General features: G+C 42.7%; 4 protein-coding genes across 7 annotated transcripts; 2 read left to right on the forward strand and 2 right to left on the reverse strand.

Moving 5' to 3' along the window:
- The first annotated feature begins 22,038 nt into the window (after positions 1-22,038).
- Positions 22,039-24,422, forward strand: LOC111961432 (bone morphogenetic protein 10). Its single transcript, XM_023983694.2, has 2 exons — positions 22,039-22,507; positions 23,082-24,422. Exons 1-2 carry the CDS (start codon positions 22,156-22,158, stop codon positions 24,131-24,133), a joined length of 1,404 nt encoding a protein of 467 aa, XP_023839462.1. The 5' UTR covers positions 22,039-22,155; the 3' UTR covers positions 24,134-24,422.
- A 4,067-nt stretch (positions 24,423-28,489) lies between these two features.
- smad4a (SMAD family member 4a) lies at positions 28,490-44,004 on the forward strand. Of its 4 annotated transcripts, none has more exons than XM_023983696.2 (12): positions 28,490-29,044; positions 29,238-29,643; positions 29,872-30,046; positions 30,158-30,187; positions 30,292-30,498; positions 30,771-30,908; positions 34,418-34,525; positions 34,830-34,880; positions 36,430-36,613; positions 36,836-37,004; positions 42,104-42,242; positions 42,636-44,004. In XM_023983696.2, exons 2-12 carry the CDS (start codon positions 29,404-29,406, stop codon positions 42,845-42,847), a joined length of 1,653 nt encoding a protein of 550 aa, XP_023839464.1. In that variant the 5' UTR covers positions 28,490-29,044; positions 29,238-29,403; the 3' UTR covers positions 42,848-44,004. The 4 variants fall into 4 exon arrangements, with proteins under 4 accessions (XP_023839464.1, XP_023839463.1, XP_023839465.1 ...); XM_023983695.2 differs by having other exon boundaries at positions 28,490-28,816; XM_023983697.2 differs by having other exon boundaries at positions 28,490-28,774.
- A 282-nt stretch (positions 44,005-44,286) lies between these two features.
- On the reverse strand, positions 44,287-101,435 carry LOC111961434 (transcription factor RFX3-like). The gene is given in 19 exon segments (XM_023983699.2): positions 44,287-49,802; positions 57,088-57,130; positions 57,241-57,394; positions 57,647-57,855; positions 58,110-58,259; positions 58,495-58,592; positions 58,713-58,867; positions 60,035-60,150; positions 64,238-64,353; positions 64,666-64,790; positions 67,735-67,805; positions 67,807-67,855; positions 68,353-68,534; positions 68,872-68,946; positions 73,286-73,553; positions 76,741-76,813; positions 76,816-76,828; positions 76,949-77,073; positions 101,296-101,435. Coding segments are annotated over 18 exon segments (2,310 nt in total). The 5' UTR covers positions 77,069-77,073; positions 101,296-101,435; the 3' UTR covers positions 44,287-49,509.
- Positions 101,436-109,138: 7,703 nt separating this feature from the next.
- On the reverse strand, positions 109,139-143,912 carry LOC111961435 (zinc finger protein GLIS3-like). Its single transcript, XM_023983701.2, has 11 exons — positions 143,664-143,912; positions 131,761-132,357; positions 126,710-126,917; positions 125,357-126,527; positions 118,914-119,075; positions 118,360-118,470; positions 117,711-117,852; positions 117,415-117,535; positions 111,249-111,415; positions 110,217-110,402; positions 109,139-110,112 (listed from the first exon to the last, which is right to left on the reverse strand). Exons 2-11 carry the CDS (start codon positions 132,176-132,178, stop codon positions 109,988-109,990), a joined length of 2,811 nt encoding a protein of 936 aa, XP_023839469.1. The 5' UTR covers positions 132,179-132,357; positions 143,664-143,912; the 3' UTR covers positions 109,139-109,987.
- Between the last annotated feature and the right edge of the window lie 190 nt (positions 143,913-144,102).

The following is a 144,102-nucleotide window of genomic DNA, read 5'->3' on the forward strand; positions in this document are numbered from 1 at the left end:
TTCTGTATTTCATTTTCAATAAATTTGCWAAGTTTTCTGAAAATATGTTCTCACTTTGTCATTATAGGGTATTGTGTGTAGATGGGTGAGAAAAAACATATTTAATCCATTTTGAATTCAGGCTCAAAAAGTGGAATAAGTCAAGGGGTATGAATACATTCTGAAGGCCCTGTATTTCTACAAAACTAAGAAATTAGCTGTTTTCACATATGTTGACACTGGTATTCGTGCTGGAGATAATGCAAATAAGTTTGAAAAGTGGCGGAGTTGACCATAAAAGCAAATTTCCTGCAATAAACATTTTTGGGGCATGGGGCAGAGACGTTACAACAACAAAAATATATCTAACAAATGTCATGCGATTCTACACATTTTGCCATGACTTTCAGTATGCCATCATAATGATATCTGAGTGAGAGTGACTAACAAAATCAATGKGGGCCCCCTGGAGATCAGTTTAGATAACTGGCTAGACTAATTTATCRATCTAAAAATTCTTAGTTGACATTGCTAATTGAGTGACTGTCAGTGACTGACCAAACAAGATAAAAACTGCTGATACACAACCAAATTTCTAACTTGCACCCTGTGTATTCTACTATTCTAATTCGCAACAGTAAATTGAGACCCCGACTAAGTTCATWAAAAAAAATTGGGTTGGGGGGCCAAAGCGATTGCTAATGTTCCTTATGCCTGGAGTCGCTTATGCCTGGAGCCCCACCGAACTGTGCTATGTAGTAGGGAGTTGTAGTTTCCAACAGGCCATTATTCTACATAGTTCAGCACAGAAAACATAATAATTAACTACAATGATCACAATCCATTGCGCGCCCGCCTACTTGTCCAGTCTGTGTGGAGCAGACACGAGACGGAGAGAAGAGAGAACATGTGATGGAGMGAGATAGAGGAATAAAAAGTAGTTGCTCTGCGAGGAATCTCTACCTGAAAATACATGATCAAAGTGATTGATAGTTGTCATTCAGCAGTTATAAAAGTATGTCTTATTTACTTTGAAGAACTACTAAAATAGTGATTTTCTCAGACAGCATAGGTAGCAGCTCTATAGAGATGAGATGTAATATACACAACAACTGAAATATTTTATTACAGTAAAGTAATGTGATTAAATTATGGTTAATAAGTGATAAGCAGTAATGAGCAGTCACTACCATAATGGGACTTTATTAATAGTTGTATTCTGTGTTGTTACAGCATTCATCCCACATAATGCATAGTGCATTTAATGTCCCCCAAAAAATGAAATTGAAAACCGTGACTATTTTTTCATAACAAACAGAAACTGAACCGACCTCAAAAAGCACCAATCACTCAAAGGTACTGACATGACATGTGACTGTGAAAGAGCTTTTTACACCTGACTGTAGCTACCAGATGTGCAGTACATATGCCACAAACATTTCATTCAGTGCTCTTAGTGTCCCATATAGGCACCCTCAATTCAACTACAGAGACCCAATTTTAGCATACACGTGAGGGAAGAATGAAGTGAACCACCTGCATTTCTGTCCCCCAGCTACAGAATTATTTGTTACAGGTTGCTTAACTAAAGATCAAATATTGGTTAACAATGATTAGGGAAATCTTCAGGTTATGCAGGAGGACATTCATATTTTACTACTAACTGGGTATCACTGACATTAATTAGCCAATAAAATCACCCAGAGAGCCCAGAAAGAGTTCGTAAAAAAAAAAGACAATGCCGAAAATTCCTCCCATTACATTTTCACATGTAAATAGCACGTTTTTCGATTTCTTCTGGTCAAGGAATGACATTGCATGAGAGCAACGTGTTTGGAATTTAAACTATAACATTTTTCTTAACAGTGTTCTGTTTCTGTATGAACTTGTGAGCCAAGTATGAGCCTTTTCCAGATGGTAAAATGATAAGACGCCGAGAAAGTAACAGAAAGGAACCTGGAAGAGTTTCAAGCTGTTGCAAGGCTAATTGGTAATGAAACGGCATATTCCCTTGAAGTATGTAACCTTAAATGATCCAACAGGTGATGTTGGTGTGCACTGTGTATGCATACAGATCAAAGTGCTGTGTTTACAATGTGGAAAAGTTATTTCTGCTGTGTTTGTGATTCTCAGTATAGTTTTGTGTATTTATTTTTTTGCGGCTACCGCAGATTATTGCTTTAACTGTTGGAATAGTAAAAGAGTGACAGACAATGACTGTGGTTGTGTATAGTACATTATAAACTGGGCGGTTCGAGCCCTGAATGCTGATTGGCTGACAGCCGTAGTATATCAGACCGTATACCACGGGTATGACAAAACATTTATTTTTATTACACTAATTACGTTGGTAACCAGTTTATAATGGCAATAAGGCACCTCGGGGGTTTGTGATATATGGCCTATATACCACGGCTAAGGGCTGTATGCAGGCATTCTACGTTGCATCGGGCCTAAGAACAGCCCTTAGTCGTGATATATTGGCCATATACTACACCTCCTCGGGCCTTATTGCTTAAGTATAAGTGATCTTGTGATACGTTTGCATTACCAGATTTCAGTATGAYGATGGATTGTTGTAGATACAATACCGACCTCACACTGAGTTTATATTTCTTAATAATTGTCTCATGTTAGATATTGTCCTTAGGTCCTGCCTTGGTTGTTAAGTGAAAATTGTTGTTAAGTTGTATTCTTGTATAAAGCCTTTAATGGGAATTTGAGTGAAGCTATCCATATTACGAAAACTATTCAATTTTCTTCTATACCACCTTTAGCACTGCATCCTCCTCATTCTGAATATCACAATCCTCTCATCACATTCAATGTTGTTTTCCTGTAGATTGCTCGTTAGTGCATGTTGTAAGGAGATATCTCCAATTAGTTCCCTATCATGTCAAATTCCCATCTCCGACAGAGACACAAGTTAATTACTTCCTGGATCAATAATATATATAAAATTGCTTGTTTTCTTTGAATAAAGTTCACAAAATGTTAACATGCACACCCCCATGTTGTCTCTTGTTACTGGGAATAAAAAAATATGTTATTGTAGCCATCAGTGTTAAAAACGTTACTTGTTAACAGKATTTACCATTATGAACATTTCATGTATAAAACATGATGAAGAACGAGTGCGTGTTTGTATGTACACTACCGTTCAAAAGTTTGGGGTCACTTAGAAATGTCCTTGTTTTTTGTCCTTTAAAATAACATCAAATTGATCAGAAATACAGTGTAGACATTGTTAATGTTGTAAAAGATTAAGATGGGCAAAAGAACACAGACACTGGACAGAGGAACTGTTCTTTTGCCCATCTTAATCTTTTCTTTTTATTGGCCAGTCTGAGATATGGCTTTTTCTTTGCAACTCTGCCTAGAAGGCCAGCATCCCGGAGTCGCCTCTTCACTGATGACGTTGAGACTGGTGTTTTGCGGGTACTATTTAATGAAGCTGCCAGTTGAGGACTTGTGAGGCGTCTGTTTCTCAAACTAGACACTCTAATGTACTTGTCCTCTTGCTCAGTTGTGCACCGGGGCCTCCCACTCCTCTTTCTATTCTGCTTAGAGACAGTTTGCGCTGTTTTGTGAAGGGAGTAGTACACAGCGGTGTACGAGATCTTCAGTTTCTTGGCAATTTCTCGCATGGAATAGCCATTTCTCAGAACAAGAATAGACTGACGAGTTTCAGAAGAAAGTTCTTTGTTTCTGGCCATTTTGAGCCTGTAATCGAACCCACAAATGCTGATGCTCCAGATACTCAACTAGTCTAATGAAGGACAATTTTATTGCTTCTTTAATCAGAACAACTGTTTTCAGCTGCGCTAACATAATTGCAAAAGGGTTTTCTCATGATCAATTAGCCTTTTAAAATTATAAACTTGGATTAGCTAACACAACGTGCCATTGGAACACAGGAGTGATGGTTGCTGATAATGGGCCTCTGTACGCCTACGTAGATATTCCATWAAAAATCTGCCATTTCCAGCTACAATAGTCATTTATAACATTAACAATGTCTACACTGTATTTCTGATCAATTTGATGTTCTTTTAATGGACAAAAAATGTGCTTTTAAAAAAAAAACAAGGACATTTCTAAGTAACCCCAAACGTTTGAACGATAGTGTATGTATAAACATTGATAAATGAGTGAGAGTTTGTGCCATTTATTTGTGACTTGCTGCCACTCAGCAGATGATATTTTGCTACTGGTGAGATGCACTGTCTGTCTCAGTGCTCTGCATGTTATCAGGCCTCCCACGGTCTCTTGATCACCTCAATAACAGGGGATCTGGAGGGTACAGCTAAATGGGGTAGGCCTATAAATATGTTCCATATTTATAAGGCAGTCCAAAGTGCATTTAATTTGACTGATTGACTCTGAAGCCATGTGGCCCAGATCCAGTAGATGCTATTTAAGAAAAAAAAGCTATGTCATACAGGCCTTGGCTTGGGGTTTGGAACAAAGTGAGTCATTTTATTCAGAGTACTTAAGCTAATGGCTGTTAGGTCATAAGAGTTGCAATGCTCCAACTGAGAAGTCCTGTATGTAGAAGTAGAGCACTGGCTGTTGATACGTAGCACTACCTAGCTTGCTTACTAGCTTATTAGCACCCACATGAGGACGAGGGTAGCGTGGCTAGGCGAGTGCCGCTTGTATAGTGTAAACGCTCTGTTAAAGCGTCAATCAGAGGTGAAACAATAACAAACCGTTCTGTCCGCCCCACTGTTAAATTCATAGATAGAGGTACGGATGCAATGACTGGCCATCCATGATATTCGATTTTGGGGTAACACTTTACTTGACTACCCAGTGTCAAAATACATTACGATCAATGTTCCCTCTAAAAATTGTTCGGCACTGAGCAAATTTCAGGTCTGCTGAGCGCAAACTTGAACGTTGTGAAATTCTGTGCAGCTTCCAGCGCGCGTTTACTGTGAACCCTGAGGCTGTACCCACTTTAAGTTACAGTTTTAACAGTGGCCAAGTAGACTACTGTGGCTATTTGATAATAATGTAGGGACCAGAGTGGCCTACCATCAAAAAGAATGGAGAAAATGTATCCCATAACATTTTAACATGGAAATAGCTGTTCTATCACTCAGCCTAAAGTAGCAGCCAATGTGTGGCTTTTGATGAGACTTTTGAAAAAAACATGCAGGGCTTGACATTAACCTGTTTATCCACTTGTCCTTCAGACAAGGAGGTGACTGAACATGTTGTTGTGTTGTTTGATGCAAGCAACCACTTTACAAAATAAAATGCATTATTATTCCCATACCATTATTACAGAGAATTAGAAAATTATGTTACCCTCTGCCTATTGGCCACTTAGCTTATTCAWGCCTGTTTCAAAATACAACACTGTCCCTTTATGACAAAAAAAGCTCTTTACCTGACTCGGTTTTCAAAGGTGCCTMGAAATGTAGACGTTTTGTGCTCTTGTAGAAAGCAGTCACTCCCCTTTTGCTGACTATAAATGATCTTGTTGTTATGATGTTGTTATCAAACTTTTATGGCCCGTGGTGTGACCTTTAAACCAGACCTTTAAACCCAGACTTGAACCACACACCCACTCCACTGAATAGCAGGCTAGTGATTGCTTTGCAATGCTTGCAGTTAGCCACTGATTCCTTCCAAACCACTCATTGTTCCCATGAATGACAGAACACTGAGCCAATCACGGCGCAACTAGAGAACATTGCCAACCCCTATGCTTCGTATTTTCCGCTGGCTGCCACAGAAACCACCACAGAAAGCACTGAGCTAGGCTGAAACACCTGCCTTACTCAAGAAAGCACTGAGCTAGGCTGAAACACCTGCCTTACTCAAGAAAGCACTGAGCTCGGCTGACACACCTGCCTTACTCAAGAAAGCACTGGGCTAGGCTGAAAACACCTGCCTTACTCAGAAAGCACTGAGCTAGGCTGAAACTCCTGCCTTACTCAAGAAAGTACTGAGCTAGGCTGAAACACCTGCCTTACTCAAGAAAGCACTGAGCTAGGCTGAAACTTCTGCCTTACTCAAGAAAGCACTGAGCTGGCTGAAAACTCTGCCTTACTCAAGAAAGTACTGAGCTAGGCTGAAACACCTGCCTTACTCAGAAAGCACTGAGCTAGGCTGAACACCTGCTTACTCAAAAGCACTGAGCTAGGCTGAAACACCTGCCTTACTCAAGAAAGCACTGAGCTAGGCTGAAACACCTGCCTTACTCAAGAAAGCACTGAGCTAGGCTGAAACTCCTGCCTTACTCAAGAAAGCAAAAAAGAGACCATGTTTGTATGCAGCTTTATTCATTCAATTATTTATTTGTTATGAACTGATATGTGACACGTATTAGTGCCAAAATAACATGCAAAACAGGCAACAACAAAAACGGGGCGCCACTGAATGACGGGTCACCACTGGTTATGACACCTACATAGAGTGTCATAACCCACATTTATTACAATTAGTTTTTTCCCTGCCACAAAGCATATTTTTGTTATGAATTCTTTACAGTCATGTTTTTTAAATCATATTTTAAATAACTCGTAGAAAATAAAGCAGCATTATGACGTTACTGTGTCACTGTTCATGACACTGTCAAGAAGCATTATAACCATGATAATCATGTAAGCCAGATAGGYATATCACGTACATGCTTTTATATCAGTCAAAAAGAGGGTGTCTTGTCCTGCTCCTGAAATCTGCTCCTGCATTCATCCAGGTCATCAGCAACAGAGCATTGGGGTAGGTGCATGTCTGACATCAATGTGTGCGCAATTACAATGATCATTGAATATGGTACATTTTTTTTATTTTTTTTATATAACATAAACATACTGTTGACACGTAGGCTATGGTGTACAGCAATGTTTTGCCTTGTTTTGTGGGTTTTGACACTCTTATGTAGGTGTCATAAAGCCAGCCATAAAATAATGCAATATATGTCACAACAGGTCTAAATACAGTATATGTGTAATGACAGTGTTATGACCATATTAGTGACCGTATGTACATCTCCAACCTGAAGCTATGGAATACAGGCAACATCCGCATTGAGCTTAAGGCTAGAGCTGCTGCTTTCAAAGAGTGGGACACTAATACGGGCGCTTATAAGAAATCCCGCTATTCCCTCAGACGAACCATCAAACAGGCATAGCGTCAATACAGGACTAACATTGAATCATACTACACCAGCTCTGACGCTCGTCGGATGTGGCAGGGCTTACAAACTATTACGGACTACAAAGGGAAACCCAGCCATGAGCTGCCCAGTGACGCGAGCCTACCAGATGGGCTAAATGCCTTTTATGCTGGCTTCGAGGCAAGCAACACTGAAGCATGCATGAGAGCACCAGCTGTTCCGGATGACTGTGTGATCACRCTCTCCGTAGCTGATTTGAGCAAGACCTTTAAACAGGTCAACATTCACAAGGCCACGGGGCCAGACAGATTACCAGGATGTGTCCTCAGAGCATGCGTGACAGTTTCACTGTCATTTTCAACCTCTCCCTGACCAAGTCTGGGACTAATCACCTCAATTTGCAACTGGATCCTGGACTTCCTGSCGGGCCGCTCCCAGGTGGTAAGGGTATGCAACAACAACGCTAGGGCTGTTGCTAGAACGTGCAAAGTTCTGACCGGATTACGATATGAACCAAAGCGTCCATTTTTGGAGTGAAGCGCATAATTGCCAAAATCAACCTAAGCTTCTTCTAGCGTGGGAATGTCAAGGATGTGGACAGCTGGGCAAGTAAAATAATATTTTGTTTATCAATCACATGCTATTATATTTGAAATGATTATGATTCCGATGAATGCCATATCAGAGCGCACACAGTGTTTAAATTTGTCACTTTGTGCATATACAGTTGAAGTTGGAAGCTTACATACACCTTAGCCAAATACATTTAAACTCAGTTTTTCACATTTTCTGACATTTAATCCTAGTACAAATTCCCTATCTTAGGTCAGTTAGGATCACCAATTTATTTTAAGAATGTGAAATGTCAGAATAATAGCAGAGAGAATGATTTATTTAATATTTTATTTCTTTCATTATTCCCAGTAGGTCAGAAGTTTACATACACTCAATAAGTATTTGGTAGCATTGCTTTTAATGCTAAAATCTTGGGTCAAACATTTCGAATAGCCTTCCACAATCTTCCCACAATAAGAATTTTGGCCTATTCTTCCTGACAGAGCTGGTGTAACTGAGTCAGGTTTGTAGGCCTTCTTGCTCGCACATGCTTTTTCAGTGCTGCCCACAAATTATCTATGGGATTGAGGTCAGGGCTTTGTGATGGCCACTCCAATACCTTGACTTTGTTGTCCTTTGTTGTCCATTTTGCCACAACTTTGGAAGTATGCTTGGGGTCATTGTCCATTTGGAAGACCCATTTGTGACTAAGCTTTAACTTCCTCACTGATGTCTTGAGATGTTGCTTCAATATATCCACATAATTTTTCGTYCTCATGATGCCATCTATTTTGTGAAGTGCACCAGTCCCTCCTGCAGCAAAGCACCCCCACAACATGATGCTGCCACCTCCTTGCGTCACGGTTGGGATGGTGTTCTTTGACTTGCAAGTCCCCCCCTTTTCCTCCAATCATAACGATGGTCATTATGGCCAAACAGTTCTATTTTTGTTTCATCAGACCAGAGGACATTTATCCAAAAAGTACGATCTTTGTCCCCATACGCAGTTGCAAACCGTAGTCTGGCTTTTTTATGGCGGTTTTGGAGCAGTGGCTTCTTCCTTGCTGAGCGGCCTTTCAGGTTATGTCGATATAGGACTTTTGTATCTATTTCCTCCAGCATCTTCACAAGGTCCTTTGCTGTTGTTCTGGGATTGAGTTGCACTTTTCGCACCAAAGTACRTCCATCTCTAGGAGACAGAACGCGTCTCCTTCCTGAGCGGTATGACAGCTGCGTGGTCCCATGGTGTTTATACTTGCGTACTATTGTTTGTACAGATKAACGTGGTACCTTCGGGCGTTTGGAAATTGCTCCCAAGGATGAACCAGACTTGGCTGATTTCTTTTGATTTTCTCATGATGTCAAGCAAAGAGGCACTGAGTTTGAAGGTAGGTCTTGAAATACATCCACAGGTACACCTCCAATTGACTCAAATGATGTCAATTAGCCTATCAGAAGCTGCTAAAGCCATGACATCATTTTTTTTCTCCCCCAGGCTGTTTAAAAGGCACAGTCAACTTAGTGTATGTAAACTTCTGACCCACTGGAATTGTGATACAGTGAATTATAATTGTATAATTAATAATAATCTGTCTGTAAACAATTGTTGGAAAAATTACTTGTGTCATGCACAAAGTAGATGTACTAACTGACTTGCCAAAAAGTTTGTTAACAAGAAATGTGTGGAGTGGTTGAAAAACGAGTTTTAATGACAGCAACCTAAGTGAATGTAAACTTCCAAAAGAAGCTTGTGGAATGCTACCCAAAACGTTTGACCCAAGTTAAACAATTTAAAGGCAATGCTACCAAATACTAAWTGAGTGTTTGTAAACTTCTGACCCACTGGGAATGTAATGAAGGAAATAAAAGCTGAAATAAATCATTCTCTCTGCTATTATTCTGACATTTCACATTCTTAAAATAAGTGGTGATCCTAACTGACCTAAGACATGRAATGTTTAGGATGAAATGTCAGGAATTGTGAAAAACGAGTTTAAATGTATTTAGCTAAGGTGTATGTAAGGTGTATGTAAACTTCCGACTTCAACTGTATATTAATAGCCAAGTTTATTTACTGATGTGCAATTTTCTTTAGACCAACAAAGTCTTGTTCGGGGACTGGGGGGTGAATCCCTGGGTCTCCGCTGCATATCATCCACAGACCAACTGTTTGTTTTTGTTTTTTTACAATTCGTTTTTATTGTTTTTCCATGGTACATAATCAGACAGATTTTAATATCTTACATTGTCAATAGATATCCCTTCCTACCCCCTCTTCCAGGTTTGGATTAACGGACCAACCAGACTCTCAAGACTGCACACAACAACAGTGTCCAGGCCTCCAGAGTACTCACCCTATCACCTACTGTACGGACGGGAGCCGCAGTTGTTTAGTGAGGTAAACAATGCAATTGTATATATAATTATATCAAATTATTGCATTTATTGCAGTCATTCAAATGTGTGATTGACTTAATGTGTTGTTAGTCTAATGCTATTTTTGAATAACATACTTTCAGATCACTGAAAGTCCACCTGATGTGGTGGAAGTTGTGGAACCAGATCAGAACGCCTTCGAGGACCATGTTCAGGCACGGGCTGAGAAGGACGTGGAGGTTTTTGACCAGGTAAAAATGATTGTCTGCTGGTAATTTATTTGTAATAATATGAAATATACAGTATTATCAATCAAGGCGAGACTGAACATCGACATCTCTGTGGCCGGATGGAGGACTTTCGGGGGTCATTCTTCCATCACGTTCCTGGTTAGACAATTTTACAATTGATCATGCTCAAGCTCTTTTGCAGGTGCAGCATCCAGAAGTAGGAGGCCTCCTCGCAGTGGGCGGCACGCCATGCCGTCAGCAGTACCGACACTAGTCCAGGGGTTTGTCCAGTCAATCTCAAGGCTAACCACTGGGTCACGGTAAGTAACCTCCGCTGCCAGGTAGGTACTGTTAAGGTGTATGACTCCARTGGTCATGACACCACCCCAGAGTTTCTCTCACAACTCATCTCTGTCTTATCTTTTCCAGGGACCTTTGTGACTGTGGAGTGGCCGGCAGTCCAACGGCAGAAAGGGGGCACAGATTGTGGGCTGTTTGCTAAAGCAAACTGTCTTACTCTGCAGAGATGAGGAGCCCTCCATGGCACGATACCATCAGAAATCCATGAGAAAACATATTTTCTCTAGTTTTCAGGCTGGGCACCTGGCACCATTTCCCCGWCCCGATTCCAATCCCCGTCCTGGGTCCAGGCCTCCCAAGGTGTCCACACCCTACACAACAGAGGTCAGCGTCCACTGCTTCTGCCGGAAATACKTGAGAGAAGGTAAGGAGGTGGCCCGGTGCAGGAGATGCGGCAAGAATTTTCATGTGTCTTGTCTGTCTCATGTCGTCAATGTGCGTGAATTTGTCTGTCCATCGTCTGTCATCTGTTTTGTCTGATGTTTTCCCCACCCTTGTTGTCACTGCTTGACCGGCTCCCCACCTCAAGACGGTAGGTATTTTACTACATTGTATATTTTTTGTAAATTGTATGTTATTGTAAATAACCTTAATAACCTGTGTAATATTGTTTTTAATTTGTATAAAGATGTGTTTTCTTGCAGACATTGGCTGTGAAGTTGGTTGGTAAGTACTTGTATTGCAAGTAACGTTAACAAGCATGTAAATATTTGTATATTTTTCATTTGTTTGCTGGTAAATATTTTAAACTTGCTAAAATGTTCAATTGACTGTTCAGTTGCCCAGTTCCTTACTGGTCCTTAACCCATTCTCCCTAGCCATTAATCTTTTGTGCCCAATTCCAAATCCAATTTTAGGCCAGGGTTGGTATGGAATTGGACATTGGTTTCTAGGTAGTGTTTGCATATCTGGAGGTTCTAGATTTGTGTGTAATATGGCAGAAGTCTCCCAGAGTCCATTACACAGCAGGGTTGAGTCATCACCATATTGCTACACCTATCCAAGCCCCATCAGGTCAAACACTACAGAGATAGAGTAGGGGATTAAAGGCTTTAATTAAACTGGGTAATAAACATTTAAAATAAACTTCTCTCTGCCTGTACCTTGACGTGGTGAGAGGGCTTCCAACTAAACCAGGACCATGTTATTGAAAATGAAGTATCCTTTGTTTGCTTTTCCATCCCACCACCCGTGACTGAGATGGGTTGCCTGTCGAGGACAAGTGACAGGAAGAACTAGCCGCAGCACCTGTCTCTTGATTCTGCCTCTTTCCTATCTCCTCATCATTTAACTCTTTCTCTCATCTCCCTCCAGACAAAATTCTGCATCAAGTGACGTCTGATTACCCAACAATCTGCCCCCTCATCCCATCCCCTCCTCCATCTCATTACATAATCTAAAGCTACTGTTATTGTCATGTTGTCATTATCTGCTAATAAAGTTTGCTAGCCGTATCATACTGGGCACATAATATGTGAGATACACAGATGAACTAAAAAAAGCTAGCACTGCAAACACTCAGAACAAAGAGAGCAGCAGTGCCTGGACTTTGTACTCTCCCTCTTCAAGTCCCCCTAGCTGCCTGTTGAGAACAAGTGACAGGCAGAACCTCCCAACCACACAGCACCCATCTCTCTATTCCACCCACCAGAATGAAGTATTTCAGTCTGATTGCCATGTGAGTGTACAAACAATTATCTGTGAAAATAAATGAATGGCAAAATATAAAAGTTTATGTATTAAAATCTTAAATATTGCCGGGTTGGTTTTCACAGCTGTCTCACAAGGTGTTCATTATTGTAAGTTGTAAGGTATCCTTTGATGGTGTTTATTTGTTCCACATGATTCATTGTTRTATCCTAGGACCTACAATAGATACATATATATTTAACCACAAGGGTGTACTAATGAGCTCTGTGAGATAGAAAAAAATGAATCATAATAGAGGACTACTGAAATAATATTATTTCAGCGTAGATAAGGGAAGGGCAGGTTAAAATAAAAACATGACAGCCAGACAAGCCAGTCTGAATCAAATGGATTTGCAAATGAATGGAGTGGAAATTAGCTGACWTCGTGATCTGTAAGTTAAGTAACTTTGTGTCAAGCAGATAACATATTTTCTTTGCCATTTCTGAAACATAGCAACGTTTAAGACATGGATTTCATGTTGTAATGTTAACAAGGTACCCAAAAGTAGTTAGAATTAATGTTTTCATTTTATTAGCAAAACAAACCTTGTTTAAACAACAACATTGTTGCGGAAATCAGCCCTGTTTGCGTAGCGATGATGAAAATAACGTAATTTAGGCTGTGATGATCTCCAAAATTCTAATCATTAGGTCATCACACCGTTGATATAGCAACCGACGCAAATAGTTTATCGAATCTCATTGTGACGCAAAGGGGGACATTATTTGGCATTAAAAGGTCCCTCAGGAGTGCGTGCTTAGTCCCCTCCTGTACTCCCTGTTCACCCATGACTGCATGGCCAAGCACGACTTCAACACCTTCATTAAGTTTGCTGACAACACAACAGTGGTAGGCCTGATCACCGACAACGATGACACAGCCTATAGGGAGGAGGTCAGAGACCTGGCAGTGTGGTGCCAGGACAACAACCTCTCCCTCAACAAGACAAAGGAGATGAGTGTGGACGACAGGAAAAGGGAGGCCGAACACGCCCCCATTCACATCGACGGGGCTGTAGTGGAGTGGGTCGAGAGTTTCAAGATCCTTGGTGTCCACATCACCAACAAACTATCATGGACCAAACACACCAAGAAAGTCGTGAAGAGGGCACGACAACGCCTTTACCCCCTCAGGAGACTGAAAAGATTTGGCATGGGTCCCCAGATCCTCAAAAGGTTTTACAGCTGCACCATCCTGACTGGTTGCATCACCGCCTGGTATGGAAACGGCTTGACATCTGACCGTAAGGTGCTACAGAGGGTAGTGCGTATGGCCCAGTACATCACTGGGGCCAAGCTTCCTGCCATCCAGGACCTACAGTACCAGTCAAAGGTTTGGACCCACTTACTCATTCAAGGGTTTTTCTTTATTTTGACTATTTTCTACATTGTAGAATAATAGTGAAGACATCAAAACTATGAAATAACACATATGGAATCATGTAATAATCAAAAAAGTGTTAAACAAATAAAATAAAATGTATATTTGAGATTCTTAAAAGTAGCCACCCTTTGCCTTGATGACAGCTTTGCACACAATTGGTATTATCTCAACCAGCTTCATGAAGTAGTCACCTGGAATGCATTTCAATTAACAGGTGTGTCTTGTTAATTTGTGGAATCTCTTTCCTTCTTAATGCATTTGAGTCAATCACTTGTGTTGTAGGGGTGGTATAGGTASGGGTGGTATACATAAGATAGCCCTATTTGGTAAAAGACCAAGTCCATATTATGGCAAGAACAGCTCAAATAAGCAAAGACAAATGAAAGTCCATCATTACTTTAAGACATGAAGGTCAGTCAATCAGGAAAATATCAACAACTTTGAAAGTTTCTTCAAGTGCAGTCACAAAAACCACCAAGCACTATGATGAAACTGGCTCTCATGAGGACCAACCCAGGAAAAGAAGACCCAGGGTTACCTGCTGCAGAGGATAAGCTCATTAGAGTTAATTGCACCTCAGATTGGAGCCCAAATAAATGCTCCACAGAGTTCAAGTAACAGACACATCTCAACAACTGTTCAGAGGAGAATGTGTGAATCTGGCCTTCATGGTCGAATTGCTGCAAAATCTTTTAACCTTTCTAGGACTGGGGTTCCGCTAGCGGAACTCCTCCCACATTCCACTGAAAAGGCAGAGCGCGAAATTCAAAAAATATTTTTGAGAAATATTTAACTTTCACACATTAACAAGTCCAATACAGCAAATGAAAGACAMACATCTTGTGAATCCAGCCAACATGTCCGATTTWWAAAAATGTTTTACAGGGAAAACACAATATATATTTATGTTAGCTCACCAACAAATAGAAAAAAATCWGACATTTTTCACAGCACAGGTAGCATGCACAAAATCAACCAAACTAACCTAGAACAAACCAAAGAAACCAAGAAACAACTTAATCAGATGACAGTCTTATAACATGTTATACAATAAATCTATGTTTTGTTCGAAAAATGTGCATATTTCAGGTATAAATCATAGTTTACATTGCGGCTACAAAAACCTCTACATCTGAGAGGGAAGATGGATCAACCCTTTCTGCATTTGGTAGAACCATGGTGTAACGGTCTTCTTCTGCGGAAGAAAGAGAGGACCAAAGCGCAGCGTGATTAGTGTTCATCATGTTTAATAAAAGACAATAAACTGAACACTTCCAAAAATACAAAACAACAAACGTGAAAACCGAAACAGTTCTATCTGGTGCAGACACACAAAGACTGAAGACAACCACCCACAAAACCCAACACAAAACAGGCTACCTAAATATGGTTCCCAATCAGAGACAACACAAAACACCTGCCTCTGATTGAGAACCATATCAGGCCAAACACAGAAATAGGAAAACATAGAATTACAAACATAGACTGCCCACCCCAACTCACGCCCTGACCATACAAAATAAAGACAAAAACAAAGGAAATAAAGGTCAGAACGTGACACATGGAAAAAATTGTAGGACTAGTTTATATCACTTAGAATGACTTGATGTGCTTATTCACCAAAGAACATTATTGGATTTTTAAACCAGCCTTTTATTTAATCAGAGAAGCAGGGACATTTGCAGTTCATCTCTGGTTCAACTGTGAACCTCGATATAGGTGACATTCTGCTGCAAAACATTTATTCAGTTCAACAGATCAACAAAACAGCTTTTCAGGGTGCTCCACTGGAACTTTCGCCTGCCAATAGAGTTCAACATCTGTAAAAGGGCTGCATCTACAGTGAAAGAGCAATGACCCAGTCCTGACTTACCATGCAGAGGCAATACTCTGTGCATTTGGAAAACTCTAAATTGCACCTGGGCTGGAATAATACATTATGGCCTTTCTCTTGCATTTCAAAGTTGAAGGTACAAAAAAAAAGTAGTTTTTTTCTTTTTATTATCTTTTACYAGATCTATTATGTTTTATTCTCCTACATTCCTTTCACATTTCCACAAACTTCAAAATGTTTCCTTTCAAATGGTATCAAGAATATGCTTATCCTTGCTTCAGGTCCTGAGCTACAGGCAGTTAGATTTGGGTATGTCATTTTAGGCRAAAATTTAAAAAAAGGGGCGGATCCTTATTAACACCCRCCAGTTTAGCCAGGAAGCCAGCCGCACCAATGTGTCGGAGAAAACATTGTTCAACTGGTGACCAGGGTCAGCCTGCAGGTATCTGGCCCGCCACAAGGAGCCGCTAGAGCGCGATGAGCCAAATAACAGAATTACAGGTTTAATCAGTTAATAATTCAAAAAACAAGCTTGATATCAGTAAAAACACTATAACTAATTGGTAGGTCTACCTTTACTTGTTACTTCTGTGAACTTTCTTTAAAAATCGGAAAATATCTTAAAGATATGTGGGTTTTTGGTAACAGAATTACATTTAACATTTACATTTAAGTCATTTAGCAGACGCTCTTATCCAGAGCGACTTACAAGTTGGTGCATTCACCTTATGATATCCAGTGGAACAACCACTTTACAATAGTGCATCTAACTTCTTTAAGGGGGGGGGGGTTAGAAGGATTACTTTATCCTATCCTAGGTATTCCTTAAAGAGGTGGTGTTTCAGGTGTTTCCGGAAGGTGGTGATGACTCCGCTGACCTGGCTCGTGGGGGAGTTTGTTCCACCATTGGGGTGCCAGAAGCAGCGAACAGTTTTGACTGGGCTGAGCGGGAGCTGTACTTCCTCAGAGGTGGAGGCGAGCAGGCCAGAGGTAGATTGAACGCAGTGCCCTTGTTGGGTGTAGGGCCTGATCAGAGCCTGAAGGTACGGAGGTTGCCGTTCCCCTCACGCTCCGTAGGCAAGCACCATGGTCTTGTAGCGATGCGAGCTTCAACTGGAGCCAGTGGAGAGAGCGGAGAGGCGGGGTGACGTGAGAGAACTTGGGAAGGTTGAACACCAGACGGGCTGCGGCGTTTCTGGATGAGTTGTAGGGTTTAATGGCACAGGCAGGGAGCCCAGCAACAGCGAGTTGCAGTAGTCCAGACGGGAGATGACGAAGTGCCTGGATTAGGACCTGCGCCGCTTCCTGTGTGAGGCCAGGGTCGTCCTCTGCGAATGTTGTAGAGCATGACCTACAGAACGGGTTCACCGCCTTGATGTTAGTTGAGAACGACAGCGTGTTGTCCAGGATCACGCCAAGTTCTTAGCACTCTGGAGGAGGACACAATGGAGTGGTCAACCGTGATGGCGAGACATGGAACGGGCAGTCCTTCCCCGGAGGAAGAGCAGCTCCGTCTTGCCGAGGTTCAGCTTGAGGTTGGTGATCCGTCATCCACACTGAATGTCTTGCCAGGACATGCAGAGATGCGATTCGCCACCTGGTTAATCAAAGGGGGAAAGGAAAGATAATTGTCTTGTGTCGTCCTGCATAGCAATGATAGGAGAGACCATGTGAGGATATGACAGAGCCAAAGTGACTTGGTGTATAGCGAGAATAGGAAGAGGCCTAGAACAGAGCCCTGGGGACACCAGTGGTGGAGAGCACGTGGTGGGAGACAGATTCCGCCACGCCACCTGGTAGGAGCGACCTGTCAGGTAGGACGCAATCCAAGCCGTGGGCCGCGCGGAGATGCCCAACTCGGAGAGGTGGAGAGGAGGATCTTGATGGTTCACTGTATCAAAGGCAGCCGATAGGTCTAGAAGATGAGAGCAGAGGAGAGAGAGTTAGCTTTAGCAGTGCGGAGCGCCTCCGTTACACAAGAGAAGAGCAGTCTCAGTTGAATGACTAGTCTTGAAACCTGACTGATTTGGATCAAGAAGTCATTCTGAGAGAGATAGCAGGAAGCTGGCCAAGACGGCACGTTCAAGAGTTGAGAGAAAAGAAGAAGGGATACTGGTCTGTAGTTGTTGACATCGGAGGGATCGAGTGTAGTTTTTCAGCAGGGGTGCCAAACCTCGCTCTCATTGAAGGCGGAGGGACGTAAGCCAGCCGGTCAAGAACTGAGTTGATGAGCGAGGTAAGGGAGAAGTCTCGGAAATGGCCGGGAAATGAGAGGAGGGGATAGGGTTCAAGCGGGCAGGTTGTTGGGCCGGCCGGCCGTCAACAAGACGCCGAGATTCATCTGGAGAGAGGGAGAAAGAGGTAACGCACAGGGTAGGCAGTCGTGAGCAGAACCACAGGGTGTCGTTGACTTAGAAAACGAGGATCGGATGTCGTCGACCTTCTTTTCAAAATGGTTGACGAAGTCATCCGCAGAGAGGGAGGAGGAGGGGGGAGGGGGAGGAGGATTCAGGAGGGAGGAGAAGGTGGCAAAGAGCTTCCTAGGGTTAGAGGCAGATGCTTGGAATTTAGAGTGGTAGAAAGTGGCTTTAGCAGCAGAGACAGAAGAGGAGAATGTAGAGAGGAGGGAGTGAAAGGATGCCAGGTACGCAGGGAGGCGAGTTTTCCTCCATTTCCGCTCGGCTGCCCGGAGCCCTGTTCTTACAAGGCACAAAGCAATGTTTATTAAACTTTTAGAAGGCACATATATTTCAGGCAATACAAACGGTCCCTTTCTAGTGATAAATTCCACTACCTAAACCGCCTCACCCACTTGAAAAAAGTGTTGATCAAAACGTACAGTAGGTGGCTGCACCTCTTAAACCCAAGAGAAGAAGCAGAAAATCCTTAACAGGAAGTAGGCTACTTCATAGCTGGATCATTCCTACAATGTGGTAACATTTAAAAAATGTGTATTCCATCAGAAAAAGGGCATGTTTGACTTTCATAAAAACATATTGCTCAGGCACCCAAAAMATTTTGGGAGGCATTTTCCAATTTGTTAGGTGCATAATCATAACAGGGTGGAACCTAACAGGGTGGAATTGTTTGTCTAAATTAGCCATAGCTCTGTGAGTGAGCAAGATTGAGCGAGCATAATAGTGAACACTTGAACAGGATTTTAACTTCTCTATCAAATGTATTTTACCATTTTTATTTATTTATTTTTCTCTATAATTTAGCCTATGACACTTCATGAATGCGGGGCCATTGTAGGAAGGGGTTGTTTTCTTAAATGGAGAATTACAACAAACTAACAAGGTGGAAAGTGGTGTCAGGGACACATACAATAATCAAGAAATAGGACTATAAAATAATGAACATTTTTAAAATTGTAATTATTTTATGGCTTATATTTATTGTGGAAGTTGATACATAACACCTGGGGACATGGCAAAAACGCCTACATCCACTGACAAAAAGTGTTTAAAATGCGTAAAATTCCCTTTCAGGATCTATATTTGACTGTTTTTAAGGTAATGCACACCTGACCTTATATTTAAWGCCTTTTAGAATCCACATTTTACACTAATTAAGAACTGATATTTCCTGGGGACAKAAAAGGCACCGCATGCAAGGAATGACCCAGCTACCATCATCCATGGTCGTCACTAGTTACCACAGCCACAAAGTCATAAACCCTGCCTATTTAAAAWTAATAATAATATTCAAATCAGATTTTAAACCTAACCTTTACATGTTGCGTTTTATATTTCCGTTCAGTATAGTTTACCCAACTTTTTCCCTCTACATCACTGGACCCAACCAACACACACCGTGTAAGGTGCAAAAAATGCTTCAGACTGACATTGCATGGGTGAGTCGGCCCTGAAGAGCCACATGAAGGGGGGAAGACACAACGCTGCATACTATGCTAGCGCCAGTTCTACATTATGTTACTTTTTCTCTACAATAACATCCAGAGCTGTTTTGCCAATCACCTCATTCACGGGGCGCCTGCGATATACCGCTTTATCAAGTGGCATCCGTGATCCTGCAGTTCTGGCGGCCGTTCAAGTGCTGTTTTCCTCACTAAAGCTGCCAGTCGGAATCAATACGCTTTTTCGTAGCTATTAAGTAGTAGATTCCCAAATGGCCCGTAAAACACAGTCATTAAGCTGGAATTATGTAGTAATGCGAATAGRAAATGTGTGTACCAACCAGTAGGCGGCATGTCCCAAAACTCTACTCGTCACTACTCTGCTCCAATTACAAAATCATCAGTACTGACTTCACCACTCATGTATGTAGTAAATAAGTAGTGAAACAACGTAGTGATGAATACTAAATTAGTTATTTTTTATGAGGTTGTGACGATATACTGCCATCTGGTGGCGACTAGAAACAATTGCATAATATTAACTATTACAAATTGATGGTCCTTTAAAAATAAATATTAACGCTTGAAAAAGTACTTGAACGTTTGACTTGCCAATGTCTGTACGAACCCTGCAATCAGCATTCAGGACTCGATCCATTTAGTTCATAACTACACCTATTAGACCGTATACCACGGCTATGACAAAACATTTATGTTTACTGCTCTAATTAAGTAGGTAACCAGTTTATAATAGCAGTAAGGCACACCAGGGGTTTGTGGTATAAATACTGTATCCAGGCATCCATGCACTCCGCCTTGCATCGTGCATAAGAATAGCCCTTAGCCTTAGAATATTGGCCATATACCACAGCCCCTCGGGCCTTATTGCTTAATTATACCATGGCATTGTTGAATACTTGTTTCTGATTGGCATTCTAGAGCGCGTATTATTTCCCTATAACGCACAGTATATTTGCATGGTGGAATTAAATTCTTACATGTTCTATGTTTGAGCTCCTTTTGAAAGCAAAAGTCAAATTGAAAACGTTATTGGCATTGTTAAAATTGATTTTCATACTGGCAAGCTAGACTARGGGTTGGGTTAGCTAAACAAGTCTGTTTGTTTGGTTACCATGGCAACCACTGCAGCTCTCTAGCAAACTTACTGGCTACTGCAGTGGATGTTGAACACATTTCTAGAGGCAAATGTGTTAAATTATAGTCATGGTATAAAAGGGATAATCAACTCGGTGTTCAATGCGTTCTCTGGAAAATAATTAAACTAAGTGGAAGGTCAGTGCCACTCARCTAGCGCGTCGAACACACCTCCACGTCGTTCATTATTTTCCATAGAACGCATAGCCCTTCGTTGATTTTCACTTACATATCGTTGTTAGAAATAATACTATATTTCCCTTGATGTAGTGATGCTGAATAAATGCTTTTGCTAATCTTAAGCCTACCCCACTCTCCCCTACTGTAAAAGTATATCAAAGCCTTAAGCACTACTCAGTCTGCCCATAAAATACAACTGCCCAGAGGCTGTCATTAGGCAGCGCAGAGGGCTTCATTAAAATCAGCTGTGAGATGTCAATCAATCAATAACACCTCATCAAGAGATATCAAAGCTTTGTAATTGGTCTTGCAGATTTTAGAGTATGCTTTTTAAATGAATTTATTTTTCATCTAATCAGTAAATGTCGCTGAAACATCTAATCAGGAAATGTATTGAAATTCATTGTTGAATATTAGAACTACTGATAAGCAAATTGTTGTAACCAATATACTATAGGGTGGCAGATAGCCTGGTGGTTAGAGTGTTGGGCCAGTAACCGGAAGGTTGCTGGATCGAATCCCCAAGCTGACAAGGTACAAATCTGTCRTTCTGCCCTTGAGCAAGGCAGTTAACTGTTCCCTGGGTGCTGAAGACATGGATGTTAATTGATTAAGGCAGCCCCCTGCACCTCTCTGATTCAGAGGGGTTGGGTTTATTGCAGAAGACACATTTCAGTTGAGGCATTCAGTTGTACAACTGAAGAGGTATCTTGCTTTCCCTATACAGTGAACTCAAGAAAGAAAGAAACTGTCATGGATCGATGTACTCTGACCTCTTGTGGAACACCTGTAGCACTGCATGAGCTTGTCAACAGTGCTGTTGCAGTACCTTGTAACTCACTTTTCAGAGGTTACTCTGAAAATGCATTTATGCTGATATCTAGTGCCCTCACTCAGATGTTGTAAAGAAATATAGACTTTGTCCTACAAACATTAAGCAACTTGTATCACAACATGTTCTCATGTTCTCAGGTGGATTCTACATAAAATATCATTCAAGCAGAAAATGATGTGTACAAAGCAAGTCTCCCCTCAGCAGTGGCCTGCGAACAGCCAGAGAAAAGCATGCATAGAAAGTAGTAGATAGAAGATGAGTGGAGTTGGAGTTAGTGGTCGTCAGCAGGCTGGCGGGCCCGGAGAGAGGCAGGGGGCGAGTAGAGCCCTAGTGACATCTCCAAACTTGTCAGCACAGTGGGGTGGACAACACATCTCACCCTGCCCTCTGCACCCGATCACAAGATCAACAAGGACAAAGCTGTTTTCCCTCGACCCACACACCACCCTTTCAGCCCCAACCGAGACAAACTGCAGCTGGATAGGGGGGAACTGTTCCACAGGTGTCCTCTGCTAAGGATCCTTTCATATTTCCATATTTGATACTCATCCTTTGGACCTGAACCTGCCCTTGAGTCAGTCAGTCATGGTCGCTCCAGTGTTCTCCATACTGGGATACATCTACTCTTTTAGCCTCCTGCCCCTGCTACTGCCTGGTTGGAGCCAGGGCAGTCCCATCATGTCCCCCGAGGAGCGTCGACGGGGCCCTGGGGCCAGGGGTCTGGTGGATACCTCCATGTTGGAGCAGGATCAGGACATACAGGACTCTCTGGGTCAGTTTCTGTCTACGTTGAACCTCACAGAGCTGGAGGCCCGGGTCAGGCCCCGTGCCACACGTAAAGAGACACCAGAATACATGCTGGAACTGTACAACCGCTTTGCCAACGGTCACACAGCGGTGCCCTCTGCCAACATAGTGCGTAGTTTCAAGAATGAAGGTAGAACACTTACTTCTATTTGTCTGAGGACATTTTTTATTTTTGTTTAACACTTTCTTATTTTTATCATCCTGAAAATGTATCTTTGGGATATTATTAATTGTTTATTGAGCTAACATTATAAAGCCACTCAAATTAGTTTTGTTTAATTTGACAACTATAGCATGATACAATATATTGACTAATACAACTTAGTATGTCAAAAGGTATACACAGCTGTTTGTTTTCTTTTAGAGGAGTTAATATTTGACTAACTGTAAATCACTCTTTGTTTTGGGCTCAGGTTAACTGAGGTTGACTTTATTAAAGCAAGTTTTTTTTAACTTTAGCCCAAAATTGACAAGAATAAAATATTTTATTTGCCCTTAAAGAAACTTTTATTGAATTTAAATTGGTTTAACAGGTGCTTATTTCCTCTGCTTGAAGTCAGATGATATGATTGCAATAAAATCTAACCATTAACAAAAGAGCTAAAATTAACCCCTTATTATTGATGCATTATTTCATMTCAAATTGCTTAAATCCAATTGAAGTCTAAACCCAATTCAGACCTTCATTGATATTTTAATTCCAGATTCCTCCCCCTACAGTGTGACAGTCAGGGGCATGAGGAGACACCCCCTGCTGTTCAACATCTCCATCCCCCACCACGAGCACATCTTCACCGCCGAGCTCCGCCTTTACACCTTGGTCCAGAAGGACCGCAGACACTACGCCGGCCTTGACCGCAAGGTGACCGTCTACAAGATACACGAGGGGGGGCACTGGAGGAAAGAAGAGGGGAGGGACAGAAGAAAGAATGAGCAGGAGACAGATGAAATTGAGGAAATGGAGGAGCTGGCAACCCGGCACGTCTATGGTAAAGACGATGTCTGGGTTACCTTCGACCTGACCAATCAGGTCAACCTTTGGCGGAAGGCAGAGAGCTCCACCCACCGACTGGAAGTCCACATTGCAAGTCTGAGGTGCAAAGGTGGGAAGRTCCGCCAGGAAGTCAGAAAAGAGGATGGAAAGAAAGTGGATGTTGACATGGGCTTGGGTGAGAAACACAAGCCAGTGGTTATTGTGTTCTCAGATGATCAAAGCAGAGACCATCATGAGGAGGACATGGGGGAGCTCAACTGGATGATGGAACATGAGAACGACTTGCCGGCTGACCTGGAGCTGAGTCCACACGGGAACCGGGGGTACCAGGCTGGGAGCGATGCAAGGAACACTGATGGAGTGGAGCTGGATGAGGAGACTCTCATGCAACTGCACTCCAACCTCTATTACGACACTCCTCCCCGAATCCGCCGCAACGTCAAGGGTGACCCCTGTAAGAAGATCCCTCTCTATGTGGAGTTTAAGGACATTGGCTGGGATACCTGGGTCATACAGCCCATGGGCTATGAAGCCTACGAGTGCAATGGTGTATGCAGCTACCCTATGACCTCTGAGGTCTCGCCTACCAAGCATGCCATTGTCCAGACTCAGCTGAGCAGTAAGATTCCACAGAAGGTGTCACCAGCCTGCTGTGTTCCCACCAAGCTAGAGCCCATCTCACTCCTTTACGAGGATGGAGGAGTGGTCACCTACATGCACAAGTACGAGGGCATGGTGGTGGCAGAGTGCGGCTGTAGATAGTCATAGAACTGACTGAAGGTTCAGGAGAGAATTATAGAGACTTTGGATTAGCATAGACTGAGTGGTCATCAGTTTCACTATCAAAGAAGAAAACCAGATCATAAGTGCCGATTTGAAAATAACATCCATTTCCACAAGCATCAAGGATACTTGCTTTGTGCGCTAGAAACTGATATATAGTAGGGCATGAATAATTTATATTTACAGTATCTAATGAACACGCCGCTTCAACTACATTTTAAGATAAAGATAAACAGGGAGGAGTAAATAGGAAGATGACAGAGCAAAAGGGTGCATTATATGATGGAAATTTGTCATTTGTGAAAGTACATTTCTTATTATATGGAGATTATATAAAATGCTATTTTATAATGCCAGCAATATAATGTCATTTTGTAAAACAAAAGAGAAACACAAAAAAGATTTGAATGTGAATATTATGCTGTTCTTTATAGTTTGTATATGTTTGTCATCTTACATTTTACTTTAATTATGACGATTTGTTGGTATGTACTGTCAGATATGCACAAAACTCTCTTGGTTTAAATGACAGAAAAACAGAACAGATCACTCCTGCATGCACAGTATATATACATGCTGTTACATAAATATAACCATATATTCTACATGCAAAGACAGATGCTCATTCTAAAAGAGCGCAGGATGAATGGTGTTTGATATTTCAAATATGAGTGCTTCCATGATGGACTAGATGTCATAAAATGTGAAATGAAATGTATTATAGAAACACATGTGTTCCAGAAATGTATTATAGAAACACATGTGTTCCAGAAATGTATTATAGAAACACATGTGTTCCAGAAATGTATTATAGAAACACATGTGTTCCAGAAATGTATTATAGAAACACATGTGTTCCAGAAATGTATTATAGAAACACATGTGTTCCAGAAATGTATTATGGGAACGGAACTTTGTTTGAGGTCGTCTTTTACAAAGGCCTGTGGACAAGCCAAGACTACATGTTCACTACAGACGTTAATCTTGCTTTGAATAAAGTGGCATTGTGCAAAATGGCATTGATCAATGCAATTGACATATGAAAAACCTTTCAAAAATGGCATTGCTCCAAAAGTTGTAATATTTATTTTCGGTTTTAGGCTGGGTGTCTGTACAGCACTTCGAGATATTAGCTGATGTACGAAGGGCTATATAAAAAATAAAAAATAAAAAAAATATAAAAAAAAATACCAATTACCCTACCGAAGACATTCTTTAAAAAAGTATACTCGGTCATAACATACTTTATATGGGCTAATAAATTCATAGAATAAAAAGGACATTTCTACATCTACTTAAGTYTAAGGGTGGTTTTAACCTTCCAGACTTGGAATATTGTATTAACTCACAAAGCAAGGCTTTTACTTGCCGCTGTCACGAATCCCGCCGAGGCTGGTGCCTCTTCCTGTTCGGGCGGCGCTCGGCGGTCGTCGTCACCGGCCTACTAGCTGCCATCGATTCTTTTCTTTTTGTTTCTGTTAGTTTGGGCTGATTGGGTRCACCTGTTTTGAGTTTAGTTTGGTGGGTAGGCTATTTAAGGGCACGTAGCCCGCTGGCTGTTGGGCGGGCTTCTGTCAGAGCTGCTAGGAGTACTGGGTGGATGGAGTCAAGCGCAGAGAGCAGGTTTCAAGAACGTGGATTTATTTTCCAATACACAGGGAAAACGATCATGCCCTAAAACACACGGGCGCATGAAAAGACGAGTCCAAAAACACCGGACTAAACTGTTCCGAGAAAATAACAAAATCCACATTACAAATCCAACACCAACATAACAGAATACAAGCCCGCACAACAGCCAGCGGGCTACCTGCCCTTAAATAGCCTACCCACCAAACTAAACTCAAAACAGGTGCACCCAATCAGCCCAAACTAACAGAAACAAAAAGAAAAGAATCGATGGCAGCTAGTAGGCCGGTGACGACGACCGCCGAGCGCCGCCCGAACAGGAAGAGGCACCATCCTCGGCGGGATTCGTGACAGCCGCATATAGTTAAATGCACTAAAGAGGAACAATGGGTACATATTGAAGATGAGCACGCTCATCCCCAGAATCTGTTTACTTGTCTATTTTCTAAGGATAAAGCTACGAACATTAACAACTTCATAGTTAAGAACACTATAACAATATGGAAGGAAATTTACTTTATGGAATAATCGTGGATAGCTTTTCTGAATTCACTGATAAATTGGTCCACATGGAAAACCAAAGGCATATAAACCGTAAATGACTTGGTAACAGGAAAAACATTTATTTCCATGACAGAATGAAAAAAGTAATTTTGGACTGACCAATGTATAGTTTCAAATACATGCAATTTAAAAGTTATATATCACAAAATGTCGATTTGAAATATTTTGGACATCAGAGCAACCTTGAATATAGAATGTTGTTATAGAACAGACAAATTTCACAAATTCCACAGCACAACGGCAGAGTCAGGTCTGAAGTGTAAAACTAACAATGATTCAATAATCCATTCTGTCTGGGTTATGCTATAAAGTCCAGAAATTGTGGTCGGAGCTAGAAAGTTGGGTGTCTGAAATATTACAATGTAAATGTACTTTTAATCTGTCTGCATATTTCAAGACATGGCATATGGAGGTGTATTGAGATGCCCAATGGCCTGGACGATTCTCCTCTCATCACTCATCTTAAATTTTATTAAATAAAAAACTTGTAATTCAATTAATCCACCATCATTAACACAATGGAAAAAAATCTAATTATTTATTATGGAAATATTGAAATAGCAAGGGCAAAGGAGAAAAGTGAATTGGTACAATTTAAGGCCACGTGGCAACAATAATGCAGGCACTAGGGATGGAGATGTGAGCATGTGGGTCTGGGCAGTGGAGATGTAGTCGTTGTTTGCGTGCATCTGTAAGTGGTTGTTTGTATTTGATTTAAAAAATATTATATTTGGTTAAAAAAATATTAAAACCTTTCAAGAGGAGTGTCATATCAGGTCAGAGAATGTGAAATCAAAGGGTAAACAATTTAGAAGGTGTTATGACTTTTTTTTTAAATTGCAGATGACTTTATGTCTCTGCAAAATGTCTAACCTCTACATTTGGAGAAAGCAGAAGCAAAAAGGCACAGACGATGTACAAAGCCATAGATTAAGTTTGCCAGAAAGAAAGTTATTTTTCCTGAATACGTAATATACTGTCCATGACCATGGAACCAAATTAATGTTTTAAATCCTTTCTGCCCACTTATTATTGGGCTAATCTATCTGCCTCAGTCCGACTCACACCCCCTACCACCCCACCATCACACATCCTTCTAGAGCCACATGCAATGAAAGCATTGGTGATAAGGAGGTGTTAGGGCCTGGAGACGTGTAGACCATCACTCAGGATGAGAAACCAYTCCAAGTGGGGAGCAGTAGGGAGAGTGGGCTGTCAGATTCTTGGGCCCCAACACCAACAATCTCTATGGAACATTCAATACACCCCCCAGCCAGCCTCTGTTTACTGGCCAGTCTCTCTCTATTCACCACTGCCTGGTCCCAAACACTCCCACTTCCCTTCTCTGGCATGGATACTCTGGGTCCCTTATCATGGCTTTGCCTGCAGTACAGATGGAAAAAAAACATGTCACATCACCACTCCTGTTCTGCTGTCAGCAGACTGAAGGAGAGACAACCTCTATGGAATCACGCTGAACTTTTAAACCAACTGGACTTGGTTCTCAGTCAAGATTTGCTTTTCACTGCCATGCATTTGTTAATCAAACCTATACTGTATACTGTACCTAATAGCTATTGAGCTGTTACAGAAATTATTTCAGAGTATTTATTCATGACTTGAAAGGTGATGGTTATTTATTTAGTAAATTTGATGTGCATGTGAAAGTTCAGTAGACTTATTGCATCTTGTGGAAATGAATTATTTTGAGGAAAAATAAACTTTATTTGTTTTGCAGCACGAAGACATGGTTGGCATATGGTGTTGTTGAATGAAATGCCAGATCAAATCTCCAGAATGTTGGATATGCACATAGGTACATGGTACATTTACTTGGAAACTAATTACATTTGTAGGTTATAAACCAGGAGCAGAGATTGACTCATGAAGGCACATCTTGGTTTTTCAGACCTCATATATGGGACTTATGAACACTTCTACATGAGTTTGTAGAATTACATTGATATTTTATAAATGACATGTGTTTGTCATGAATGGAAAACAGAATGAACACACCGATAAGAAATCAAAACGGACCTTTTCAGCCCTAGGGCCAATTTTTGGGCCGCCCAGCCTGGTTCTCTGAACTCGAGCAAAGCTGAGTCACAGAACATGCTCCCCCTGCTGATATGAGTAGCACTGGACCAATGCACCCATTGCACATTTGCACTGGAGTCGCGAGGGCGTTGCAGGGAGAGAGGGAATTGTTTATTTTCGTAACTAGCACTTTAGCATCGTTTACCAGTCAGTATATTGCGACCATGTTTGTCTTGTTTCGCCACGGGCACAATTGAGAAACATCAAAGAGTCGCATCATATCTCATAATTAGAAGATAGTCAAGTAACGTTATTGGCTCGAACTTCGATTCAAAGAACACTGGTTTTGTTGTCGTTTAGCAAGCTAACTAGTTCAACGATAATACCATTGTAGGTTTGCTACGAGAAAGTATTAGCATTTTTAAAAAAATGGTAATTTAGCTACACTGACTATTAGCTACAACTTAACCACACGGGCACGTAATTTTTTGATTTTACAGTAGTAGGCTCGATTTTAAGCGAGCCTACTACTGTAGCTAGCTAGCGTACTATCCTCCTTTGAGAACATCCTATATGTAAACGTTAACCATAGCTAGTTAGCTGGGTATTTGCGTTAGCTAACGTTAAAACGAGGGATTTTATGTAAAATAGTTAGCTTTTGTAAGTAATATTTTTGTAACTAACTAGCTAAGATTGTGTAGGAAAGTAGCTAGCTAAGTTTGTGGTGCTAACGTTTTCTTGCTAGCTAACTAAACATGATGGCATTATTAATTTGCTGCCAGTCAATGCTTCTGTACATTGATAGTACGGTAACGTAGTGCTCTAACGTTATTTTCTTGCTCCCTCACTGCAGTCTGTCCTGTACATCCCACCTGTAGAGTGAAGGGAACACATTCCATTCTAACCCTGGCAAAAGGTTTCAGAAAATGTGTTTTTGACTCATTGATCTGGAGGGAGGACTGAACTGGAAGCCTTAAGATTGAACTCCAAGTAATAGAGACTGTGGAACGGTGAGCAAGATGTCGATCACAAACACCCCCACAAGCAATGACGCTTGTCTGAACATCGTGCACAGCCTGATGTGCCACAGACAGGGTGGAGAGAGCGAGACCTTCGCCAAGCGAGCCATTGAGAGCCTTGTTAAGAAACTGAAGGAGAAGAAAGATGAGCTAGATTCTTTAATCACAGCCATCACCACCAACGGAGCTCACCCCAGCAAGTGTGCCACCATACAGCGCACCCTGGATGGACGCCTGCAGGTAATGGGATAGCTTGGTCATTCATTAGGTCATCCCGTAGTAAAACATTTTGCAACTTAAAATGAAAAAGAGCATTTCTTATTGGACAAGTTCTGATCGTCCCTCCCTGTTTCAGTCCCTTTGGTGCCTAATGAATTCCACCTTGGTGATAGAGAGGAGATATTACACTTGCATTACAGGACTGCTGTACTATGTTCATAACTCTTGTCTTCTCATCTCTGCTCTCAGGTTGCGGGGCGTAAAGGCTTCCCCCATGTGATCTATGCAAGACTGTGGCGGTGGCCTGACCTGCACAAAAATGAACTGAAGCATGTGAAATACTGCCAGTTTGCTTTTGACCTCAAAGCTGACAACGTGTGTGTTAACCCGTACCACTATGAGAGGGTGGTATCACCAGGGATTGGTGAGTGGGATTTATTTTCTCCTCTTCTTGAATACTGTTGTTTAGCCCCTCTGACTTTTCCTTTGAATTCTAAGTTGGATCTCATTTGTGTCCTTCTACTTCTCTTCACAGACCTTTCAGGACTGACTCTTTCAAGCTCAGGTAAGGGAGGCTCTCGCTATGTACTAGTAATTTGCAGTTCACAATGGAGGATTAAAGTGAAGTTCCCCAAAACCTCGACCCTCTCACCCTACCTGACCTACCAGGCACACTCATGGTCAAAGATGAGTATGAATTTGAGAACCAGCCATCTCACTCTGGCGCGGACGGCCACCATCAGACCATCCAGCACCAACTCTCCAGACCAGGGGGTCCTCAGGATTTGTTCAGCAGCCCAGCCCTGCTCCCTCCCCCCGAGGGCAGCAGCTCAGCCTCCACCTCTGCCTTCTCCAGCCTCGCTGCTGGAGCTTCAAGTGAGACGCTGTCTTGTAGTTCATTACTCCCTTTAAATGTAAAGTTTTATTTTGTGGTGAATACGCTTCTGACATAAATACAGGACACAGTGGATCCCTCATACCCCAAGTCAAGGTCATGCTGAGAAGTTTTTCAGATGTGTCATTCCTGATCACTTTTGTTTGTGTGTGTGTCTGTATCGTGGTGTATGTATGTGTGTTTCTGTTTGGCTGTGTGTGCTTATGTTTTCCATACCCACCCACCCTGGCCCGTCCTGCTTCTGTCCCTATAGCCCAGTCCAGTAGCCTTCTGTCAGGGAGCCATATCAGTGAAGGTCTGCGGCAGCTATCCTCAGGGCCAGGCCCAGCACAGGGACAGAGCTCACAGCAGAACGGCTATCCCCTGGCACAGAGCGCCACATACCATCACAGTAAGCACCCACACTAAGCCCTCCAAATTTAATACAATACCAGATACAATACTTTTCTTTAATGAATCYGACAGGAAGGATATACTGCTTCCCTGAGACCAGGCCCAAATTCCCGTCATTCTTGTGAAGAAAAGACGGAAATACAGGGGGYGGAGGTCGGGGTGCCTTGTGAGAATTCGTTGGCGAGTGGGTAAACTGCCTTTACCATCTGTTCTATTGGCCAACGTGCAATCACTGGAAAATAAACTGGATGATCTACGATTGAGCTTATCCTACCAATGGAACATGAAAAACTGTAATATCTTATGTTTCACCAAGTCGTGGCTGAACGACGACATGGCTAATATAGAGCTGGCTTGGTTTTCCGTGCATCGGCAGGACAGAGCAGCCACGTCTGGTAAGACAAGGGGTGGGGGGGTCTATTTGTCAATAACAGCTGGTGCGTGATGTCTAATATTAAAGAAGTCTTTGAGGTATTGCTCGCCTGAGGAATTGTACCTCATGATAAGCTGTAGACCACACTTATCTACCAAAAGTTTTCATCTACATTATTCATAGCTGTCTATTTACCACCACAAACCGATACTGGCACTAAGACCGCACTCAACGAGCTGTATAAGGCCATAAGTAAACAAGAAAATGCGCCGGGGACTTTAAAGCAGACAAACTTAAATCTGTTTTACCTCATTTCTACCAGCATGTCAAATGTGCAACCAGAGGAAAATAAACTACAACACCTTTACTTCACACACAGAGATGCATAAAAAGCTCTCCCTCACCCTCGTCGGACGTGGCAAGGCTTGCAAAATATTACGGATCACAAAGGGAGACCCAGCCGCGAGCTGCCCAGTGACGCAAGCCTACCAGATTAGCTAAATGCCTTTTTATGCTCGCTTCAGAGGTAAGCATGCATGAGAGCACCAGCTGTTCCGGACGACTGTGTGGTAATGCACTCTGTAGTCGATGTGAGCAAGACCTTTAAACAGGTCAACATTCACAAGGCCGTGGGGCCAGATGGATTACCAGGACGTGTACACAGAGCATGTGCGGACCAACTGGCAAGTGTCTTCACTGACATTTTCAACCTCTTCCTGACCGAGTCTGTAATACCTACATGTTTCAAGCAGACCACCATAGTCCCTGTCTGTTCCCAATAAAGTGAAGGTAACCTGCCTAAATAACTACTGCCCTGTAGCACTCACGTCGGTAGCCATGAAGTGCTTTGAAAGGCTGGTCATGGCTCACATCAACACAATCATACCGGAAACCCTAGACCCACTCCAATTTGCATACTGCCCCAACAGATCCACAGATGACGCAATCTCCATCGCACTCCACATAGCCCTTTCCCAATTGGACAAATGGAACACCAATGTGAGAATGTTGTTTATTGACTACAGCTCAGCATTCAACACCATAGTGCCCACAAAGCCCATCACTAAGCTAAGGACCCTGGGACTAAACACCTCCCTCTGAAACTCGATCATGGACTTCCTGACGGGCTGCCCCCAGGTGGTAAGGGTAGGTGGCAATGCCTGCCACGCTGATCCTCAACACCGGGGCCCCTCCTGTACTCCCTGTTCACCCACGACTGCGTGGACAAGCACGACTCCAACGGCATCATTAAGTTCGCTGACGACACAACAGTTGGTGGAAAAATATATTGGCCATGTAGCACACCCCCTCGTGTCTTATTGCTTAAATTAAATACGTCACGATGTGTATATGGGGCATCACTTGTTTTAACGATGCATTGTTCCTACAACGGCCGAAGATGTRATGTGCATTCCCCAAAACACTATGCAGAGAACGTTCTTTAAGTGCGTTGTTAGATACTTATAGGATAGAAAATCTTCACTGCTTTCGGATCAGCTTTATTCATTAAAATCTTACCTTTTAACATTATAATTACTTCACAATAATGACGGATCAGTTTCTAGAGTGCTATCACCTATGGCTGTAAATGTCAAGGCGGCTTATTATGCAAGGCTACCCAACAAATATATTGAGGCAAAAAATTTGACAGTAGCCTATTGGCACAATAGTACTCAATTGATTGAACATGAAATTGATTGAAATATATATATATATATATATATATATATATATTATAGGCCCATGTAGCCTAAATATATTTTAATGCAGTCATCTCGGTTTTCATTTGAAGCATCTTGTCATCCTTCACTTTTTTTGTAACCATTGTAAAGACTTTGGCGACTTTGTAGTCAACCCTGTTCAGAAGTTATCAGCCTTCAGACAGACAAACCTCTTGATTCTATGTTTAGCGGAGATTTTTATCTAACGAAGCACTTACCTGGTCTACGAGTGGTCTGAGGCAGTCGATAAATAACAAGTGCAGCTTTAGTTACGCTGGTTTGGGGAAACACCACAGAGATTTAATGATGCCCCTACTAAGGTTCTAATGATGAACTTAGCCATAAGATGTTTTTGGGAAACCGAGCCCAGAGGTGCGTTCAGTTTGCTTGAATGTTTACTATGTTGCGGAACGGTTTGTACTGAATGACACGATTCCCCAAACCGTTCTTGTACGTTCTACAACAGACTTTGAGATACGTTTGCTCCCGTTTGGTGGGCGTGGCTTGAGGCAATAAGTGATGTATTTAAAGGGCAGTGGCCACGCTGACAGCGTTCCACAACCCAACCCCTCCCAGTTTTCCAACTGGTCATTCAGTACAACACCGTTTCCATTCAATTGAATGTGCCAGAACGTAAACAAGTACTGAACGCAGCCCTGTTCCATCTAAATGTCTGGGGGTTCTGGCTATATGATTGGATAGAGCACACATCTGAGCACAGTCAGCACAGCTGCTTCTCTCGTGTTAGTGTGCACTGAGCAAGTGGGCATGATCATAATCCATACCCCCAACCCTCCAGTAAGTCGTGACGCACTGACTTACAAAACTCAGTACGAGACTGACTTTGTACGAGACTAAATTTAGGACCAAAATGAGCATATTTCCACTTTGTAGTCAATTTTGACAGAAATGTGTGTTTCTGACTCATATTGATGCCACATAGGCCATTTAAAACCAGGGAAGTTGATTCTAAGGGCAAGTTGACCTTTAAAGGGAGTGGGCACCTGCATTCATCAGCCTAAATATAACTCTCACTGCCTGTGCTATTAGCAATTACAGAAATGACCTGCACTTACAAGCAACCATTACAGGTAGCACTCTCATTCATCCGCCCTCCATATACCATAACAGCCCTCATATTTCCTCCCTGCTGCTTTTCACAGTAACCCTATTAACTTCTCAGAACCTGGACGTTCTCAACATTTTTCTTCTCTCAAAAAAGCTTTTCAGCGTTACCACATTGCATTTCCAGCGGGTTCATTCCTCCTCGGTCAGTTATAGAATTCCTCTCACCCCTGTGACTGTAACCTATGTATGTGTCGAGTGTGATTTGTGAGTTGTGTTTAGTTCAAAGCTAGGTCTTTTCTTGCTATATTGATGGTCTGACGCAACGTGTGATTGTTCTGCTTTCAGGTGCCACCTCAGGCTGGCTGAGAAACGGGAACTTCTCCCCCCCAGTGCCTCATCACCAGAATGGGCACCTGCAGCACCACCAACCCATGCCCAACACCCCACACTACTGTGAGTGGCTGTGTTGGCCCCCTCTCTGGGTATACAGCTAGTGGTGCTGCCGCCAACATCTGAGCCTAACATATGTTAGCTTTGCACACCTGGATTGTACAAATCTATGGCACAAAGCAACAAGCTAACATTGAATTCATGTAACAAAGATTATGGTCTTGTGAAATGAAAGAGCTATTTTCCAGAAATTATGTGAATTTGTACTTATGCTATTCAACATACATTTTTTGTTCATTTAGCACGAGCAGTACAAACAGTACCATTCTCTGGATTGTTGTCTTATTTACCTGCCATTCTCTTCCAGGGCTCTCGCACAATAAGATTGCATTCCACCCCCCTATCTCCAATCACCCTGGTGAGTCTGTGTGCAAAGGTTATGTGTCCCCACCAGAGTATGTGTCCCCATCTGATCCGGCATGAGGTGTGAAATACAGGGCCTTCAGAAAGTATTCACACCCCTTGACGTATTCCACATTTTGCGGCGTTACAGCCTACATATAAAATTGATTACATTTAGATGTTTGTCACTGGCCTACACACAACACCCCATAATGTCATATTGGAATTATGTTTTTACATCTTTTTTAAAACAAATTAAATAACAAATGAAAAGCTGAAATGTCTTGAGTTGATAAGTATTCAACTCTTTTTTTTTTATGGCAAGCTTAAAGTTCAGGTGTACAAATGTACATAATAAGTTGCATGGACTCACTCTGTGTGCAGTAGTGTTTAACATGATTTTTTAAATGGCTACCTAATCTCTACCCCACACATATACAATTATTTGTAAGGTCCCTCAGTCGAGCAGTGAATTTCAAGCACAACCACAAAGACCAGGGAGGTTTTCCAATGGTTTACAAAGAAGGGAACCTATTGGTAGATGGGTAAAAAAAGAAGCAGACATTGAATATCCCTTTGAGCAGGGTGCAGTTATTAATTACATTTTGTATGGTGTCAATAAACCTATTTACTACAAAGATACAAGCGCCCTTCCTAACTCAGTTGCCGGAGAGGAAGGAAACCGCTCAAGGATTTAACCATGAGGCCAATGGTGATTTTGAAACAGTTTGAGTTTCATGATTGTGATAGGAGATAACTACAATGTTGTTGATCCATCCTCAGTTATTTCGCAATGCTAACACATGACAGAGTGAAAAGAAGAAAGCCTGTACAGAATAAAAATATTCCAAAAGATGCATCCTGTTTGCGACAAGGCACTAAAGTAATACTGCAAAAAATGTGGCAAAGAAATGTAATTATTTGTCCTCAATACAAGGCATTATATTTGGGGCAAATCCAACACAACACATCACTTAGTACCACTCTTCATATTTTCAAGCATGGTGGTGGCTGCATTATGTTATGGGTATGCTTGTCATTGGCAMGGACTATACACGGGAGTTGTTGCTTACAAAGACGACATTGAATGTAGCCTAGTTACAAATTTGACTTGAATCGGCTTGGAAATCTATGGCAAGACTTGAAAATGGCTGTCTAGTAATAATCAACAACCAACTTGATAGAGCTTGAAGAATTTTTTTTGAAGAATAATGGGCAAATATTGTACAATCCAGGTGTGCAAAGCTCTTTGAGTTACCCAGAAAGACTTACAGCTGCCGAAGGTGATTCTAACATGTATTGACTCAGGGGGTTGAATACTTATCTAATGAAGATTAAGTGTTTTTATTTTCCATACATAAAAAATATAAATAAAATTCTACTTTGACATTTAGAGTATTTTATGTAAATCTTTGACAAAAAAAGACAATTAAATCCATTTCAATCTTACTTTGTAACACAACACAATATGGACAATAATCAAGGGGTATGAATACTTTCTGAAGGCACTGTAGAGGGTATAGAGACCGAGACCAATTGATGCTGGTTCTTTTGTTCTGTTCCAGCCCCTGACTACTGGTGTTCCATTGCCTACTTTGAAATGGATGTTCAGGCTGGGGAGACGTTCAAGGTTCCGGCCAGCTGCTCCACGGTGACTGTGGACGGGTACGTGGATCCCTCAGGAGGGGACCGCTTCTGCCTGGGTCAGCTCTGCAACGTCCACAGGACAGAGGCAATCGAGAGAGCCAGGTACTCTACCATAGAAAAAGGAAGGATTTAATGTCTTTGCGAAATTAAATGGCTAAGCAGAGTGCCTGCCACTCCCTTCAGTTTATATCATTCATATTTTTGGAAGAGTATTGGTGTACCATAGCAATATAAAGTATTTTTTTAGGCAGATAAATAAAAAATCTTGTCATACTGTCTCTCTGTTTGYGTCTCTTCTTCCCTCCTTTCTTCCTGGCTCTATAGACTTCACATTGGTAAAGGGGTGCAGCTGGAGTGTAAAGGGGAAGGGGACGTGTGGGTGCATTGCCTTAGCGATCATGCAGTGTTTGTGCAGAGTTATTACTTGGACAGGGAGGCAGGACGTGCCCCTGGAGATGCAGTGCACAAGATCTACCCCAGCGCCTACATCAAGGTGAGATATTATATTTTTATTGTATTCCATTGAGCTTTTATTTTGTACTATTTTTATTATTTGAATTACTTCTATTCTTATTTTTGTCGCGTCGTTGAGAGGGGTACCTGCAAGTGAACATGTCATTGTACTGTGTACACACTATGCGTATTCTGTGCATATGACAAATAGATTTGATATCACAGCCCACAGACTCACTGCTGAGGAATGGCACCCCTAAGTAAACAAGGACATGTTTTTGATCTGTATGTATTATTTACATGCATTGTGTCTCAGTGGTTATTTGACAGCTTGGTAAGGTTGATTGTTCTCAAAACTGGTTAAAATCCTTACGTTTTAGACCGTTGAACCTTTGGATGAGCACAGTTATTCGAAAATCTGAACTGACTTTAGTATTAATTTTTGAGAAGATACAAATAAGGTCAGTTTTAAAAGTTAAAAAGCTCAATTTGATTATCTACGTGACATTATTACATACAGGGATATACCATGACATTAGATGTAATAAACAACAAATGTTTGAATGTAGTTCTTATGACATGCACGCTCAGTAGCTTACAAATATATTTTTTATTTTTGTCGGCCAATCGAAGCGGGACTTTATTCATTCAAAGGCTACATTTGTAGCAAGTGAATTGATGATATATTTAATCAGTGCAAGATGGAATCAAAATTACAGAATTAAAAGTTAACTAATGAGGAGGAGTAGGCCAACAGGTAGGTTGTTTAATATGAATGGATGTTATGTGTAGACAAGGACAGGGAGAAAGCACAACAAAATGTAGCACCAATTAGTCTAGCTGGCTTCTCTTATCCAGTGTTTCCCAACTCCAGTCCTCAAGTACCTTCAACAAAAGGTTTCTGTTAGGGTTATAAAAAAAAATGTAGAAAAGCTGTTAAATATATATTTTGCATGCACTACAGACGGCTGTATCGGTCTGCTAATGCAGGACTAGTAAAGGCCCAGTGCATTATTTTTGTATTAAAAACAGATTTTTCATCGGCACCCCTACTTCCCGCAGCTATGGATATTTTCATCTCTATCACATGAAACCGCTTGCGCTTGCATGTGCAGTGCCCTTTTGACAACTGTGTTTTCCCGCTAATTGCATTATGGATCAAACATTTGCGCATGGTCTAATGCCTTGTGCGCATTGCTGTGCTTAATAATGTGAAGAATAGTTTAGCAACATTTTAAGCTAAGCTTTCTGATCTGTTGCATCTGACTCATTTGATTTTTTACTTTACTTTTTTTTTTTACCTAGGCCTACTGGTTGTATGAATTTGGCATCTATCTTCCCACAACTGCCCCAGAGTCTGTTTGGAATAGGTTATTTCTACCTCGACAAGCTGACCAATAGAATAGGTCATATCTAAAAACCAGCTTGTTAATGAATTCTGCACATCAGAATTCGGTAAGGACTGCACATTGTTGCATCCTCGACTTGCATGTTCTGTTAATATGAATTACCATAATCTACATGGGATTTCTGTCATTCTGAGCACTGTGGGTGGACACCCTAAAGGTTGCGCACCCAACGCATAAGGGTCCGTCAGACTTCTCTAATGTCCAGTAAATTAAAATGGAAAACCTGCCCCAACAGTACGCATTTTTATTGTAGGTGTGGACAAGCACACCTGATTCAACTTGTCAACTAATCATCAAGCCATTTGATTAATTAAATCAGGTATGTTTGTCCGTGGCTGCGATAACCATGTGTGCTGTTGTGGGGGTACTGGAGTTGGGAAACACTGCTGTAATCGAAGCAGTCAAGACCAGCACTATCAGATGGGATGATAAATAACCTATGGTAGCTAGAAGTTTTCTAACTAGCATGAGTCGGCTTTGATACATTCTACATCTCTCTCTACTTGCCCTACACTCCTGCGTCCCAAACACACCGGCCCCTCCCCCTGCTGCAACAGCAGAGCTCCACCGCTTCTCCCTCGTGCAGCAATAACTGCTCAGGTTAAAGAAAATAAGTACAAAAAAAAAACATGTATTTCGACTATCCAGATATCAAATTTCATAATATTATTTGAATAGTGAAATGATTTCAGTTGCCCATCTCTAGTTGAACCCCTATCCCCTCTTTTTATTTTATTTTATTTCACCTTTATTTAACCAGGTARGCTAGTTGAGAACAAGTTCTCATTTACAACGGCGACCTGGCCAAGATAAAGCAAAGCAGTGCAACACAAACAACAACACAGAGTTACACATGGAATAAATAAACATACAGTCAATAATACAATAGAAAAAGTATATATACAGTGTGTGCAAATGAGGTAGGATAAGGGAGGTAAGGCAATAAATAGGCCATAGTGGCGAAATAGTTACAATATAGCAATTAAACACTGGAGTGATAGATGTGCAGAAGATGAGTGTGCAAGGAGAGGTACCGGGGTGCAAAGGAGCAAAATAAATGAAATAAATAACAGTATGGGGATGAGGTAGTTGGATGGGCTATGTACTGGGGCAGTGATCTGTGAGCTGCTCTGACAGCTGGCGCTTAAAGCTAGTGAGGGAGATATGAGTCTCCAGCTTCTGTGATTTTTGCAGTTCGTTCCAGTCATTGGCAGCAGAGAACTAGAAGGAAAGGCGGCTGAAGGAGGAATTGTCTTTGGGGGTGACTAGTGAAATATACCTGCTGGAGCGCGTGCTACGGGTGGGTACTGCTATGGTGACCAGTGAGCTGAGATAAGGCGGGGCTTTACCTAGCAAAGACTTATAGATGACCTGGAGCCAGTGGGTTTGGCAACGAATATGAAGCGAGGGCCAGCCAATGAGAACATACAGGTCGTGGTGGGTAGTATATGGGGCTTTGGTGACAAAACGGATGGCACTGTGATAGACTACATCCAGTTTGCTGAGTAGTGTTGGAGGCTATTTTATAAATTACATCGCCGAAGTCAAGGATCGGTCGGATAGTCAGTTTTACGGGGGTATGTTTGGCAGCATGAGTGAAGGATGCTTTGTTGCGAAATAGGAAGCCGATTCTAGATTTAATTTTGGATTGGAGATGCTTAATGTGAGTCTKGAAGGAGAGTTTAGTCTAACCAGACACCTAGGTATTTGTAGTTGTCCACAAGTCAGAACCTTCCAGAGTAGTGATGCTGGACGGGCGGGCAGGTGTGGGCAGCGATCGGTTTTAGAGCATTCATTTAGTTTTACTTGCATTTAAGAGCAGTTGGAGGCCACGGAAGGAGAGTTGTGTGGCATTGAAGCTCGTTTGGAGGTTAGTTAACACAGTGTCCAAAGAAGGGCCAGAAGTATACAGAATGGTGTCGTCTGAGTAGAGGTGGATCAGAGAATCACCAGCAGCAAGAGCAACATCATTGATGTATACAGAGAAAAGAGTCGGCCCGAGGATTGAACCCTGTGGCACCCCCATAGATTTGACACACTGAACTCTGTCTGAGAAGTAGTTGGTGAACCAGGCGAGGCAGTCATTTGAGAAACCAAGGCTGTTGAGTGCCGATAAGAATGTGGTGATTGACAGAGTCGAAAGCCTTGGCCAGGTCGATGATTACAGCTGCACGATATTGTCTCTTATCGATGGCGGTTATGATATCGTTTAGTACCTTGAGCGTGGCTGAGGTGCACCCATGACCAGCTTTGAAACCAGATTGCATTGTGGAGAAGGTACGGTGGGATTCGAAATGGTCGGTGATCTGTTTGTTAACTTGGCTTTCGAAGACCTTAGAAAGGCAGGGTAGGATAGATATAGGTCTGTAGCAGTTTGGGTCTAGAGTGTCTCCCCCTTTTGAAGAGGGGGATGACCACGGCAGCTTTCCAATCTTTGGGGATCTCAGACGATACGAAAGAGAGGTTGAACAGGCTAGTAATAGGGGTTGCAACAATTTCGGCGGATAATTTTAGAAAGAGAGGGTCCAGATTGTCTAGCCCGGCTGATTTGTAGGGGTCCAGATTTTGCAGCTCTTTCAGAACATCAGCTATCTGGATTTGGTTGAAGGAGAAATGGGGGAGGCTTGGGCAAGTTGCTGTGGGGGGTGCAGGGCTGTTGACCGGGGTAGGGGTAGCCAGGTGGAAAGCATGGTCAGCTGTAGAAAAATGCTTCTCAATTGTCAATTATTGCAGATTTATCGGTGGTGACAGTGTTTCCTAGCCTYAGTGCAGTGGGCAGGTGGGAGGAGGTGCTCTTATTCTCCATGGACTTTAGTGTCCCAGAACTTTTTGGAGTTTGTGCTACAAGATGCAAATTTCTGTTTGAAAAAGCTAGTCTTTGCTTTCCTAACTGCCTGTGTATATTGGTTCCTAACTTCCCTGAAAAGTTGCATATCGTGCGGGCTATTCGATGCTAATGCAGTAYGCCACAGGAGGTTTTTGTGCTGGTCAAGGGCAGTCAGGTCTGGAGTGAACCAAGGGCTATATCTGTTCCTTGTTCTACATTTTTTGAAAGGGGCATGCTTATTTAAGATTGTGAGGAAAGCACTTTTAAAGAATAACCAGGCATCCTCTACTGACGGAATGAGGTCAATATCCTTCCAGGATACCCGGGCCAGGTCGATTAGAAAGGCCTGCTCGCTGAAGTGTTTTAGGGAGCGTTTGACAGTGATGAGGGGTGATCGTTTGACCGCAAACCCATTACGGACGCAGGCAATGATCGCTGAGATCCTGGTTGAAGACAGCAGAGGTGTATTTGGAGGGCAGGTTGGTTAGGATGATATCTATGAGGGTGCCGGAGTTTACGGATTTGGAGTTGTACCTGGTAGGTTCATTGATAATTGTGTGAGATTGAGGGCATCAAGCTTATATTGTAGGACAGCCGGGGTGTTAAGCATGTCCCAGTTTATGTCACCTAACAGCACGAGCTCTGAAGATAGATGGTGGGCAATCAATTCACATATGGTGTCCAGGGCACAGCTGGGGGCAGAAGGTGGTCTATAGCAAGTGGCAACGGTGAGAGACTTGTTTCTGCAAAGGTGGATTTTTAAAAGTAGAAGCTCACAGACCTGGATAGTAAGACAGAACTCTACAGGCTATCTCTGCAGTAGATTGCTACTCTGCCCCCTTTGGCAGTTCTACCTTGTCGGAAAATGTGTGTAGTCCCTAACCCTCCCTGTGTGCTGTGCAGGTGTTTGACCTGCGCCAGTGCCACAGGCAGATGCAGCAGCAGGCAGCCACAGCACAGGCGGCAGCCGCAGCACAGGCAGCAGCAGTGGCTGGAAACATCCCCGGGCCTGGCTCTGTAGGAGGCATCGCCCCCGCCATCAGTGAGTCTCTCTCTTCACACTATTCATCCTTTAACCTGTCTGCCAAGCAATATTTCCATCTGTCTTGTCTCCGAGCATCTCAGAACCTTACAGAAATGGCTAAATGTGTGCACTGCCTTAGACGTGTAACTCTATATAGGTAGTGAATCATTCTATCAAATATGTAGTACTACCCCCTAACTGGGCTCCCGAGTGGCGCAGCGGTCTAAGAGGCATCACTGCAGTACCTGGTTTGAATCCAGGCTGCATCACATCCGGCCGTGATTGGGCGGCGCACAATTGGCCCAGCGTCATCCGGGTTTGGCCGTCATTGTAAATAAGAAGTTGTTCTTAACTGACTTGCCTAGTTAAATCTAAAAAATGTAACTATTGTTTTTAACCCCCTCCCTCCAGGTTTGTCTGCGGCGGCAGGTATAGGAGTGGACGACCTGCGCAGGCTGTGTATCCTGAGAATGAGCTTTGTGAAGGGCTGGGGGCCTGACTACCCCCGGCAGAGCATCAAAGAGACTCCGTGCTGGATTGAGATTCATCTCCACCGGGCACTGCAGCTACTGGATGAGGTGCTGCATACCATGCCCATCGCTGACCCCCAGCCCCTGGACTGAGTTATAGAACGGCAACACTAACTCCACTTTGTTTATAACTGACTGCCCATGCCGCGTAGGCTAGCCCATTTGAACGCTGTCCGGGATGAGAGAGGGGTGAATTATTTCTTTTTTCTACCCACTGGCATCAAAGCCAGCCAGGGTTCCTTCTCTGAAGATACCAGCTCATGAATCTGTTTTCTACTTGCCTCAGAATCAGGATATACAGTCGTTACTCATGGATGCTTTTCATTCTGTTCTATTCATATCATCCTGTTCATTGACTGACAGAAGGCCATGTCATGACACTTTATATACTGTATTTGAGTTTCAATGCTACTTTTTTCCCAGATGGCATATAAGCTTAATTAAGCACTTTATTGGTTTGCTTTTCATGTGCTTGTTTTCAGTATGTTGTCTTGTTGTTAGTTTAGGTATGCAGTGTGAGGGGTAGTTTCCGCATACATTTCTAGTTTATCTTAGAATATTCAGCTTTTGTAGCAATGAGTGGGATCTAGACCAGATGGTGTTCACGTCACGGACTTCAATAATGTTTTCAGATGCCTCAATGTCTAGACAGGTGTTCATTTCAGTTAAMATTTTTATCTCCACTTCATATTTCTGTAATCATGACTTTGATGAATTAACTTGTGGTAACATTCCTTGGAGATATTGGAGGAAAGGAAGCCATATTGATGCCAAATGAACCCATATGAAAGGAAACAGTTCAGAGCACAGTCCTGTCAGTCAGTATTGTGAAAGTTATAAATAAATACAGGTTTTTATGACCAGATGCTGCATTATGAGATCAGCACTTGTGTGGGCCTGGACTACTTGTCACTTTATAATTACAAACCGTGGTATGAGACAATATACCACAGGTATGACGCAAAACTACTTGTTTACTGTTCTAATTATGTTGGTAACATGTTTATAATAGCAATAAGGCACCTCAGGGAGTTGTGGTATATGGCTAATATACCACTGCTAAGGGCAGCCCTTAGCCGCGGAATATTGGCCATATAATACTCCCCTTTGGGCCTTATTGCTTAATTATATATTTTTCTGCCTTATGACCATATGTTAGAAAATGATAAATATGTAGGCTAAGGACAGACGTGCTCCAGTGCTCGTCCTTTACCTTCATAATTAATGGAAATAAAATGGTGTATAATTTATGTTTGGTGTTCATTCTTTCGCTTGGTCTTAGCACACAGCTGTATCACTCCCACAGAGCAAGGTTCTCCCTGTGGTGTATAAGAGGAAACACACCAGCGATCAGTCGAGTACTTAAGCAGCAGGTGGCTGTCCTATTGCCTCTTGACAAAAATAGGTAGTGTAAATTTCCAGCCGATTCGACGTGTTGCCTCACCATTGATCATACAGCAGTTGATCACCAATAGTTTTATCCGTTCATCTTCTGTGTGTCCCTTCTCTATGACAACAGTCATAACAATGACTTATTTTTAACAAGAAAAAGTTTATTAATTYAAAGACAAGCCACAAATTAAGAAAACAACACTAAGCTAGCCTGAGCTCAAGTCTGAAATATTCAGAAAACCAAACATGTCTTTAATAGTTCCTATATTTCCATCATTACGACACACTGAGGGCTCTATTCAATCTATCGCTGAAGCGTTACAGATTGCGCGATAGAACTGTAAATAGTTATTTCCGATTGAGCCGACATGCAGTGTTTACCGTGAATGCAGTCTCTGCTAACGCGGGAACATTGCCTTTAAATTGAATAGAGCCCTTGGCCTTAATGTTAATATGCCTTTATAAATATAAAAGTTCCACAGTTTCATCTTTTATGTAAAATACACAATACAAATCACCCTACACTTATTGGTTTTCTCTTGCCAATATAGTATATACTAAGACGTAACTTGAAACAAAAAGAAAGTCACATGATATGTATATATAAATACAAATACATTATCCAAAACAAGAGAAATCACAAAGTACTTTTGCCAACATATCAGATGAAATAAAACTAATCGAAAAGGAACAAAACAAATATTTAAGAGACAAATAAATATCCTTTCTTCCCATTTTGTCTATATTTACATCTTGGTTACATCTTGGGGGTGGTTCATTGAAAAGGTTTCCCTAGTATCCACTGCCAAATGCTTGTGCTTGCATTAGAGCGTGCTACAGTGGGCCACAACTCACTAGACCGTCAAATGGCACTTAAAATAGATCAAGAAAATATTCAAAATCAAACTGAATAAAGCCACCATACAGCAATCAGTGAATATCATACAAAAGGAAATGATAATGACGACAATGATAGTACAGTGTTGCCATTGACAAATATCCCAGTCCAGTAGTACTCCAATCTTTCTCTTAGTTTAGTGATAATGTAAATCTGTAGTTCTCTCCTAAAGCTCCATCCAACAGCAAATATGTGGAGAAAGCCCCACCCAGTGTAAACTGTCATGTTTGGTCATTGGTCAGTGACAGTTGACCAGTAGTCAGTTGGATGAGGTCAGAATTAAGAATTAAGACTGTATGATCCCTTAGGCCCATATCCTCTTCTCCATGTGAGCAGCCATTTTCACCTCTTCCATAAAGTCTGCTCTAAAGAGCCTGTGTCTGGAACCATGGAGTCAGACCAGAGACGTTAGGCCCAGCTGTCTGGGTCAAATTAAAGGCACTGGAGTCTTGTGGATCAGTGAARCTGATGTATTCTCACCACTTCCAACTGACAGTTTGAGAATAGCTGATATGTTTTTCAGGATGTCAAGATTGTTTCCTTTTCATTTTTGTTGTCGTTGTAGTTGCTGTATCAAACATTTTACGTTAGAAATGGGCTCAATTAATCAAGGAACTAAAAAGGCCCTATTGTCTTCTAACGCCACACGTTGCCAGGAGCCGTCAGTGACGTAAGACAATGGGGAAGGCCCTATAATATTTTTTGTCCCAAACAAATAAACGTATTACTTTTTGTGAATGGTTATCTATGATTACAACATAATTTGTGTTGACAGAATTGGCTTGAGTCCAGTTTTGAAACAGGCAGGTTTGATGAGGTCGCAGAGTGAATACAGCATTTACAATCTGGCACATATTCCAAAGAAAACCAAACACAAAGTAGACGAACCAATAGATTCTAGCAGCACAAAAAGGCATGCAAGATCAAAAAAAGCACTTTCAAGATTCTAAAGCACATCTGTAAGCTGTTTGCACTCCAGGCACAAATGAATACACAATTCATCTTAACATCTTCAGTATTTTCCGGACAAAAAGGTCAATGTTCAAAGTTCAAGAGCCATCTCTAATGACATGTTAGGTGACTGTACAGTCAGGTTGAGTAAGATCTTGTAATTTCTGTGTGGTCTGAGTTTGACATGTAAACAAATGCCCAAAGCCTTCAATAAATCTGTAAGCAAGGTCAATTGCCTTTTCAGTCTAAAGTGAATGCACTATCTTCAGTGAACTAGTAAAAGGCATTATCAGTAGAATGGCCCTTTCTCATAAAGTAAATCACACAAGCACAATCTGCTAAGTACCATATATATCTAAAGAAAATGTAGTTGATCAAATAAATTCATGATCCTCTGAAAACATAATTTCCAGTTTTTTAGCAGGTACATTTTGTTTCTCAGTAGTAAAAATTGTCAGAACTCATACACTACAAGACCAAAAGTATGTGGACACCTGCTCGTCGAACATCTCATTTCAAAATCATGGGCATTAATATGGAGTTGGTCTCTCCTTTGCTGCTATAACAGCCTCCACTCTTCTGGGAAGGCTTTTAGGCCTGGCTTGCATTCASCCTTCCAATTCATCCCAAAGATGTTCAATGGGGTTGAGGTCAGGGTCTGTGCAGGCAAGTTTTTGTGCTGACGTTGCTTCCAGAGGCCGTTTGGAACTCGTTAGTGAGTGTTGCAACCGAGGACAGACAATTTTTACTCGCTACGCGCTTCAGCACTCGGTGGTCCTGYTCTGTGAACTTGTGTGGCCTACCACTTCACTTCGGAGTGATTGTTACTCCTAGAGGTTTCCACTTCACAATAACAGCACTTACAGTTGACTGGGGCAGCTCTAGCAGGGCAGAAATTTGACGAACTGACTTGTTGGAAATGACGGTGCCACGTTGAAAGTCACGGAGCTCTTCAGTGAGGCCAAACTACTGACAAAGTTTGTCTATGGAGATTGCATGGCTGTGTGATCGATGATTTTATACACCTGTCAGCAACGGCTGTGGCTGAAATAGCTGAATCCACTAATTTGAAGGGATGTCCACATACTTTTGTATATACAGTGTAATTTCATTTTCAAGACTGGTATGGATACGTGTGCATAACTTAAGAATAACTTCTCAAATAGTAAAACAAAAGCACAATAAATACCAATAAATAAAGTCTAGGCAAAGCATTGGTGCATACAGTTCTCCAGATATGAGAGTTAAACAAAAAACAGAAAGGTAATTTCAGTAGTATCAACAAGATTCTTCCAGTTCAACACCTTTTGCCAGTGTGATGTCCATCTCCTAAAAGCTATCAGTAACAGCTCAGGTACAAAATGTGTATCCAGCGTCGTCAGAAGCTGGTCCCCATGCCCCGCCCATTTCACAGTCAATCGACCAATCACAGAAGAGCTAGCTAACAACGAAACAACCACAGATGACAGATCAACCACATGAAAAACAAAACAAACAAAGATGAATACATACGTATTGTATCATCCTTATATATATCTATATATATATATCTTTAAATATCAGAAAATATCTACTTTTGGTCCACTATACAAATATGCACTTTACAACYGATAGAACAAGAGATGATGATGTGGACTGAGGACTGAGGACTGAATGGGCTAAAATGACAATGTGTATTTTTAGCTGTGTAGTGTGAGAGGCATATGGTGTTATCGTGGTGTGTCGTGGGAGTAGTATGGTTACATATGTGTGCGAGAACAAGGTTTGGTGACGTGCTGCATGTGTTAAAAGGCTGGCACCGCTGGTGTGAGGTAGGGTGACTAGTGGGTGTGCGCAAAACCCACGCTCGGACTCATTCATCCACAACAACCACAACGGCACGCGCAACCATCATCTCAATCAGGTCGAGCGCTCACGTCGGCACACGCGCACGCTTCACCCGATAGCACATGCTAAAGCAGGAGCAGGCCTCGAGAGAGAGTGAGAGCAGGAACGAGGCAACACACCCACATCGGGRTACCGAACAAACAAACAAAAAGTAATAGAACCGGCACAATCCAGAGAAAACTACAAGCACCTCTGAACGTGCACCTCCCCAGCCTTCAGTAACACCAATGAGCCAGCCCAAATCCAGCCACAAGTCACCAGAGAGAGGGCCAAAGCTGTGGCTGGGACAGTAACGCAGAATGTACTATCCCTCCCCACAACCACATAATCAGTCAGGACTACGTGGACAGCTGCAGTAAGGGTTATTAAGGCACTAGGATGAAGCTGAGGTACATAGAATCCCTGACATTGGGACAGGAAAACGGGACACGCAGCAGCCTCGCCGGGACCACTGTGGCGGCCATGATGGCTCTCATTCTCTGCCAGTTTCCTCTGGTTGGTTTGTTTTTTGGTCCATTCACAACTTAAGACATCTACCAAGATAGAAACTACAAACACACACACACACAGAGAACATGTCAGTAGATTATACGAGTCTAACTAATTACATTTTTAATCACACTATCCAGGATCTAAATCTAACCAAACCAAGGCAATAAGTCAAGAGCATCCCATACGATGCATGAAGTGCGTAGAAAAGCTAGTGTTGTAGTGGTATAGTACATCCAGTCCGTCTGTCTGTCTCACCTCGTGTTTCTATAGAGTAGCAGCACACATAAGAGTACGTCTTTCTTCATGGGCAGAACATACTTCACGGCTAGAAGCCATTAGGGGTTATCAGGGGATCATGGCTACGATTATACACTATTCAATAAATCATAGAACGCAAAACAACTGCCACATCACAAGCAATCATACATCACCGAATGTCATATCTAAACAAAGGTTTGAAATACACAGAAAAGTCAACAACCAAAAAATCTCATATCGTTCAACTCAATTCTGTCCTTAACTGGAATGTGTCAATGCTTTCTCTGTAAGAACGTATATCACCTCATGATTGGGAGGAATATCTGCTAATTTGAGAGAACAGCACCTGTGTTTTGTTTATTATATATGCACTATATACAAAACAACCCGATCTAAGAGTGAACCAAGTGTACTCTTATCAATCGATCACATCGCTCATCTGGGGCTGGTGGCTTGGATTTGAGCTTTGAATATATACCCTCCCCTCTACACAGCTAGGGTCAGTCAGTGTCTCACGTCTGGCAGCATCTCATGGGTCACCCCCCCCCCCCCTTCCAATCCTCCTCCTTCACCCAGYATCCCCTCCCAGAGGACAGAAACATGGGATGACAGCAGACAGAGGCGGCCCGCCCACATTCCTATTCACATCTAGCTCTCTTAATCTATCCACGGTTKGTGTGACGCCAGCGGCTGTGGTCATGGTGATTTTCATCGTCCTCTAGTGGCCCGGGGCGGAGGAGAGCAGAGAAAACACAGCGCATGACAGAGGGAAATAGTGCAGACGTGTGTGTGACAGCGTGACCCATAGAAATAGAGAGAGAGAGAGGGAGAGACAGACAGATCAAGAGATGAGTGGTTTGTGGGCGTCTCTCTCTCTTCAGACGGAGGCGTAGGTGTTGCCGGTGGCGCTGCAGTGGCGGATGGTGGGGGTGGCAGCAGAAGGGGTGAGGATGTGCTCAGCGTGGTCCTGGGGGGGCTGGGGCAGGGAGTGCAGGATGCCCGGCTGGACCACCCCCACCACGGGGTTACAGCCGTCCTCCAGRGCCCCCACCTGGATCACCTGGATCACCTGGTGCTCATGCTGCAACTCAGCCTTCTCCCGCTTGGCCAGCGGCTCCCCAGACTCCTCCATGTCCTCCTCCAGGTCACTGTCCATCTCACTCACCTCATCTGGAGACACAGACAAGGGGACAGGGTCAGTCAGTCAGACAGACAGGTAGACAGACAGACAGAAAGATGTACAGGGTTAGAATGCCGACTCTTTAGGATTCTCATTAGTCAGGTTGGCCCATTGTGTTTGCAGGAAAGGCTGATAGACCTGAAGAMCCGACTTTGAATTGCATAGAATTCTACGTTGGGCAGAAATGAGCATTTGGATCAGGAAAGTTTCCTCTCACAACCTCTATAAGCCCGAATGCTGAATAAAATKATACTTTAACGGTTGTCTGAGTGGTTGGTCCTTTTGAAGGAACACTATATAAACAGAAAATGATGTGGACACCCCTTCAAATTAGTGGATTCGGAACTGAGGGAGGACTASAAACATGTTTTAAACACCCTCACTAGCACATAGAAGAGAATAATTATATCTGGCACCCTCCCGTGCTACCAAAGGGGATCGGAACGTTTCAGACAACTCTTTGCCCCGAACAAGTACTTGAAGAAAACTTTCCAACGACAGGAACATCTCTTTTTGTAACAACGCAGGGGTTCCAGGCTTATTTCGAGCAACATCACAAACTGTTTTAGAGACTGATGGACAGGGCCTGGTAGTCCTCCAGTTCTCCCTGTCAGAATAAGCAACAGAGGACTTGGAAAGCATATCAATTCCTGTAGAAATGGCACTATAGTTATTGTGAGTAACCCAATTTACAGTGCCTTCGGGAAAGTATTCAGACTTTTTCCCCATTTTGTTACGTTACAGCCTTCTTCTAAAATCGATTGCCTTTTCCTCATCAATCTACACACAAAACCCCATAATGACAAAGCAATACCCCATAATGCCGCTGAAAAACATCCCCACAGCATGATGCAGCCACCACCATGCTTCATCGTAGGGATGGTGCCCTATTTCTTAAAGATGTGAMGCTTGGTTTCATCAGACCAGAGAATCATGTTTCTCATGGTCTGTGAAAGTATTCAGACTTTTTCCACATTTTGTTACGTTACAGCCTTCTTCTAAAATCGATTGCCTTTTCCTCATCAATCTCATCAGTCTTTAGGTGGCTTTTGGCAAACTCCAAGTGGGCTGTCAATTGCCTTTTACTGAGGAGTGGCTTCTGTCTGGCCACTCTACCATAAAAGCCTGATTGGTGGAGTGCTGCATAGATGGTTGTCCTTCTAGAAAGTTCTCCCATCTCCAYAGAGGAACTCTAGAGCTCGGTCAGAGTGACCATCGGGTCCTGACYAACGCCCTTCTCCCCCGATTGCTCAATTTGGCCGAGCGGCCAGCTCTAGGAAGAGTCTTGGTGGTTCCAAACATCTTCATTTAAGAATGATGGAGGCCACTGTGTTCTTGGGGATCTAYAATGCTGCAGAAATGTTTTGGTACCCTTCCCCAGATTTGTGCCTTGACACAATCCTGTCTCGGAGCTCTATGGACAATTCCTTCGACCTCATGGCTTGGTTTTTGCTCTGACATGTACGGACAACTGTGGGACATTATATAGACAGGTGTGTGCCTTTCCAAATCATGTCCAATCAATTTAATTGACCACAGGTGGACTCCGATCAAGTTGTAGAAACATCTCGACAATGATCAATGGAAACAGGATTCACCGGAGCTCATTTTCAAGTCTCATAGCAAAGGGTCTGAATACTTATGTAAATAAGGTATTTATGTATTTTATTAATACATTTGCAAAAAAAGTCAAGGGGTCTTTATACTTTCCGAAGGCACTGTATGTTCCTTTAACTCTGCCTTCTAGTGAGGTTATACAAACTGTCATCTCCTACCATTCTGATAGATTGGAGACTGTCAAAAAATGTGGTTGTAACGTTAATCATTTGGTTGTTATTCTATTGTTACCTCGAAGGTGCCCCAGATGCCAGTTACCAGATGCCCCAGTGGCAGAGTGGCCCACACTCATTGAATATGGTGCTTTTAAATGTTAGAGCAATCACAAGTAAAACCTTTCTCGTGATTGACCTCATTACTGAGCGTTAAGATGATTGCATGTTTCTCACTGAAACATAGCTGTYATCAGACTGTAGTGCCGATCTTATTGAAGCCTCCCCCTCGGACTACAGCTTTTCATACTCTATCAGCCTCTATTTTTACTAATGCTCTTAGCTCTACGGACATTTTGTTTGGCGACTTTGGGTATTTTGAGCATCATGCTATACTGTTTAAATGTCAGCCACCAATGCTGGCCATAACCCTGTATAGGCTACCAAAACACTGCCCCACTTTCTTTACTGGTTTATCTGAACTATTGCCTATTGTCCTTAAGATGATAAAATCATTGTGTTGGGCGATTTTAATATTCATGTTGACAAAGAGACTGACTCAAAGGCCATTGAATTTATGAATCTTTTGAGCTCTATGGACTTTATCCAACATGTTACCGGGCACACCCATAGCTGCAGCCCTACCAGGTTATTACCAAGGGGCTTTGTATTGACATATCCTCTATTGTTGATGTTGCTTTATCTGATCACCACTGTGTGTTTTCTACTACCTTGTTGCCCATAGCACAGGGWAATACTGAACACATTATTAAGAAACGCTATCTTACCTCTGAAGTTGCTACAGATTTTATTGAGTGTATGAACAATACTCCACCACCTATTCTGCCTTCATCTTGTGATGATTTAGTTGATAACATTAATAGCAAATTAAGGGCAACCATTGATGCCATRGCTCCAGTAAAGWTGAAAAAGGCCACATCCAAACGCAGAGCCCCTTGGATAAGTGAGGAAACTAATCAAATAAAAAGAAATTGCACAAAGGCAGAGCGGAAGTGGTGAAAGTAAARGTTGCAGGTCTATTATGATATTCTGAGAGCGCAAGTTGGCAATTAGAATTGCCAGACGGGCTCATTTTTCTAACTTGATCACTATTAATCAGAATAATTAGAGAGCACTCTTCACGACCATTGGTGGCCTGATAAATCCCACCCCCGCAAACCTATGAGAACTTTCCTCCACATCGAAATGTGATGAGTTTGTGGCATATTTCAGTCAAGGCCTGATGAGAAGTTGACACAGACATGCGCAGGAAAGTGATATCACAACTTAAGCCTTCAACCTRATTTCTCAATCCTATCCTCACCACTTTCTTTAAAACGGTTTTTAATTGCATATCTGAAGAAGTGCAAGCTATTGTTAATCACTCCCTGTTCACAGGCACTTTCCCCACTGCACTAAAAACTGCTATGGTGAAACCCCTTCTGAAGAAAAGTCATCTAGATTCTTCAGCTCTTAGCAATTCTCAACCTTCCATTCTCTGCCAACCTCAAACCTTCCATTCTTAAGAARAATTCGGGATGAATTGGTGTTCAAAAAGCTAAAATATTGTTTTAAGTGCCAACTGTATTGCCAAGTGAAAAATTCCAATCTGGTTTTTGTGCCCACCACAGCACAGAGAAAGCCTTGGTTAAAGTGGTAAATTATCTTGACAGATAACAGCTCTCGGTCGTTGTACTCTTAGATTTAAGTGCTGCATTCGACACTGTTGATCATGATGTCTTTCTGGACAGACTGGAGAGGTAGGTTGGYCTCTCAGGTCCAGTTCTAAATTAGTTTAGGACCAATTTAACCAGTCAATTCGTTTTTTTATCACCCTTAGTGAACATAACTATCACATGTGGCGTTCCACAAGGTTCGATTTTGGGTCTGGTACTGTTCAGTTTATATGTTATGCCTTGACAGCATTATCAGAAAGCACAGCATTGATTTTCACACCTACGCAGACGATACACAACTTTACATTTCTGTGTCACCTGAGGATTTTAGCTCCACAGATAAATTATTGGACTGTATTACTGATTTAAATACTTGGATGGCTCACAACTTCCTCCAGCTAAATCAAGACAAAGGTACTTGGAGCCGAAGCACAGAGAGAGAATCTAGCCGCACATTTGARTTCACAAGCAATAAAGATAAAACAGCAGGTAAAARAAAAACGGTGTTATTTTAGATTGTGAACAACATTTTGAGTCACACATTAGGAAAGTGACCAAAATAGCTTTTTACCACCTGAGGAAAATTGCCAAGGTGCGGCTGTTTCTCTCTCAGGCTGATACAGAGAGACTCATCCATGCTTTTACTACAAGCAGGCTTGACTACTGTAATGCTCTCCTGTCTGGTCCACCTTAGAAAGACATTGGTCAACTGCAAAACATACAGAATGCTGCAGCACGGGTACTGACCAAGACCAGACGGAGAGCACACATTACACCAGTTTAAGGTCTCTGCATTTTAAGATGCAATCTTAATTTTAAGATTCTTCTACTGTTTTTAAACCAATCCACGATTGCTCATCCCAATACATGTCAGACATGCTTTTAAGTTATGTACCCAGTAGGTCCCTCAGGTCCTCTGGCCTTTTAACTATCCCAAAGCCTAGGACCAAGAGGCATGGAGAGGCAGCCTTTAGTTATTATGCCCACAGCCTCAGGAATAGCCTACCAGAGAACCTGAGGGGGGCCAAAAACTGTGGACATATTTAAAAGAGATCTTAAAAGCACCTTACATGCTGACCACACCGATCGCATCGTGTGCACGAGCGKTGCAAAATTAATGTAAGCATACACGTGGATACACGTGGATTAAATTATTGCGTGCGCCAACGAGCGCCTGTGTTGCCAAGCGCTAAAATAGAAGTCAGWTCCATTTGTTACGCTGAACGCGGTGCAAGTCCTGCCTCTTCCATCTCCTCATTGGTTTATAGAAGCAGATATCCACGTGCCATCTCCTCATTGGTTATACCCACGTGGGTGATTGAAAATGAACTGAGTTTGGTCGGTCGTCGTGGTAACTATGAAAGTGAGATGCCAATCACCATATRAAGTCCAAAGAAAAAAAAGCCTGGAAGGAGGAGAGATGACTACAAACGATTCGGTTGACCGTTTTGTGTGGATTAATTATCGGAGTAGAGGACCTTGCACATTTCAGGTAAAATAACTCAACATTTATATCCCAGGACAAATTAGCTACCTACAGCAAGCTAGCTAAATAGGACAAATTAGCTAGCAACTGCAAGCTAACTAGCTAAATTGCCATAAATGTTTAATGTTTTTCGACCTGTCCCCAAATGAATATAATTGGTTCAGAGTTTGTTTTGATATTTCAACCTGCGTGTCGTGATCGCGTTTGGTGTGGGGGGACAAAATCTATTTGCGGACGGTTTGGCTACAGTGTTAGGGTTCATTTTAGTTCAGTTTGTGTCATTCTTTTGTTTTTTTATCTAATGTATGTTGTGTAGTAAATATATATATTTTCTTTCTGTRAAGCACATTGCGTTGCATTCCATGTCTGAAATGTGCTGTATAAAGAAAGCTTGATTTGAATTCAGCCACACCCATTGCTGACAGATGTATAAAATTGAGCACACAGGMATTCAAACTCCAGACACACATTGGCAGTAGAATGACCTTACTGAAGAGCTCAGTGACTTTCAACGTGGAACTGTCATAGGATGCCACCTTTCCAACAAGTCAGTCAAATTTCTCCCCTGCTAGGAGCTGCCCCGGTCAACTGTAAGGGCTGTTATTGTGAAGTAGAAACGTCTAGGAGCAACGGCTCAGCCGCGAAGTGGTAGGCCACACAAGCTTACAGAACGGGACCGCCGAGTGCTGAAGCGCGTAAAAATTGTCTGTCCTCCATTGCAACACTCACTACCGAGTTCCAAACTGCCTCTGGAAGCAACGCCAGCACAAGAACTGTTCATCAAGAGCTTCATGAAATGGGTTTCCATGGCYGAGCAGTCGCACACAAGCCTAAGATCACCATGCGCAATGCCAAGCATCGGCTGGAATGGCGAAAGTCTGGAGTGATGAATCACGCTTCACCATCTGGCAGTCCGACTGACAAATCTGAGTTTGGCAGATGCCAGGAGAACAGTACCTGCCCCAATGCATAGTGCCAACTGTAAAGTTTGGTGGAGGAGGAATAATGGTCTGGGGATGTTTTTCAAGGTTTCAGCTAGGCCCCTTAATTCCAGTGAAGGGAAATCTTAATGCTACAACATACAATGACATTCTAGACGAATCTGTGCCTCCAACTTTGTGGCAACTGTTTGGGGAAGGCCCTTTCCTGTTTCAGCATGACAATTCCCCCGTGCACAAAGCGAGGTCCATACAGAAATAGTTTGTCAAGATCGGTGTGGAAGAACTTGACTGGCCTGYACAGAGCCCTGATCTCAACCCCATCGAACACATTTYGGATGAATTGGTACGCCGACTGCGGGCCAGGCCTAATCGACCAACATCAGTGCCCGACCTCACTAAGGCTCTTGTGGCTGAATGGAAGAAAGTCCCCAAATCAATGTTCCAACATCTAGTGGAAAGCCTTCCCAGAAGAGTGGAGGCTGTTATATGCAGCAAAGGGAGGACCAACTCCATATTAATGCCCATGATTTTTGAATGAGATGTTCGACAAGCAGGTGTCCACATACTTTTGTGAGACAAAATATCTTCAGAGTARTGTTATCAACCCGACCTTCAGTATGTTGGTCTGCACATAGTTTGTATTTCCAGTTTGTATTTCCGGTTTTTATTTTCAATACTGATGCAATTCGCACGTGACAAAAACTTTCACAATACGGATGAGCCTAACCGAACGGCAACCACTTCTAGCTGATTGGGAGGAAACGTGTTTTGGTCGACTACATCCGGTTACATTCAGCTATTGTTTACATATTGTGCATTACGTGCAACATATGGAAAATACAAGCGACAGAAYCAACAGGCGCCACAAGAAGTCGGGTAAACAACCCTTTCCTGTGGACACCCTATCGCCACCTCCTACTGCCAAAAGGACCAACAGCATGTACAACCGTTAAAATAAGTGTAAATATCATCTTACTCAACATTCTGCCTTGTAGAGACTATTGCTTATTTTTTAACAGCGACTTCTTTCTGACTGATATTCATGAGGTAACCACCGCAACAGTCTGGTGTTTAGGCACGGCAACTGTTTAACAAAAGTTCCTCGCCTTTTCTCATGAACATCTTAGTATTAAACGTAACTTCACAGAAATGTGAAAGGATCCAATAGCTTCTCGGCTGCAACTGACCATAACATTTTTGAACGGGTAATAATTGAAACTGCTATTCTCTAAGTTGCAGCACGTTGAGACGAAGGTAGAAGGAGGTACGACGCGGAACAAAAGAAGAATGACGCACAGCAATGCTGAACGGACATGGCTTCAAAGGGCTTAATAACTCCATGTAATGTGGAAGCAGAAGCCTACAGAGACTTAGCCTGTAGACACAGCTTGGGGTTGGCTTACCTTTGTCCATGTAAGCAGGCGACATGGCGTTGAGGTCATCGAACTGCAATACATTAAGCAGCACAAAGAAACCATACTGAGACTGAGCCAAGGAGTAATGGGAACATTACAATTATGTGCGTGTGTGGTGTGTTCATTTCATCGGGGCCTTACTTCTCCCATGACACCGATGGGCGTCTCGCCGGTTGCCTGGGCGACGCGGTGTTCCACCAGGTAGAACATGTACTCGTCGTAGAGCAGGCGGATCAGGTGGAACGAGCCGAAACTGGCCGCGCTGCGCAGAGTCAGGTCTCGAATCACCATGGAGCTGACAAAGAGATGGACAACGAGATCAACCACTGGAAAACTTCTAATTAGCTGTCAAACCAAATCAATTGATATGATAAACAATAAATATCACAACACACTACTTAAATTGGTTGAGGGAGCAAAAACATATATATTTTTTAAGTGTGTACGTTGTATTTTCCGTGAGTTGCGTACCAAAATAAGACATTTTTTGATCTCATGATCTCATCTATGATCTCATTCAATTTCTATGGACAGTACAGTAGCTGACCTGTAGAAGGACCACTTGAGCAGGAACTGCCGCGCAGCCCTGGGGAAGCTGGGCCGGTCCTCGAAGGGCTGTAGGACCTGGGTCACCACGTTGTCCAGCCAGGCAGCCCACTGCTCCAGAGAGCTCTGCTGCTGCAGGGTGGCCTTGAAGTCCTGCTCTAACCTCTGAACCACACCCTCCTCACACTGACAAACCCACGACGCCTGCTCCTAAAGAAAGAGAGAGCGAGAGAGAGAGGACGGATCAGGGTGGGATAACACAAACAAACATACAAAAACACAGATGCACACGCACCCCTTGATGAAATAAACAGCAACCTCAAGCGGGGAGAGGATATAGAGATAATGACAGATGGCTATACAGACGTGTCCCTCTAACTAAATACACAGACAGGCAGACCAAACCACATCCAGGCAGATGGAGGGACAAGCAGACAGACAGCCAGCCAGAGGGACAGACGGACCTGCACGTTGGCGAAGTCGACGCGATTGAGGTCGCTGAGCATCTGATTGATCTGGGAGGTGTTCTGCAACACGGCGCGGGCTGCCTGGGCCAGGTGGTTCAGACTAGTGTAACGACGCATCGTCTGAGAAAAGGCACTAACAGCGGCAACCTGCAGCCAATCAAACACACAGAGGATCAAACAGCAGCCAATTAAAATCAGACCAAGACCAGTCAGAAAAGATAAAAGAGAGGAAAGTCAGGATCAAACAAAATAGAGGCAATTTAAGTTTATTTGCCAATATGTGTGTGTGTGAGTGAGTGAGTGAGTGAGTGAGTGAGTGAGTGAGTGAGTGAGTGAGTGAGTGAGTGAGTGAGTGAGTGTGAGCGAGAGAGAGTGTCTGTACCTTGGTTTGGATCATTCTCTGTGGAATGACGTTCATGGCATTGTTGAGCCAGCCTTCCAGGCTTTTGGCAAAGTTGCGGATGGCTTGAGTCAAGGCACCTAGAGAGGGACAGATACAGAGGACAGAAGTCTATATAAAGATCACCATTTTAATTCTGATACCCAACTAGGAATGAGCGAGAAAGTGTGTGTGTGTGACTGTGTGTGTCAGCCACTCACTGGGGATAGGTCTGAGGACATCAGGAATGAGGATCTCCACTAGGGCCTGGTACATCAGGTGGTCACAGGAACTCATCCACTTGAGCACAGCCTCGTTCCTACAGAGCACCACCAGCCTGGAGCAGGGCAAACGGCCCTCAATCTCACTCATACCACTGTGGAGACAGAGTTCAAAGTTACACATACTCATCTTATATACTGGATCAGATTCACCTCAATCTCACTCGGCCTACTGTGGGGTTGAGTCATTACTGAATTATTTTATGTAGCAAATCAAATATTAAACCTGGTAAACAATTAATTTAAACCAGGTATTTATTTGAAACAGGTGTTTATTTGCTGAAAAGTGTGCCGTTGCCCAGCTATTAAAAAGGGACAAGCGGCTATTTGCATTTGATTGAAGTTTTACAGTAGTTACGGGGGTCGTGCACTGTCCCAATGAATTCACTCACCCATATAAAAAATATATTATATATATWTTTTTTWATCCCACCAAAGTGCACTAGGCCTTTTTTGCTCCTGTATGAGCGGAGAAAAATACTCCTCAGCAGAGCAGAGAAAAATACTCCTCAGCAGAGCAGAGAGAAATACTCCTCAGCAGAGCAGAGAGAAATACTCCTCAGCAGAGCAGAGAGAAATACTCCTCAGACGTGTGCACTGATCAAAGGATATTTGAAGCATTCAAGAAGAATCGGAGTCGAGGCCAACTTAATCTCGGGTTAACCCAGAACTAAAGTCAGCGGCCCGATTTAAGTTCTGGTTCCAAACAGACAGTCCATACACAGACAGGGATCAAGAAATGCTAGAACGAGGAGCTCCGCCCTCTCTCTTTGCAAGCTATGGGCCAAATATCCCCTCCCCTTCCGAAATATGAAAGATGCTAACATCTGCAAAATTCTAATTTGTCCAAATAACCAGAGACGAAAAACCCAAACACCAGAACTACTGCTTCTCGTTATCCTACACATCCCTTTCAGTCCAAACAAATTCTACGATACTAGTCATCTGTCTACGAGATACAGGTGATAATGTGTATTGCTAATAGTATACCTGATAATATGGAGCATGCATAGGCTATGAGCATGTTCCAATATGTAAAAATAATTTTTGCAAATAATTTTACCAATATGATATTGGGCTCATTTCTCAAGGTAGAAATTATATTTTAGATGGTGTCAACATAATTTAATTTTCATATATTGGAACATGCTCATAGCCTATAATTGTGGAGTCACCAGAATTTTAAAAAGTCACCAGAACTGACCTTCAAGAGAGAGGGAGAGAACGAGAGAGAAACCGAGAGAGAAACCGAAAGAGCTGACCTGTTTTCTGTGATGGTGGTGCCCTCCACTAAGTCAGAGGGGGAATAGCGCCAGAATGTCTGCCACAGCTTCTCTATTAGACTGAACTGGAGGTTCACCACCACATCCAGGATGGCCTGCAAGAGAGACATGGTCAGCATCACACAACTGAGCTGAATAACTATTCACAGTCAAGCTGATTAGTGTGGATGAGCTGGTGTGGATCAATGAAGATGAAGACTTGTAAATATCATGCATGCCAAAGAAAGCTCCCATTAATCTGCACATGGGGGCTGATTCAGACATGGAAAATCTGTTTATTTGTGTTTTTTTAAAACACCTTTTGATTCAAGTACTTCTCAGTAGTTGGTATTCAGACTTACCTTATGGGTGTGGCTCCCTTGCGCATACTGAATACATTCAATTCAACTGCTGAAAACCCCTCACTCTTGCTGGCCAATAGATTTTCTCGTGGAGTGTTCGCTCAATAGGGTTTTATCTAAAGCCATCCCTTTAAGATTAAAAAATACTCTGATCTTGTAGATTACTTAGGGTTGGGAATGTATTTATGAATACATTTTTAAAAAAGATTGAGGAGAGCCTTTACACACTAAATATATTGTTGCATAAAACAATACAGTGGTTTGATTCATCCTGAAAGTTGCCATATTCAATCCATGAATTATTGGAAGGTGAGAAAAGTATACAACGGTGGGGGTCGGTGCCGTTTAAGATGAAGGAGGACGATATTTGTTTTTATGAGCATGGCCTTATTTTTATTACAGCATATTGGATGACTGTTATTCATATTCCATTCACCTAGCTCAATGTAACATCGATAGTTCTAGGCTACTACATGATACTCACATTTTCCCTATACCCATCATGAGGTTGCTACAACCTAGCCTATGAATGAAAGTTTACAACGTARGTGCACACAGGTCGAGAGAAAGATTTGAGGTGACAGACAGTGACACATTCAAAACAGCCTTGCACACTCTTGCCTGCATCTAGCTGATTTAGGGTGTAATCATTAGTTTAAAAGTTGCAAACAAGTTTCTATTGGACAAATTCAGGTATGTTTATCCCCATTTCATTCCGTATGCTTCTGTTTAAGAATATTTTTCAACAGAATCGGTGGAATGAATACACCCTGATCACACGAAAATAGTTCAATTTCATAGCCACATACAGTGGGGCAAAAAAGTATTTAGTCAGCCACCAATTGTGCAGGTTCTCCCACTTAAAAAGATGAGAGAGGCCTGTAATTTTCATCACGGGGTGAGATCTTGCGTGGAGCCCCAGATCGAGGGAGATTATCAGTGGTCTTGTATGTCTTCCATTTCCTAATAATTGCTCCCACAGTTGATTTCTTCAAACCAAGCTGCTTACCTATTGCAGACTCAGTCTTCCCAGCCTGGTACACTGTTAAACAGCCACCACTAACATTGAGTGGCTGCTGCCAACATACTGACTCAACACCAGCTCACTTTAATAATGGAAATTGATCAAAAATGTATCACTTGCCACTTTAAACAATGCCACTTAATATAATGAATATGTATATACTGTACTCTATATCATCTACTGCATCTTGCCATCTTTATGTAATACATGTATCACTAGCCACTTTAAACTATGCACTTTTATGTTTCCATACCCTAAATTACTCATCTCATATGTATATACTGTACTCGATACCATCTACTGCATCTTGCCTATGCCGTTCTGTACCATCACTCATTCATATATCTTTATGTACATATTCTTTATCCCTTTACACTTGTGTGTATAAGGTAGTAGTTGTGGAATTGTTAGGTTAGATTACTCGTTGGTTATTACTGCATTGTCGGAACTAGAAGCACAAGTATTTCGCTACACTCGCATTAACATCTACTAACCATGTGTATGTGACAAATAAGATTTGATTTGATTAGCTAAAGTAACGTCATAGTCAACATAGCTAATAGAACTAACGCGTTAGTAAACCGGCTACAATCATGCTGTATGGGGTACAGTTAGTAAGCAGATACACCTGTGGGGCCCGGTGGCAATGCATCTCTCTGTTTGAGTAGGCTAAACTAGCTAGCTGCATTTGCTAGCTAAGTAATTGAAAGTAAAACAAATGTATAAAAAAAGACTCATGAATTTGTTCAAAACTGCTCAACTTTTGTCTTTCTCTTTGAGTCTACTACTCACCACATTTTATTACCAGTTAGCTGGTAGCTTATGCTATCAGTACTAGATTTTTAATGTATTTTTTATTTATTTTACCTTTTTCACGTTTGGATGAAAAGCATACCCAAATTCAACTGCCAGCTACTCATCCCCAGAAGATAAGATATGCATATCATTAGTAGATTTGGATAGAAAACACTTTGAAGTTTCTAAAACTGTTTGAATCATGTCTGTGAATATAACAGAACTTATTTAGCAGGCAAAACCCCGAGGACAAACCATTCAGTTTTTTTTTTTTGAGGTCACTCTCTTTTCAATGGATTTTCATTGAGAATCCAGATTTCTAATTGACCTTCTTGCAGTTCCTACCGCTTCCACTGGATGTCAACAGTCTTTAGAAATTGGTTGAGGGTTTTTCCTTTGTGTAATGAAGAAGTACGGCCATCTTCAACGAGGGTCACTTGTTGTGTACTGTTTGTTAGAGGCGCGTGACCAGAAAGCTAGCTACAGTTTGTTTTAATCCTGTATTGAACACAGATCATCCCGTCTTCAATTTGATCGATTATTTACGTTAAAAAATACCTAAAGTTGTATTACAAAAGTAGTTCAGTTTTAGTCACGTTGCTCAAGTTGGAACCTGTGTTTTTCTGGATCAAACGCGCCAAATAATGGGACATTTTGGATATATATCGACGGAATTAATCGAACAAAAGGACCATTTGTGATGTTAATGGGACATATTGGAGTGCAACAACAAGAAGCTCGTCAAAGGTAAGGCATGAATTATATTTTTATTTCTGAGTTTTGTGTCGCACCTGCAGGGTTGAAATATGCTTCTCTCTTTGTTTACTATGATGCTCCTCAGATAATAGAATCGTTTGCTTCCGCCAAAAGCCTATTTGAATTCTGACATGTTGGCTGGATCTCACACCAGTGTAGCTTTAATTTGGTATCTTTCATGTGTGATTTAATGAAAGTTTGATTTTTATAGTAATTTATTGAATTTGGCGCTCTGCATTTTCTCTGGCTTTTGGCCAGTGAGACAGTAGCGTCCGCCTAAACTTAGATTTTTGGATATAAATATGACCTTACCGAACAAAACATACATGTATTGTGTAACATGAAGTCCTATGAGTGTCATCTGATGAAGTCATCAAAGGTTAGTGATTATTTTATCTCTATTTCTGCTTTTGTTACTCCTCTCTTTGGCTGGAAAAATGGCTGTGTTTTCCTGTGGCTATGTACTGGCCTACATAATCGCAAGGTGTGCTTTTGCCGTAGATCCTTTTGAAATCAGACATGTGGCTGGATCACACAAGTGTAGCTTTATTTGGTGGTCTTCATGTGTGATTTCATGAAAGTTTGATTTTATAGTAATTTATTTGAATTTGGCGCTCTGCATTTTTACTTGCTTTTGGCCAAGTGGACGTTAGCGTCCCCAATTCCCAGAGAAGTTAACAGTTCATCCCAAGCCATAAGACTGCTGACCTATTAATCAAATGGCCACCGGACTATTGATTTGACCCCCCCCCCCTCCATTTGTTTTGTACACTGCTGCTACTCGCTGTTTATTATCTATGCATAGTCACTTCACCCCTACCTACATGTACAAATTCCCTCTAACCTGTACCCCCGCACACTGACTCAGTACCCCCTGTATATAGCCTAGTTATTACTATGTTAATTTTTATTATTGTTTAGTTTATTTGGTAAATATTTTCTTAACTCATCTTGAACTGCACTGTTGGTTAAGGTCTTGTAAGTACGCATTTCACTGTAAGGTCTACACTTGTTGTATTCGGCGCATGTGACAAAGTTTGATTTGATTTGTAGATACACATTTCTGCAATCTCCACCCAATACCTGTTGGGCACATTCGATTCCCCTTGCTTAAGTTCTACGTCAGAATGTGTGCAGAGAGGAAAGTGCATGAAAACAGAATGAAGTTACATTTACATGCGCGTATCTCTGGTCTGAATTTACCCCGTAGAGAATAATACAAACTTTCCTGTAGAACTTTGTTAGAGGTGATGTATAATCTCTGACCTCACAGTGCTCTCTGTAGAGTGACTGGAGAGCTTTGATGTCGTCTGGGCCGATGTTGTCCACGTTGGTCTCTCCCAGGTCCAGCTCCATAAAGTCTGGCAGCGCCCGGGACGCGTCTGTCAGGAAGAGACGTATGTAAATCAGACAAGGTCAACAACAACCGTTATGAATCCAGTATAAAGCAAAGGAACACAGGGTTGATTTTTAACAAGGAAATACTGAAGGCTGAGAAAATCCTATCAGTGGTTCATTGCAGAATATAACCCGACAGGGGAACCCTTACTGCACTCAGMGGAGGAGCATTTTCATGAAGTGGTATCACAACTTATTGTGTCATAACAAGGGAACATCAAACAGTAGCAGTCTATTGCTGCTGAAAGTCACYGAGTCAGTCTACACACACAGATGCATACACACCGCTCACTCACCCAGGTACTGCTGGTGGTGCTGGCTCTGTGCAATGACGGTCTGCTCCGCTGCACTGGGGRTGTGCTGGCCTCCGCCTGAGAAGTTCTCCCCAGACACACCATCAACCTTCTGCACCGGCTTAAACCTACAATGACAATGCCTCAGTCAGTACTGTTTGTATATGTACACTGAGTATACCAAACATTAGGAACACCTTCCTAATATTGAGTWGAACACCCTTTTCCCCTCAGAACAGCCTCAATTCGTCGGGGCATGGACTCTACAAGGTGTCGAAATCGTTCAACAGGGATGCTGGCCCATGTTGACTCCAATTTGTTTMTTTTTTTTATTTAACCTTTATTTAACCAGGTAGGMTATTTGAGAACAAGTTCTCATTTACAACTGCGACCTGGCCAAGATAAAGCAAAGCAGTGCGACACAAACAACAACACAGTTACACACGGAATAAACAAACGTACAATCAATAACACAATAGAAAAAAATCTATATACAGTGTGTGAAAATGAGGAAAGATTAGGGAGGTAAGGCAATAAATAGGCCGTAGTGGCGAAGTAATTACAATGTGGCAATTAAACACTGGAGTGATAGATGTGCAGAAGATGAATGTGCAAGTAGAGATACTGGGGTGCAAAGGAGCAAAAAATAAATAACAATATGGGAATGAGGTAGTTGGATGGGCTATTTACAGATGGGCTATGTACAGGTACAATGATCTGTGAGCTGCTCTGACAGCTGATACTTAAAGTTGGCGAGGGAGATATGAGTCTCCAGCTTCAGTGATTTTTGCAATTCGTTCCAGTCCAATTGGCTAGCAGAGAACTGGAAGGAAAGGCGGCCAAAGGAGGAATAGGATTTGGGGGTGACCAGTGAAATATACCTGCTGGAGCGCGTGCTACAGGTGGGTGTGCTATGGTGACCAGTGAGCTGAGATAAGGCGGGCTTTACCTAGCAAAGACTTATAGATGACCTGAAGCCAGCGGGTTTGGCGACGGATATGAAGCGAGGGCCAGCCAACGAGAGCATACAGGTCGCAGTGGTGGGTAGTATATGGGGCTTTGGTGACAAACGGATGGCACTGTGATAGACCGCATCCAATTTGCTGAGTAGAGTGTTGGAGGCTATTTTGTAAATGACATCGCCGAAGTCATGCTTCCCACAGCTGTGTCAAGTTGGCTGGATGTCCTTTGGATGGTGGACCATTCTTGATACACACAGGAAACTGTTGAGCGTGAAAAATCCAGCAGTTGCAGTTTCTGACACACAAACCGGTACGCCTGGCACCTACTACCATACCTCGTTAAACAGACACTTCAATCTTTTGTCTTGCCCATTCACCCTCTGAATGGCACACATACACAATCCATGTCTCAATTGTCTCAAGGCTAAAAAGTCCTTCGTTGACCTGTCTCCTCCACTTAATCTACACTGATTGAAGTGGATTTAACAAGTGACATCAATAAGGGATCATAGCTTTCACCTGGATTCAACTGGTTAATCTAGGTCATGAAAAAAGCAGGGTTCTTAATGTCAGTGTAAGTATGTACAGTACATTCGGAAAGTATTCAGACCCCTTCCCTTTTTCCACATTGTTACGTTACAGCCTTATTGTAAAATGCATTAAAAAAWAWWTWAWAATCCTCAATCTACACACAATACCCCATAACGAAAAAGCGAAAAACTTTTTTTTTAATAAACTGAAATACCTTCATTTACATAAGTATTCAGCCCCTTTGCTATGAGACTCGAAATTTATCCCAGGTGCATCCGGTTTTCATTGATCATCCTTGAGATGTTTCTACAACTTGATTGGAGTCYACMTGTGGTAAATTCAATTGATTGGACATGATTTGGAAAGRCACACACCTGTCTATATAAKGTCCCACAGTTGACAGTGCATGTCAGAGCAAAAACCAAGCCATGAGTTCGAAGGAATTGTCCTTAGAGCACCGAGACAGGATTGTGTTGAGGCACTGATCTGGGGAAGGGTACCAAAACATTTCTGCAGCATTGAAGGTCCCCAAGAACACAGTGGCCTCAATCATTCTTAAATGGAAGAAGTTTGGAACCACCAAGACTCTTCCTAGAGCTGGACGCCCGGCCAAACTGAGCAACCGGGGGAGAAGGGCCTTGGTTAGGGAGGTGACCAGAGTCCCTCTGTGGAGATGRGAGAACCATCCAGAAGGACAACCATCTTTTCAGCACTCCACCAATCAGGCCTTTGTGGTAGAGTTGCCAGACAGAAGCCACTCCTCAGTAAAAAGACACATGACAGCCCGCTTGGAGTTTGCCAAAAGGCACCTACAGGACTCTAACCATGAGAAACATGATTCTCTGGTCTGATGAAACCAAGATTGAACTCTTTGGCCTGAATGTCAATTAGCTTTGGTCTCGTCTGGAGGAAACTTGGCACCATCCCTATGGTGAAGCATGGTGATGGCAGCATCATTCTGTGATGCTTTTCAGCGGCAGGAACTGGGAGACTAGTCAGGATCGAAGGAAAGATGAACAGAGCACAGAGAGAGAGATCCTTGATGAAAACCTGCTCCAGAGCGCTCAGGACAACGACCCTAAGCACACAGCCAAGACAATGCAGGAGTGGCTTCGGGACAAGTTTCTGAATGTCCTTGAGTGGCCCAGCCAGAGCCCAGACTTGAACCCGATCGAACATTACTGGAGACTTGCATTGACGCTCCCCATCCAACCTGACAGAGCTTGAGAGGATCTACAGAGAAGAATGGGAGAAACTCCCCAAATACAGGTGTGCCAAGCTTGTAGTGTCATACCCAAKWAGACTCGAGGCTGTAATCATTGCAAAAGGTGCTTCAACAAGGTACTGAGTAAAGGGTCTGAATACTTACTGAAATGTGTTATTTCAGTTTTTGTTTTTTTTATATACATTTGCAAACATTCTAAAAACCTGTTTTTGCTTTGTCATTATTGGGTATTGTGTGTAGATTGTTGAGGGAAAAAAACTATTTGATCAATTTTAGAGTAAAGTTGTAACGTAACAAAATGTGGAAACGGTAAAGGGGTCTGAATAATTTCCCAATGCACTGTATGCATTGTACCTTTGTTTCTGTTGGACAGGCTGCTGTCTGAGGGCCATGTACTGCATGTCCTCCTGCAGTCTGTTGAGAGGAAGAGTCCGGCTTCAGCCGGATCCCATAGTAGTGGTACTTAAGATTCCCTCTGCGCAACACACACACACACACACACACACACACACACACACACACACCACACACACACACACACACACAACACACACACCACACACACACACACACACACACCACACCACCACACACACACACACACACACACACACACACACACACACACACAGCACACACACACACACACAGAGAGAGAGAGACAGACAGACAGGAATGAACAGACAGCTAACAGTTCTCAGTGTTTCCCCTATATTAATTTGGCAGCCAAAAAATACTTTAATGTGTTTATATATATTTTTTTAAACATGCTGTAATACCAAACAGGAAATCATAATGAAGACAACCAAGGAAAAAGGAAGGGACAAGGCTAAACTGAAGGCGTCAGAGGAGAGTTAGGGAGAGCAGAACTGGGGGACTTGAGATGCAGTGACAGGATAGAGGAGAAGGGGAGGAGGGGGTGCAAGGTGCAGGGGGAGTTATCAGAACGTGTCTGTCCTCTCAGTAGCTCACCTTGTGCCGAGGCGTCGCGTGCGTAGCCCCATGAAGATGGAGCGGATGAGTTTGCCAAAGGAAGCGGCATTGACCGGGTCCAATTTCTGCTCCTGGCAGTGGCGCAAGTAGTGGTTGTAGAGGGTGGAGCGAGGCAGACTCACTCCCTCCGCAGTCTCATAGTTATCCAGTAGCCATTGCAGCTGTGGGGGAGAGAAGATATGCTGTCAATTACACACATGTATGTCACTACACCTCTCTGTAATCCACAGCAGATGCATGTTTCACCACCCACTTTCACCACACCACCCACACATGTTTCACCACACCACCCACCACCCACTGTAAATACAAACACGCCCCTTCCCTAGCTTTAAAAGCACAATTAACTAAAGCAGCGGAAAATAAAAATTGGAGCATAGGAAGCACCCCCACCACCATAGAGAGAAAGAGAGGGAGAGGCAAAGAGAGAGTTCTGGAGGTACTAGAGAGTGAAAACAGCTATACAGGGCAGGCGAGGCGTTTAGAGTGGCGACTTACATGGCTGTTGAGCAGCGAGCTTCTCTGACTGGATAAACCTTCAGTCTTTTGGAGCGTCTCAATCGCCATTTCAATCTGATAGACCAAGGAGCAAAAAATAGAAGGAAAAACAAAAACAACAAAGGAAAAAGTTGCACTAGAATACTGACACAGTACTGACACACATAGAAAATCAGAAAAATCCAGAACAGCTCCGAAAGCAAGCGTCACCCAAACTAGTGCCAAAAGCCCAGCATAGCAAAGTCAGTTAAAACTTAAATTCACCTAACTGTCATTTGTATTACATTTCCCATTGTCTTAATGAAGCAGAGTGCTAACAGAAAGTCAAGAGGCACATAGCATAGTGGTTAGAGCGTTGGGCCAGTAACCGAAAGGTTGCTGGATCAAATCCCGGAACTGACAAGGTAAAAATCTGTAGTTCTGCCCCTGAACAACGTAGTTAACCCACTGTTCCCCGGTAGGCCATCATTGTAAATAAGAATTTGTTCTTAACTGACTTGCCTAGTTACATAAACAAGCGCCACAGTAATCAGAAGCTGTGAAACTACCATTTTCAGCCACCAGAGGAGAGCACAGATCCACTGAGGTAGACCTCACTGCGCATGTTGGAGCAGACCAATTTTTTCAAGTCCTTTCAAAGTGTGTTGTATTATAGTTCTAAAAATTGTCAGACTTGCGACTCCATGTCGACTGCACAAACTTTACAAAAATGATGTGATCAAAGGTCATGAAGTTTTTGATGAAGTCGCTGCAGTTGCTTCTCACCTGCATTGTGGGACGCACTGTGTCAACCAATCATTAGGGTGTTTTTGTTGGACCCGTCTCAAAATACCCATCTGCCAAGTAAAATAGTCGATTTACATGATAGTACGATACATTGTAGCTGGTTCCATCAGATAACCTGGCACACGTTAGCACTTTGCCCTATGCTAACCTCACCAGATGACAGTGATGATTTCCTGGAACAAGTTCTACATCAGCCAATTACAAATGTTGAGGTGATGGAGGTGAACAAACGCTTTTCCATAACAGCGTCCTTAACAAAGTCAAGCACTCTCGTTATCATCCTACAGATGGCAGTATTGCAGTAATAGTGTTAAGTTATTTTGAAGAACCCACATTTGCAACCATCCACACTAGAGGAAAGTTTGATGTTTATCGTTCCACAGCACACCTGTCAATCAACTGATCAACACATCCTACTGCACGCTGTAGGCCTACTAATAAGGTGGTAACAAGATCATTCCGTGCTTTCAGGGTGTCTTCATTGTCATAGTGACAACTGCATATAATACCATGAAAAATAACTTTAAAAAAAACGGTATTTAAATGTATTAACTCAACAGCACGTCTTTTACATCGCCAGCACATATTTTACAGCATGTCACTGCTTGCCTCGTTGCTCAAGTGTTTCTCCTTGATTGTGTAAGGCGTGGATAGAAAGACGAGCTGAACAACTTCTCTCTTCGACGATTCATATTTCATCTTACTGCTAGCTTAGCACAGAACATGACAACCCAGGAACAAACCTTCCCCCATGCAGGTCAACTATTCCATAGGGCAGCCTCGGCTTCCAGGCTGTGAGGTGAAAGCCTAGTACAGGATACCCGTAGCGATTACGCCCTCGCCTGGCGAGGAGACACTTTCTACAATTTGTCGTTTACCTTACATTTGATGCAAATGACAAAAATGAAATGGTATGTTCTGTTAGTCATTCCAATCACGTGTTTTCACCAGAGAAGCTTTTCCCCAAACAGCCTATTACAAGCACAGTTATAACGAAACAACCTAAAATCACTCACTTCACATGGCTTGGAGGGGTGGCACAAATGTAGAACTACATATTAGACCTACACTAATTGTGGTAGTGTGTTGTGCCGGCAAAACCTTGTAAATGAAGATTACGAATATATTTTATGAGGAGCTTCTTGTTGGARTCCCTCTTCCAGACGACACATAAGCTACTGGCAGTGCTACATAAATAATATTTGCTAATATAGGCTATATTACATAGACGTGTAGGCTACACTTACATGTACAATGTTTTATATGCGTTTTTATAATCATCTACTTTGTCACATATGCGTTATTTGACTCGAGGACCAACAATGGAGCGATTTTTTCCTCAAATAAAAATCTTGCCGTCTCTGGGCTTACTGCCTTAGTGGATCACGCCAAAAATTAATGATAGCAGTAAGGGTAAATTACAGCTACACTATATATACACACAAAACTATGTGGAGACCCCTTCAAATTGGTGGATTGCTGACATGTGTATACTAGAACATGACAGGTGTATAAAATGGAGCACACAGCCATGCAATCTCCTTAGGCAACATTGGCAGTAGAWTGACCTTACTGAAGAGCTCAGTGACTTTCAACGTGGAACTGTCATAGGATGCCACCTTTCCAACAAGTCAGTTTGTAAAATTTCTACCTTGCTAGAGCTGCCCCAGTCAAAGGTAAGTGCTGTGAAATGTCTAGGAGCAAAAACGGCTCAGTTGCGAAGTGGTAGGCCACACAAGCTCAAAGAATGGTACCGCCGAGTGCTGAAGTGTGTAAAAATTGTTTGTCCTCAGTTGCAACTCACTACCGAGTTCCAAACTGCCTCTGGAAGCAATGTCAGCAAAATAACGGTTTGTCTGGAGCGTCATGAAATGGGTTTCCATGGCCGAGCAGCCGCACACAAGCCTAAGATCACCATGCGCAATGCCAAGCGTCGGCTGGAGTGGTGTAAAGCTTGCCGTCATTGGACTCTGGAGCAGTGGAAACGCGTTCTCAGGAGTGATGAATCACGCTTCACCATCTGGCAGTCCGACAGACGAATCTGGGTTTGGCGGATGCCAGGAGAACGCTACCTGCCCCAATGCATAGTGCTAACTGTAAAGTTTGGTAGAGGAGGAATAATGGTCTGGGGCTGTTTTTCATGGTTTGGGCTAGGCCTAGTTCCCTGTTTCAGCATGACAATGCCCCCATGCACAAAGCGAGGTCCATACAGAAATGGTTTGTCGAGATCGGAGTGGAAGAACTTGACTGGCCTGCACAGACGTTGACCTCAACTCCATTGAACAACTTTGGGATGAATTGGAACACCGACTGCGAGCCAGGCCTAATCGCACAACATCAGTGCCCGACCTCACTAACGCTCTTGTTGCTGAATGGAAGCAAGTCCCTGCAGCAATGTCCCAACATCTAGTGGAAAGCCTTCCCAAAAGAGTGGAGGCTGTTATAACAGCAAAGGCGAGACTGACTCCATATTAATACCGATGATTTTAGAATGAGATGTTCGACGAGCTGTCCACATACTTTTGGTCATGTAGGGTATTTGACAAGACCGCGAGCGTCAGAGTTAAAAAAAACTAACAATTTGTGAATATACAACGTACATGTTGTACAATCCTCCTACATCTTTATTGCTGTGAAAGCACATGAATGCGTGTCAAATATATGCGAAAACGTGAACATTTTGTCTAACGTTAGTACTAATAGCTAGTAGCCTAGTCAAGGATGCCTCAATGCAATATTGGCACAAAACATTTTGTTACAGACCAATGGTACAAAAGTGAATCTTGAATTTTAAGGTTTAAAATATCCCTCTGGTGGCCAGGGTTGATTTTAAAAAATGCCATTAGTTGGTGGATATAAAGTCTAAGGTCTTTGACAGGAAATAATCACGGTCATCTGTTGAGGTTAGCATAGGGCTAACGTGTGCCAGATTATCTGATGGGACTAGCTACAATGTAGCGTTGTATCAAAATCGACGATTTTAACTGTCTGATGAACAGTTTTAGACTGAGAAATTGTTTACATTTAAACTGTTTCTAATGTTCGCAAGTATTGCCCCGTTATGTTTTCAGTTTGTGAGTGTGTGATATGGGGGTATAAAGTTTTGTGACATTTATACAGAAATACGTTTAGAAATAATAGCAGCTTTGTTGACACTGCCTTGCTGTTGGAAAACCACTACAGTATCCGACCTTCGGCTGTCGAAGATGAAACTCCTGACTTCACTCGCCGACTTCCCTCTACAGTAGTCTTCGTTACGCTTACTGCTCAAACACACCCATTGTGTTTTGTCTTAAAAGCTTCACGACACAGTAAAGCAGTACTAACAAATATTATTTAATATTTATTTTAATCTTTAGTTAAAACACAGCACGAGAGGAAATTCCAATTCACAGCACTGGAAGGGTAGATACCTATAGAAAGTACTAGCTGAGAAGACCACAGGACAGAGGGAGACTTGACAAAATAACACATTCTCAGACACTGACATAAAGTAGCTAAGTGGTACTATAGTTACTCAAGAAAGGCTTCAGATATGCATTATGACAGAAAGGAGAGAGTGGCCTGACAGACAGACAGACAGACTGACAGGACGAGAAGAGTAAGTAAAGGGGGGCCGTACACTCACAGTGGACGGGGAGGCTCGGGTAGTCTGGGTGGCTGGGTGGGGGGCAGAGTTGTCCATGGAGTTGCCCCCGATGAGGTAGGCTCCAGAGCTGCTGATGATCTGCCCCCCGGCCAGACCCATGGTCAGACCCCCGTTCCCCCCTCCATTGTTGGCCATGCCATGGGACGACACCACTGTAGACACCTCGGACGAGCTGCCCTGCGTATCAAAGTAGCTCCCTCCACTGTTCTGGCTGTACACCTGGGGCTCGGAGTACGAGTACGTCCGTCTGGACAAAAACAATGGAGGGAAAAGTTAGGAATTTCCCCCCCCCCCAAGAGTGATAGGTCAGGATAATTTCCTTTTACATAAAGGCAAGTTTGAATGGTGCTAGAGTGCCTATTTGATGTGAATTAGCGGTRCCATTCTGAGCCTTCACGGGAAGGCAATATTCCTGTGTTAATGAAAGTGGAGTTTCCATAGTTACACAAATCACCTGAGGAGTCGCCGTGCCGACAGAGATTTGTGTGATTGTCGTTTTCCTCTGCAGTGACTCAGACCATTACCTTGGCCTCTGATATAATGACACCCTTCAGTGCCTTGACACAACAGGTGTTGTGGACCAGAAATATATTCTCTCTGTCAGACCTTTATATACATTCCCCTACATATAAATTTGGGACAGTGATGCTAAAACTTTCAAATGTGGCTCTATACTCCATTTTGGATTTGAGATCAAATGTTTCATATGAAGCGACAGTACAGCATGTCACCTTTAACTTGAGGGTATTTTCATACATATCTGTTTCACCGTTAAGAAATAAATGCACTTTATGCATCTAGTCCTCCCATTTGAGGGTGTCATAAGTATTTGGACAAATTCATTTATAATGTATTACATTTCGTCAAAAGTTTAGTATTTGGTCTAGGGTTGTCACGATACCCGAATTTTGACTTCCATACGGATACCAGTTTTAGTATAACAATACTCGATACCATCACAATACTCAATACGCAAAAAAAAGTCAAAGAAAGGCACTTGATCCAGATAGATCTTTTGAGTTCAATATCATTACATTTGAAATGTTATATGTCCATTTTTTTCAGAGACAGCCATGTATATGCATTCATGAATTTGCCTTTGTTTTTACCAATCTAACTACGTAACAACATAATAGTAATAATTTATTTGAATGGTAAATCTCTATTGATGAACGGGGTAAATCAAGATATAATCAAGCCTAGGCCTATTCCTAATACAGGGAAATGCATATTCAATAGGAGTGTGCGCATGCATTGAGATATTGAGCTTGATTTGGCAGCTTTCATGGGGAGAAGGAAGGAGAAAAACTATTYGTTTCCCTTCCATTTGGGACTTCTTTTATTATACGGCTGAACAAGATTTGCATAAACGAAGCAATCTCTTATTTTATAAAAGTGTGCGCTGTCTCTTTAAGACCCAGTAAAGAAGTAATTCACACACACGGTCAGTTGCTCTGAACTGAATGAATAAAGTTTGTGGTGACAATCAGCATGTTTTGCATTATGGTTTGCACATTATCACAAAGAAGTACTAGGGTAGTAAATTGATGTTAGCTTCAGCTGTAAGCTAGCAAGAAAAGTTAGCCTACAAAACTGGAAGCTAACAGTTTCTTCTTGCATTGTAAAGCATTCTAGTCTGTAACGGACATAGTTTTGCAAACAGTAATGAACAGTTTCAACATTGTGTTGAAACTGTGTGTTAGCTTCTATGCAGCGTGAGTGGGAAGCTAATGTTAYGCAGCCCAGAGTCCCAGTGAGTGCAGTGGTTCAGGCTAGAGCTAGCAATGAGTACTTGGAGCAGGCACAGTGCACTCGTGCTATAAAAGAGACATTGACTCGCTGATAGACAGACTTGATCCTCTCTCAGTCAGTAGACGAAGTGAGACACATTTGACAGAAGTACTGAAAGAAACAAACATTTGAGTACCAAACTGTTTTTCAGGTTCTAGTATCAGAAAGGTACAGAAGTTTCGGTATACCATGCAGCACTAATTTGGTCCCATATTCCTAGCACGCAATGACTACATCAAGCTTGTGACTACAAATTTGTTGGATTCATTTGCGGTTCATGTTGGTTATGTTTTGGATTATGTTATGCCAAATAGAAATGAATGGTAAATAATGTATTGCGTCATATGTGATAATTATGCCTCTAACTTTTTCGCTCATTAGTCACGATTCATTCATGATTATCCGTAATGGTAGCATCCACATTAATGTAGATGTGTTCAGAAACATATTATATAATTATTGACAATAAAAGTGACTCCAAAATAAGACAATATGTTATTTACCATTCATTTCTATTTGGCACAACACAATCCAAAACACAACATAAACAAACTGCAAATGAATCCAACAAGTTTGTAGAGTCACAAGCTTGACGCAGTGTTTGTGTGCTAGGAATATGGGACCAAATACTAAACTTGACAAAATGAAATACATTATAAGTGAATTTGTCCACATACTTTTAAATGGGGGGCCAAGATACATAAAGTGCTTTCATTTCTAAAGGGTGAAACAGATATGTAATAAAATAACCTCAAATAAAAAGGTGACATTCTGTACTTGTATATAATCCAAAGAACAGAAATCGAACAGCACTCCGGGAAATAAACTTAAATTGACATATTTTTTGTGCAGTAATAAAAACGTCAATTTAAGTTTATTTACCAGAATGCTGTCCTATTGTCTGTTCTMTCGCCTCATAAAACATTTGATCTCAAATCCAAAGCCAAATTAAAAGTGTCACTGTCCAAATAAATGTGTAGAGGAGTGCATAAGACTTATACTGAAACTCTGGAGAAATACCAGGTTATGGAGGAAAGTTAAAGACACCGGAATGATTCTTGTTGACAAATCATCTGAACGGTAAGAAATAACCCCTGCCCCTTTCTCATGTACTATTCTGGTGTGTAGTGAATCTACTTCTATACCCAATAGAACTGTGGAGGGGACAAGCAGCTGGTACTAACACACTGTTAACAGACTCAAATAGTAAGTGGGTGTGTGCTCAGCTCACTTGTTCTGTCCTGAAGTGAGACTGTGTTGAGCTGGCTTGTTAGCCAGGCCTTGCCCCTCCCTAAGCCCCTCCATCAGAGACTGCTGCCGGTCGATTTGTGACTGTGTGTCACTCACTATGGGACAGCCCCAACCTGTGGAGTGTGTACATAACCTCGTCCCCCGAGCCAAGGAGTACGCAGCACTTATTCATACTCCTGATCATCTCCAGGTGACTGCACACAATCACACAGTACTTCACTGTGCTGTTACATAYGCCCTCCGCGCTCGCCATGTGTGTGTGGCAGAACTACTGCTGTGAAGTGACTTTACCTGTTGCCGTTGACTACAGAGAAGACGTGAAAGCCACTGTGTAGTGCCACTGCAGAGTGAGTGACAAAGGCAGCGGTGGTTGAGCAACACTAAACACTCACATGGTTCCGTTGGTGTAGACGCCACTGTTCTCCTCCACGTACTGCACTGTTGCTGGGTATACATGCTGAACCGTTGAACAGTCTGGGTCTGCAACGGTAGGGCAACAAGTTAGAAACGACACACACACACACACACACACACACAACACACACACACCACACACACACGCACACACACGCACCACACACACACACACAGCCCGTTTACCGGCTGCTGGACAGGCACCTGAGAGGTCACCTGCTGGGCGGAGCCTGCGGGCTGCACAGACACGGCGGTCTGGAGAGGGACAGTGGAGGCGGAGTCAGCGCCTGCCTCAGGGGTCTGCATGGCGCCTGCAGGAGAGAGAGGACACATTGGTCAACTGGGTACCACCAGAGCCATCGATGGAGGGGAGCACATTGATAGATGGACTATAGAGAACCACAAGCTCTTCTCTGGCCTGGCGCCAAAGTGGCAGAACAAAGTCCACTGCAAAGAACTCCACAAGCAACCTTTGTCTCAATTTGGTTTGCATGCACAGTACCAGGACAATTTAAGCGCTAACTAAGGTGTATCTGGGTCTGGGAGTATAAAATCAATATCACTCACAGAGATATAAATTCTAGATTATATCTACTGTACCCAGGTTGACTAATGAACAGGGGCTGTAGAGGAGCAGGTCGAGAGTTTCAAGTTCCTTGGTGTTCACATCACCAACAAACTATCATGGTCCAAACACACCAAGACAGTTGTGAAGATGGTACGACAAAACCATTTCCCCCACAGGAGACTGAAAAGATTTGGCATGGGTCCCCAGAACCTCAAAAAGTTCAACAGCTGCACCATCGAGAGCATCCGGACCGGTTGCATCCCTGCCTAGTATGGAAACTGCGCGGCATCTGACCGTAAGGCGCTACAGAGGGTAGTGCGTATGGCCCAGTACATCACTGGAGCCAAGCTTCCTACCATCCAGGACCTACAGTTGAAGTCGGAAGTTTACATACACTTAGGTTGGAGTCATTAAAACTCGTTTTTCAACCACTCCACAAATGTATTGCTGACAAACTATAGTTTTGGTAAGTCGGTTAGGACATCTACTTTGTGCATGACACAAGTAATTTTCCCAACAATTGTTTACAGACAGATTATTTCACTGTATCACAATTCCAGTGGGTCAGAAGTTTACATACACTAAGTTGACTGTGCCTTTAAATAGCTTGGAAAATTCCATAAAATGATGCCATGGCTTTAGAAACATCTGATAGGCTAATTGACATCATTTGAGTCAATTGGAGGTGTACTTGTGGATGTATTTCAGCTTGACATCATGGGAAAATCAAAAGAAATCAGCCAAAAAATTGTAGACCTCCACAAGTCCGGTTCATCCTTGGGAGCAATTTCCAAATGTCTGGGAGCAATTTCCAAATTCATCTGTACAAACAATAGTACGCAAGTATAAACACCATGGGACCACGCAGCCATTATACCGCTCAGGAAGGAGTTGCGTTCTGTCTCCTAGAGATGAACGTACCTTGGTGCGAAAAGTGCAAATCAATCCCAGAACAACAGCAAAAGGACCTTGTGAAGATGCTGGATGAAACAGGTACAAAAGTATCTAGATCCACAGTAAAACGAGTCCTATGTTGACATAACCTGAAAGGCCACTCAGCAAGGAAGAAGCCACTGCTCCAAAACCGCCATAAAAAAGCCAGACTACGGTTTGCAACTGCACATGGAGACAAAGATCGTACTTTTTGGAAAAATGTCCTCTGGTCTGATGAAACAAAAAAAAATCTTTAATGACCATCATTATGTTTGGATGAAAAAGGGGGTGGCTTGCAAGCCGAAGAACACCATCCCAACCGTGAAGCACGGAGGTGGCAGCGTCATGTTGTGGGGGTGCTTTGCTGCAGGAGGGACTGGTGCACTTCACAAAATAAACGGTATCATGAGGATGGAAAATTATGTGGATATATTAAAGCAAAATTCAAGAATTCAGTCAGGAAGTTAAAGCTTGGTCGCAAATGGTCTTCCAAATGGACAATGACCCCAGGCATACTCCAAAGTTGTGGCAAAATAGCTTAAGGACAACAAAGTCAAGGTATTGGAGTGGCCATTACAAAGCCCTGACCTCAATCCTATAGAAAATTTGTGGGCAGAACTGAAAAAGCGTGTGCAAGCAAGGAGGCCTACAAACATGACTCAGTTACACCAGGAGGAATGGGCCAAAATTCACCCAACTTATTGTGGGAAGCTTGTGAAGGCTACCCAAAATGTTTGACCCAAATTAAATAGTTTTGAAGGCAATGCTACCAAATACTAATTGAGTGTATGTAAACTTCTGACCCACTGCGGAATGTGATGAAAGAAATAAAAGCTGAAATAAATAATGCTCTCTACTATTATTCTGACATTCACATTCTTAAAATAAGGTGGTGATCCTAACTGACCTAAGACAGGGAATTTTTACTAGGACTAAATGTCAGGAATTGTGAAAAACTGAGTTTAAATGTATTAGGCTAAGTGTATGTAAAACTTCTGACCACAACTCTATGTACTAGGCGGTTTAGAGGAAAGCCCATACAATTGTCAAAGACTCCAGTCGCCCAAGTTATAGACTGTTCTCTCTGCTACCACACGGCAAGCAGTACCGGAGCGCCAAGTCTAGGACCAAAGGCTCCTTAACAGCTTCTACCCCCGAGCCTTAAGACTGCTGAACAATTAATCAAAATGGCCACCTGGACTATTTACATTGACACGCCCCCCCCCCTCCCTTTGTCTTCACACTGCTGCTACTCGCTGTTTATTATCTATGCATAGTCACTTTACCTCTACCTACATGTACAAAATAATCTACTAACCTGCACATTGACTTGTATATAGACTCATTATTGTTATTTTATTGTGTTACTTTTTTTTATTTTACTATTTGTACTTTAGTTTATTTAGTAAATATTTTCTTAACCACTTTCTTGAACTGCATTGTTGGTTAACGGCTTGAAAGTAAGCATTTCATGGTAAGTCTACACCTGTTGTATTCGGCGCACGTGACAAAAAAAATGTGATTTGATTAGATTATTTGGTTCCTGGGAAGACGAAGTACGCTTCTCTCAACCATTATCTATGCACAACATGTACTAATACAGTCACAATACCATATCATCATTATCTTTGGTATATTGGAATAAGAATACTGACTCTGTGTGTACAATAACTACAATAACTGTCCATTTGAGAGTCAGTGCTTAAGCAACTCATCACATTGACTGCACCGATGTAATTCTGACTGCTGTGCTGCTAGAACAGGCAGCTGTGGCCAGCAGTACTGAATGTACTCAGGGTAGTGTATGAGTCAGTGGTCCGAGCAGAGAGCTCGTCTCTGTCTCCGTGTTCACAGCAATAAAAAAACAGTTAATATTTAACAGCCCTAATGGAGCTTATCTTTCTCCCTCTGCTCTCACAAATCTGTTCCTTCACATCTTCCAACGATTTTTTATCATTCAGACATTAGTTGATTAATTCTTGCCAAACCATTTAGGCTAATTTTGTGAAAATGTGGTCGTATTTGTCAAACCGCGGTTTTTACTTTGTTCTCACACCTCGGCATTGGAAACACATGCATAGGTGTCCAAAAATGCAGCTGGTGTCAGAGATTTAGAATCCATCTTTATTGGCTAACGACCCAACCCTGAACACACAGAGCTACGGTGAGATGAGGACTTGGGCAGAGGGAGACATTCACAGTAAAGCAGCATGTAGGCTAATCATAGAACAGCCACTCTCCTCCTCCTGCTCTGTCCTCTGCGGTGACCTCCCCCCCCCCCTTCCCCTCCCACACTCCCCCTCATCTGCTCAACTAAGTTTCCATGACCAAGCCTCTCCTGGTTAATTAACCTGTCTCCTAAGAGCCCTGGATCTCTCCGGGTCTGCCTGTCCTCCTCCACCTCCTTCTCTCCACCCTACTACTCCTCCTCTTCATCTTCAGTGATATACCAGAGGTTGTGTTCAGATGCATTTCTCCTTCATTAGGTGCATGATAGTACAGCACAGTATAGTGCATGATAGTACAGCACAGTATAGTGCATGATAGTACAGCACAGTATAGTGCATGATAGTACAGCACAGTATAGTGCATGCTAGTACAGCACAGTATAGTGCATGATAGTACAGCACAGTATAGTGCATGCACAGGGTGTCAATCAGCGTAGTTTCCTTTTAACTCAGGAGGCTGCATTGGATTGAATAGTATTTTCTTCCATCCTGTATTGGTAAAACACTAAAACAGTTGAGCACTGATTCAGACAGGTGGTTCTCCATGCTGTTCACAGAAAGAACCAGAGACCAGTCAGTCAGACCATTCCGCTCCTGTTCTGCCACCAGTCAGGACTTTCAAACTGAAACCTCTCAGTTGAAGGAACATAGCCTATACTTTGATGGTGCAGCAGGGGTTTTAGAAAAGTGTTCCCCTTGTTTCTATACCCATCAGTATGTGCTGTGATTTGTTGATTCAACTCAACCGACATGACAAAAAATACATTCCATTGAATGAGCCACATCAGTTACTTGAATTAACATTCTACATTAGCATTGAAATGATTGCATCCCAATACGAGGCAGCCATTGAGAGTGTATCCATGAGTTCACCAGTCAAATACTGTAGATGCGGTAAAGGAGTCAATGGAACGCAGATAGTTCCATTGAGCAGATTGGCTCACATTCAACTGATCTGACAAAGTGGATATTCGTCAAATCCGTCATGATTTATGTATTGTAACAGGCGCACAATTTTTATATATTGAGATTTTTTCCTCTGCATAACATGTAGAACTTCAACAAGTCTATTTTCAGGTTTAGAAGAAGTGACTGCTAAAAATGCCAAATGTATAAGCTGGTTAGCAACGGTGGTGGAAGTCAGTCGTTTTGAACTGTAATGCAGTTGATTAGTAATGATGACATGAACATGTGTTGGGGTTGACATCCATACAAGCATTATACTCAGATTGTTACCTCAACATAGTGTGAAATACACATGTAAACAATAGCCTAAATGTAGCCTCATTTTGCTGGGGGGCAATGAGGAGACTAAGGATCTTTCCCCCACCGCCCTTTTCTCCACGCGTTTCCATGGCAATTCCATTGTTTTGGTCGAGTTCGATTGACCTCTTTTTACCAAGCCTCTTCTATAGACCCAGTTGGTATTAGATAGAACGTCGCGACCCATCCCGCCTGTGGGGAAAACAACCTGTGGTTACCTACAATAGGCTACCCCATTAACTTTTTCAAATGCAGTTGTTGTCTGCTCGTTTTAGTCGATTACAAAATGTGCTCCCTAGCGTTCTCACTACTTACAAAAACGCAATATTGTAGGGCTTTCCTCGTGCCCCTTTTCATGACGATGCTAGCAGCCACTTGAGTGAGTGCTAGCTACCGACCGTAACATTAAACTTGCCAAGACTAACAACACAAACAMACGGACTATACAGCTGCAAGTAGTGAGTGGAGTTACAAACGGACTGTACTAAACAAGCTATGTCTTACCTGTGATTGAATGTTTCCCACACACATATCTACAGTACGTGTAGACTCTTCGGACACCGCATCCCCCACACAGAACTCTGCTCACAGGCTCTATTTCCCTACGTGGGAGCATTGCGAACCAGAGGTCATGATTTTTGACAAGGTTACATGTACATTAACTAACACAGCAGCTTTTCGGCATGTTTTGTTATTTCTGTATAACAAAAAAATGTATGACGAAGTTACCTCTTTTACAATGGGAGCCAATAGAAAATAATGTTGGTTTCCCCCAATTTGTTTGCGTGAATACCGACTGGGACTATCAACTCTATTTCTATGAGTGCTGCTGCTGCAGGCATGCGAGCGTCACCTAGGCAACCGAAGACTCGTTTGCTACAACAATTTGCTTGAGCAACAAAGTTTCTTCACATTGTTAAGAGTCCATGTTACCTAAAAAATGGACTCAGCCTTACAAATGCCTGGCCAYCCCGTCTTCAGTTCTTTTATAACCATCAGTTACGTGGTTATACGGTAAACTGTGCCAGTCTTGGTGCCAGGGAGATGCTGCTGACATGGCAGTCAAGTGATCCATTCAGAGGTTGTCATGCTTTCTCTTTTTAGTCTCTACAGGTACCATTTGTCTTCTGCTCCATGCACTCTGCAGTAGGAGAGCTAAAGTGCAAGGCCCTATAGGCCTCTACTACACAAAATCCACCTGCTCCCTGCAGCCTGCCCCTGATGATTAGGAGATGAGGAGAGGAGGGACTTTCTGGATGTAAACAGGGCACCTACCCCACTCCTGCCGCAGCACCCCCCACCCCTTCAGCCTGCTCTCGCTCCCCTGTGGCCCACTTAAGCGCTGTGCTCAACTGAACAACTGCAAGCTATACAAGCCCACGCAGGAACAAAGGCCAGAGAGGAGGGCAGCACTCGCCTTGCCTCTCCTTCACCCTCCCCCGGGTCCTTCCTCCCCATTTGACTGACAGCTGGGGAAATAGGGGGAACAGGACTTATTACATCAGACGATCAGAACGAGATCTATAATGTTATCTCATCACATTACCACAGTCAACAAAGGGGTAATTTTAATGGCATGATCAAAACAAAATATGTTTAAAGTCTAAAATGCTGTTAAAATGCCTGGGATATCCATTGTGAGCATGAGACTGGTAGCAAGTGGATAGTCCTCAACCTAAAAAGTATTGATGAATGTCCAGAAACAACATGCTTTAGAGAGGAGTTGTAACACTGTGAAAGAAACACAACCCCAAAGAAAGAGGCACGTCTCCTTTGTATTGATCTCATTTCCTTCCCATCTCCATCATGTTAGACCTGTGGCCATGTTAGGCTGGCAGTGATAAAAACACTGTCTGAAGCTGCAGCATTAACCCATTTCCTTTACAACTATGGAACAGGGTTGAGGTTAGTGATAAAGTACACCTTGCAATGTAAAAACAGTGTACACAGGGTGCTGTGCGTGCAAATAACACAGCAAAACCCCCAGTTTATGCTGCTAAGCCATGAAAATTGATGGGTGAATAATCAAATGAATCAGCGGCTCTTTAAGTGATTGGAAACGGAACAGGATCCAGGGAACAGGTGGCATGGTTMTATTTTTGCCCACCCAACACCTGACTTCAGGTAAGTGGTAACGTGATCTGATAACTAGCCGTTTCTGACATCCTGTCCTCTGTCCACAGAGGTGTGTATGCCATTATTGCCTTAGAATAGGCTATAGGCCTAGGCCAGGGATGGGCATCTTTGATGGGGGTGGGGGCCACAAAACAGCTGCAGTGGCTCGCGGRTCTACATACCCACATCCATACATGCGGCGCTAGCCTTTTACGGGCCATAAGGAATATTTTGTTGGGGGGCTTCCCCCAACTTGGGAGCAAAACATTTTAGTGGCCCCCCTCTTGACAGCAAAGTGACGTTTTAGAGGTCATTTCCTGCCATTCTACACATTTTTCCATGGGGAGTAGAGAAAATGTTACCGTTTTAATGCAGGTTTGCTGCAATTCTACACATTTTGCCATGGGGTGGAGCGAATATTTGCAGTTYTTAATATATTGCATCGGATTGATGGGGGCCCCAAAATCAATGGGGGCCCGGGTCAGTAATTCGACCATGCTTACTACAAGTTAAGATAGCTGGCTGCTAGACTAACTTACCAATCTATTTTTTTTTTTTTACATGTTCTAATTTGAGTGACTGTCAGTGACCGTCAAGATAAAAACTGCTGATACACAACATTTAAAAATTGCACCTTGTATAATCTACTATTCTAACTCTCAACACTTAAGTCGAGACCCAACTGAGTCCTAAAAATAAACAAATAAATAAATATATATATATATGACAGACACACAATCAGTCAAAAGTTTGGACATTCAAGGGATTTTCTTTATTTGTACTATTTTCTACATTGTAGAATAATAGTGAAGACATCAAAACTATGAAATGACACACATGGAATCATGTAGTAAACAAAACAAAGTGTTAAATAGCAACGGGTGGCTATTTGAAGAATCTCAAATATTTGCTTAACACTTTTTTGTTTACTACATGATTCCATATGTGTTATTTCATAGTTTTGATGTCTTCACTATTATTCTACAATGTATAAAATAGTAAAAATAAAGATAAACCCTTGAATGAGTAGGTGTTCTAAAACTTTTAACCGGTAGTGTATACACAAATACATTTGTGGGGGGGGGGGGGGGGGGGGGGGGGGGGGGGGGGGGGGGGGGGGGGATTTATCCATGGGCCTACAAAAGGGGGGGCCACCAGTTATCCATCCCTGGCCTAGGCACTATTTTTATGATCAGTTTCAAATGCTCACGGTTTAGAACTGGAGTCCTCATATCACATAAATAACTTATTTTAACTAAAATCAAGCTGTGCAAATAATCATTAAGCTAATTAATTTCAGTTAAATTCATTAGCTTATTTTCCAGATGTTGCCAGTCTGTTCCGTTCATTTGAGATAGCTATGTGTCTTATCGCATCATGGTCCACACAAATTCAGTGGAATATGGAGTGACAGATTGAAACGACTTTATTGTGAGATGCTACCCATATAAACTTGCAGTAACCATGGAAATTGTAATATCTAGCCTAATTGCAAGCTTGGTGGGCCTATAGCCTATCTACATATATACCAGTAATTTCTTGGCATGTTTGTCAGGGAAAGACTTAGGGTGGCCCAAAAACAATTAGCCTAGGTGGTCAGGAGTCCCACTAAGACCCACTGTGCACCTGTCCCCCCTTCCACCTCCCCCTCTCAACACACACCTGTTCCTCTCCCCTAGGTGGTCAGGAGTCCCACTAAGACCCACTGTGCACCTGTCCCCCCTTCCACCTCCCCCTCTCGACACACACCTGTTCCTCTCCCCTAGGTGGTCAGGAGTCCCACTAAGACCCACTGTGCACCTGTACCCCCTTCCACCTCCCCCTCTCGACACACACCTGTTCCTCTCCCCTAGGTGGGAACAGAGGGCTGCGGCTGGCTGCAGAGAACACCCAGTGGACCTGACTGTAGAGAAGGATGATGCAACACAGAGAACCATGGAGCTTTTCCTTCCTTACAACAACCCTGGAGCTTTCTCCTTCCTCATCCAAGAGGCCATAAGAGGGGTCCAAATCCATCTATAGTCAGCCAAGAGACCATAAGAGGGGTCCAAATGCATCTATAGTCAGCCAAGAGGCCATAASAGGGGTCCAAATCCATCTATAGTCAGCCAAGAGGCCATAAGAGGGGTCCAAATCCATCTATAGTCAGCCAAGAGACCATAAGAGGGGTCCAAATTCATCTATAGTCAGCCAAGAGGCCATAAGAGGGGCCATTAAGAGGGTCCAAATTAACTATAGTCAGCCAAGAGCCATAAGAGGGGTCCAAATCCATCTATAGTCAGCCAAGAGGCCATAAGAGGGTCCAAATCCATTATAGTCAGCCAAGAGGCCATAAGAGGGGTCCAAATCCATCTATAGTTAGCCAGAGGCCATAAGAGGGTCCAAATCCATCTATAGCAGCCAAGAGGCCATGAGAGCCACAAAACCACTAGGAGGAAACTGATCATATATAGAGATGTCTCTACACTTTCATTGACAATTTGCTTTAAAACAATGCAATACTGTATCATTTATGAAGTAAAAAAAGCTATGTCTGTAAGGAGTAGCATGAGAGGAAAGCATCATTTAATCTGGGCAGTAGGCTTACACGCCTGTCTTGACTGAGCAAACACCAAACCGCCATTCTGTTTAGGAAGCCTAGGATATTTCCATCCTGCAGATTCATAACATTTAATGCAAATTGCAGAGGTTCAGAGAGTAAAAAAGGTTGTCCAAAGCCATTTTAATGATGTTTTAGTGGAGAGGCCGACTGGGATATGGCCCTGATAATTATTACAAGCCATCCAGCCTATTCCAGTAATAAYAATAATCATTCACACTTTGAGAATCTGACTGTTGTGTCTTTCATTATTCCAGCGATTCCATACTGCGCTCCATTTTTATGGAGGGACAGAAAATGTAGGCCTTACCAAATGACAGCTGGAAACCTCTGTTAGAAGATGTGTGTGGAATATTCAAAAGTTATGAACTTTGTATTCCGTGCCATAAATTGTCTGTAAAATACAGAAATCCAGGCTTTGAAATKTGCAGATTTCCTCAGCTTGGTTGGACCAGTGAGTCCAAAATGCAGCTGAATCGGAGTGGGATCCACTTCCACATTTTACTAGCCTATCAACTACCTTCCCCACCACACCAGTAACAAATAAACAAACCTGTCATTATCAGGATCAGTTTGTTTTTTGATCTTCCAAACAGCAGTAAACTAATATTAGTCTAATGTTACATTGTCAATGGAAGGAATGTGATACATTTCCATGTAAAAGTACCCATGAGCACCAACATGTGAAGTTTATAGGAGGATATCAAATTGGGTGTGAAATGAAAGCAAAGAGTCTATATTTTGGGGAAATAAAAGGCATTGATACATTTTCATAACATTTTCCATCGGAAAATGTATGGCTTTGATCTCTGGTCAAACAGATGGAAACGGGTTCTTCCAAAACTACTTCCAAATAAAAAGTATTAATATGGTAATACATCAAAACAATGGTGTTGAAGTAAAAAACCCTGCCAACTAATTTCAACACTTGTATTTCATTTTGGACAAATGATTGGCCTTCTGTAAGTTTACCAAAAGCACATATCTTTAAAGAGATTTTCTAATTTCTCCCATGAGGAGGGATAATACAAGTTCACAGAAGTAAAAACGTAGAGCTACCAATTAGTTATAGGACTAGTGTTTTTACTGATATACATTTTTGTTTAGGAGTTATTAAGTGATTAAAACACAGATCAAATCATTTGCGACAGTAAAGTGTTGAAAAACACATTGGTTATTCAAATTACAACAACATAGCTCAGGCAGTAGGAAGCTCTCTCATCCATTTATATACAGATGATACAGTCTTATACTCAGCTGGCCCCTCCCCGGATTTTGTGTTAAACGCTCTACAACAAAGCTTTCTTAATGTCCAACAAGCTTTCTCTGACTTAACCTTGTTCTGAACACCTCCAAAACAAAGGTCATGTGGTTTGGTAAGAAGAATGCCCCTCTCCCCTCAGGTGTGATTACTACCTCTGAGGGTTTAAAGCTTGAGGTAGTCACCTCATACAAGTACTTGGGAGTATGGCTAGACGGTACACTGTCCTTCTCTCAGCACATATCAAAGCTGCAGGTTAAAGTTAAATCTAGACTTGGTTTCCTCTATCGTAATCRCTCCTCTTTCACCCCAGCTGCCAAACTAACCATGATTCAGATGACCATCCTACCAATGCTAGATTACGGAGACGTAATTTATAGATCAGCAGGTAAGGGTGCTCTCGAGCGGCTAGATGATCTTTACCATTCGGCCATCAGATTTGCCACCAATGCTCCTTATAGGACACATCACTGCACTCTATACTCCTCTGTAAACTGGTCATCTCTGTATACCCGGCGCAAGACCCACTGGTTGATGCTCATTTATAAAACCCTCTTAAGCCTCACTACCCCCTATCTGAGATATCTACTGCAGCCCTCATCCTCCACATACAACACCCGTTCTGCCAGTCACATTCTGTTAAAGGTCCCCAAAGCACACACATCCCTGGGACGCTCCTCTTCAGTTCACTGCAGCTAGCGACTGGAATGAGCTGCAACAAACACTCAAACTGGACAGTTTTATCGCAATCTCTTCATTCAAAGACTCGATCATGGACACTCTTACTGACAGTTATGGCTGCTTTGCGTGATGCATTGTTGTCTCTACCTTCTTGCCCTTTGTGCTGTTGTCTGTGCACAATCATGTTTGTACCATGTTTTATGGTGCTACCATGTTGTTTTGCTACCGTGTTGTTGTCATGTTGTGTTGCTACCATGCTGTGTTGTCATGTGTTGCTGTCTTGCTATGTTGTTGTCTTTAGGTCTCTCTTTATGTAGTGTTGTCTCTCTTGTCGTGATGTGTGTTTTGTCCTATATTTATATGTTATTTATTTTAAATGTTTAATCCCAGGCCCCCGTCCCCGCAGGAGGTCTTTTGCCTTTTGGTAGGCCTTCATTGTAAATAAAAATGTGTCCTTAACTGACTTGCCTAGTTAAATAATTTTTTTTAAAGAACATTAAAAGCCCAATGAATACTCGTCTTTGTGTAAGGATTTAACTCCCACAGCTCGTGGGACATTTATTTTGAAGGCACGTATAAATAACAACTGCACGAGGACAGACAGTGACTGACAGGCTGACACACACGTCACAGTTACAAAAAGTAGCTAGCTAGAAATTGCGCAAAAATACGTTTAAAGATTTCAAAGAAAAGGAAAGTAGACAATGAATGTAGGGTGTTCCAGCAAGAGTGGACATCGAAATATTTCCTTATTGAGGTATCAGGGAAAGCTGTGTGCTTAGTGTGCAGAGAGAGCATCACTGTCTTGAAAGACTACAACTTGTCCCGACACTTCCAGACGAAGCATGCAGAGAAATATAGGAATATGTCTTCTGAGCAGAGGGCAAGTGCATCGAAAGAATTGCTTTCTCAGTTGCAAAAGCAGCAAGAACTTTTCACAAAACTGCATTCAGCAAACGACGAAATTGCGAGAGCTAGCTATGTACTGTCCCACAAAATTGCTAAACATAGCAAGCCATTTGCTGAGGGCAATTCATTGAAGAATGTTTATTTGACTTTGCAGCAATACTTTGCCCCGACAAGAAAGAGCTGTTTGTTCGTCTTGACAGGGAAATATTTTCAGTGACACAGCGTGTTACACAGCGTGTTGAGGACATCGCAGAGAATATGGAACATCAGTTGAAAGACAAGGTAAAGGATTTCACCCATTTCTCCTTGGCCCTGGATGAGAACAGTGATGCATGTGACACGGCACAGTTGTTGATATTCTTACGAGGCATAACCCCAGACTTTGAAATTACAGAGGAGCTTGCTTCAGTGCAGTCAATATTGGAGGAGGTTAATAAGTGTGTGGCAAAGCTGGGACTGAGTTTTGCCAAACTTGACAGGAAAAAACGTTGGCCCTTTGAAAAGGATACCAGATCAGGTAGCTGAGCTGAACCCAGAACAGAAAATGATTTTCCTGCATTGCATTTATTCATCAGGAGCTGCTCTGTAAATGTGTTCTGAAAATGAGCCATGTTGTGGACACAGTCACTAAAGTGGTAAACTTCATAAGAGCAAAATCTTTTACCACAGGCAGTTTGTCTCACTGTTGGAGACAGTCAGGTCATGCAGATCTCCCCTACCACACAAACGTGAGATGGCTGAGTTTGGAGAAGGTGCTTAAAAGGGTGTGGGACCTGAAGTCAGAGATTGCTGAGTTTTTGCAAATGAAAGGAAAATATGTGGATTTCCCTCAACTGCAAGATAAAGAATGGTTGGCTGATTTTTCTTTCACCATGGACATCATGGCCCTCATGAATGAACTGAATTCCAAACTACAAGGGAAGGGCCTTTTGCACATCAGATGTACAGCCTTGTCAAAGCCTTCAAGGGAAGATTACTCCTCCTGACCCGCCAAGTAGAAGCCAACAATCTCACCCACCTTCCGACACTACTAGAGACGTATATATCGCTGCTGCGTGCTTTGAACTAGGGATGCATGATATATCGGTGAGCATATCGGAATCGGACAATATTAGCTAAAAATGCCAACATCGGCAGCGGCCCGATGATTAGTTTAACGCCAATATGCAAAACCGATGTCAAAGCTGACGTGCATACTTAAACATAAGTAGATGACGTAATGACGCCACAAAAAATACAGCGCTACACAGAACAAAAGCAGAAAAATACTAAGCGCGCACTTCCAACAACTAAACAAGTTCAGGTCGAGCAGTCATTTGAAAAAGTAAGAACATTTCAGTGAGACAACTCAAAGGCGAAATCCATTAACGGCAAGATAATGGAATTCATTGCCCTTGACAATCAACCGTCCTCTGATGTTGGCTTTCGCCGACTGGTCAAGCCGCGGTACACACTATTTTTCAGATGTTGCCCTACCGGAGTTACACAGTATTGTTGAAACGTACATCAATGAGCTACTTGCTATGGGCGTCACTGCTATTAGCTTCACGACTGACATTTGGACCAGCGATGTCAGCCCCATGAGCATKMCGAGTCTGACAGCACAGTGGGTGGATGAGGATTTCGTACTGACGAAAGCTGTTTTGCATGCTCAAGAATGTGCTGGTTCTCATACTGCCATTTCAATGGCATTTGAGAACGTGTTTGAAACCTGGAAACATGAACACACTCCTAGCTACATTCGAACAACTGACTCGAGAAATAAGCTCATAAACTGCATCTGCAGCAGATGTGATACCCCGTCATGGACTGAAATGCCTGCTCAACAAAACTGCCGACACAGATCGTGGTGTTAAAACTTACAAAAGTACTCGAGGCAGTGAACAAGCGATTCGGTGGCATTCTCTCTGAGCCTCTTTACTGTGTCGCCACCATGCTCGATGCTAGGTACAAGGACCGCTACTTCGATGCAGACAAGAAACAGGGTTTACGTGAAATGTTACAGACAGAGCTGGACGAGATGGAAACGGACAGTGACAGTGCGCACCGAGGAGGAAGCCACGGACAGACAGAGCTGAAACTTCACTGCTTGACATGTATGATGAAATCCTGGTTGAGAATATAACAACTGCACAAATGAACAACGAGAGAGGTGAAAGAAATAGGTTTTGATTATGTTTTACTGGTAATGGGGACATATGTAAATGCCAACAAAAGAACTTTTTCTCAGTATGTGGTGTGTGACCTTTATTTAACCAGGTAGACTAGTTGAGAACAAGTTCTCATTTACAACTGCGACCTGGCCAAGATAAAGCAAAGCAGTGCGACACAAACAACAACACAGAGTTACACATGGAATAAACAAGCGTACAGTCAAGAACACAATAGAGACAAAGTCTATATACAGTGTGTGCAAATGAGATAAGATAAGGGAGGTAAGGCAATAAATAGGCCATAGTGGCGAAATAATTTCGCCATAGTGGCGAAATAACTGCATCCAATTTGCTGAGTAGAGTGTTGGAGGCTATTTTGTAAATGACATCGCCGAAGTCAAGAATCGGCAGGATAGTCAGTTTTACGAGGGTATGTTTGGCAGCATGAGTGAAGGATGCTTTGCTGCGAAATAGGAAGCCGATTCTAGATTTAATTTTGGATTGGAGATGCTTAATGTGAGTCTGGAAGGAGAGTTTACAATCTAACCAGACACCTAGGTATTTGTAGTTGTCCACATATTCTAAGTCAGAACCGTACAGAGTAGTGATGCTGGACGGGCGGGCAGGTGTGGGCAGCGATCGGTTGAAGAGCATGCATTTAGTTTTACTTGCATTTAAGAGCAGTTGGAGGCCATGGAAGGAGAGTTGTGTGGCATTGAAGCTCGTCTGGGGGTTAGTTAACAGTGTCCAAAGAAGGGCCAGAAGTATACAGAATGGTGTCGTCTGCGTAGAGGTGGATCAGAGAATTACCAGCAGCAAGAGCGACATCATTGATATATACAGAGAAAAGAGTCGGCCTGAGAATTGAACCCTGTGGCACCCCCATAGAGACTGCCAGAGGTCCGGACAACAGGCCCTCCGATTTGACACACTGAGCTCTGTCTAAGAAGTAGTTGGTGAACCAGGCGAGGCAGTCATTTGAGAAACCAAGGCTGTTGAGTCTGCCGATAAGAATGTGGTGATTGACAGAGTCAAAAGCCTTGGCCAGGTCGATGAATACAGCTGCACGGTATTGTCTCTTATCGATGGCGGTTATATCGTTTAGGACCTTGCAGCTCAGTGGGATAACGCTCCCATTGACCTGCAACTTGAGTTTATCGATCCTCAGTCTGGTGCAGTGATTGGAGAACTATTCAAAACAATGTCACTGACGAGGTTCTATGCATCTTTCGATGAACAAAACTTTCCAAAGATTAGGAGTCATGCTCAGAAGATGTTCGGGTCAACCTATGTATTTGAACAGACATTTTCAGTGACGAAATTTAATGAGTCATGGCACAGATCATCTCTTACTGATTCTCACCTTTCAGCAATCCGACGCATAGCGACGTCAGAAACTATACCTGACTTCACTGCTCTAGTCAATGCCCATCAGAGACTTCACTCTTCACGCTGATTGAGTAGTTTAAATGTAAATGTTGAGCTCTCTCTGTGTTTTTGTGCATAACCATTAACAAGAGCTCTGTCCGTGGTGCTGAATGCAGTGTACTTTCCCTCTGTGTAGTTCATCGCATGTTAAATAATGAAAATACCCACCAAAAGGAGAACATTGTGGTTTATTTCTGTGCATGTTAAAAAAATGGAATAAGTAGCATATCTGGATGTGATTTACAGGAGATACAGTGGGGAGAACAAGTATTTGATACACTGCCAATTTTGCAGGTTTTCCTACTTACAAAGCATGTAGAGGTCTGTAATTTTTATCATAGGTACACTTCAACTGTGAGAGACGGAATAAATCAAAAACCAAAAAATCACATTGTATGATTTTTAAGTAATTCATTTGCATTTTATTGCATGACATAAGTATTGATCACCTACCAACCAGTAAGAATTCCGGCTCTCACAGACCTGTTAGTTTTTCTTTAAGAAGCCCTCCTGTTCTCCACTCATTACCGTATTAACTGCACCTGTTTGAACTCGTTACCTGTATAAAAGACACCTGTCCACACACTCAATCAAACAGACTCCAACCTCTCCACAATGGCCAAGACCAGAGAGCTGTGTAAGGACATCAGGGATAAAATTGTAGACCTGCACAAGGCTGGAGTGGGCTACAGGACAATAGGCAAGCAGCTTGGTGAGAAGGCAACAACTGTTGGCGCAATTATTAGAAAATAGAAGAAAATAGAAGAAGTTCAAGATGATGGTCAATCACCCTCGGTCTGGCTCCATGCAAGATCTCACCTCGTGGGGCATCAATGATCATGAGGAAGGTGAGGGATCAGCCCAGAACTACACGGCAGGACCTGGTCAATGACCTGAAGAGAGCTGGGACCACAGTCTCAAAGAAAACCATTAGTAACACACTACGCCGTCATGGATTAAAATCCTGCAGCGCACACAAGGTCCCCCTGCTCAAGCAGGCGCATGTCCAGGCCCGTCTGAAGTTTGCCAATGACCATCTGGATGATCCACAGGAGGAATGGGAGAAGGTCATGTGGTCTGATGATTCAAAAATATAGCTTTTTGGTCTAAACTCCACTCGCCGTGTTTGGAGGAAGAAGAAGGATGAGTACAACCCCAAGAACACCATCCCAACCGTGAAGCATGGAGGTGGAAACATCATTCTTCGGGGATGCTTTTCTGCAAAGGGGACAGGACGACTGCACCGTATTGAGGGGAGGATGGATGGGCCATGTATTGCGAGATCTTAGCCAACAACCTCCTTCCCTCAGTAAGAGCATTGATGATGGGTCGTGGCTGGGTCTTCCAGCATGACAACGACCCGAAACACACAGCCAGGGCAACAAGGAGTGGCTCCGTAAGAAGTATCTCAAGGTCCTGGAGTGGCCTAGCCAGTCTCTAGACCTGAACCCAATAGAAAATCTTTGGAGGGAGCTGAAAGTCCGTATTGCCCAGCGACAGCCCCGAAACCTGAAGGATCTGGAGAAGGTCTGTATGGAGGAGTGGGCCAAAATCCCTGCTGCAGTGTGTGCAAACCTCGTCAAGAACTACAGGAAACGTATGATCTCTGTAATTGCAAACAAAGGATTCTGTACCAAATATTAAGTTCTGCTTTTCTGATGTATCAAATACTTATGTCATGCAATAAAATGCTAATTAATTACTTAAAAATCATACAATGTGATTTTTGGGATTTTTGTTTTAGATTCCGTCTCTCACAGTTGAAGTGTACCTATGATAAAAATTACAGACCTCTACATGCTTTGTAAGTAGGAAAATCGGCAAAATCGGCAGTGTATCAAATACTTGTTCTCCCCACTGTATATGTCAGCACAGTCATACACATTTATAATCCTGTAATATGATTCTGGCCCACGATGGCAAAAATGTATTCTAATGTGCACTCCATGGAAAATAATTGCCCAGGCTAGACCCTTGAGACATTAACTTAATCTACATAACACAAGATTGTACATGGTCATGTGTAGTGGCCTTTCAATGGAGCCCTTCCTGCTTTGGCACATAGGTGAGTGTCCAGCTGTAGACAATAAGGACAGACCACCCAAGACACTAACCTCATCTACATAACTCATGTACAAAGCAATACAAGTTACTAAGTGACTGATTCAAAACAGTAATATGTTATATTATATACTGAACAAAAATATATATGCAACATGCAAAGTGTTGGTACATGTTTCATGGAGCTGAAATAAAAGATCCCAGAAATGTTCCATATGCACAAAAGGTTTATTTCTCTCAAATGTGGTTTACTCCCTGTTAGTGAGCATTTCTCCTTTGCCAAGATAATCCATCCACCTGACAGGTGTGGGATATCAAGAAGCTGATTAAACAGCATGATCATTTCACAGGTGCACCTTGTGCTGTGGACAATAAAAGGCCACTAAAATGTGCAGTTTTGTCGCAACAGATGTCTTAAGTTGAGGGAGCGGGCAATTGTAATGCTGACTGCAGGAATGTCCACCAGAGCTGTTGCCAGAGAGTTGAATGTCCATTTCTCTACCATAAGCTGCTTCCAACACCATTTTAGAGAATTTGGCAGTACGTCCAACCAGTCTCCCAACCGCAGACCACATGCAACCACGCCAGCACAGGACCTCCACATCCGGCTTCTTCACCTGCGGGATCGTCTGAGACCAGCCACCCTGAGAACTGATGAAACTGAGGAGTATCTCTGTCTGTAATAAAKCCCTTTTGTGGGGAAAAACAAATTGATTGGCTAGGCCTGGCTCCCCAGTGGGTGGCCTATGACCTCCCAGGCCCACACATGGTTGAGCCCCTGCCCAGTCATGTTAAATCCATAGATTAGGGCCTATTGAATTTATTTCAATTGACTGATTTCCTTACATGAACTAACTCATGTTTCATTTACATATTTGTTCAGTATAAGTACAAATAACCAGACAAATACATTTGCAGACCTTTTAGATATGTATTTACTAGCACATGAAGAAAATAGTGCAATGTAAAAACAGGTGAAGTGTGATGAAAAGGGGAAATAAGACTTTTTTAAACAAAGTAAACACCAGTAACACATGAATGAGGAAATAAGTGTAAAAAAACATACAAAAACCCCCCGGGTAAATTACCCACCCCCCTAACGTATGAACAATAATTTAAAAAAAAGCACAATCGTTTTTGGAGTGAGACAAACAAAAGACAGTAATCAGCAGGAATAGACACCATCCCTGGTACCACGACGTCGTAGACAGCCTTTGCTGGACACTGCTGCTGTCTCTGTTACTCCTGCTGCAGTCATCCACGCGCTGCATAATGTCAGCGTCCAAAGGATCCCAGGCGGTCTTCCTCTTCCGGCCATTGGAGCTGGGCCGGGGAGATGGGATGGAGGTTGATGGAGTTGCAGGGCAGAGAGCACGGGTCTTTGCTAGCCGGGGAGATGATGAATCAAGGGGCGATGAACCACCTGTAGATGGGCCCCTCAGGGCTCAGCTCCATCTCTGGACTGTCCAAAACACCACAAAAGCAGATGGTGAATACAATGCAAGCAATCTTAAACCATCTCCATGGACTCCTTTGTGTTAAAATGTTTACCCAAAAGAAATGATTTCATAAACATCTCAATCTAATTAACACACACACCACTCTGTAGGTTTTCTGGTGTTTGAACTAGCCCTGTTAGTCATTATGATAACACAGCCACTGAACATTTCCCACTCACAATTTTGCCCATCCAGAAAAGAGCTGATTTCACATGTTCTAACAAGGTCTGCTAAACATAAGATCACAAACACACACACTGACTGCACAAAAGGACTCGGCTGCATGACGAGTACATACCGTATCTGGCATATTGTTGTCTGTCTGATGATGCTTCACGTGAACACGAAGCCAATCCAGTTGTCTGACAATCGGTGGGACACACACCAGCGGCAGACCCCACTACTCATCTCCTTCACCCTTTTCAGATTGCGAACATACCGGTCCCGAATCTTTCTCCATGTTTCTTTGATATCAGTACCGGTGTTCAAATTCCGTGATATCTCCCTCCAGCTGTTGTCTTTTGCTTGCTTGTCCGAATACAACCGCATCAAAGGGTTGTATACGTTCTCGTATTGTCTCACCAGCTCGCACAGACGCTCCTCCAAACCAAACATAGAAATAATTGCGCTTCGCAATTCTCTAAATAAAAAGCACAAAAAAGGAAGGTTCCAAGTAGTAGAACGAAGAAGCAGAACATCCATCTCTTCTGTGTTGATTCCAGAAGCGATACTGGAAAGTATGTGATTGACACACAGCGGTGCGACTTCCATTGCAAAACTCACTCAATACTGCCCCTCAGTCTTCGCAAGGAATGATAAGTCGGGTCTCAATTTCGAGGTAGGAAAAAACTGGGTCAAATGACGGAGCGTATTACAAGGAGCCGCCCTTTTGTGACAAAAAAACGACATTGCAACACTGCGCTCCGCCGGCCCTGTTTGTGTATTGTATGTAGACCCCTCAATGTTACCTACCCATGAGTCCCCTCTCTCTCTATTTACTCTAACCAGCATCCCCACCCACTGAGCACCGACCGACACAGGACGTCCATGGATGTTGAAAAGTAGTGGAAACTTGGTCAGCCCGCCGTGGCCTTGATTTCACTGTCCACTGACGTTTTTGGTCCGGTCTGGACCATGATTGGTTCTGATTTGGTCTGGCCACCAATCATAGACATCTATGTTTCACAAGTTTAACCGCACAGTACAGTACAGAAAAGTAGAGTATAGTTCAGTAGAGCAGAGTTTAGTACAGTAGACCATACTAAAGAGTACAGTATAATGTACTGAACTATACTCTACTCTGTGATGTGCTGTAGTACTCTACTGTGCTCTATTGTACTGTGATATCCAAACTTGTGAAACAGACATCTATGATGTTTCAGATTTGGTCCGGTCCAGACCAACCAAATGTGGTCTTGTTTGGGGTGGAGCTCATTAGAATAATAATCAGTGTGTAGAATAACACCCATACGGTATATGCAAAGGAGGATGTTGCATATTTCTACCTTTGTGTACGTATTCAGGTTACATCACCACGAAGAGAATGAAATGCATATCCATAATTATTCATTTCTGTGTAGTACAGTTCAGGGACCCACGATGTAATTCTGTTACTGGGTGTAAATACACTTCACTTACTGTAGTTCAATAACCAAAATTGCTCCATTTTCAGCTGGCTTTAAGGACCCACTAGTGTCAAACACACATTAGTTTGCAATTGTTGTGATGTTAAAATGGGCGCACTGGCATTTTCCAGCCCTAATGCCAGGGTCGGCAATTTACCTGTCTAACATCAGCTCACTTGGCCCCCGACTGGAGCAGCGGTCTAAGCCACTGCATCACTTCAGACGCTGGTTCGAGCCCAGGCTTTCAACCTCTCCATGGCCCAATCTGTAATACCTACATATTTCAAGCAGTCTACCATTGTCCCTGTGCCCAAGAACGCCAAGATAACCTGTCTCAAAGACTATCATCCTGCAGCACTCACATCTGTATCCATGAAATGCTTTGAAAGGCTGGTCATGGCTCACATYAACACTATCATCCCAGACACCTTGGACCCACTCCAATTCCCAAACCGCTCCAACAGATACACAGATGATGCAATTTCTATTGCACTCCACACTGCCCTTTCCCACCTGGACAAAAGGAACACCTCCGTGAGAATGCTGTTGATTGACTACAGCTTAGCGTTCAACACCATAGTGACGTCGAAGCTCATCCCTAAGCTAATGTCCCTGGGACTGAACACTTCCCTCTGCAACTGGATCCTGGACTTCCTGAYGGACCGCCTGCAGGTGGTGAGGGTAGGCAACAACACATCCGTYATGCTGACCCACAGCATGGGGGCCCCTGAGGGCCCATGCCAAATGCTCAGATACTAAAAAGGTTATACAGCGGCGCCATCGAGAGCATCTTGACTGGCTGCATCACTGCTTGCTTTGGCAACTGCTTGACATCCGACCGCAAGGTGCTACAGAGGGTAGTGTGTTTGGCCCAGTACATCACTGGGGCCATGCTCCCTGCCATCCAGGCGGTGTCAGAGGAAGCTGCAAAAAATGGTCAAAGACTCCAACCACCCAAGCCACAGACTGTTCTCTGCTACCGCACAGCAAGCTTTACCAATGCACCCAAGTCTGGAACCAACAGGACCCTGAACAACTTCTACCCCCAAGCCATAAAACTTCTAAACAATATTGCTAAAAAGCTAATCAAATGGCGACCCGGACTACCTGCATTGACTCTTTTTTGCACTAACTCGCTTGCACCAACTATGCACACACGCTGGACTGTACAGTACTTACACCCCAACACACACACACTACATATGCCCACACACACACTGATGCCCCACACTCACAAACTTTCACACTCACCACATATGCTGCTACTACTGTCTATTATCTATCCTGTTGTGTAGTCACTTTACCGCTACCTATATGTACAGTACATAACTACCTCAAATACGTCATACCCCTCCCTGCACAGCGACTCGGTACTGGTACTCCCTGTATATAGCCATGTTATTTTCTACTCCCTATATATAGCAATGTTGACTGCAACACTCCAAACATAGTCTATTGAGCAAACACTGGATTGTTTTAATTTGTACTGTGTCTATTACTCGTTACTGTAGCCTATGCTATTTAACAAACTGCAGTTTCAATCCACAAGGGACCAGGAGATGAATATTCCATGCACCCAGCTGAATTGGAGTTGATCACAATGCAAATGTCAATAACCTACAGAACTTGAGACAAATGCCTGCAGTATTAAGCCATGGAACGTGTTGCATTGATTGGCGAGTAAGTGGTCAAACCCTTGTCACACCTACAACTTGTTTATTCATCAAAGCCCAGCCCTTTCGCACCACGACCAGCTATTGCACTCATAATTCCACCTGTGAAAATAGCTAAATTATTTCTGACACCACAGGACCTATATGTCTACCGCCAGTGCTTAGAGTTACCATTGAGTTAGGGTCATTAAATAGAGCCCAAGGTGTCATGTCATAACGGACACCCAATTCTTCCTGCAGACATCTTTGCATCTTAATTCGGGGCAGATATTTAACAAAGTTTGGGGAAAATATGGTAGCATAAGTAAAGTAAATATGATTCTGTGTAAATTGTTCAAAGTAGTCCTTCTGCATAGAGTCGTTTGATTTGTTAAACTTTGAAATGTTTTTTGATGGCATACATTTTAAAGTAAAAGATGGAAGTCTCGGCTTAATTCAGTTACCATGGTCATGGAATTGCCCTATGACAGCCAGATGACTGCTGCATTTATTATGTGCTGTCTTTAAGATGACAGTCTCTACTTCACTCTTCTATCTGCTCAAAAGTACATACYTCTCTGAGACACACACGCAACTGTAGCTAAATGTCAATGTGACAGCTATTATTGCTTTTACTTTTTGTATCAGCTTCAAAAATGTTAGCTAGCTAATGCACTGTGCCATAGGCATTTCAAACTGGCCACCTAGCTAGCTGTAGCTAGATGGGATATAATTTATGAAACTAGCTGGTTAAAAGGGTAAAGGTTTGTGATAAGAGACCTGAGATCAATACAAATTGAAGGTTTAGCTAAAGTAGCTAGCGTGGCTAGCCGCTCTCGCTAACAGCGTTAGCTAGCTAACGAAGCCTTTGTGGCACCTGCTTCGCAAAGCTAACGTTAGCTACAAAGGAAACTAGCTTGCTAGCCAAGACAAAAGGGAGAAGCTACTGCTAACCTCAATTAGCAATTACTGAATGAAGATGGTACTAGTTCGAATTTATTCAAAATGCCAAAGCAAGTAGTTATATATTGTATAATATTATTGAAAATGTGAGGTATCTTGACAGCCACCAACATCACACCAGGAAGTTAGCGGTCATTGAACGACACACATAAATCAGACACCTGCTCTGTAACGTTAGCTAACGTTAGTTGCGTTGCTAACTTAGCTACCGTAGATAGCGTGTATTGGCTATCGCGCTAGCTATCTAGCGTTAGCTGTCATTGGACGGCCGACGAACAGCACAGCAAACTCGGGTAGAATAGCTAACTAACAGAAACATAATTTTTTGACGTACTGTTAACAGCCTAGTTCATTAGGTAGCCAGTTTACTTTCGCAGATAACGTTAAGCACATTGCTTTCTTCTAACAACGTTAAGGAAATAACACCTAACATCAGATCAGCTAACTATCGTTAACCATGTAGCTAATAAAGGAGGGCAGACATTAACTTGCTCAAGACAAAACTAGCAAGCTAGACATTTAATATATAAAGTAAAATGCGTTGGCGAAGAATCGAGAAAACAGATGCTGGTAGAAATAGTAAGTATATTCAAACCTGGGCTGAGGACTGGTTGATGAGGATGAAGTGAGGATGGTGGAGGTGGCAATGATGGAACGAGAGGTTGTTGTTGTTGGTGGGTTACAGTCGCCAGGACTACGGTGACTATGGCGCTGCCTCACTGGGCAACAGTTGCTATAAAACTCACCCCGCGCAACCTAACTGAATATTCTGTAGGAGGAGCTGCGATGAGGGAGCGTTGGAGGGATGCATATGAAGGTTTATTTGATAAATGGATGTATGTGCTCCTGATAAGAAGAAAACAATTATTATAAAAGAAAAACTGCTTAGTATTATAAGCGGTATTAAAATGAATTAACATCAATATAACGTTAGTGAATCTTTCATCTTTCATTTACTCAGAACATCATCACATTAGGGTGGATTGATCACACTATTCTTGGTTCAATAAGTCTTCAAATGTATGAAAAATGGCAATAGAAATATCACAGAATGTTTCATTATGCGCACAATACAACATGGCAAACAGCATTAATAATCACATTAGTTCATTGAATCAGGTTATTTCCCAAGGCGGGACTACCATGCACCAATAGGTGATAAAGAGTGGTTGAGATAACAAAGAAAGGAGGCAACCATCCATCCATCCATCCCTGTCTCTTATACACATCTAGATGTGTATAAACACACAGATAACACACACCATATAAACCCAAAGATATTAGTGAATATGTGATTTTAAACCAATTTATATTTGAAGCTACAGCCAGATCATGTAAAATCTTGTGTTTTAGTGAAAGGCTATACATAATTTCATTAGCCTAACAGTTCACAGATACGGATAGTGAACCTATTAGACATTACTATGAGGGACTTTTTGGAGTATATTTCTAAATATGGTCCATCGATGCCATTCGAATGTTTCAGTTAACCTTTAAAAGGTACAAATAATTGCTTTATTCCATCCAATCAATAATGGGCATTTTCAGAGCCAGCTAGGAAAAAAAGTWAACTAAGGTTACTTCTGTAATACACATTACTTTGTCATTAATTACATGTAATTTACACTCTAGCTATTTTCTATTGTTTAGGTCCAAATTAACAGTCAGTGTTTCATAATCATCTACCTACGCCACTAAATATAATAAATTACAAGCTTTTTCCCCCTTCTTACACAATTTTGTACGATAGTACAGACATGCCGTCGTACAGCCACCTCAATTTTCTCTAGGCTCAGTCATTAAAACATTTAATTAATCTGACAAGCAGAAAAACACACACAATTCAGGTTAGATTTCTCTAATATATTTCTCACAAAAGAACTTTGATTTATCCAAGAACATTAATTACACTGAACAAAAACAGAAACGCAACATGCAACAATTTCAGAGATTTTACTGAGTTACAGTTCATATAAGGAAATCAGTCAATTTGAAATAAATAAATTAGGCCCTAATCTACTGTATGGATTTCACATGACTGAGAATACAGATATGCATCTGTTGGTCACAGATACCTTTAAACAAAAAAAAGGTAGGGCATGGATCATAAAACCAGTCAGTATCTGGTGTGATCACCATTTGCCTCGCATAGAGTTGATCAGGCTGTTGATTGTGACCTGTGGAATGTTGTCCCACTCCTCTTCAAAGGCTGTGCGAAGTTGCTGGATATTCCCGGGAACTGGAACACACTGTCGTACACGTTGATCCAGAGCATCCCAACCATGCTCAATGGGTGATACTGTATGTCTGGTGAGTATGCAGGCCACAGAAGAACTGGGACATTTTCACCTTACAGGAATTGTGTACAGATCCTTGCGAACCTTGCCATCTGCCGGGTAGAGTTGAAACTGGGATTCATCCATGAAGAGCACACTTCTCCAGCATGCCAGTGGCCATTGAAGGTGAGCATTTGTCCACTGGTGAGGACGACGAGCACGCAGATTGGGCTTCCCTGAGATGGCTTCTGACAGTTTGTGCAGGAATTCTTTGGTTGTGCAAACCCAGTTTCATCAGCTCTCCGGGTGGCTGGTCTCAGACAATCCCGCAGGTGAAGAAGCCGGATGTGGAGGTCCTGGGCCGGCGTGGTTAGCGGTTGTGAGGCCGGTTGGACGTACTGCCACATTTTCTAAAACCAGGGTTCCCCAAAGTCGGTCCTGGGGCCCCCCCTGGGTGCAGGTTTTGTTTTTTGCCCCTAACACTAGACAGCTGATTCAAATAATCAAAGCTTGATGATGAGTTGGTTATTTGAATGAGCTCTGTAGTGCTAGAGCAATAACCAAAACGTGCACCCAGGGGGGTCCCAAGGACCGAGTTTGGGAAACCCTGCTCTAAAACGATGTTGGACACATTGGTCCATTACTTTGCATGCGTGGAAACTTGCAGACGTGTTGCTGTGCGTTTTGTTGCCAACCTTACTTTGCTACCTGACAACTTTACGGATTTTACTTTTTAATTACCGTTTATATTTTTTGTTTTTCCCTCACAACTTTTTTTTCATTCAACTTTTTCACTCCGGACGCTTTATCTGGACATGGTTCGTCAGCACCTTCAACAGCCGAAGCTAAGTAGTAACATTAACATGATGCCTTCTAATTGCAGTCGCTGTACTCATAATATACAGGAGAACGATCGCCTTACGGCGAGGATAGCTGTGCTGCAAGCCCAGCTTCAGACGCAATCGTTAGGCAAGGGTAATTTCAGTGTAGGAAAGGATGAAACAGCGTCTGTGCCACCAGTAAGTACAGATAGTAGTATAAATCCACTCGCACAGTCCCCGCAGCTGGGCAACTTTCTCATGGCTTCTGGAGGGAAATGCTGTAGGAATGCTCAACCGGTGTCGCTCATTCAGCCGACAGAAACTTTCAACCGGTTTTCCCCATTAAGCAGCGAGTCGGAGTCTGAGGCCGAGCCTTCTCTTGTCTCTACTCCTCCCGTTACGGGGTCTGAGACGCCGAAGCTTCCCACCATTAGCTCTGACAAATTGAAAACCCTAGTCATTGGTGACTCCATTACCCGCAGTATTAGACTTAAAACAAATCATCCAGCGATCATACACTGTTTACCAGGGGGCAGGGCTACCGACGTTAAGGCTAATCTGAAGATGGTGCTGRCTAAAGCTAAAACTGGCGAGTGTAGAGAGTATAGAGATATTGTTATCCACGTCGGCACCAACGATGTTAGGATGAAACAGTCAGAGGTCACCAAGCGCAACATAGCTTCAGCGTGTAAATCAGCTAGAAAGATGTGTCGGCATCGAGTAATTGTCTCTGGCCCCCTCCCAGTTAGGGGGAGTGATGAGCTCTACAGCAGAGTCTCACAACTCAATCGCTGGTTGAAAACTGTTTTCTGCCCCTCCCAAAAGATAGAATTTGTAGATAATTGGCCCTCTTTCTGGGACTCACCCACAAACAGGACCAAGCCTGRCCTGCTGAGGAGTGACGGACTCCATCCTAGCTGGAGGGGTGCTCTCATCGTATCTACCAACATAGACAGGGCTCTAACTCCCCTAGCTCCACAATGAGATAGTGTGCAGGCCAGGAAGCAGGCTGTTAGCCAGCCTGCCAGCTTAATGGAGTCTGCCACTAGCACAGTCAGTGTAGTCAGCTCAGCTATCCCCATTGAGACTGTGTCTGTGCCTCAACCTAGGTTGGGCAAAACGAAACATGGCGGTGTTCGCCTTAGCAATCTCACTAGGATAAAGACCTCCTCCATTTCTCCATTGTTGAAAGAGATCGTGATACCTCACATCTCAAAATAGGGCTACTTAATGTTAGACTCCTCACTTCAAAGGCAGTTATAGTCAATGAGCTAATCACTGATCATAACTTGATGTGATTGGCCTGACAAACATGGCTTAAGCCTGATGAATTTACTGTGTTAATATGAGGCCTCACCTCCTGGTTACACTAGTGACCATATCCCCCGTGCATCCGCAAATGCGGAGGTGTTGCTAACATTTACGATAGCAAATTTCAATTTACAAACAATAAATGAAGTTTTCGTCTTTTGAGCTTCTAGTCATGAAATCTATGCAGCCTACTCAATCACTTTTTATAGCTACTGTTTACAGGCCTCTGGGCCATATACAGCGTTCCTCACTGAGTTCCCTGAATTCCTATTGGACCTTGTAGTCATAGCAGATATATTCAAATTTTTGTGATTTATATTCACATGGAAAAGTCCACAGACCCATCCAAAAGGCTTTCGAGCCATCATCGACTCAGTGGGTTTTGTCCAACATGTCTCTGGACCTACTCACTGCCAAGTCATACTCTGGACCTAGTTTTGTCCCGTGGAATAAATGTTGTAGATCTTAATGTTTTTCCTCATAATCCTGGACTATCGGACCACCATTTTATGACGTTTGCAATCGCAACAAATAATCTGCTCAGACCCCAACCAAGGAGCATCAAAAGTCGTGCTATAAATTCTCAGACAACACAAATCCTTGATGCCCTTCCAGACTCCTTCTGCCTACCCAAGGACGTCAGAGGACAAAAATCAGTTAACCACCTAACTGAGGAACTCAATTGAACCTTGCGCAATACCCTAGATGCGTTGCACCTAAAAACTAAAAACATTTGTCATAAGAAACTAGCTCCCTGGTATACAGAAAATACCGAGCTCTGAAGCAGCTTCCAGAAAATTGGAACGGAAATGGCGCCACACCAAACTGGAAGTCTTCCGACTAGCTTGGAAAGACAGTAGCCGTGCAGTATCGAAGAGCCCTCACTGCTGCTCGATCATCCTATTTTTCCAACTTAATTGAGGAAAATAAGAACAATCCAAAATGTATTTTGGATACTGTCGCAAAGCTAACTAAAAAGCAGGCATTCCCCAAGTGAGGATGGCTTTCACTTCAGCAGTAATAAATTCATGAACTCTTTGAGGAAAAGATCATGACATTAGAAAGCAAATATGGACTCCTCTTTAATCTGCGTATTCCTCCAAGGCTCAGCTGTCTGAGTCTGCACAACTCTGCCAGGACCTAGGATCAAGAGAGACACTTAAGTATTTTAGTACTATATCTCTTGACACAATGATGAAAATAATCATGGCCTCTAAACCTTCAAGCTGCATACTGGACCCTAATTCCAACTAAACTACTTAAAGGCTGCTTCATGTGCTTGGCCCTCCTATGTTGAACATAATAAACGGCTCTCTATCCACCGGATGTGTACCAAACTCACTAAAAGTGGCAGTAATAAAGCTCTCTTGAAAAAGCCAAACCTTGACCCAGAAATATAAAAAACTATCGGCCTATATCGAATCTTCCATTCCTCTCAATGTTTTTTGAAAAGCGGTTGCGCAGCAACTCACTGCCTTCCTGAAGACAACAATGTATACGAAATGCTTCAGTCTGGTTTAAGCACACATCATAGCACTGAGACTGCACTTGTGAAGGTGGTAAATTACTTTAAATGGCGTCAGACCGAGGCTCTGCATCTGTCCTCGTGCTACTGACCTTAGTGCTGCTTTTGATACCATCGATCACCACATTCTTTTGGAGAGACTGGAAACCCAAATTGGTCTACACTGACATCTGGCCTGGTTTAGATCTTATCTGTCGGAAAGATTCAGTTTGTCTCTGTGAATGGTTTGTCAATTCAACTGTACATTTCGGTGTTCTCCAGGTTCCGTTTTAGGACCACTATTGTTTTCACTATATATTTTACCTCTTGGGGATGTCATTCGAAAAATAATGTTAACTTTCACTGCTATGCGGATGACACACAGCTGTACATTTCAATGAAACACGGTGAAGGCCCAAAATTGCCCTCGTCGAAGCCTGTGTTTCAGACATAAGGAAGTGGTGGCTGAAACGTTCTACTTTTAAACTCGGACAAAACAGAGATGCTTGTTCTAGGTCCCAAGAAACAAGAGATTCTGTCGAATCTGACAATTAATCTTGATGGTTGTAAAGTCGTCTCAAATAAACTGTGAAGGACCTCGGCGTTACTCTGGACCCTGATCTCTCTTTTGACGAACATATCAAGACTGTTCAAGGACAGCTTTTTTCCATCTACGTAACATTGCAAAATCAGAAACTTTCTGTCCAAAAATGATGCAGAAAAATTAATCCATGCTTTTTTACTTCTAGGTTAGACTACTGCAATGCTCTACTTTCAGGCTACCCGGATAAAGCACTAAATAAACTTCAGTTAGTGCTAATACGGTTGCTAGAATCCTGACTAGAACCAAAAAATTGATCATATTACTCAGTGCTAGCCTCCCTACACTGGCTTCCTGTTAAGGCAAGGGCTGATTTCAAGGTTTTACTGCTAACCTACAAAGCATTACATGGGCTTGCTCCTACCTATCTTTCCGAGTTGGTCCTGCCGTACATACCTACACGTACGTACGGTCACACAGACACAGGCCTAATTGTCCTAGAATTTCTAAGCAAACAGCTTGAGGCAGGGCTTTCTCCTATGATCTCAATTTTTATGGAATGGTCTGCCTACCCATGTGAGAGACGCAGACTCAGTCTCAACTTTTACATCTTTACTGAAGACTCATCTCTTCAGTGGGTCTATGATTGATGTAGTCTGGCCCAGGAGTGTGAAGGTGAACGGAAAGGCTCTGGAGCAACGAACCGCCCTGCTGTCTCTGCCTGGCCGTTCCCCTCTCTCCACTGGGATTCTCTGCCTCTAACCCTATTACAGGGCTGAGTCACTGGCTTACTGGTGCTCTTTCATGCCGTCCCTAGGAGGGGTGCGTAACTTGAGTGGTTTGAGTCACTGACGAGATCTTCCTGTCTGGGTTGGCGACCCCCCCCCCCCTTGGGTTTTGCCGTGGGCGAGATCTTTGTGGGCTATACTCGGCCTTGTCTCAGGATGGTAAGTTGGTGGTTGAAGGCCCCTCAGTGGTGTGGGGGCTGTGCTTTGGCAAAGTGGGTGGGGTTATATCCTTCCTGTTTGGCCCTGTCCGGGGTATATCGGATGGGGCACCAGTGTCTCCTGACCCCTCCTGTCTCAGCCTCCAGTATTTATGCTGCAGTAGTTTATGTGTCGGGGGGCTAGGGTCAGTTTGTTATATCTGGAGTACTTCTCCTGTCTTATCCGGTGTCCTGTGTGAATTTAAGTATGCTCTCTCTAATTCTCTCTCTTTCTTTCTCTCTCTCGGAGGACTGAGCCCTAGGACCATGCTCAGTACTACCTGGCATGATGACTCCTTGCTGTCCCCAGTCCACTGGCCGTGCTGCTGCTCCAGTTTCAACTGTTCTGCCTGCGGCTATGGAACCCTGACCTGTTCACCGGACGTGCTACTGTCCAGACCTGCTGTTTTCAACTCTCTAGAGACCGAGGAGCGGTAGAGATACTCTTAATGATCGGCTATGAAAAGCCAACTGACATTTACTCCTGAGGTGCTGACTTGCTGCACCCTCGACAACTACTGTGATTATTATTATTTGACCATGCTGGTCATTTATGAACATTTGAACATCTTGGCCATGTTCTGTTTAATCTCCACCCGCCACAGCCAGAAGAGGACTGGCCACTCATAGCCTGGTTCCTCTCTAGGTTTCTTCCTAGGTTTTGGCCTTTCTAGGGAGTTTTTTCTACCACCGTGCTTTCACCACCTGATTGGCTTGCTGTTTGGGGTTTTAGGCTGGGTTTCTGTACAGCACTTTGAGATATCAGCTGATGTAAGAAGGGCTATATAAATACATTTGATTTGATTTTGATTTGGAGACGGCTTATGGTAGACAATTGAAGACCTGTGTAATGATCATGCTGTTTAATCAGCTTCTTGAAATGCCACACCAGTCAGGTGGATTGATTATCTTGGTAAAGGAGAAATGCTCACTAACAGGGATGTAAACAAATTTGTGCACAACATTTATTTGAGAGAAATAATCTTTTTGTGCGTATAGAACATTTCTCTGATCTTTTATTTCAGCTCATGAAACATGGGACCAACAGTTTACATGATGTGTTTATATTTTTGTTCAGTATAATTCATATGCTACTAACACGTTTTAAAAACAAAAGAACGTGCCTTTCATGTGCTTTTTATGGTATCTACAGTAATTGCATAATAGGAGGGACAATATTTAGATACAACTGTAGTACAAATGCATTCAACTAATGTAAACATAAAAAATCCTCCAAAGCTCAAGACCATAGGCATCCACAGAAGTGTCATTTTTTTCAGTACAACACAATCTTTAGGAGGCATATTTCATTGCGGGCTTAGACTCTGACATCCGGTGATACCGCAGGAGGTTGGTGGCACCTTAATTGGGGAGAACGGGCTTGTGGTAATGACTGGATCGGAATTGGCGGGATGGCAACAAATACATCAAACACATGGTTTCCAGGTGTTTGATGCCATTCCATTTGCTCCCTTCCCGGCCATTATTATGAGCCGTCCTCCCCTCAGCAGCCTCCTGTGGATGATACTCACTTGAATGAAGACAGCATCTTGCAGACTTCAAAAGTAAGGATCTCAGAATAGTTTTTATGATACATATGACCATATGACTTGCCATTATGAAAACAATGTCGATTGAATAATATCAGTTAATAAGTGATATGTATATGTTCATTTTGCCCATTTAATTCATTAAAACTACTGTATGTCCCCTCTTGTCTACAGTTCTCACCCAATAGGGGCATCACACTCAGGTCAAAGTCAGTGAGCATGGAGCTGAAGAACAATAGGGTTGTTGTAGGAGTATTATAGAAAGCATCTGCCTTAAGAAGTGGACAGATTTGCTGACGTCAACCCTCAGTGTAGATACAGGAGAGCTGGCTAGGGCAACGGTCCACCGCGCTGACATGTAGATAAGCGTCCTCTGACATCACTGGCGCCGGCAGATCCTGTGACGCACCTTGCAGGTCGTATACTGTGGATGCAGCACACACACAGGGAGTCATTGTTATACGATAGATGCAAATGAATGCACAGTGATCCGTACTGTACTGTAATTGTACCTTGCCTCTTCATTACCTGTGAGCCCAGACGACAGAGCTCTTTGGGAGATGTCTAGTCCATTCTGAGTGGTAAATGTTGGAGCAAAGCTGTCATCAAACACTGGGGTTTGCATCAGGTGACAGGAGTTGGTCTGCTTGGCGGATTTGTGTGTATCATTGTTGTATGACGGAGAGTACACCATTTGGATCTGACCACTAAAACCTGAGGAGGAAAATAACAGGTACCTCTAGTTATTTACATTTCACGAATAGATGAAGGGGGAGACTGAAGAATCTGTTTTCCTCCTCTGGTGTTTCCCTCTTTCCATCTTCATTCATTCTTACTTCTTCCCACAAGCACATTGGCTTCATATCTTGATATTCATATTCACAAATAAATCTGGTATAGATAAAAGGTAGAATACTCAGTTGTAGTTCTATGAACCCTTACAACCACCATGGCACCTTATGGAAGCACTATTACTCATCTGATACTACAGAACTGTACTTTTGAGTAGTTTGAAGCATTGTTCTTATTAAAACAATAGAAGCGGTGCACAGCATGAACACCTTGTCAACATCAAGCACTGCTGGCAAGTCCAGTGGGGAAAATGTGCAATCTATTTTAAGCTATGATCTAGAGAGTAAAGCTGCTTCTTCTTTCCTAAATAGAAAAAACATCAGCCACCTGCTGCACAACAAACAGCATTAAGCCATGATCATCCTATATCGGAGTATCTGTCAAAACAGAATGTCAAACCACCCACACACTTCTTTAATAGACTTTCACACAATAAAACCAACAGTAACTCTCATTTCAGAGCAGGAATTTCCCTGTGGAATTGTATCATTGTTTTCTTTCCGCAGGCACACTTCCACAGTCAATAAGCTATGCCCTCCTGTAGGTGCAGGTGTAATCCTATGCAGATCTCTGGGACGCATTACCGACCTGATCTGCTGTCCCTTTTGACGTTCCAGGGAAGGATATCTTCAATTCAGTACATTAGCACCGAATAGATGAATGCAGTGAACATATTTGATGTGCCTGTAGTTGGTAGATGTCATTTACCTGGGTGGTGGTCTGTTTTTACTACAGGAGTGTGACTGGGATGACTCAGAGCTGTGCTGGTCTTTAGGGATAAGCCAGTGGGATGGTGGGTAAGAAGAGTGGAGGGACCAGGCAGTTGGTTTTGGTGTGACCCGGGGCTGAGATRGTGGGGGGACCTATTGGCAAACCTGAAATGTTTCACAAACCAGTATATGAAATAATATCAGGTTGTTCAAGATACAAATGGACATAAATAATTTAATCTGCACACCTGCTGCAAAACATCATGATACTGTGACACTGCCCCTGCAGTAGGCTAATTTATTTATGCAACAACACACTCACTCATCATCACAAATCTTAAGCAATCTATTTACAGTGCCTCCTAAAAACATGATTCACATGGGGAAAAGAGGGTGGGATATCAGCTGATCATTGATGTTGATGATTCATGTAAATCTGCTAGTTAGCTAGCTCGATTTCTTTTACTGATTGTGATTGACCTTTTTCTGTCTTTCTGTCTCTCTCTACTGCACGTATCAGCCAACCAGACCAAATATTGATGATGATGTTGGCTAAATCAAGTGTTATCAAGTGTTAATCAAATGTTATGCTGCTGTGGCAGTACTGTTGATATTTTAACTAAGTAGCTAGCTACACACCCTCGATCGGCAATCGCATCTCTCAAGCCATGCATGTTTGAATCTCTGTACAGGGCAGACTGGGAAAGGCGCAACCGGCCACACGCGAGCTCCGTACAGGGCAGATCAACATGCACAACCAACGGAGTGGGTGCGGGGTCCCTGGCGTACCACAAACCCCCGCAGCCTATGCAAAGCGGGGGGCCTACAGGCTTTGGGGGCACCCAACCCCCAAAATTTTTATATATATTTAGATTTCTTGGGGTTGGGGGCCCCCTTGAGGTCGGCCCAATAGAATTAGGCATCAGAATGCTAGAGTGGACATGAACCTTCTTATTGGATAAATGTCAGCCATTTTGGTCATGGAGTTGGTCAACCATGGTTTGCCAGTGCTGTGATAAGATATTGTGTAAAATAATGAATTTTAAGAATTTTTCTACACTGTTTGTTAGCTAGCTAGCCAGACAGTTTTAGAAGAATGATTCTATACATTTTCTCAAATTAACTGCCAATATGCCAACATTCCATTCAAACAATGTAGTCAATTCATAGCCATACACTGGCTGAAATCAGTTGATGATATGACTTAGCCAAGTTGTAAATGTAACAAGTACTGATATTATATAATAGCACTCTCAGCTTTCCAATTTATATTTTTTCAGACATTTATGGTCTCAAAAATGCAACCTTCATTTAACTAGGCAAGCCAGTTAAGAACAAATTCTTATTTACAATGACGGCCTACCCCAGCCAAACCCAGATGACGCTGGGCCAATTGTGCGCCGCCCTATGGGACTCCCAATCACGGCCGGATGTGATACAGCCTGGATTTGAACCAGGGACTGTAGTGACACCTCTTGCACTGAGATGCTGTGCCTTACACCACTGCGCAACTCAGGAGCCCCGAGTATATACATATATTTCAGAGGCTATTTATCCAGAAAGTTGGTATAAAACCCATATCAACTGTATTTATAATTATAGACAATATTTTAGGTTGACAATAATTCTATTACACAATTTTTACATTTTTTAAATCAAGATTATGCCTCTACTGACATTCATTCCAATTAGACTGGTTTGGATTTCTCCCTGACCAATATGGCTGCTATTACCACCCCCTTCTGGAACTTTGAGGGCTTATGATATAGCCCCCTCCCCAGATAGGATATGAACACATCATAATTTGTGTCAAAACTGTTTAGAGTGACAGGAAATTAGCTGTAAAACTGCACATTTTTCTTTCAGCTTCATATAAATTCTACCACCGCCCAAAAGGAGACTTTGGAGGCTTGAAGGGCAAAGGGGCATGTGCTCTGCACAGGTAGAGCCCAATCTGTGCACATGCCTGCTTGTAAGGAGAATGGAGAAACATGCAGTATCTCTTTCTCTCTCCTTAACAAACCCTCAACTTTGTGAGCTAACTTGGAACAAATAAAATAGTACAGTCAAATTTGACATGGTAAATTCATAAACACGAATATGAATGATGGAGAACGTTTATATTGTGAAGTGACGTAATGCGCATGAGTGATATTTATCAAAATGAGTGATATTGTTAACGGGTATATTGGGCACATTTTTGGGAGTTCAAAGACAACTTTGGTAGTATTATAAACCTTAAAATATATTGTTTCTAGTAGGCTACAGAATTAGAGGGGGTGAAAAGCGTAGTGAAAAGTATACAAATAAGCATTATAGGTTATGACACTTAAAGGGGTTTAGCAAAAGAACTGATCTGATTGGACAAAAGACAAATTAGTGAAAAAATATCAGAATTGGGCTGCCTGTGTAAACTAGTGCTGAGTGATTAACGGACATTTCGGTTATTTTTCGGTTTTTAAACAACTAATTGACTGACTTCAGTTCAATTATTTGAATTCCATTTTTTCCCCCTGTGAGCTCAATAAGCACATTGCACAGTTTCTCTAGAGATGAATCACCTCAAGCCTGAACTGTGCGATGTAGTAGGGAGTTGTAGTTTCCAACAGGTCAACAGGACATAGTTTAGAGCAGAAAACATGTTATTTAACTACAATGACCATAATCTATTGCACACCTACTGGTCCGGTCTGTGTGTTTCTTCTATGCCTGCTAGTTTAGATAAGTGTGGGGCAGACATGGAGAGAGAGAGAGAGAGAGAGAAGAGAGAGAGAGAGAGAGAAGAGAGAGAGAGAGAGAGAGAGAGAGAGAGAGAGAGAGAGAGAGAGAGAGAGAGAGAGAGAGAGAGAGAGAGAGAGAGAGAGAGAGAGAGAGAGAGAGAGAGAGAGAGAGAGAGAGAGAGAGAGAGAGAGAGAGAGAGAGAGAGAGAGAGAGAGAGAATGCTTTAACCATTTGTACATTGTTACAACACTGTAATATATATAATATGATATTTGTAATGTCTTTCTTGTTTTGAAACTTCTGTATGTGTAATGTTTACTGTTAATTTGTATTGTTTATTTCACTTTTGTGTATTATCTACCTCACTTGCTTTGGCAATGTTAACACATGTTTCCCATGCCAATAAAGCCCCTTGAATTGAATTGAATTGAATTGAGAGAGAGAGAGACAGACAGACAGAGACAGAGAAGAGACAGAAGAATGCACAATCGAGAGGGATAGACAGCAGTTGCTTCATGAGTTATCTCTACCTGAAAATACATGATCTAAGTGATTGATAGTTGGTATTCAGAAGTTATAAAAGTATGCCTTATTTACTTTGAAGAACTACTAAAATAGTGATTTTGCCAGACAGCATAGGCAGCAGCTCTATAGAGATGAGAAGATGACTTGGAATTAAATAATAAAGTCATCAAATAAAACACATGTATTATACACAACAACTGAAATATTCTTTAAAATGTTTTATTAAAAGTAAAGTTATGTGAATCAATAACTCTCTATGGTTAATAAGTGATAAGCAGTAATGAGCAGTCACTACCATCATGGGACTTCTATTCATTGTTTTATTCTGTGTTGTTACAGCATTCAACCCACATAATGCATAGTGCATTTATTAAAAATAAATAATCGAAACTGGAATCAAAAACCGTGATTATTTTTTAATAATCGAAGCAAAACCGAACCGACCTCAAAAAGCACTAATCGCTCGTGTAAATGCAGTGTTAGACCAACAGTTTTAAGTAATACATACATGTTGTGGTTGGGATATATTGACCATATTATCAGGAACATTTTGGATATATTTCACTTCAAAATTCACCAGGAACAACCATTTCACAGTTGTTTTTTTATGTCGGACCCCTCCCCCAATAAGAAACACAAAGTTACACCCTTGCCCCACAGACAGCACTTTCAGTGAAAAGACACTGATATCTGACAAGTAGAAGTCTGTTTAAAAGAGGCCGCTAATTCATCACTGAGGGGTAGTAACATAGCACACCTCTCAGACTTTAAATAACCCATGTTAACTAAGCACAGATACGTGAGAGAAATCTTAATGACTTGTTTTAGTTTGTTTGTTTGCCCAGACTAAAATGCCTGGTTACTTAAATATGGCAACCTTCTTTTCCCATACCAAGCATCAGAAAGTAAGAAAGAGGATATTGTGAAGAACATCCTTAGAAGGAAAGCCAAACAATGAGTGCTTTTATGGTGTATCTGTAAACCTTTTTCATTTTTCTTACTGGCACCAGGGTAATAATTAAAATAATTGAGGTGTTTACAATGCAATTGATTAAGGGGATAACAATGCACAGGCTGAATGAGGAAATAAAGAAATCACATAATGGCAGTGAATAAAATAGCAAATGGGATTTTACAATCGATTTAACATCTAGAAAAGTAATTACAGCAATCCTCTTCCCGGAGCCTCTGAATGGTATTTTTCCAATTTTATGATTCACTTATTGAATTCCTGAGCCACTCTAGATGGTGGCTATAGCATCCACTAATGCAGGCCCTAGAGACTGATGAGGCAAAGCAGGGCCTGCTTTCATTGGCTGATTGTGTACCCAGAATCCTGTGGTGAATGCTGCGGCCTACCGCTGCTACCAGGACAATCAATCAGTGTCAGTGAGAAGCCATGAGCATCTGGCTGCCCAAAACTTCAGAAAACACTCCTTCTCACCGCCTTTGAAGTGCATGGATGAAGGAATGTTTTTTTTTTGTGGGCTGACCAGGCAACAGTGTTGCTGGCCATTCCCAACCTGTAAAACCTCTTCCCAACCGCTCTCTTCACAGCTGAGGTGCTGCGGGCCACAAGAAAGCCCATTGGGGTCTTTCAAAAGGGGAGAAAATGGTGCTTTATTTTAATCAGATTATTCTAACTATGAGTTTACTGCCATGAAGCCATGACAACCGACGTTTAAGTACTTATTTGTTTCAGATCAGAAAAAAAAGAAGGAAAAGGGGATAGGCATTTAAATCAGTCATGGCTACAGTCACTCTGCCAATGGGAACTCAAAATGAATAGAAATACCAAGTCGCTTGCCCAACAGATGCAACTGGGCCTGCAGCAGGTTCTCTTCCCAGAAAGTAGATGTGAACATGTTTCAAAACCCAAACCACTTTAACAGGATGGATGAGAAATATAACCATCTATTCATCATTGTCTGACACATTGTCAGAGAGCCAGACATTATGCTACTAGCGATGCCATTAAAACACATATCTCGYCGTCAATGTCTTAGACACACCGAGAAAAGTATCTGCCAAATACCATGAATAGAGTGTCTTGAAGGGGCTGTGGCTTTCAACAGGACTAGGTAAGGTCTTTCACTATATACAGGTAGCATTTTTTCACCTGCAGAATTCCAAGAACGCTGTTAATTGATTACCCAGTAGGAAGTGAGAGAGACTGAAAGACTGTTCTTAAGGTAATGACTTTCAGAACTTTCATTAGCCAGCACTTGTCATAACTACGAAACACATTCAATGTAAATGCCTCGACCTTTACACAAGATCTGGGAACATGACTGAATTCTCAAAGTCTCAAGGAAGGAACATTGAACGCAGTTATAGAAATCCTTGCTCGACTTCTAATCCTATATGTTTATTGTAAATTGATTACTGCATTTATGATGAGTAGACTTCGTTACAGAGATACAAATATGTGACTAAATATGACTATGCATGATGAATGGTTTAAATAGCACCCACTTTTTTTAGTTCAAGACTAGGTCTCCTGCACATTTTAACATTTAATACAGAATTACAGTATAACACGCACTGTGCACATATCACCGCGGTGAAGTTTTCAAATGGAAATGTTCTCACCACCAATGTCTTAGAAAACGATTTCCACATAACTACCACAGCAACAAGTACTAAGTGACAGAAGTCAGGGAAGTTTAGCATGGTCCAGATTGTGACAGCTGCTAATGAATTTTCATAATTTGAGCATAGGTAAAACACCATTGTATGAATACCAATTGTTTATCACAAATGCAAATGTTCCCTCTGCATATAAACTTACAACCGGCAATGAAACAAAACAAAAAAACTCTAGAATTGCCTCATAGTCAAAGCTGAATAAACTTCTGTGGTGAACTCAAATAGATTACAAGACTAACACTAGTTGTTCTGCTGTGTGGCTGCAGTACCTGTAACTGTCCTGCAGAGCCAGGTGTGAGCTGTTTGAGGAGGGTTGGCCCTGTGGAACAGCTGGAGGGACAGGGATGGATAGAGACACACAGTGGCTTGACTGGCCACTGGACAGCAACTCTATCAAACACAGACAACAAAATAGAGATATAGATACACTGGACAAGGCTACACGCAACATAAACCCATCACTGAGACTCTAATTAAGAAGAATATACGTACATATCAAACGATGGATTTCACACCCGAATAGGTCTAAATAAAGGCCCAGTCAGAGCATCTGGATGATGTGTACCTGTGTAGTGATCTAGGGAGGGGCTAGTGGATTGGCCCAACCTTCTGTCAATCATGTCCAGAGGAGAGAGGCTGGGTTTCAGGGGTTGGATGGTTAGGCAATCCGTTAATGCCTCTTGGCTCATGTCAACGGACAACCTCAGCTTTAGACCAATCACAGAGATACAGAGGTACAGAGATCAGCATAAATGCAAGTAGAGAATAGACTAACTTAAAAAAACAGTGAATGTGGGAGTATTCGTAAAAACAATACTTAAAAAAAAAAGAAACAGCCCACCTCCTGCGGCAAATTGTATCTATGGTGACATAACCTTAACTGTAAGATAGAATTAATGAGCATGATTATCCCCAACAGTGACTTTTATATGGTCTGAGCATTACAGCGCAGCAAAGAAAATCAACTACCTAGTGAAGATTTATACAACAATATGTGGAGGCATTCTGCGTTAGTGTACTGTATGAGTGGATGTGTTTGCGATACAATAGAAGTGGGGAAAAGTAAGAGGCTGTGAAAGAGAGCGGGTGTCTCAAAAGACATTGAGACTGTGATAAAGTCAAGTGGATCCTTTCACTGCAAAGTGTAAGATGCTGAGGGGGATTGAGCGAATTTTCAAGTGTAAAGAGTAGAGTCCAGGCAGCTCCATACTGACCTTCTTCCTCAACTGCCTCTCTTTGGAGGAATGGGATTTGACGTGCTTGCGCAGGGAGCTGGGGTCAGTGTAGCGCTTTACACAACCAGGGATCTGACACGCGTACGGCTTCTGCACAAACACGCACACGGACACACACAACTGTAAATAATGTCACAAAACCAACAACTTCCAGTTTCGACTTTCAGTGTGTGTGTGTATGTCATTTGATTAGATTTATTTAGCCAGGATAGTCCACTCAGTCACTGTTTTCCAGGGAGTCCTGGGTTCCATATAATCAATAACAGCATACACATCACATAGATGCTGTCTAGATAAAAGTCTACACAGAAGAATTTGTGTACAGCTTTCTTGAAGGTGGAAATGCTAGCTAGCTGCCATGTGGGTAAGTCCAGCTCGATAGAGGAAAACAAGGCAGCGACAGAGAGAAAAAACGAGAATGAGAGAGCACAAGAGAGTGAACAAGGAAGAACACTTAGAGTAAGAGATCAGTGTCTCAATTCTCAATGCGTGTGTTTTCTGTGTGTCTGTCTGAGATACGCCACTCAACTCACCGTGTCCAGGTGTGTGCGCTGATGCTTGGCTCGGTCGCTGGAGTTGCTGAAGGCTTTGTGGCAGCCTGGGTGCTGGCATTGATAAGGCTTCTCTCCAGTGTGGCTGCGCAGGTGGATCTTCAGGTTCTCCAGCCGAGAGAAAGCCTTCTGACAGCCCTCAAACTGCAACAACACACAAAGGGCACAGGGAGAGGAGGGATAGTGTACACTTAATATCCCTATCATTAACCTATACTGTACATCAGGGGTCCACAAAACAACATCCAAACATTCAGCATATGGAGACCTTGAGACTATAAAGTTATATCTGCAAAAATAGGATTCTCTGAGATAATTGGTTTGAAAGGTGTCAGCAATTTTTTATCTTGTTTTCTTTTGGACTTAACAACAACATGAGTAGTATATAGATTTGAGAACATTGCACAAAACAAGGGTATATCAATAACCCAATTTTAATGCCGATAGAAGCTCTCGATATGTAAACTACCACTGGTTAACACTATAAGACGTGTGGTGGTCAATGTATCCAGCAGGGGTCAGTATCTGTGTGTACACAGACTTCAGTCTGTAAAATCTGTCTTGTCTCAAGGGTCTTGTAGGATCTAAACATGTTGACAGATGAACTCATTGTAGAAACATGCTACCACCAACTCGTAGAGAGGTTAAGGTAGAGAGGGGTTTGTTCCTCATCAAAAGGGCTTGCTCCCTGCCCAGGTGCACTAGCTGTCACAAGCTATGGGATTCAAGAGTAGTGGATGGAAGCTGATCCAAGTCAGCAGAACTAAACAGCACTCCTTTGTGCAGTACTACCAGTGGCAGACTGGCCATCTGTCACTTCGGGCAAATGCCAGATGGCCTTCCACTTTCAGCCTATTGTGCCTGTCAAACTTGTTTTTGCAAAATTATCATTATCTGGCTAATAATGGTGGCCTCGAGAGATAAAATAGGCCGGTGTGTGTGGGGATGGCAAGAGATAAAATAGGCCGGTGTGTGTGGGGACGGCAAGAGATAAAATAGGCCGGTGTGTGTGGGGGCCGCAAGAGATAAAATAGGCCGGTGTGTGTGGGGGCCTTCAAGGAGAAAAATAGGCGGTTGTGTGTGGGGCCTCAAGGAGAAAAATAGGCCGGTGTGTTAGAAATGCCTGAGACAACTTCGGGTCCCAGTCTGCCCCTGAGTACTACCACCTCACTGCAATGACCTCACCCCCAAGACATGTGAATCATCACAGTTTCCTACTGTAAGTCAAGCCTACTACTTTGCTCTCTCACTCCACAGTCAAAGGGCTTGGAATGTCCTTACTTCAGTTTCACAGAGTAAAGTCATGGAACCATGACCCATTTTATTATTGTCCCTCCAGGACTGGATTCCTTGCATAGCTATACCTCTCCGTCAGTCTGAGCTGACCAACTACAAATGAATCAGTTCCTTTAATATTTGACTCATCACATTCATCTGCATTGCTATGGGACATATTCCTTTGATTCACTCCTTTGATTCCTTTGATTTGCGTATTAACATATTGCTAACTTCAGACTGGATTTCTCCTCTGAACTCTATCTGAATGGAACATTGCCGCTCTCTTCTTGCAAGACAATATCGCAAAGAAATTCAAATCTCTAACGTACTGTATAGGCAAAGTCTTACCTACTCAACAGCCACTACACTCGATGTTGTTCTGTCTGGAAGCTGGCAAACAGCAGGCACGAACATACTGTACACCCTGCCGAGCAAAACCCCCAGCAGAGTACTGTCATTATGCCAAAACTCATTATGCCTAACTTTGACCCTCAATTCCAGTAAGGCCATTATGACTCCTTCTGATGGCAACCATATGTTCATATTGTCAAAAGGAATGGGAATCAGACTTTATAAGCCTTAAGTAATTCAAGAGGGAGGCAGATATGCCTGATAATTCTATCAGTGCTCACCAGCCTATTGGGGATAGCAAACGTATTCTGTATGACTGTATCATAGCGAATGTGTGAATTCGGGGTACAATCAACAGCATTTTAGTGCTTACAGATGAGGTCTCCCATGCAACGATGACGATATCTCTCCTTGTGGGTCTTTACCACTCCACTCTATGTCCTGCTTGTCTGGGGACACGAGTAATGACCTAACAGAAGTATCCCTGAAAGTGGAGAAAGCCACCACCATTCCATAGTCTTTCTAGTCTTTCACAAGTCTTCTTCACACACAGCAGGATATTCTGTCCAAATGCTCTCTAAAACGGTGGCATACCAGGGAAGTACACCACAACCGGACACTGCAAACCACAGTGTAGAGAAAAGGATCAGCATCGGACCATTCAGACGGGCTAGCATAAGAAAAATACAGGCCAGGGAGAATGAGCAGGATAAATAGCCATTCAGCCTGGGGATGGGAAGAGAACTGAGAACCAGCATCACACACAAATATACTGCCAGGAGCCCAGCGGTGCCCAGGAGTGGCCTGTCATGCACACTCACACACTCACACACTCACGCACACACACACACACTCTCTTGCTAATAAAGCTTAGAGTCCCCTTTTAGCTGCTGTGAGGGACAGAGGGTCTGAATAGACAGCAACATGGCTCCTCAGTGGAGCTGAATGCCACAGCCAGCCTCCTGACAGGTCCTGGCAGCCGGGCATGCCCTGGGGAACAATGACCCGCCCACAGCGTGCCAGCAGAGTCAGTCTAGTGCCCTCTGTAGCTGGCTCAGCCTCTTCCTCTCTCTCTCTTCTCTACATCTCCTCTCTCCTCCCCTTCCTCTCTCTCATGTCTCCTCTCTCTCACATCTCCACTCTCTACATCTCCACTCTCTCAGTCTCCTCTCTCTCACGTTCTCTCTCTCTCACGTCTCCTCTCTCTCTGTTTCCTCTCTCTCACGTCTCCTCTCTCTCACATCTCCTTTCTCTCACGTCTCCTCTCTCTCACGTCTCCTCTCTCTCACGTCTCCTCTCTCTCTCACGTCTCTCTCTCTCTGTTTCCTCTCTCTCTCACTCTCCTCTCTCTCACGTCTCCTCTCTCTCACGTCTCTCTCTCTCTCCTCTCAAGTCTCCTCTCTCTCAAGTCTCCTCTCTCTTCTACAATCTCCCTCTCTCACATCTCCCCTCTCTCACATCTCCTCTCTCTCACATCTCCACTCTCTCTTCTACTCTCTTCTCCATCCCTTCCATGTTCCCGCTGTTCTCTCTCACATCTTTACAGAACGCTTTCCTTACTCTTATCTACAGCTCAACTCCCTTTCTTATCTTCTTCAAACGCTCAAATCTCACCCCCTCTCACATATCCTCTCCTCATGCCCAGTCAACGTCTCCTCTCTCTCTTATCTTCTCATCTATCGTCATCTTCTATAAATGCAAAAAGTTGGTTCATGAGATTTTGAGGTCTTTAAAATAAGAGCTGAAAACGATTACAGAAACTTGAGAATAAGCTGGTGCGTTAAAACACTTTGAAGTCTGAACCGGTTTCTGGCGGCAAAATCAAGTTATTTCCCTCCTTAYGGTTGTAGAGATGGCGCTAAAAATCTTGGCAAACCATAAATCCCATCAGGCCTGCATTCTGTGCCGTTGCAGGCAGGACTAGAATTTCAAGCTGTCCATTGTAAGGGAAACTAAGTGGATTAAAACCGAACTACTGGGGTTGTGTTACACCTTAACGGCTACAGTCTTCGAACATCAATAAGAGATATGCTAAAATGCACACTGTGATTCCTCAAGTGAACCTACAACTCAAGTACTCTAGCGCAGAATAGAAGCATCAAGACCATTTATAATTCAGAAGATGTACAGACTTTGGGGCCCAAACAAAACCGATAACTCCAGGATGTGTCAAGATATCGTCTATATCATTCACGTAGCTGAACATCACACTGCAGCAATGCGGATTGAGTAACCAACGGGAATTATCTGAGCTGACTGATAGCTTCCTGGTTCATCTTAATTGCACAGCCATGCAGCTACCATGACACTTGAAYGCCTGCATTCCCATGGAGTGCTTTATTAAACTGACTAAGCTAGAGGAACCCTGGCCTCCACAGTTGCTTGGGTACCCCATATGTCTCTCTATTTAATTAACTACGATCCAGATCCAACAACACAGGGAGCTTTCATTAGAAAATAATATAGTTACTGTAGGAGGAGATATGGTTCAGCTGTCCAAGAAACTGTATGAATCTACTGCACAACATCTAAAGCTGTTGTGATAAGCCGGAAAATGTACCATTATTAACTATGGCGGTAATTGTTCATCCTTCGAACAGTAAATCATCAAATTMATGTAGAGCAAAAAACATGATTAGCTAATGTGTTTACATAGGCGTTGCTCTTGGGGATATCCAATGCTCCAAACCCGTTTGGAAACTGTTGAAAGTGTTGAAATCCCAGTGATAAGGCATATACTAAATACACAGATGAATCAACTATGTGTTAAGAAAGTGCTCAATCACCCTCACGCACTGAGAGCTGACAGGTACAAGTCATGGCTTGCCTGGTGTATGTGGGGCAGTGTGCTGGGTAATCAGATCTACTTCATTGTAATGCTACCGGCTGGGCGGGCGGCTCGCGCCTCTGTTTGCCATTCACCAGCCCCATCCTTCCTGTCAATCATTCCTCACAATAAGCCCGAGTGTAATTCTCGGACAATTGACTGGCATGGCATCTAAGACGTTTTTAGTGAAGTAGAACTGGTTCTCTCGCTCTGTGAGAGTCTCTGTTGCCTGTCTAGCTCCTCGGCTCTGACTTTGATTGCTCAGACTGTTTTGTTCAGTAAGTATGGGTTTTCTGACAGTTTCTGTCAATTAGACTGACCTCGTTCTATTTCTTTTCGGGTCGGACTTTTTCAGCGTATGCTGAAGTCAAGCCTGGGATGATGGGATGTCACACACTGGGTATGTCCAAATAGGCACTCTATTAACTACATAGGGAATAAGGTGCCATTTCCAGCGTTCTGTTTTTGGGCATGACCCTGGATATTTTCCCCTGTAACACATGATTACATGATACACAGACCCATCTGACTGCAGCTGCAGCCTCCATAGCAACGGGACTGGTTGGTACTAATAAGTGAGTGTTTTGGAGCGAAAGGTCGACCACAGGTATGCATCCAGTTAATAATTGTCTAACCAAGAAGCAGCGAAACGGGTCAAGGAATGAGAATTGTTGGCCTCTTACTCATCTGAACCTCAAGTATGTTCCCAGTGGGGTTGAGGGTGGGGGGTATCTCTACAATTGTCTCGACCAGGGATGTCAAAGCCATTTTGCCCGCGGGCCACATTCGGGTCTTTACCAAAGTCCAGAAAATGTGTTCGATTTCCTTGCAGTCAAAATTGTTTTAAAATGTTTTATTCTCCCTAACTATTCAGCTTTCTTTTCGGTGATTCATAGCAACCTGGAAAGAGTGAAAAGACTGTTTCAGTGTAGGTCCAATATAATTTCTACAGTTTCTTTTTAGTTTTAGTAATCCAGCTTGATGAGCCTAAAAAAGAGCCCGAGCTCACTACTGCAACTAATGTGCATCGGTTTTGTGCTGCTATGGCTCCTGAAGGACTCCTATAACTGCAATTACAGCACAAGAAGGCTATACAGAGCTGAACAACTCATCTGTCAACTGACTTTGGCTTTGAACATGGTATGTTGTCATGCCGTGAAATCAAAAGAACCAAACGTAKCCTTCTCTAACAGCACATCTGAGAGAACAAAAGGTAGCACTAGGACTGGGAGCACCTGTCTCAGAGGAATCCAGCCAATCCTCCCCATCAGTACCAGGTCCAAGGATACATGGCTTTCATATGAGCTCCATTCAAGTCTCTCTCTCCTTGGCCACAGAACCAGACCCAATCAGAACCGGGCCAGGGAACATCACCTTCCCAGAACCCCAGCCAAGTCTGTCCCTGCCTGGCAGGCTCTTGGCTGCTGACAGGCCCTGTGACTGCCTGGTAGAGTAGCTCAGAGAGAGAGAGAGAGGGGACTGTGGCAGAGCAGGGATCAGGAGGCTGGCTGACTGGTGCCCTGCCAGAACTTAAGCGCTGCGCTGCCTTTGTGCTGATTTAATAACTACATAATTAAGTTAACTGCCATGTCAACTATCACAGAGCTGGACTAATTAGCCCATGGCCACAGTTAAGAGGAGAGAGAGACCATATTTCTGACCCAAACCTTCAGCCTTCGGACGTACATCAGAGCACACAAAGGCCTTAAAGAGGTACAACGTGCGTACTTCAAGACGTCGATTTCCCTCTAAACCGTCTCAGCAAGGCTATTAGGAGGCTGAAAGGCCCTCTACAGCTCCGGTCTAGAGGATTGGCATGTTAACCATTGTGCATAAAGGGGTGGAATAACTGAGGTAACATTTTGTTCAGGTAAAGCCAATGGATCCTCAAGTGGGTGACTAAACAGATTCACACTTGCATTTTATAGACAGTTTTGAGGCATTCACCAGAGATTGATTTGCTATGTACCGTGCACTTGTTGGGCTTCTCTCCTGAGTGGACTCTCATGTGGATGAGGAGTTTGTAGCGGGCGTTGAAGGGCTTGAACCTGCGTGGACACCCTGCCCAGAAGCAGGTGAAGTCCTCGCCATTCCGCTGGTCCACATGGAGCTTCTCTATGTGCCTTACCAGCTCCTCCTTTTGGTCATACACAGCACTGCAGTCAACCCAGCGGCAGCAGTGGCCCCCACTGTATTCCTCTGTCTCCCCCTCCTCTTCCTCCAGCATGGGGAACAGGGACAGGGGATGGGGCAGGAGGCTGGCCCCATGCACAGGGGGAGCTGGGGGAGCCTGTGGGACAGGGCCCTGGGAATGGCCCTGGATGTGGCTGGGAGGTCTGTGGAGGTGGAGGTGCTGGTGAGAGTGGTAGGGGGGCGGAGGGCCCTGCGGTGGACTATCTGATCTGATGATGGTGGCCAACTCTAGCTGAAAGTGTAGAGATGGCACCAGGTCATTAGCACTCCTGGCTGCCTCCTGTAGTGYCCCTCCCTCCTCTGGGAGACACTGCTGCTCCACCACCATGTTAGCCATCTGTCTCTCCAGCGCCCCACCCTGCTCCAGCATCTGCATGCGGCCACACTCCGTCCCAGGGTGGGGGTCACTCAGTGGGATCAGGGCCAGCGTCGAGCCTGCGAGGCTGAAGAGGCCTGGAGACTGAGGATAGGGGATACAGCTCCCTCTCACCCCCAGGAAGTGGCCATAGACCTCAGGCTGGAGGGGTGAAAGGGTGTGGTGGGAAGCCGGAGAGCTCCGGGAGCCATTGATGTAAGCCACCAGCGAGGTGGGCGAGGTGCGGATGATGGAGTTGAAGTCGATGCCATAGCCATCTGACAGAGGGGACATGGAGAGGGCCCTCTTCCTGGAACGGGCTGAGTACTGCCGGGGGCTGTTGGCATCCCCGCCAAACAGGTAGGAAGGCAGGGACGCAGAGTTGGAGATGCTGGTGCTCCCTGACATGGCAGTGCCAGGGGGTATGCTGAGCAGCTCACCCCCCTCGCTGCCAAGGGTTGAGCCCTGCTGTGGGCAGAGTGGAGGAAGGACTCGGTAGCCATAGGGCCACTCCTGTCTGCCACTCAGAACTGACTGGGTCTCTGCTAGGCTCAGGGTGGTGGAGGCCAGGGACTCTCTGGAGAGCAAGGACCTGAGGCACAACACTGTAGTATGTGAGTAAGGATAGCAGTACCAGGAAAGTCTGGTAGAGTTGAGTATCACAGCTGTTTAATAACGTACATGGAAATTGTTTAAAGTAGCTCAGAAATCAGTGCAATGAAAAGAGTTTGCAGGTATACTCCCCCACCTAGTGTGGTGCAGAGGTTGACTCACCTGGCATCTGTGTAGGGTACCATCAGGCCTTGTGGGGGTTGGGAGTCTTGGGGGGCGTGTGGTACCAGAGGACCTGAGGAGTATGCCTGGGCACTCACAGGAGACACTGGGCCCAGGCTCTGGACCACCATCGGACTACTGGTGACCCAGAGGTTAGCACCAGCTGGCTGGCCCAACACCTGCATACTTGGTCCTGAGACAGAGTAACCTGATAGAGACAAGTTCACCATTAGAGGTTTGAGGGTTCACCATCAATGTCAAAGTATACAGGGTCATACAGTAGGAAATACAATCACTTGACATGGTTTGCTTGAATTAGACCATATACTTTACAAATAAAAAAAATACAGACATTTCTCCTCACATAATAATATCTAAATAGTGAGGAACCACATACTGTATTAATGACCAAGGGTCTAAAATGTCGAGTGACATTTCTTAGGCCTCATGCGGGCTCTAAATTAATCAACACCGTTTCAAATTCATGTTCAACTGGGAATATTATAAAAATCATAATAAATAAGAGGCCTTTACATCCGAGCATCCAGCCTTCCAGTGCTGCTGCTTGTGCTAAAGACCACATTCAAACAAAACCGTTCGACACAGCTTGAAACAMGATTGAAAAAGAAAACACCATGAGAAATAATACTAACTTTCTTAATTATGGAATCAAGTCATTCAAAGTAAATTCCAGACGAAGATAATAGAGAGACACTTGTGGAGAACTCTCACTGTGCATTWATTGTCGCGAGAGCTTCAACTACTGTGTAGTCTTCTACAATGTTCACACTTCAGTGGTTGTGGCATTTGCTATTTGCATCCAAYCATTGTCATCATGCCTGACACACATTTCTTAGTTTGTACTGGCAGTATCTGACTTTGATAGAGACGCAATGAATCCATGGTTCARGGTCTGTTCCTCTCCGCCACAGTTCACTTCCCYATATTAACACACCCAACTGTGTTTGCACACCAGGGACCCATGAGGCAGATATCATCAACAGAAATCAAACACAAACCTAACATCTTTTGTCTTGTTCAATAGAAGCTTATGAATCCTGGAATTCACCCTAACTGCCCAGAGACACTTTCTGCTCTGTTAATTACTAATGAGATTTTTTTTCTTCCTCGAATTTCCTCCATCGCTCATTTAGGGATATGTTTTCTGCTTGGTTAGTTATCAATAAACAAGCCAGGGAGAAAGGAGTTCTGGGGGAAGAACGGTGGTTAGGGTGGGAGGACAACATTGAAGTGAAGTGAAGTATGAAGACTTCTATGTAAATCGGTGCTACTTTGAAGAGTGGCGAGAAGAGAGGGGCTGATTGAAATGCTGTTTACAACATATCACTGGGACATGTGCACACTGTGATCTTTCAATTGAAAGGGAGGAAGAGGTCCTCCATACAGGTCCTCGGAGGGCATAGGTATCAGGCTTTAAATAAATAGTTTATGGTAGGGAACATTTAGCTAGCTATTAAACAACTGATTACTTTAATAGGGTGCTTTCAATATACTTGGAGGGACATCCTCACTTGCAAGTGCACCTAGAGAGGATAACTAACCTAAGGTCACGAGGGTCACAATATTTCATAATGAGGGGGACAAAGTCAAGACTGATCAAAACAATTACAGTTATGGGCAATTCCACACTAAAGGAACTGCGCTGAGACACAGATTTTTTTCTCTTAAGTTGTATGCCAAAAAAAACCCATTGATTTCAAAGTTTAACAAACTGTACAACTCTCTGCACAAGGACTACTTTTAACAATTTCCTGGAAGAACTATGCAGATGCTTATAGCTACTTCCTGTACATAGCCATKTTATTTTCACTCGTTATTGTTATTCGTTATGCACTGTATTTAGTTCCCGTGTCACTATTTCTATTTGATCTTTAAATCTCTTCTGGTTATTGAACTACAGTAAATTAAGTGGATTTACACCCAGTAACTGAATTGCAGTAATGGAATTTCATCATTGGTCCCTGATCTGTACTACACAGAAATGCATAATTATGGATAGGAATGTCATTCTCTTCATGGTGTTGTATCCTAAAATGGTACACAAAGGTATACATATGTAATATCCTCCGATTTTGGTATTATTCTACCACACTGGCTATTATTTTAATGAGCTCCGCCACCAAATAAGACCACATTTGGTTGGTCCAGACTGGACCAAATCTTAACTAATCACAGATGTCTATGTTTCACAAGTTTGGACATCAAAGTACAACACAGTAGAGTTCAGTAGAAAACAGTACAGTATAGTCAAGTAGAGTATTCTTCAGTACAGTACAGTAGAGTATAGTTCAGTACAGTACATTATAGTGTAGTCCACTCTAGTGTGCTCTACTGTGTACTGTACTCTACTTTTATTTACTGTACTGTACTGTACTGAACCATACTCTACTTTTCTTTGCTGTAGTGTACTATACTCTACTGTGCTCTACTATAATGTACTGTACTATACTCTACATTTCTTTACTGTAGTGTACTCTTCTGTGCTCTACTGTACTGTRCTGTGCTGTCCAAACTTGTGAATCATGGACATCTATTTTTGTGACAAATGAAGGTCAGTACAGACGTCTGTGGACCTTGAAATCAAGTCTGGTCTGGACCAGGCCCTCAAAAAACGTCTGTGGATGTTGAAATCAAGGCCAGGACCAAATGCAAACTACTTTTCAATGTCCATGGACGTCCGGTGTCGGTCAGTGTTCAGTGGGTGAGGATCCTGGTTATAGTAAATGGAAAGGGAGTGTCAGTAAGAGCCGGGAGAGGGGACATTAATTGAAGAGAGAGGGAGCGAGAGAGGGAGGGGTTGTCTAGACTTTTCAYACACTTGCTTTGACCACCAGACGACAGAAAGAGAAAGGAAACAGTTGTCAGCTGAACATAACAGAATGCCAGTGGATGGGAGGACAGTAGCAGGTGACCCAACTGTGGTTTGTGACTGMTTTGAGTTCCCATTGTAGCCAATTAATTTGCAGAAATTCTGTTACCAATTTGTTTTAATCACTTAGTCTACAAAATTAACAAAATCAATATCAGTAAAAACACTATAACTAACTGGCAGGTCTACCTTCACTTGTCACTTCTGTGAACTGTCATTATCCTCCCCCCTAATGAGGGAGAGAAATGTGAAAATATCATGACAATTTTGGCAATGGAAACTTACAGAAGGCAGAATTTTCCCCCCCCTAACTAAATGTTGATATTAGTTGGCAGKGGTCTTCAACATTATTGTGTTTTGATGTAAACTCGGCAAAAAAAGAAGCGTCCTCTCACAGTCAACTGTGTTGATTTTCAGCAAACTTAACATGTGTAAATATTTGTATGAACATAACAAGATTCAACAACTGAGACATAAACTGAACAAGTTCCACAGACATGTGACTAACAGAAATGGAATAATGTGTCCCTGAACAAAGGGAGGGTCAAAATCAAAAGTAACAGTCAGTATCTGGTGTGGCCACCAGCTGCATTAAGTACTGCAGTGCATCTCCTCCTTATGGACTGCACCAGATTTGCCAGTTCTTGCTGTGAGATGTTACCCCACTCTTCCACCAAGGCACCTGCAAGTTCCCAGACATTTCTGGGGGCAATGGCCCTAGCCCTCAACCTCCGATCCAACAGGTCCCAGACGTGCTTAGTGGGATTGAGGTCCGGGCTCTTCGCTGGCCATGGCTCTTCGTTGGCCAACACTGACATTCCTGTCCTGCAGGAATTCACACACAGAACGAGCAGTATGGCTGGTGGCATTTTCATGCTGGAGGGTCATGTCAGGATGAGTCTGCAGGAAGGGTACCACATGAGGGAGGAGGATGTCTTCCCTGTAACGCACAGTGTTGAGATTGCCTGCAATGACAACAAGCTCAGTMCGATGATGCTGTGACACACCGACCCAGACCCTGACGGACCCTCCACCTCCAAATCGATCCCGCTCCAGAGTACAGACCTCAGTGTAACGCTCATTCCTTCGACGATAAACTCAAATCCGACCAACACCCCTGGTGAGACAAAACCGCAACTCGTCAGTGAAGAGCACTTTTTGCCAGTCCTATCTGGTCCAGCGATGGTGGGTTTGTGCCCATAGGCTACGTTGTTGCCGGTGATGTCTGGTGAGGACCTGCCTTACAACAGGCCTATAAGGCCTCAGTCCAGCCTCTCTCAGCCTATTGCGGACAGTCTGAGCACTGATGGAGGGATTGTGCGTTCTTGGTGTAACTTGGGCAGGTTCGGATGTACCAACCCTGTGCTGTTACATGTGGTCTCCCACTGCGAGGACGATCAGCTGTCCGTCCTGTCTCCCTGTAGCACTGTCTTAGGCTTCTCACAGTACAGACATAGCAATTTATTGCCCTGGCCACATCTGCAGTCCTCATGCCTCCTTGTAGTAGGCACATTCACACAGATGAGCAGGGACCCTGGGCATCTTTCTTTGGGTGTTTTTCAGAGTCAGTAGAAAGGCCTCTTTAGTGTCCTAAGTTTTCATAACTATGACCTTAATTGCCTACCGCCTGTAAGCTGTTAGTGTCTTAACGACAGTTCCACAGGTGCATGTTCATTAATTGTTCATGGTTCATTGAACAAGCACGGGAAACARTTTTAAACCCTTTACAATGAAGATCTGTGAAGTTATTTGGATTTTTACGAATGATCTTTGAAAGACGGGGTCTTGAAAAAGGGATKTTTCTTTTTTTGCTGAGTTTATTTCTAATAGATTTTAAGGCTTTTTATGGTAGATGTTTTCTAAGACCTCCTTTTCCACCTGTTTGACAAGAAATCAAAGCCTATGCTTATTCCTCATTTCTAGGATGGAAATTGTTGAAAAATKTACATGTCTTAATAAAAAATAAATAGAGACTTAGCTTTCATTTGACACCCAATTTGATATCCTCCTATGAMCTTCACATGTTGGTGCTCATGTAACCTTTCACATGGAAATGACCTTATCCTACACAAAAGGTCAAGACATCACTCACATCTACACTCGTGTAAATGTATTAGTCTGAATGTAATACTGTATATCGACAAAGCTTACAAGAACGTACCTTTGACACCACTGTCAGAGCAGTCAGACGCCATGCCCTGATTGGTGGCTGCAACGCTGATGGGTGGGAGTTGAAGGGCGGGCACTTGTTGCCGTGACATCTGTGAGACACTTGACACATTTGGCTGTTTCCCATTGGTCAACATCTGCCTGCGGAGGCTCAGGGCAGGGAGCAGGACAGAACTCCCAGAATTCCCAGAGTTTGTCCCGGAGCTGAGGGGTACCTGCGAGTGGTGGACACCCCCTCCTCTACCCCAGCTGCTACCCACTGGAGAGGGGCTCAGGGTGGCACAGAATCCCGGGGACAGGGTGGTGCGCATAGGCATCCTGATGGAGGGGGCCTGCTGTCCTGTGATCATGCCCAGCGAATGGGGTACACCAGAGGGGGAGACCAAGAGGTGACAGCCCTTACCGTTCATGTCTGACCCAGTTTCTTTTTCACAAGCAGCCTTGGAGGGTTTAGGAGACTAGAACAACTTTTCCGAAAATGCTCCTCTTCCCAAAAGTCATGCTTGAGTCTGCAGAAGAGGAAGATCCGTGGCTAAATCAGCATCTCATCTTCAGGCCCTCTGTGGTCTATCCATACGGACAAAGACATCTGAAATATATCAGTGAGACAGGCACACATTTATAGTTATGAGTAATAAATGAGTCACAAACTATAACTCACGCAGGGAAGAATTTACTGAAATCTCCCCAAAATATGTTGCCATAGTCTACTCATGGTTCCCAACTCTAGTCCATCGAGAACCACCAACAGTACACATTGTTATTATATCCCCGGACAAAAAATATCTGATTCAATTAATTGCGGGCATGATTAGTTGACAAGTTGAATCAGGTGTCCTTGTCTGGGACGTTTGACAGCAAACAGAACTACAACAGAAAACCTTCACGTGCGCAACTATGGGGCAAAACAGACGGGCTTGGCTYATATTGTTAACAACAGGTAAACTATATTTAGTCTCCAAATGTTTATTGAAAACATAAATACATTTGCACAATGAGTACTTGTTGTCTCTCAAATGCATTGTTACAGTTGTTGGGCCACTCAGGGGTATGTACTTAGTCCCCTACTGTACTCCCTGTTCACCCATGTCTGCGTGGCCAAACACGACTCCAACACCATCATTAAGTTTGCTGACAACACAACAGTGGTAGGCCTGATCACCCACAACGATGAGACAGCGTATACWGTGCCTTGCAAATAATATCCCCCTTGCCGTTTTTCCTATTTTGTTGCATTACAACCTGTAATTGAAATAGATTTTTATTTGGATTTCATGTAATGGACATACACAAAATAGTCCAAATTGGTGAAGTGAAATGGGAAAAAAATTACTTGTTTAAAAAAAAAAAATGGAAAAGTGGTGAGTGCATATGTATTCATACCCCTTTGCTATGAAGCCCCCAAATAAGATCTGGTGAAACCAATTACCTTCAGAAGTCACATAATTAGTTAAATAAAGTCCACCTGTGTGCAATCTAAGTGTCACATGATCTGTCACATGATCTCAGTATATATACACCTGTTCTRAAAGGCCCCAGAGTCTGCAATACCACTAMGCAAGGGGCACCACCAAGCAAGTGACACCATGAAGACGAAGGAGCTCTCCAAACAGGTCAGGGACAAAGTTGTGGAGAAGTACAGATCAGGGTTGGGTTATAAAAAAATATCCGAAACGTTGAACATCCCACAGAGCACCATTAAATCCATTATAAAAAAATTGAAAGAATATGGCACCACAACAAACCTGTCAAGAGAGGGCCGCCCACCAAAACTCACAGACCAGGCAAGGAGGGCATTAGTCAGAGAGGAAACAAAGAGACTGGAGCTGCAAAGCTCCACAGCGGAGTTTGGAGTATCTGTCCATAGAACCACTTTAAGCTGTACACTCCACAGAGCTGGGCTTTAAAGAAGAGTGGCCAGAAAAAAGCAATTTCTTAAAGAAAAAAATAAGCAAACACGTTTGGTGTTTGCCAAAAAGCATGTGGGAGACTCCCCAAACATATGGAAGAAGGTACTCTGGTCAGATGAGACTAAAATGTAGCTTTTTGGCCATCAAGGAAAATGCTATGTCTGGTGCTAACCCAACACCTCTCATCACCCCGAGAATACCATCCCCACGGTGAAGCATGGTGGTGGCAGCATCATGCTGTGGGGATGTTTTCATCAGCAGGGACTGGGAAACTGGTCAGAATTTAAGGAATGATGGATGGCGTTAAATATAGGGAAATTCTTGAGGGAAACAGTCTTCAAGAGATTTGAGACTGGGACGGAGGTTCACCTTCCAGCAGCACAATAACCAGATCTCATCCAATTAAGAATCTGTGGTATTACTTAAAGATTGATATACACCAGCAGAACCCATCCAACTTGAAGGAGCTGGAGCAGTTTTGCCTTGAAGAATGTACAAAAATCCCAGTGGCTAGATGTACCAAGCTTGTAGAGACATACCCCAAGAGACTTGCAGCTGTAATTGCTGGAAAAGTGGCTCTAACAAAGTATTGACTTTAGTTATGAATAGTTAAGCACGCTCAAGTTCTCTTTTTTTGTAATATTTCTTGTTTGTTTCACAATAAAAAATATTTTGCATCTYCAAAGTGGTGGGCATGTTGTGTAAATCCAATGATACAAACCCCCCAAAAATCTATTTGAATTCCAGGTTGTAAGGCAACAAAATAGGAAAAATGCCAAGCAGGGTAAATAATTTCGCACGCCACTGTAGAGAGGAGGTCAGATAACTGGCAGTGTGGTGCCAGGACAACAACCTCTCCCTCAATGTGAGCAAGACAACGGAGCTGATCGTAGACTACAGGAAAWGGCGGGCCGAACAGGCCCCCATTAACATCAACGGGGCTGTAGTGGAGCGGTCGAGAGTTTCAAGTTCCTTGCTGTCCACATCACCAACAAACTATCATGGTCCAAATACACCAAGACAGTTGTGTGTTCTTTTCCCCCTCAGGAGACTGAAAGACTTGGCAATGGTCCCCAGATCCTCAAAAAGTTCTACAGCTGCACCATCGAGAGCATCCTGACCGGTTGCATCATCGCCTGGTATGGCAACTGCTCGGCAACTGACCGTAAGGCGCTACAGAGGGTAGTGTGTACGGTCCAGTACATCACTGGGCCAAGCTTCCTGCCATCCAGGACCTATATAATAGGCGGTGTCAGAGGAAAGCCCATAATATTATCAGAGACTCCAGTCACCCAAGTCATAGACTGTTTTCTCTGCTACTGCACGGCAAGCAGTACTGGAGCGCCAAGTCTAGGACCAAAAGACTCCTTAACAGCTTCTACCCCCAAGCCATAAGACTGCTGAACAATTGCTAAACAACTGAACAATGAAATGGCCACAGGACTATTACATTGACACCCCCCCCCCCCCTCTCCATTTGTTTGTACATGTTGCTACTTGCTGTTTATCATCTATGCATAGTCACTTCACCCCTACCCTACATGTACAAATTACCTCAACTAACCTGTACCCCCGCACACTGACTCGGTATCGGTACCCCCTGTATATAGCCTCGTTATTGTTTCTGTTAATGTGTTACTTTTATTTTTGTGGAAATAATGTACTTTAGTTTATTTGATAAATATTTTCTTAACTCTTCTTGAACTGCACTGTTGGTTAAGGGCTTGTAAGTAAGCATTTCACGGTAAGGTACACTCGATTGGCCCGACTAACCGGTGCCTGTATATAGCCTCGCTACTGTATATAGCCTCGCTACTGTTATTTTTCACTGTGTTTTTACTGTTGTTTTTTATTTCTTTACTCATCTGTTGTTCACCTAATACCTATTTTTTTTACTTAAATTGCATTGTTGGTTAGGGTCTGTAATTAAGCATTTCACTGTAAGGTCTACACCTGTTGTCTTCGGTGCACGTGACAAAATAAACTTAGCGAATTTAGCGAATTTTTTGCCATATTAGCATTGACATGAATTACTTTAAAACACCTTAAAACAAGGCATGGTATCAAGAACAAGATAAACCTACCTGAAACGAGCCACCTACGWTTCCCCACATGACAGCTTCTTGTCATTTTTGCCAGCTATCTGACCATTGAGAATCATAATAAAGCACAGCTTCTGGACCCATCAATGCGCGCATCATTTTCAAAATGTTGTCAGCCAACCCGTCTATACAGTAGAGCCGTTTAAAAGGCTTTTTTTGTGTTGTTGCAGAAATGTCTTCTTGAACATGTGAACTTTTAACGCATTGATGCCTTAATAATAAACTTGTATGTGATCTGTAATTATGAAGAACATTTTTAAAACGAAGCTGTTTAGCCACAGAGAAAATACAGAATCTTGCCCCACCATTATTGGTTGGGATAAGGAGGGGGCCGGGAAATTCACGAGAGAGAGTCTGTCACTAGCCTTCTGTCAAATGTCACATCCTGCTCTCTGATACTGCGGATATTGGAAAAATTACTCATATTTCATATTTCCATTATGGATAACATGCAAAGTGTAGCTACAGCTTTCAACAACAGTGTCGCCCTGAATTCTGCTGGTGCTGGTATCATGCAGCTCTTATTGGTTGATGCCGAGTGGGAAGGATATTTTGAAAGTGTTTTAGTCTGCTGTGATTAATCATCATCCATATGCAGGTAAGAGTCCCCAGTGAAACAGCTTGCTAGCTTCATGTGCACACTTCATTAGCTAGCTCAACACAGTGTCATAAAGTTGTTTTCGTTGCTAGCTACCCACTGGGCACAAACTGGTTGAATCAATGTAATYTGTCAAYGTATTGCGATGTGGAATCTACGTGGAAAACAGTGGAGGCTGCTGAGGGGAGAACGGCTCATAATAATGGCTGGAATGAAGTGAATGGAATGGCAKTAAACTATGTGTTTAATGTRTTTGATTCCATTCCACCTATTCCGCTCCAGCCGTTACTACGAGCCCGTCCTCCCCAATTAAGGTGCAGCCAACTTCCTGTGGTGGAAAATACATTGGATTTGAAAAAAGTTACGAACTTTTGTTAAAACTGTCATTTTGAGGGTAACATTTCAACAACCAAAATATGTTGGATTTGTACAACTGAAACAACGTCAGATCTTCAACATAATAGCCACTATAACAAAAAAGATAAAGAGTTGATCTATCTACAGCTATTCCTWCGGTCTCCCATCCAGGATTTTAACCAAGCCCAGCCCTGTTTAGCTTTGATATATTTGTCACTGACTATTACCAATGTGCTATCGTGATTAATAGATTCACTGTTGCTATCGGAGTCATTCCAACGGGTAGGTCCAACAAATCAAATCAAATGTAACCGTCATTTATCAATCCTATATCATCAATGATGATATTTAGGCCTGTATAGCATTTGGGAAGTCATCAACAGCTAATGTTTCAATTCAACCCAGGGTTCAACTAAAAATAGAAAATACATATAGGCCTACGTTTCAGCTTTGGTTGACTTCAAATGGAATCTACAAGTTAATAATWCATGTGTTGGATTCACGTCTCCATCTAAACCAAAAATACAATTGAAAGAATAAGATTACATCAAATCAAATTGTATTTAAAGTTAGATTTGATTTAGTCCTATTGTTGATCAATGTATCTACCAAATATTACCCAATTATCCACGTTGAGGTGGTGTGCCCAGTGGCTATTGCTGTGTAACTAAACACCTGCATACAGGCTACTGCTGAASGATTAAACAAAGAGTCTTTTTTTTCCTGAATTGTTTTACTAATTGACTGTCGGTTCAATTATCTGAATTATATATATTTTTTCAATCTTCTGTGAGCTCAATGAGCACATTGCACTACAGTTCATCTAGAGATAAATCAGATTATGCCTTAACTGTGAGATGTAGTAGTTTCCAACAGGCCAATGTTCTACATAGTTTAGCACAGAAAACATGATAATTAACTACAATGACCATAATCCATTGCACGGCTACTCGTCCAGTCTGTGTTTCTTTTACACTTGCTACACAAGACACAGAAGAATGCGCGATCAAGAGGGGATACATAAAGTATGCCTTATTTACTTTGAAGAACTACTAAAATAGTGATTTTGTCAGACAGCATAGGCAGCAGCTCTATAGAGATGAGATGATGACTGGAATGAAATAATAAAGTAATTAAATTAAACACATGTATTATACACAACAACTGAAATCTTGTATTCAAGTAAAGTAATGTGAATAACTGATGGTTAATAAGTGATAAGCAGTAATGAACATTCACTACCATCATGGGACTTTAATTCATTGTTTTATTCCGTGTTGTTACAGCATTCAACCAACATAATGCTTGGTGCATGTATTTATTTTTAAATTATCAAAACCGAAATCAAAAAATCTTTAATTTTTTAAATAATCGAGCCGAAACCGAACCAAACTCAAAAAGCACTAATAATAAAATAATAATAATAACTAATAATAAACAGCACAAATACAGGTAGCATGCGTAGCTAGCTAGCTAACTTGAGCTGGCCAGAACTCTAGCTAGCTAGCTAAGTTAAATTGGCTAATGTTTATGGTTTGATGTGCTGAGCCATGCATGACATGATGATAATCTTTGTCATTTTTGTCAGTTTGTCATGTTTAACCACCGAAAATAGCCACTGGGGTGCATATGCTAACCCATGTTAGCCAGGTGATAGGTACATACATGCTAAGGTTTTTCTAGCTAGCTAACCACAATTAAGTCATTCAACTGTAGACTGCTCTTCTCTGTGTCACGGAGGCGCTCCGCACTGCCTAAAGCTAACTCTCTCTCCTCTGCTCTCATCCTTCTAGACCTATCGGCTGCCTTTGATACTGTGAACCATCAGATCCTCCTCTCCACCCTCTCCGAGCTGGGCATCTCCGGCGCGGCCCACGCTTGGATTGCGTCCTACCTGACAGGTCGCTCCTACCAGGTGGCGTGGCGAAATCTGTCTCCGCACCACGTGCTCTCACACTGGTGTCCCCCAGGGCTCTGTTCTAGGCCCTCTCCTATTCTCGCTATACACCAAGTCACTTGGCTCTGTCATATCCTCACATGGTCTCTCCTATTCATTGCTATACAGACGACACACAATTAATCTTCTCCTTTCCCCCCTCTGATAACCAGGTGGTGAATCGCATCTCTGCATGTCTGGCAGACATATCAGTGTGGATGACGGATCACCACCTCAAGCTGAACCTCGGCAAGACGGAGCTGCTCTCCTCCCGGGGAAGGACTGCCCGTTCCATGATCTCGCCATCACGGTTGACAACTCCATTGTGTCCTCCTCCCAGAGTGCTAAGAACCTTGGCGTGATCTGGACAACACCCTGTCGTTCTCAACTAACATCAAGGCGGTGACCCGTTCCTGTAGGTTCATGCTCTAAACATTCGCAGAGTACGACCCTGCCTCACGCAGGAAGCGGCGCAGGTCCTAATCCAGGCACTTGTCATCTCCCGTCTGGATTACTGCAACTCGCTGTTGGCTGGGCTCCCTGCCTGTGCCATTAAAACCCTACAACTCATCCAGAACGCCGCAGCCCGTCTGGTGTTCAACTTTCCCAAGTTCTCTCACGTCACCCCGCTCCTCCGCTCTCTCCACTGGCTTCCTGTTGAAGCTCGCATCCGCTACAAGACCATGGTGCTTGCCTACGGAGCTGTGAGGGGAACGGCACCTCCGTACCTTCAGGCTCTGATCAGGCCCTACACCCAAACAAGGGCACTGCGTTCATCCACCTCTGGCCTGCTCGCCTCCCTACTCCTGAGAAGTACATTCCCGCTCAGCGCAGTCAAAACTGTTCGCTGCTCTGGGCACCCAATGGTGGAACAAACTCCCTCACGACGGCCAGGTCAGCGGAGTCAATCACCACCTTCCGGAGACACCTGAAACCCCACCTCTTTAAGGAATACCTAGGATAGGATAAAGTAATCCTTCTAAACCCCCCCCCTTAAAAGAGTTAGATGCACTATTGTAAAGTGGTTGTTCCACTGGATATCATAAGGTGAATGCACCAATTTGTAAGTCGCTCTGGATAAGAGCGTCTGCTAAATGACTTAAATGTAAATGTAAATATATGCTAAGGTTTTCTAGCTAGCTAACCACAATTAAATAATGGCTAAAAAGCTATCTAGATTGGATAATAGATTTCGATTTAGGTCGTTTTTTTGCCATTTCAACTAACTGGCTAGCTAGACGAATATCATTTACATTTAGCTAATTATGAAGTTAAATGTTTGCTAAATAAGTTGTGTCAGCATTGCCATTGTTTGACTGGAAGCAGGTTGACTACAGGGCTTGTTTTTTAGCTGGTGAATTAGTACAGCTGTAGCAGTCAACAGCCAATAACAAGCTATTAGAGTATAAATGTATTTATGTTTTAACTCTAACCTATTTTCTGGAATTTGTCTTTCAGCATAAGAAGAACCTGCTCTCCTCTGCAAGTACAAGGAGATGAACTAGGGTGAACAAGCAGCACTTTCGGTATTTTGTATTTGTACTTTATGAGCTTATTGCTTTAAYTTGGGCGTCAGTGAATGTTAGTGCTGGGTTTGTTATTTTTAATACAAGGTTTTAAAGTCTTGTCTATTTTAGTCTGCTATCCTTTTTTACGGCTTCAAATGTCTGGAGCCTGGTGTTGTTGTAGCCAAGGAGCTTTCATTCAGATGGAACCAGATTTCAGCTGCTTTGCAACGTTGACGTCCTTCCTCCTAGAGATGTGCAAGCATCCCCTGGACTGGACACATCCCGGCAAACATATCTTTTTGAGAATGAAAAGGCCATGAATATTACATGTCCTGCTCCAAATGGCAGGTCAGAAATAGATTCCTTTGTTCATATCATAACATGACCTGAACCAAAGTCACTCAAAGGCAGTGGCATGTATTCATGGATGCCAAGGGAAGCCAGGCTTCCCCCAAAAATTGGCAAATAAAAAATAAAAATACATAAAATGATTTATCTTTTGTTTCTCTGTGTTTCCTCATTTTCTTTAAATTCGCAAGCGGCTGAATGTATCGCATAGGAGAAAGCATTCGAGCGAGTGAAACAGCACCTCTCTGTCTCTTTAAGTGTAGGCCATCTATCTGATGCTGTCTGGTCCAAACGAGTATGACATTGTTGCCGCCCGTAGCATTGAAGGCAAAGGAAGCCAGCAAGCATTTGGCCTCCCTTGATAAAAAAATRTATAAACATTTTTCCAATCAGCGTTGAGCTAAACTGTGAATGGTCCTGGCGCACCAAAACAAAGTGTCAAGGGAAGCCAACATGGATTTTGCCATCACTCCTCTATCAAATCCMATTGARAGCATACATCATTGACAGAGAAACTTGTTGCATCTCATTGTGTTGTTGTCCTCCGGTGGCTAGCTAGCTAGCTAATATTGTCCCTTTCCTAAATTAGCCATGGACTGAGATAGGGATTTTGACTCCTGGTTTTACTTAATTCTCCGTACTGGCCAATGATTATAACGGCGATTCTGATCCAACCATTAATTCATACATTGTTGTGCCCCTGGCCTGAGAGGATGGAGGTTCAATATGTATTTAGATGTAGAAGGCTAATGTTAACTAGCTAACCATTGGCCATGAATGGAAGTTAGGCTAGCGAGCAAGCATTTTAGCTAGGTAGCCTAGGACAACAAMAAATAAAAGTGTGTAGTGTATGACAGAGTGATAGACATGAAAGAGAGGAGGATGGCATTGGTGTTTCTCTACAAGTAGGGTTAGTCAACATGTCAAATCAAATCACATTTTATTGGTCACATACACATGGTTAGCAGATGTTATTGCGAGTGTAGCAAAATGCTTGTGCTTCTAGTTCCGACAGTGCAGCAATATCTAACATGTAATCTAACAATTCCACAAGAACTACCTAATACACACAAATTTACTTGCATGAACGTGCACGCACACACACACACAGAAAGCAGAACCATGGACAGCTACAACATATTTAGCTTATGTTGTATCTTTTAGTTGTCACTGTATTAGACTAAGCAGTGGTGATTTGATGGTTTTGAAATGTTGAAGCTGAAATGGTGCTGGAATRGTGCAGACAGCTCCTGTTTTCTTTGTGATTTACGGTAACTCTCTGTGGTTCTAAATCAATAGTTGTTAAGTGGTCCAAAAATGGCGGAAACATTAACTTTCTTGACCATGCTGTGGGTCATATAACTGTCTGTTACTGTACATGCAATATGCTTTGTGGACTTCACTGGACAGAGGTTGGGGTCACTTGGAAATGTCCTTGTTTTTGAAAGAAAAGCTAATTTTTGTCCATTAAAATAACATCTAATTGATCAGAAATACAGTGTAGACATTGTTAATGTTGTAAATGCCTATTGTAACTGGAAACGGGCAGATTTTTTATGGAATATCTACATAGGCGTACAGAGGCCCATTATCAGCAACCATCACTCCTGTGTTCCAATGACACGTTGTGTTAGCTAATCCATGTTGAAAATTTTAAAAGGCTAATTGATCATTAGAAAACCCTTTTGCAATTATGTTAGTACAGCTGAAAACTGTTGTTCTGATTAAAGAAGCAATACAACTGGCCTTCTTTAGACTAGTTGAGTATCAGCATTTGTGGGTTCAATTACAGGCTCAAAATGGCCAGAAACAAAGAACTTTCTTAGGAAACTCGTCAGTCTATTCTTGTTCTGAGAAATGAAGGCTATTCCATGCGAGAAATTGCCAAGAAACTGAAGATCTCGTACACCGCTGTGTACTACTCCCTTCAGTAGTACACAGTGGTACACAACAGTTTTAAGCTGTACTAACATAATTGCAAAAGGGTTTTCTAATGATCAATTAGCCTTACAAAATTATAAACTTGGATTAGCTAACACAACGTTCCATTGGAACACAGGAGTGATGGTTGCTGATAATGGGCCTCTGTACGCCTATGTAGATACTCCATTAAAAATCTGCCGTTTCCAGTTACAAGTCATTTACAACAAAAGGATCTTATGATATACGCCTAGATCTATATAGATTGTTTTTACCTTTATGTGTTTGTGTGTTTTAAGTTGTTCCTTCTTGTAAGCTAGCACCTGAAGTTAATCAAATATTGTAATCTTGAAATATTTTCTTTGTTTTTTAAGCAATGTACCTCACTGCTTTAGCATATGGCCACAGTCACATGGGTTCACATGTGAATTCTTATAGAGATGGGTGGGTCTAAGGCTTAAGAGTGTTTGAACTATGTTAAATGGGCGTGAACAAAGAGAAGCACTGTAGCTTTTCAATATGAAAGGTTATCTTTATTATACAACAAATAGGCAATTTAATACCGTTCATGTTTTGCCTAATGAGGGAATTAGTGAGATAATGTACAGAATATCTATTTTGGAAATTTGGTAAAAATATTCATTTTCTAAATACATGTTTCCCAAGGATTATTGTAAAGCAAGTGTGTAAATGGCTGCGAAATCTTTGAAAGCCTTTTTCTCCTAAATGGAATTACACATTCATCAACATTTAAAGCAACATTACTTTCCCATTTTTGATCCAACTACAGTGTATGGTATACCATTTTGAAGCGCTAAGCCTGTAACGTTACTTGAATACAATGTGAAAAAAAAATGCAAATCCCTTACATTTGATTTAAGTCCCCCACAAATGCACTTTCTGTCTGAAAAACATGGCAGGCATATTATAAATCAAATCGTACATGCTTTATCATTAAAAGCAACTTTCTACAAGACAGATTGCAGTTTCTATTTACAGTTGGCTACTTTGTACCTAAAGACGAATTACAATTGCAAGTAATTTGGTAGATTTAGCACTTAGCAGAGTGATTTGCAAGAACATTTATTTCAAATGTTTGTAGTAGGCCTATCATTGTCAACCCTAACGTTTACAGTAAATTAAAGTAAATAAAAAGTTAATGACAATGTCAAACTTTTATTGAATTGTAAATACTGTTAATTACATGTTTACTCACCTGCAAATTCTTTAGCACTGAAACTATCTTCTGTCAAGTAGTAGATTGACAGGTGAAAACTCGAAACGACAAGGCGATAATGACTTCAGATAAGTATCTAAATAAGGCAGATTTTCGACATCACCACACAGTTAAGGTGAAATTACTGTTCCCAGTTTCGATACATTATTCATATCTATGTTTGAGAAGTTGTGATGAAGTTGGTCCCACGCGCTCTTGGCACCCAGTCACTGAGCCTCTTGTTGGTAGGCTACGTATTCGTTTTGGTCATCATCTCCAGCAGGGAGGTGTATCGGTTACCCTTTTGCCCTTGTGTGTGAGCGATGTGATTTCATATTCAAGCAGCCTGGTCTCATATACTAGACGCGACACAGTAAACGAAAATCCGGGACACTCAAATTAGTATGATATGTTATGTTTTGTATGGTTACACAAGACA

Source organism: Salvelinus sp. IW2-2015, linkage group LG4q.1:29 (assembly GCF_002910315.2).
Source record: "Salvelinus sp. IW2-2015 linkage group LG4q.1:29, ASM291031v2, whole genome shotgun sequence".
In the NCBI taxonomy this organism is placed as follows: Eukaryota; Metazoa; Chordata; class Actinopteri; order Salmoniformes; family Salmonidae; genus Salvelinus; species Salvelinus sp. IW2-2015.

Coding starts and splice junctions, on each gene's coding strand:
- smad4a (XM_023983696.2), top strand. CDS start 29,404: ATGTCGATCACAAACACCCCCACAAGCAATGACGCTTGTCTGAACATC. Junction 30,909..34,417: donor GAGCGCCACATACCATCACA/GTAAGCACCCAC, acceptor TTCTGCTTTCAG/GTGCCACCTCAGGCTGGCTG. Junction 34,881..36,429: donor CCCTATCTCCAATCACCCTG/GTGAGTCTGTGT, acceptor GTTCTGTTCCAG/CCCCTGACTACTGGTGTTCC.